The sequence below is a fragment of the Limanda limanda genome, chromosome 8 (assembly GCF_963576545.1).
Source record: "Limanda limanda chromosome 8, fLimLim1.1, whole genome shotgun sequence".
NCBI lineage: Eukaryota > Metazoa > Chordata > Actinopteri > Pleuronectiformes > Pleuronectidae > Limanda > Limanda limanda.
The window spans coordinates 26073641-26175358 of NC_083643.1; the positions used below are offsets into that span (position 1 = coordinate 26073641).

The following is a 101718-nucleotide window of genomic DNA, read 5'->3' on the forward strand; positions in this document are numbered from 1 at the left end:
CCTGTCCTAGAAATGTTTCTGGTTTATGCAAGGGGAACATTTAATCTTCATTTACTCTATTGTAAATAATAATACTCATGTTGAACTATGAGGAATATGTGAAGACAATCTTAAACTGCAATAGTTCTGTATCATGTAAGAGTAAAACTGCTTTTTAAATTTTTTTTTAGATTGACATCTGTCTGCTCAGATGCGATTGTTACATCTCTTTAAATGTTGCGGCTGCAATGACTTGTGGGATGGCATTTTCTCTCCTTAATGGCCTAAAGGTGGGTCTAGTGTTTCCAATGAGAGGAGGTGGGAAGCATTGACGCTCTGTTCCTTTTTAAAGACATCTCTTATGGTGGCTGCTAAAATACTTCCTAGTCATTAAACTCACTCAGGAACCTTCCTAAGCGAAATGGACTATTCATGTGCCCCCTTTGTGCAGGGACAGCTGCTCTGCACCTCCACCCTCGTCCATTTTAGATAACACCTGAGTGGACACAGCTGGAGAGGCTGTGTCACGATATATCATTACACAGCCTCATCTCCTTCAACACGGTCTAAGAGTTGCAGGCAGCAGCATCCATCACGGGCTGGAGTGGAGCTTCCCGTCTGCTTTGATCCGTCTCTGTCTCCACAGAGAGCTCAGGATGACCTCAGACTGGAGGTCACAGGGTCAGACTGAACATCAAGGTCTTTACAAGACGTGTCTTCATCCAGAGCACATTGATGGTATATTAAAGTATAGAAAAGTCTTTATGATCTGGAACCTGAGGATGATGACGTGAGATCAGTTTAGTGATGAGCGGTTCTGGTTCATCAGGTGAATGGTCGTGTGCTCTGTAAATCAGACTTCAGTTGAAGATGTACTAAATGTATTGCCATGCACTGTAAAAGATGAATGTGATGTGATATAATTGAGTATTTGGTGCGGAGACCCCTTCTGATGTCATCAAGTTTGAAAGGGAGTGTGGCTGCATGGTAAAGGAACCCCATGGGGTCTATACACTGGTGGTGGTTGATAAGATCTAGAAAGTGTTGAGGATCTGGTGAGCCGTGAATTACTAAAATGACAGCTGACAGAGATGAGAACAGATTTAAAATTTGACAGCAATGACGTGATTGGCTGATTGAAATTGTGGCAAAATCTGATTGGATGCTGTAAACACCCAACAGTCATCTGATTAAGTGTGAAATTGACTTGTGAATGAATAAGACAAAGCAATAGACTACCTGGCTGAAGCTTTCTGGACTCTATGATGTTCGGCTTGACATCTGCCGGGTCTCCTCAGGTATTTACTGACTTTTTGAACAAGCAAGTCCATCTGAGGTTCAGGTGAGAAAGTTACCTGTCAGGAACACCTGTCTGTGTCAACCTGGTCAATATGAAATGACGGAGAGCTCTGAGGTTTTGACCTGGTGGTTGATTTCCTGTCACTGCCCCACAACATTACCACACTACTGTATCAAACAACCTCGGAATCTGCTCAGCATTCATCAGAGATTCAAAATGGGGATCCAGTTTGATGAGCACAAGGCCGCACAGACCCCAGACAAACAGGCCGAATGTCAAGAGGGTTTTTTTCTCCTTGAAGGCAGGAAATTGCCTTTCCAACAATGCAGCGGTACAGAGAGAGCCTCCTGTAAGTCAGAGCTTAAATGAGTTGTATTCAGACTAAATTATCTGCCACCATCACCACACTAATCATCAATAACAGGTTTGAAATAAAAAAATATTCAGCTGCCCTCATATTGAACCTGGATACTCAGGGATTATTGCGCCGTCCACCTGCCACCTGGACACAAAAAATTGTTGGATTTAATTAAAAGGGACACAAGCGAAGACTGAGACGAGACTTTCAGCTCCAGGTAAATTGTGAATTTATGATTTCCGGTGTTCAAGGGTCAAGCTGTTTGCGCTGGGGCAAAACAGCTTGACAAATTCAAATGACTTGAAACACTCAAAGAAAATTCTAAAAGCATAATCTAGATGCACAAACACGCAGAGAGAGACAGAGAGAGCAGTGTATGCAGCAGCAGCGCCCCTTGCTGCCTCAGGCTAAAGCTTCCCAAATAGAGGAGCTAGCAAACACAACACACCATATACATGTAGATCAAACCTACATGTCACAGAAATGTCTTTAAAAACTGCATTGATGATCAGAACAACTTTCAGTTTGTCAGTGCATCTAAAAGACACATACATGTGTTGGTTTTTATTTAAAAAAGATAAACAGTTAGAATTTTGTTTAAGTAATATTCTGCATTAAAGTACAATGTAATTAATGCGCTGAAGTTGAACCAAAAATCACTGATTGGTTCTTTGTACCACAAGCTACTTGTTTCGATTCATGCTTTTCATTTTCAGGTATTTATTTCCAGTGTTGGATAATGACGGATGGAAAACGGTAGTTTCCATCTTTTAAGAAATAATAAACTTTTGAAGGAGCTTTACAGAGAAAGAAAAGTCCGATGTTTTATAAAACAAATCAAAATAGATAATTAACCAAGACAAATTATGCAGCTTAATATTGACATAATGGATGAAAGAAGTTTGACAAAACACTGGAGGTAGAGATGTGATTTAGATGAAAGAGAGAATCTTAAATCAATAGAAATAATGAAAATGGCATGGCAATGCATCTAATAATTGTTGAGATATTTCTGTCTGAACTTCACATTACATTTCATTTAGCTGACATTTTTATCCAAAGCGACTTACAGTAAGTGCATTCAACCGTGAGGGTACAAACCCAGAACAACAAGAATCAAGTAAGTAAAATTTGCTTGGAAAAAAACAAAGACAAGTGCTACATGTAAGTGCCATATAAGTGCATCTACATATATTTAAATAAATAAATGTATGTTTATTTATTTATTTTTTACCAAACAGCCCATAACAAAAGTGGTGGAACAACAGAACAACAGTTTCGCGATTAAACCCTGTGGGTATTTCACATTATTATGAATACAGTATAGTCGACCATTGGTAATTATTTAAAAAGGACCCTTTTTTTTAACTGCTGCATGTTTTTGCACTATAATGTGATCAGGTCCTTCCCCTGATCACGAGGTTAGTCAGGTCAGATGCAACATATTTCTGATGCTTACTAGTGCTTGAAGATTGGGGTGCATAATTTTTGCAATATGTAATGTTGTCATGTTTGATTGTGAAATGACAAATGAGTACAAAGAGGGAAAGATGCAAACATTTCATACTGATTTATTATTCTGACTGTTGATATAAATCAACTGAACCTGTCAACGATCATGTTCCAGCTATGTGGTCAAAATGAACATTTTATATGTCAAAAACATAATTCCTTTCAGAAACACTGGAAAAAAAACAACTAATCATTTAGGATTTGAATTCTTCAAGCACAATAGGAACTGGTGATTAGTGGTGTAGAAAGTACTTGAAAGCCAGATATCCTACCTGAAACTGGTGATATAGTTTATTGTAAAAGAATAATGCATTTTAGCTGAAAAGCCACTTTTCTCGTAACAGTAGTTTAAGAAATACTCAGATCCCAAGTCACATGCACACATTCACCCTCATCGGGGTTGTTATCAGGGCCTTTGATGCCCCTGCCGTTTATCTGAGTTAGATTTGCAGTGTGCCAAAGTTTAAACCTAGGGTTGATAATCCAGTAAAAGGGCAGGCTAAGCTTTGCAAAAATGCAACCAATACATTCCAATCCCCCCCTTCGACCCTCTCGTTCCAGCTACGCCCCCAAACCACATGAACCTTCACTGAGGAACAACTGCTGGAAGGCAACTTTTCCAAGAGTCGGTCGCGAACGTCTGACTATCACCAGTGCTTCAGCAGGAAAATAGTCCATGTTCCACGAGAGCAGGGGCATGGTGCGTTGATCCGCCAGCCGGCTATCAATCCTTTATTACGTTTGAAGAAGTGCTCATCAATTACTTAAATTGTATTGGATTTGCTTGTTTTTTTACCATTGAAATTGAGTAGATAATGGGGGGAATGTAATGTTCGTTGAGCTAACACTTTACCTAACAGAGTCTTTCATCCAGTCAGTTATAAATGATGAAGCATCGTGGATGAGATGAGAATATTTACAACTCCGGCAAAAGTAATCCGAGTTTTCTGGCAGCACCTGAACGCGCCACCTGGCCCCTCCTACTTCCGTTAAGAAACCGCTATCTGTCAGAAAAAACATCCCGAGCTGAGCTCCGCTACACGGACTCTCTCCTCAGAGGTCACCGCTGCCCGGTAGAGGCTCCTGCTTGTCCCCATCTGTCACTCCGGCCACACAGCACAGAACATGTCCGGACAGAGGTAACCGTCCCCCGGGCTGCTGCTGCCTTCCCAGCCGGCTGAAGGACTAGGCAGGACGGACGGACGCAGATGGAGAGGCCGCGGAGGCTGCTGCTGCTGTCCGAGCTCCGCGGCAGAAACGCCGCGTACGATGTGAGTCTGAGCCGGTGCCTGCTCACCTGGAAGAGACGGATCTCCAGCCCGGTGTACCACCCGTTCAGACCCTGTAAGACCCGGAGAAAGATAGCATGTCTGTCCGCTGCGTGTGTGTTTGTGTCTCTATCCCTTCTGTCGTGAACCCACCGCTACATCCTGCGTGGTAAACAAAGGGCAGAGGACACAGAGGGACATATTGGACATAAAGATAATACACATGAGTTGGCAGGATAGAGAACAATGATTCAGTCTGGCCTGGGACAATAAGTGAGACATGATACACCCGGTTACATCACTCATTACATCCAGTGTGACACTCGATCTGTGGAGGGCAGAGTGAGGCTGCAGGCACACAAACCAAACCTGATTCACTTTATAGAGAAGTTTAGAGGAGAATCACATTCACTTCCCCTTCAGCATGGACCACAGAGTCTCACATGTCATCTACTGCAGCAGAAATACCAGTTAAAACCTTATGGTTTAGGGAGACAGTTGTAAGGAAGCTCAAATACTTTTTACATTAATGGTTGATCCATCCACTCTAATCTGATGAATCTGAGACCAGCACAGCACTAAGGATTTGATCTATTTCTGTCGCTTTGTGGATATTACTTTTGGTTGTTTTGTGGTGCACCTCTGTGGTGGGTTTGTTTAGAATTCACACCATGTTATTACATAGATTCTGGTGACAATGTCTGAACAAACACTCATTTCCACAAATGACAACAATCAAATGACAGGGGGAGCACAAGGTGAATTTCATTCAGAATCAGAACTTCTCATTATGATGCAGTAAAATCGTTTTCCATTCATTGTGACTTCCACTTTCTGGGGATATTATTGTATACGAATAAACATTCAGAGATGTGATTGGAAATTATATCAAAAAGACTTTTGACTGCAGAATTTGCTTGGGAATCATTCATTTTTTTAGTTATCACAGGGTTTTTTTGAGAAAATGAAACGAACAAGATAAATAGAAAGTCCTGTTTACATCCCTGAAGCCTTCATATTATAGGAGCTATAGTTCTGGATTCAGGGTATACATATACCTGTTTTAACCTTTTGGGTAAATTACAAAAAGTGCCTCATGTTACATTTTTAAATGGTGAATTGTCTGGTTTTGCACCTGTCCAGAGAATTGGTCGTCCCACCATCTTTTCCATTTGTTATGAAATCATCCATCTGTCTGCTGCTTTGTCTCAGTCCTCAGTCACACAGTTGAGCTGTGGCACAATACAGTTTATTTAGTTTAGTATTTGAATATTCAAAACAGCAGAGCAACACGGTTTCATTTTCAATGAGACCCTGGCTGTTATGATTTCATTGTGACTTGCAGCTGAATTCATCATTAACTGATCCAGAATCAGACATTGAACCTTTACCGCTGTGTGTTTTCATAGCTTTTAAAAAGGTTACACTTATACAGCAGACAACAGAATGTGAATCTATTTGATCGGGTGTTTCCCGATTCTTACTGTGATATGCACCTGGGAGTTGTAGTTTACTTCTCTCTCTCCCCTTTTTATCCCAACCGTCTCGTTGTAGGCTTACCTTATGAGTTTGTCAATAAGCAATATATTTAATGATACAGTCGATCACCTTTTTGAAGTTGTTTATGTAGCGCTTTCTCTATCACACATCACTCGGGGGCACTTGGGAGTGGGGTTCAAACAGCCGACATTTTGGTTAGTGGATGACCCGCTTGTCCGACTCATCACAGTCCAGCGGTTCATCATCAGCATACAGCTTCACAAAATTGAAGCCAAAACTGATTGATCGCCCCCTGGTGGCTGACTAAAAAGTCTGTTTTTATAATTTATTTGATTCTTATGTAAAGTTGGCTGAGAATGTTTTTAATTTATTTGATTCTTATGAAAAGTGGGCTGAGAATACATGACTGACAGCTTAGACTGACTCAGGACTAGCTGTGTGTCGGTGGTACCTCGATATTGTGGCTCCGCTTTTAGCCTGATGTATGTGCAGTGGGAGGAAGTGGGGGCATGTTGTCCGTCTTTATATATAGTCAGTGTTCAGTAGTGCAGAGGATCATGGGATCATACATATTAGTCATAGTACACAAGCGCAAGTATCAATGCCGTCAAGTTGTTTTAAAGCAGAAGGAACAACGTGTGAATGAAGGATATCTCTGTAGTCGAGCACAGACACGATGGTCGACTGTACAACTAGACACACAGATTGTTTATTGTGATTTAACATTCCAAACATCTTGAGTTTATTTGAGAAATTCCCAGACATTCGTGAGACTGGACAATTTCAACGTCAGTGCTTTTTACACAAAAATGAGGAGGTATACGCACGTTTTTTAAAACGCAGGTAAATCCTCTGAAACGGTGTTTATTTTGCATTTTCACCTAGATGTCTGGAGCCGATTTAAAAACCTGTGTCCACTGCAGAGCCATTGAACCAAGAGAAAATGGTTATTAAATGCAAATGTCATCGCAGCACGGGTCACATTTCCTTGTTCCGTCATGTGTTTTAGTTTCCCTCTGGTTGTCTCTGTGGAAACAGGAGCAGGATTTCACTCCAGAAAGTTGATCGGGTTCCCTCCCACGTCTTATGTAAGACGCCAATGCATCTGTGAACATATGATACAGATACAGGAGTCAGATGCCTGACATGGAACTGAAGGTGTCAAGTGATCAGTCATTAAGACCTGGAGTAGGATTTACATTTTTAATGTCAATGTGGCCTGAGGATTCACAGCAACATGTTTGAGTTGAGTGATTGGGAGGGGAATAATAGAGCTTCATTTGAAACACAGCAAGGCTTTTATATTTGCATTGTAATCATATGTAATTATCATCATCAATTTCAAGGAATTAACACTAATTTAAGGAAGTGTCGACACAGTTAAGTAACTAACAGGAGCAGCTGTGGTAGTGATCTTCAGTGGACAATGACTTCAAACCGAAAGTTAATCTGCTGTCTGATGTATTCATTCGCCGCAAAGAAGCTCTGAAATCTGATGCACTAGAGGCAGCTGCAGGATTATAATGTTAACTGTGTGTGTGTGTGTGTGTGTGTGTGTGTGTGTGTGTGTGTGTGTGTGTGTGTGTGTGTGTGTGTGTGTGTGTGTGTGTGTGTGTGTGTGTGTGTGTGTGTGTGTGTGTGTGTGTGTGTGTGTGTGTGTGTGTGTGTGTGTGTGTGTGTGTGTGTTCAGCTGTACAACACAGGGTGTCAGTGTCGGAGATCATCTCTGTCAGAGAGGAAGAGGAGGAATACAGCAGCAGACGAAGAGACGATGGCAGCTGGAGGAAGATCAAAGAGAGAGACGGGAAGGACTGCAGGCAGACCTTCACAGGTAAACCCATCTGGAAACATACTAACCCATCAGGAAATGTATGCACACCTGGAAACACATTAAAACTCATCTGGACACGCATTAAAGTCAAGAGGAGACATATTAAACACACATGAAAACACTGAGAACACATCTGGAGTCACAGAAAACACATCTGGAAACCCAATTAGAAACATTTAATATATCTACAATCGCACTTGGTAACTCTCCTGAAAATCACAATGAGTAAACATGGTGACACATTAAGCAAACCTGTAACTATGTGGAAGCATAGTATCATATCGTAACTGGAAACACATTGAGAAAACCTATCCTTTAACACAGTGGAAATATCTGGAAAAACACTTGTAAATGCATTACGTGTTTGCAACACAAAGAACATGTGGACCCATCAGGAAGCACAATAGACAGACCTGGAAACACGTTGAACTCAGCTGAAAAGCTTCTTGAAACAAGCCTAGACACTCAGTCTGGAAAAAAACATCTGTAAATAGGCCAAACAAAGCTGCTGTTTGTTCACTCTGTGGCTCTTAGTACTTTCTGAGTACGGACTGAAAGAGGCGGAATCAATTCTGCAAAATATCCATATTATTGTAACTTTGAAATGTTTGGTTTTGACTTTTTTGTGTGTGTGCTTTTTGGGTTCCAGTGTCATATGTGGAGAGGTGTCAGCAGCACCGCTGGCGGTGTGCTGAGGTCACCTTCACGTGTTCAGATGAGGCCCTGTGTCAACGCTGGGTCAGCAGCATCAGAGAGCAGCTCGCCTCTATCAGTACGACACTATATGTGATATATGTATATCCACAGTAACGCACACTGACTAACACACACTGACTAAAGGTGCAATCACACTAACGTATTCAGAAATCTGTAAAAAAAAAAAAAAAAAGTCAATTTAGAGAAATTTGTGGTTTTCCGCCCAACCTCTTTGTATCCGTATGTGTGAATGTGCAGTATCACACACATGATTGTTCCAAGAAGCTGTCAGTAACATAGTTGTTGTTTACAGCCACCAGACCCAAACACCTGCTGGTCTACATCAACCCTTATGGGGGAAAGCGACAGGGCAAACGCATCTATGAGCAGAAGGTCGTCCCCCTGTTTGCTGAGGCCGGCATCTCCACGGATGTCATCGGTACGTCCTGCATTACCTCTTCGGCTTCCTGGGTCAGCGATTCTACATCGTAACATGTTGTATCGGTTTGTTGGTTGCTATAGTGACAGAGTACGCCAATCATGCGAGGGACCACCTGAGGACAGAGGCGGAGCTGAAGAAGTATGATGGGTGAGTGTTCTGCAGCTTAGTTCCTACACAAAACACAGTTCAAAATATAAATTAGGATTCCTGTGTATCCTGGAAAACCTTAAACCTGTTAAGTTAAAGCAGAGAGAATATAATTATACCTTTTATTTGTAAAGACCTCTTCAAAACAGTTTGCAAAGTGCTTTGCCTATATTAAAGAATTCAATATATGTATATTGTAGAAGAAGAAATAGTAAAGTCAGTGGTATTGTTTTTAAATGCTCTGAACTTCCCATCAAGTTATTTGATATCTCCCCAAACTATGTCATGTTTGTGAAGACAGGGCCTTCACAAACATGACATAGTTTGTCATACAAAGAACCTTTGTATGATTTATATTTGCAAATATATAAATCATACAAAGTCCAATAATGTCACTGTTGAAATGTAACCGGACAACAAGGAAGTGTAAATTATTACATTTACACAGTTAAAGAGTAACAAGGTTGTAGAGGAGACTTCCATATTGAGGAACATGTTAGTGAAGCAGTGTAATACCTGTTTGACACACCAGCCCCCCCCACGTAAATGTTTCTTAAAAACATTTTGAACCCTGTCATTTTATCACAGAACACAAAGCAATAGAGCGTAACAGTGCCCGCCCACTTTTAGAATGGCTGTGGTTGTGTAAGTAAATTTCCCATTAATTCTCCAATGACATTTAAAGACTTAAAGAGTTTTAAACCAGCTATGAGATGAATCAAGAACATAAAACAATTGATTCGGAGCAAAAAACAACATCATTAAATGGAACAAAGGTAAAGGTACGAGACTGTAAACATAATTACTTTGAGGGTGAAGGAACTATGCATCCCATAAAAAAAAAACTGCAGCATGTTAGAAATAGAAATAATGATTATTCTGTGGTAAATGGGATGTAATGCTGAACCATCCGACTTTAGCTGACATAATTTGAATGGTTATGTTAAACATTTCCATGGCAACAGTGAGCTCTTCTAGTGTAGCACTTCTCCTTGACATGCAGAACATTTTCTTAAAATGAAGTTGATATAGGAACGTGTTGCTTCTACAGCAGGGTATAAAAATGTGTCAGTCTTGTAGTTTGTGGTAAATCTACCTTGGATGAAAATATTAAGGCTGATATTCAAAATCTCAATTCAGAAAATGAATAAGATTTGAGCTGTTGAGCTCTCTATTGAGATGCATCATAAAAGACCCACAGAGAACACAACCCTCTGGCTGCTGTTTTACTGCCAAATGTATACACTTTAAGGTCTGATTACTCACATAAATGATATTTGACTCTTCAATGGAATTGCATTTTACACAGATAATACATTTTGTGTCACTTGTGTAATCTTCTAACGTCTTATCTGACCCTGGCTCAGTGTGGTGTGCGTTGGAGGGGACGGCATGTTCAGCGAGATCATCCACGGGCTGATCTTGAGGACGCAGATCGACGGTGGCGTAGATCCAAACTGTGCGGATGAGGCGCTGCTTCCCTGTACACTTCGCATCGGAATCATTCCTGCAGGTCAGATACAAATAATACATTTGATTGAAATAAAATACAGTCTCCATCGTTCTGTTCAGACGCCACCTTTAGTCGTAGTATTAGAGCAATAAGAGGATGAAGAGTTGAAAGGTCCTTGAGGGAGTTGTAGAGGTGTTCGGTGCACTGAGGATGCTCCTGTGGTCCCTGAGTGAAATGGCCTAACCTGTAGCATTATTTGTGTCTCGATGGTCACTTGCAGTTTATCACTCTGTCAGATGTTTTTGGTCTATTTTTGATGACTTTCTCTGCTGCTATGTTGGACAAATTGTTCTATTACTAACTCTGCTTTGCTAAGTCTGGCTCTGTTTAGACCTGGTCCTAACATCCGTCCTGAGAGAGACTAAATGTGTTTCCTGTGAGCACTTATGATCAGCTCGTACTCCTCCCCAATAAAATAATCACTTACGCCATATGTGTATAAGGACCAAATTATGTTGTTTTTACCCAGTTTATAGATGTGATTGTTAAAGATGTCACTATTTGTGTGTGTGTCGATGGAGGGAAGGATTCAGGAGGGGCTGGACGAATTTTGTGCCGCTCCACTATGAGGGTGAATTCAGACCTCAACTTAAGGCTGACCACTAGAGATCGAATCACTCAGGATGGATGTTAATACCAGGTCTTTACAGGGTCGCAGAAAGTTGCACAAATCAAGTCAAGTTAAACAGATCAAAGTTGTAATAATAGTGTTTCACTGTTTATACACACAAAGACAGTATACAAATGTCAGAAATTCAAGTATTTGATTATTCGTAAAACTTATAGTATAGTGTATTTCAACAAGATGCTCCACATTTAGTCTAATATAATGAATTTATTCTAGTAATTTAAAAACTTTAGTCTTATTACAGGTCATATTACAACTTTGTTCTTGTAGATGACAGCTCAGATATGTATCACTGTAAGTGACCAAAATACTGCGTCTCAGACTTTGCGTTACATCCTCAGATCACAATGACTCCTCAATAACCTGCCTGTTCTCATCAAAGATCATAATTATTCACACATTCTCTCATTATATCTGTTAGAAAGTGTTATGTTAGTAAAACTCCTCATCGAGCAAAGTGCCATTAAACTGCACGTTAGCAGGTTTGGGCTTATGTTGGAAAAACAGGGATTAAGTTTTAAAAAACCGCCTCAAAAAACCAACGACTGATCTTATCTGTCAAACTCAGTAATCAATGTATGAAGCAGAGTTGATCATTGTCCAGGTCTGGCCGGGTCTCCATGACAGTGCGGTGTTGTTTGCTCTGTATTCTGTTATCATCATCTTCATTGTTTCCTCTCTGTTCCAGGTTCAACAGACTGTATCTGCTTCGCCACTGTGGGCACCAACGACCCCGTGACCTCGGCTCTGCACATCATAGTGGGTCAGTGACAACATCAACTGTAGCATGAATCAATTCTGCACCACAGAGGTTATTTTACAGGGTGCACACAAAACTAATGTGGGGGTTCAAGCTCGGAGGATTGTCCTGCATTGTGAAAAGTCACATAGCTCTAGGAAGGTAAAAATAGGAACAAGAACGTTTTGCTCTAATTCATCATTTTTATCTTGAAATAAGATAAATTGTTTAACAAGTTTTGTTGTTATTTATATATCTGTACAATTGATTATGAAAATAAAAAAAACTACTATTGATTAAATATTGGTCTTTATTTATAATATGATAATATATTGTTACCTAATTATCTCACCAACAGATTATCCAAATTACATCCAATTTTAAACATGACAGAGTTGGTGCAGATTCTATATGAAGAAGCTTTAAATCTTTTCATATTCTGTTTTCATAAAGTTATAATTGTTTTTGGAGCATACCCGTCTCTAATAAGGTCATTTCTAAAATGTTTTAAATGTTCAGAAAGTCGTCCGATACTGCCATCTAGTGTTATTTCAGAGAACATGCTCTGAACATTACATTTGCTGCACTAGCTGAAGGCCTTAGAGCCCACATTGTTCTGGGTCAGTGCCGGCGCGGTTCTGAAGAGGCTCTGGTGTAGCTGCTTGCGAACTAATTTGAAAAAAATGAAATTCTTGAACATTTCTAAAATAGTTTCAGGTTAGTTGTTGATGGTGTGTTTGCTTACATGTTGTGTGTACAGGAGACTCTCAGTCCATGGACGTATGCTCGGTTCACCACAACAACACATTCCTGCGATACTCTGTCTCCCTGCTGGGATATGGTTTCTATGGCGACGTGCTGACTGACAGTGAGAGGAAGAGATGGATGGGGCCGGCCAGATACGACTTAGCAGGTAGACACACAACAAGCTCTGTACAAACAGATTTCCTCTCAAACCCCTTCATGCGCCCAACACTTAACAAAGGCATGTTAAGTGTTGTTACATTTTGGGCACGTAAAGGGTTTGAGGGAAAATCTGTGATATTAGTTATAGTCCCAACTACACACACACACACACACACACACACACACACACACACACACACATCTTTACATGAATGAATAGATAATGATATTCCGGGAATGTACACTTTTGAATTTAATAATGATGAGTGTTCAGGCCGGATGTAACATATAGATTGCACTGCTGAGATCACATGTTTTTGTTTACAGCACATCGACACCAGTGTCACCAAAAAATCTCTTGACATGTTCATCAGTGTTTTTTACGCGTATGGCTCCACTTTTTCATCCTGAGATATTCTAGACTTTTTTTTGTTTTGCATCAGTAGTGTGTCAGATATGTCATCAACAGACCCACTCGCTGTGAGTCCTCTGGAGAATCTCCTGCTGTGTTCTCACATGGGCTCTATTAAACATTCTCCTGAGATTTTACCTGGTGCCTTGTCGTTTTACGGACATATCTGTGCACCTTAGCGCCACCAAGTATTTTGAGCTTGTAATCAATGATACAGACCGAAAATGAGGATACACTGAGGCTGAAGGTAAATCTGACTGGCTACTGGTTTGTATGGCCGTACTATGAAAGCCATATGGCCCCTCAGTAGATCAGACATCATTACCTTGATGCTTTTTCAAACTAAACACTTTCCCTTTTTGAACATAGGACAAGATGGAGAATACGTAGTGTACGTTCTGCCGCACTAATTAATGCCTACCACCAGGGGATGTTATTGGGATGATAGTGATCACCAGTGATTTGTGTTAGGGACATATCTTCAGTTGTGTAGCTTATACTTGTTAGCCATGCAATTATGATTCTTTTAATTACACATCTAATTCAAAACGTGATTTTTTTGCTGAAAAACATACAGGGCAGGTATTTATTCTTAGTCCTGATTGTTCTGTTCTTCCTCTCAGTCCTTAAAGCTGTGTTCATAATACTCCACCAACAACAGTGTTGGGGCAGCATTTACTGTACACGTGGCCATTTGAAATTCATTTGGAAAAAAAACTTTGCAGTGCATGTGGGGCTGTTCTCCAGAATCAATATCAGAACTTCATTTCAAAGTTATGATGTCATGTTTAGGCACTGAGCATCTGATATCATCCTGAACCTAACAACGATCCTAATAACAAAAACAGACTTGCTACAGGACAGAACCGATGCAGCAATAAATGCATCATGTCTGTATGTAAGAGAGAATGTGATTGTTTCTTTTTGTATCAACAGACAGCGTAGTTACAAAGAATAATATTGATACTGAATCATCCTCAGTCATATGTTTTTTGTAATGGCATGATGTTGACACCTGCAGGTCTGAAAATGTTCCTGACTCATCATTATTATGAAGGAACAGTGTCCTACCTGCCTGCCAGAGGCATCATGGGAACGCCACGAGACGCGGCCAGGTGTCTATCAGGGTAAGGGCTAGAGAGAGACTGCTATACAGGTGTTACACTGTGTTTGAAAATCAAAATAATTAACATTCTCTGATGTTTAATTTGAACTCTGGCTGGAGTCATTTAAGTCTGGTTCAAGTTAGCTAACAGAGGTGAACAGATCAGTCCAATTGTTTAGTTTATGTTTAGACAATCACTTTGTTTAGCAGTCAAGGTTTGGTCAATTTATGTAACCGTTTAGTTTAGAAGCAAACAAAAGTTTGGTCCTACTTTGCTGTAAGTGTCAGGTTAGCTGTTAAAACATTAAGCTTCAGGTCAGTTAAGCAACTGAAATAGTTTGGTTAAGATAAGCTGACAGTTCAGTTTAGCAGTTAAAATTGTGAGCAAAAGTTATCTAATGTTTCAGTCTAGTCTGGTTCAGGTAATCTAACAGTTGGATTTAGACACCAATCCTTTCTGGTTCACTTCAGTCAAGCTTATGCCAAGTTCACGCACAGCTAACTGCTCTGCATAGCAATGGTTCACTTAAGCAGTTTTAATGACGTCTGTGTGTCTGTGAATATCCAGCTGTGAGGTTTGTCAGCACAACGGGCAGCAACTTGCAGAATCATCTGTGACGCACGAGATGGATGAAGCATCGGATGGTGGTGAGTCTAACAGATAAATATATGTTTGTATGACAGTAACCTAACTGATACATTCTGGAAGCAGGGGGTGCTACAATAATACACATTATCTCAAGGCACTTTACATAGAAACTCAACAGTTCCCACAATAAGCAGAGCACTCAGCTGCCAGGCTCCTCTCCTGTGGAACCACTCTGTGGAGAGAAAAAACTCCCTCATTAACTGGAACAAACCTCTAACAGAACCAGACTCAATATTAGTGGCCATCGGCCTTGACTGGTTGGGGTGAGCAGGGAAAATGGGGAGGAGAGATGGGTGGAAAAGAGGGGAGAGAAGAGAGAGAGATAGGGGAGACCAGGAACACTTTTGCACCGTCAGGTTTCAACACTGACTAGTTATATTTAACATTGTAAGGATTTAATTGATTATTAATGATAGCAGCAACAGCTGATATAACAATTAATTAATAATACATATTATTGTTAATATTAACAAAAGTTGTTATCCTGCAGCTCTGGAGGCAGAGATACCTGCAAAGAGAGAGAGAGAAAGAAAGAGAGAGACTGTGGGAGGAAAAAGACAAATAGTTAGTGACATGTAGTAAAATAAATAAATTAATAAATGAATGTGGGCGCAGAGAGATTGGGATAAGTGCTCAGTGCATAATGGGAGTTCCCCAGCAGTCTAGACCTACAGCAGCCTAACTAAGGGATAGTTCAGGACTTACCTGATCCAGCTCTAGCTATAGGCTTTTTCAAAAAGGACACTTTAAGTTTAACGTTAAATGTAGAGATGGTGTCTGCCTCCCGAAACCAGACTGGGAGCTGGTTCCACAGGAGAGGAGCCTGGTAGCTGAGTGCTCTTCCTCCCAGTCTACTCTTACAGACTCTTGGAACCACAAGAGAGCCTGTGTTTTGGGAGCAAAGTGATTTATTTGATTAATATGGTGTTTAGAGCCATCAATAATTCAAATGTTTATGCATTTCAGAAGATATTTATAATGTATTTGGAAAATCAAAGTGGTCTCTGACTAGAGCCCAGGGGTGTACCACAGCATGCTCTTTTGCACAAGAAATGACTATGGGTCCTGGCACTTTACATGATGCTGAATGTTTCATGGTATGGTCATTGTACTTTACAACTGTGCTGTGAATATTAACATTATGACAACAGTGAGAAAGGTCAAAGATGTCTTTTTTGTGGGGGGTTGTTGTTCCAGAGAGCGCCGGTGAGTGGAAGATGATCCGAGGGAAGTTTCTGGCTATAAATGCTGCCAGTATGAGCTGTGCTTGTCCTCGCAGCCCTAAGGGCCTCTCACCTGCTGCTCACCTGGCTGACGGCACCACTGACCTCATTCTGGTCCGGAAATGTTCCCGCTTTGATTTTCTCCGACACCTTCTGCGACACACCAGCAAAGATGACCAGGTACAGCTGAGAGCAAGATAATAAATCTGTTTGGGCTGCTAGAAGTGATTATGTTAATCATTGAGGAATCTGAGAATTACTTTCTCAACTAACCGATGGTTTGTCCTCAATTTGTCAGAATGAATTGAAAAATGTTCTTTAGTCTTTTCATTTTCCAGCCTTTCAAGGTGGTGAATTTTCATTTCTTGTTTTATCAGACCAAAAGACCAAATTAAAGATGTATATCTAATATAACAGTTAATTCCCGATGTAACAAGAGTGACTTACTGTTTTTGTTGCTTGATAAGTGATAAAAAAAGTTCAATATGTCTTGAGTCAGATCACGGCACCTGGCATAGCTGCACCTGTTTCCTCCAGATCCGCCTCATGGTCTCCTCCTTCCCTCGTTTCACACAGTTTGACATGACCTTTGTCGAGGTCCACCGAGTGCGGCGTTTCCTCTTCACGCCTCGTTACTGCCAGAGCGACTCTGACCTGGAGCTGGACCTGCAAGAGCATGGCAAACGCCAGATCTTCGGCCAGATCTGCCGAGACCACCCGGCTTGCAGCTGTGCCCCCGCCTACAGCAGCTGGAACTGCGATGGCGAGATCCTGACCCACACGGCCATCGACGTTAGGTACCACAAGGCTGCGTGATTGTATGACTTAGCAGTGTTCAAATATTGTAGCCCAGTTTGGATTTCATTTTAAGATACGTATTCCTTTCTTTTTTTTTCCCAGAGTGCACTGCCGGTTGATCAAGCTGTTTGCACGAGGGATCGAAGAACAGGCAGTGTTCGAGGATCTCCCCAACCCCTGTGCAATATAGACCCGTACCCCATTTTCCCCCTTCAGACACTGGAGTCTTCGTTCTTTTTCCAGCCATCGCATATGTTACTGCTGCAGGAATCGTCATTCAACACTCATCGCATCTTTCACCAGGAGACTCAACAGGATTTTGTATGGCGTATGACAATGTAACTTCCTGGGTTTTATGATGTCCAAAATGAGTTTCCTTAAATCGCCTTGATCTGCTTTATATGTAGCCCTTTGGAAGTAGCAGCTGCTTTTAGAAATCAATCACAAAATTATAGACCTTGTGGAGAGAAAAGTTTCACCCTTAGAGTTTGGATTAGTTGTGGGTGACACTGTTGGTGTCTTGTTTTGATAGCTGAGTGGTTGCTGGGTGTCTGACACCTCAATCTTGTGGCCGCTTTAATTTGGACTTGTCTTGAGATTGTCACTTTTTGTATCAGGACTTGCATTGAGTTTTGTGGACTCTGACTTTTCTCGGACTTGTTTTGAGTCTGATTTCTCTCTGTCTGACCAGTAACAGTCTTTTGTCTTGAGGATGATGTCTGGAAGATGTAAGGGGTTTTGACTCGGACTTCACCTTGCTTGGACGTAGCATTGACTAGTCCAGGACAAATTCTCTGCATTGTTGTAGAACTCAAGTAACATCTCTATCGAAATAGTTATTTTCAGTTATCTCCGATTCGCCTTGTACCTGTGATGTTCTATCTTTGACATGTCTTAATCTTGGCTACCAGTTACACTCAATTGTAACTGCAATCTTGACTAAAACTCGACCCCTATTTGGACTTGACTCTGAAACGTTTTGACTTGGACTTGTCTTGAGATTGATTTAAATTGCCTGTTCATTCATTTCTAGATTTGTCTTTTTTGGCGCTTGATTGTGATCAGTTTTGTTTATCATCTCAGATGTGTCTCTGCCTTGAGTGCGTACTCGACTCTGACTTGTCTCTTACTCAACTTGTGAATCAGTGGTCTTGTGAACTGCAGCTCTTCTGCCCTTCAACTGGGTTAGAAACGTCATCTTATTTGCACTTTGAAATAGTTTCAATTATTTTTCAACCAAAAACCATTCCTGAATTTGGAATTATCTGTAACATGTTTGAAGGATGCCAGACACCTGCCAGTCATTCCCAGGGTCAAATTGTCCCTATAGGTCAAGAGTTGATTCACAAAGTAGAACCCATGCACATGGTCAGAAAAGAAAGTAATTCTGACGTGATTTATTTTTTACTGTTGCATTTTTCTTTAACAGTCACTGTCTGTTTTTCAGCTGTGTGAAGGTTTCTGTTACATTTGATTTCAAAAACACACATAGTGTTGGGTTAGTGTTTCCATCATTTCTCAGGAAACGATCTGAGTCTAGTTGTAGCTTTCAAGTTAAAAATTTGGAAAAGTGTAACTTTCATCAAAACAGAAGAAGTCAGTCAAGCTGGTTGTGGCTGAGGATGCTGTACAGCGCACACATGAAGGTTTCAATCGTTTTACTCCATATGCAAATCACTTCAGTCAGTTGGTGCAGACACGACAACACGTCATCGTGAAAGTTTCCTGCTTTAACACCAAACAAACTGTGCAGATAATCTTCATAGTCTGTGAAATGAGCTGAAATTGTAGCTGTAGCTTTTCATAAAATCTCAAGATAATCACATGAACCTTCCAAGAATCAGGAGTAATGATTCAACAACACAAATATGTTTTTGCAAACAAATTGCTTCAAAGCAATTTTACCTCCTTTTTCAAAAACAATGTATTTGCTGTGTGATGTTCCTACACTACATGGCCAAATGTATCAATCCATAGCTGCATCCCAAATGTAATGCATTTGTTCAGGGCTTATAGACCAGTCACGTTCTTCCACACCAACTGGTACGATTATTTTCCTGTAAATTCTGTCTTGTGCATGAGTTTTCTATTCTGAATGCCAATCTTTTGATCCCCACTGCAGTCCAGTAGGTGGCAGTAATGTGGCTGTAAACTGGTCTGCCAACTGGCATTAAAACAAGAAACGGAAGTATTCAGGCAAAACAGAATTGACATAATGTTGGAAGAACACTTGTCTTGCTTAGAATATATTGGTGTGCTGTAGATTTACCTTCATCTGAATTTAAGGGCCCAAACCAGGAAATAGAATAAAAGAAAACTAAAGAAGTGGTTCTCAATTCTGGGGTTTTGTTCTGATATTTTTTTTGTGAACTGCATCACAACTTTACAATTAAATTATTCAAAACAATCTGATTTGAATTACTTACATGCGATAGACATTTGCCACCTATTCAAGGGATGAGTCAAGATACTTTTGACCATGTGGTCCACACTCCAAAAAGGAAACTGCTTGTTTATACATCAGTCAATCCAAATGAAGGTTACACATTTGAATGTATTCATAATGATGAATCATTCAAAACATAAATAGTTTTTCTTGGAATTAATATGATGGTTTCTATTTGATATATCTGGATCTTTGTTTCGTAAAATAGTTTAACCTTTGAGGATAAATCAGACTGGAAGTTGGGTATCCGCACTGGACTTGCTGAGTAGAAGCTGTTTCTTTGTATTTCTGTTAGTTGTTCATTTGTTGAACAGCAGTCTTGTTTTCTGCCTGCTGATGTTGAGCTGGACTCAAACTGACGGAGGAGAGGACCTGTAGCAGCTCACGGTGCTTTTCAAAACTCTGATCAATCACTTTTTAGCTTTGTCCTGATTTTAATCTGACCAAATACCAGTTTGGGTTCTGTGATGTAGCTGTCTGTAACAGTTGTCTTCAGGTCTTCACAGCCTCAATATGTTGGACCCAGTACCAAGCATACCCGTGGAAAAACAATGTTATTTTAGTATACACCAGCATTGGCAGCAGCATTATGCTCCACTACAACAATAACACAATGCCCGTACAGACATGATGAGCCCGACTGAGATCTTAGTTAGAGCCTGGACCTGTGAAGACCTGTTGCTCAGCTCTTTGTCTTATGTTGATTCATCTTTTTAATTCTGTGTTCAGATGAACACTCACTCTGGAGGTTAAAACTAACCACTTGTGTGCTACCTGAAAATGCATGACTGAGGTGACCTTTTTATCAGGAGAAGATTTAATATCTTCTTCATATTTAGCCTGCTGAAATGATTAATAAAACATGTTTGTGTTACAATAGTATCATAGAATTAATCTCAGATTTGGCGTGAAAAGAGGTACATTAATTTGCATCTTTTCATGAAACTGTTGGTGCTGGAAGCTCACAGTACTAAACACGTGGCATGCTGTAGTGATTACAGTACAGCTAACATGCTATTTAGCTGAGAACATGTCGGCCCATAGTCAGCCATAATATCCCACTTATCTAGCTCAGTAGACCGTAGCTAATGTATGTTACTGTTCAGCCAGAATTGTTAGCTGGCTTGCTACTAGCTAATGTTGCATTTACAAATTATACCTGGAGACCAAAAGGCTCAGACACAACAGATAATGGCGTAACGAAAGTCCCTTTTGCGCCTCTGAGAAATATGCAGTGCTACATGCTAGGTTACGTGACGAGGTTTCGCAAGTGAACTGCTGTATCTTGCAAGCTAATGGCTACCTCCCTGCTAGCATTTTGGTCTAGTAGTTATTAATTTCATTCAATAAAATGCTGTTTAAAAGGGGAGAAAGTGCTGTCAACTTACCAAAAATAAATTCAAGTCTTGTTACTGATTGTAAGCAATGTTTGTGTTTATTGTCTAGCCAAGGTGGTTAAATCAATCTGGATGACCATGAGTTAAAGTTAAAATACAACAACCATGCAAATGTAATGGTTTAAAGGGATAATTCACCCAAAATTATTAACTCACTCATTATCTACTCAACCCTATGCCGGTGGAGGGGTGGGTGAAGTGTTTGAGTCCACAAGACACTTTAGGAGTTTCAGGGGTAAACAGTATAGCAGCCGAATTAAATACAATTGAAGTAAATGGTGACAACTTCTTTTTGGGTTTGAGTTTTGTGGACTCAAACACTTCACCCACCCCTCCACCGACATAGTGGTAACAGTGGCGGCTGGTGACATTTTTTTGGGGGGGGCGCACTTGGGCGGCGCGGTTTAAATAGCCCACCGCAATGAGAAAAAAAAAACTGAGGTTTTGATTAGAATATTAAAAAAAACATAGCTTTATTTCAATAACATACAGTGCTCAACACTATCCAACAACAATAACCTGTTACTAAAAAAGGTGCCCTGCTAGCGTTAGCTTCGGGACCGGACCAGCACCTCCGTGCACCTCCGGGGAGCACCTCCGGGGACGTCCCCGGAGGTGCTCCGGGACCGGACCTGCACCTCCGTGCAGATTAAAAGTATCTGCTAACTATGCAGCTCCTGTAGATCAGTGATAAGGTCTCTGATGGACAGTCCTGTCAGCATGATGTATAAGAAACCCTTTCATTGGCTGTGGGCGCAAGTGAAGTGCGCCCATGGCTCGAACTGTCATCCGCCAATGAGAAGCTGTCCTTGCTCAAATGTTCCTGCCCCTTTTTTTGGCTTCCATAGACTTCCACTTGGCCGGCGCCCACAGGGAGGAGTGGCTTCTCTCTCAGTGATAACGAATGGCAAATATATTATATTTGGTCACATTTAACTTAAATGTGACCAAATATAATATATTAAGTGGTTTTTGACAGGGGCTTACGGTCTCAAAATTGTAGGGTGGGCGGCGCCCCAGCGCCCTGTATTGACAAACCGCCACTGAGTGGTAAGTAGATAATGATTGAATTTCTATTTTTCTGTGAACTATCCCTTTAAGGATTTATTAAAATGTTTTATATTGGATCCTGTTTTGTCCCATTTCTCAAGAATCAGTGACCAACATTTACCAACTGGTCGGTTCAAAGTTGGATGAACTGGAAATTCAAACATGATGCTAATAGAAGTTTTCTTTTTCCTTACATTTTTTGACTTGCTTTCATCCCAGTTAGCGGCTGGCACGATGCTTATGAGTATCATGAACTGCTGTGACTGTAAACCATGCTGTACCTCTTTAAGGAGTTAAACCACTACGGCGCAGGGTTTTGTGATTCCATAGGGTCAACATCATTAAGACTGTTTGAATGTTGTCACTGAACTCAATTCAATTAAACTTTTTCCACTTTATTGCAGACACAGAAGCTCCATATTTTAAACACATGTAGCAGCTGATAAATAAGAAAATTAGATTTTTGTGAAGACAGCATTCAGAAACAAGAGGAATACCTTGTATCACTCTGTCATGGATGGCTCAGTTAAGGCCATTATGATGACATTTGTCGAATCAGTTAATCGACAAATACATTGTACATACAATTCCTCAAGACTGCATGAAAAGATTGAGCCTTACAGGCCAATGGAAGCAATTCGCGTACATTCTAATCACTAACAAGTAAATCCACTGATTGTAGAGAGAACTTCAAAATTCACAGAATTTATACATAGCTAACGTGATAAAATACTATAGTAAGTTATACAAGTTATATGTTACAACTGTAGAATTAAATCAAAACACAATTACTGAAGCTTTTCAGTCCTCAAGTGTGCGTGAGTGTGCTCTTCAGTTTGAGTAGATTCTGCTCTAACATAAGAACAAATCCCAGATAAGTAAACATTGGTGAATAAAATTAATCTTCGTTAAAACTGTGTAAGTGAGTTTTAAGAAGAAATGAATAGTCATTATTTTAACAGACAATAGGCAAACACAAGATTTTAGATCTTTTATAATTCTTTTAAAATTCGAAACACACTTATCCATTTTTTTCTTCATACAGTGAGGTAATAATGCTTGACAAAAATAAGTTCGTAAGTTTGTTTTTATCCTGCACAATTGAGCTCTGACTTCCAAACGAGACATTAAATGTCCAACGTGAAGGATTTAGGATCTGATGGTAGAAAATTCATATAATCATAGGTATGTACCCATTGGTGTATAATCACCTGATCATCATTGTGTTTTTGTTGCCTTAGAATAAATTATACATAACCGCCACTGGGTAAAATGTCCCCCTATACAAAAATAAGATATAAAATTAATCTATAATCTCTGTCTCTCAAGGTGGCAGGCACACTGGGCCCGTTGCAGTATTTGTGTTTTCATCTAACCAAGGGTTGGAGCAATAAGCAAACTTATCATTAGATAAATCCTGTCACTTCATACAGAAGCTCTGGTCCAGAGAACCCCCTGACCTCTCAGGCCCCTGAGCCTGGGCCTGTTGAGTAATCCATCAGTAATCTATTCACGATCCTCTCTTCCCTTAGTACAGTGGACCAATCAGGCTGCGAAGTGAGAGAGACATTCAGACACGGTCAGTCTGGGAAAGGAATACACACTAATACAACTCCCAACCACAGCACTGTGTCAGGGAGCGGTGTCCTCCTGCTTTTCGACATGTGCAGTTCTCGTCGAGTATGATGTCCGTTGAACGTTTATTCAGTCTCGTTGTCACTCCACACAGAACTGGTCCTGGTGTCCAGCATCACCCTCTTGTTCAGTTAAGAATTAACCTAAGACAAGGCTCTTAGGTCAGTGATGGAGCAAACAAGAGCACAATGGACACAGTCATAAAACAATACAAATGTGAGGATCAATACTCTGCACTGATTACAGCTTATTAAGCAGGTCAGATAACATTCAAATTTTATGAAGAGAACAAACCGTATCAGCGGCTGGAAAATCTGACTCCAAACTGATAATGTTGACACTGTAAATACTCAAAACAATAAAATCTGGTCTGTAGGTGGGTTGATCCCTGAGGGGGGAACAAAAGGACATAGCGTGGACACTGACACTCATCTCCAGCAGGGGCCGGTTTTTCAAAAGTAATCTGATCGGATTACGGCTATCGGATTGGATCAAATCTTGAAAATGGGTTTTTCAAAAGAAAAAAAAGATTCAGAAATTGGATTGGATCACGTAATCTAATCTTGTTGTTGATCCGGATCAAACCTTGAGTTTGGGTTTTTCAAAACTTTTTGGTAGGATTGGGATCATTGTGATCCCAAAAAACAGGATTAAACTGATCCCAGCAGGAGGGTGGATTCATGGTGGATATCAGTAATAAAACTAGGTAACTAAAATTGGTTAGTTAAATAATACAACATTTATATCATGCATTTTACAGTATTTATATTTATTAATCAATTTCACTTGAATTGTTCAACAGGAAGTACATAAAGTAGGTAGGCTATGTAATCTGTAATCGAAGGAGAAGGTCAATCACAGGTGGAGCCAGAAGGCCTAGTTCCCACAGGACCCCCAGAGGGAGGCTCAAAGCACCCAAAGAAAGATGACGCCTATAAGGTACTTCTGCAAAAAGAGACCGAAAGGGCAGAAGTACAGATCCATCTAGCAGAGGAACAGCTTATTCTTGCCCGACGAAGCAGATGATGATGATGAAGAAGAAGGAGAACTCATAAGAAGAACTACTCATAACAAGAACTAAGAAGTAATTTATTTTGTTAAGTCCAGTTCAATTAAATAAATCTTTGTTTGAAACCTGTTCGAAACATCCATAATGTATTTTTGAGTATAGTATGTATTTATTTATTTATTTATTTGTTGTAGGTCTCAGATGAGTGGACTGCCTGTTTCCAAGAAATGGACAATGGAGGGGGATGTTTATATTGTTTGTTTGCTGTTCTGTTCAGTCTTATTTTCTGTTCAAATAAAGCATATTGGAGTGACCCCACACTATTCTACCTGTTGTTCTTTACATAGCTACATTGTGATAGTCCCATTTAGACCACAGGTAATCCAGATTTGGTAATCCTGAAAAGTTTGAATCCGGATCAGAGTAATCCAATCCCACATTGCTTTGAAAAACCAGCATACAAATAAAATGGATTACGTGATCCTGGATAGCAGAAAAAGAGATTTCCTAATCTGGATCAGTTTGATCCAGATTAAAACTTTTGAAAAACCGGCCCCAGGTCTGATCTGGTCCCTGAGCAGGATCTGTCCAGGTGAGTCTCTTAACAATAGAACTGCCAACAGGTCAAATTTACCCGCAGCGTTTCCAATGTACATAACTACCTTTAAATAAAATATTGAAGACCCCCAATTTTTTACTTTTCCTAAAATTGTGTTGTGTTGCACTCCTATTGTTAAATATATTCAAGATTAATCCATATTAAAAACACAGCCATTAATACCTATAACTGCCAATGGGTAAAATGTCCCCCCATACAAAAATAAGATATATAATGAATCTCAAGTTGGGAGGCACACTGGCCCATTTGCAGTATTTTATAACATGCTGGATTTGGCTGCCATCAATGCTTGCCGTACCGGAGCTGCATGCGAGACAACGTCCCTAGAAGAGATTCATGCTTCAGCTGGCCCAAGAGCTGGATGGCACCACGTGTCCCTGTCCCTGAGGAGAAGGTCCTGCATGGTGGAGTACAGGAAAGCTGTCTGTGGAAAGTGTGAAGGCAAGGTGCTGAATGTCTGTACTGAGTGTGGTTGAGGGACACGTAGCCATAATCAATGTTCCAATGTAACCTTTTCACAATCGTTCAAGTTTAAAAAATAAAATAAAGAATGATTAGTCAAATTTCAAATATAGCCTTATCGTTTATTGTGTGTCAATAATCAATTATCAAAACTTTGTTTGTTTTGTGCAGTTTATTGGTTTTAGGCTTTTTTGCCTTTTTGGTTGTTGCTTTGGCCTTACACTGTTTTGCACATATTGGCGGTATGATGATATGAATAAAAAAAAGCTTTACTGGTTAACCTCAAGTTTCTTGTTGACATTCTCTCATTTACACATTGTTGAAATTAATTAATGAATAATTGATTAGAAGGGAAATTGTGAACTTGACTTTGTCTTCTCGATTTTGATGCGACATTAAATTAAAATTAAATTAAATGGATGTTTTTGGTTATTATTATGGCTCATTATTTTTCATTTGCACTCTACTTCCCTGTAGTGAGCTGGTGCTTCAGTATTTGACCAACACGCCTGCTATGACAATTTTTCAACTACTACAAAGGGCTGTGGGCTGTAATTCAATGTGTGGCTGTTTTCACCTTTTTCTTTCTGATAACATGATAAGAAAAAGCTTTCATACTCCACTTTCCCAAACACTTGAGGAAGGTATGTCTATTTTCTGAGTCCGTGTACATGTATTGCCCAGCTGTAGAGAGTACAGGTACGAACTTTATTTTTTAAGAGCACCTTAACTCAAGGGATCATTTTCCATCACTGAAGGGATTTTCTACTGAAAAGGAAAACACACCAACAAAACCAGCTGTGAGGTGGGTGGTTCACACTCAGCAGTCTATTTCATCCCATCGGTTTAGGTGCAGAACTATCAAGTCTATAGTAAAGTAGCAAACTGGCAGAAAAATCTCAAGTCAAAAGAAACACCTTGATCAAGCTATAATAGTGTTTCCTCACACAACATGTGAAACTGTGTTGGCAGTCTTATTGTGTAGGCAGCCAGATATAAGAAGTATCTGGAAACACAGCATACTTCAAGAAAATAAATCCCCTCACAATTCTTAAAAATATAATAACACACTCTACTGACAAATTTTATTTAATAGCTGCAATAGTTTTTAACACATTCTGGTAATCAAACAATGAAATCACACCTTGTTAAAGCCCTATGAGACAAATTGTGATTTGTGAATATGGGCAATACAAATAAAATTTGATTGATTGATTGACTTTAAATGAAATGTGTAACTGCTGCTTGCATATAGACTTTTCAGACTGAGATCAGACACCTGAATGCACCGTGGTCTCTGTCAGATCAAATGTTGTCAAGGATGATGGTTCCTTCTACACAGATTCCAATGTCATCATAGTCTTTGGTTTCCACACCCTCCTTGTTAATGGCATACAGTATCTGCCCATGGTGGCTTTCTGCATATTCTTCTGGATGTCATCTCATTGTCTTCAGTAGGAACCAATGAACTTGGGACTGAGAGCCACAGGTCGAGTGAGATTTTGCTGCATTTCAAAAGGAGACTACAGCTGCATCACAACAAGTGCTCCGACCTTAGTGGTAAATAAATAAGTGTGGTTGAAACCCATTGAGTAGTTGAAAAGCAAACTTGTCTGAGACTTTTATGACCTGAACTGTTTGTGACCTGAAACCTATGACCTGTTTAACACCTTTATGACCTTTCTATTACTTATTGACTGTCCAAGAACTTAATTTCCATCTAGTTTATCTTCAATGGAAACACATGCAAATTAGTTAACTGTGTCTTAATTCCTGTCTAAGAAAAACAGCCTTAGTGTTCTTGTATAAGATCCTTGTATTGGACTGTACTCCATCAACACTCTGAGATCCCTAGGACTCTCTGTGTTGATCCTTTCTGCAGAAAGCCCCTATTAAAATACACAAAGACAAATTTGGTGTTCTAGCTTTTTGTGTATTCAGATTTCCATCACATTCCTAAACCAACAATAGCAGAATCCGGCAGTGAGAGAGAGTGAGAGAAAACCTACAGATATTCAGTTTTTGTGTTGGAGCCCCACCTCAATGTTATTGTTAACTGCACTGTACCTGAAACGCGGTTATTGTTGTCCACGATTACAGACAGGTGCAGTGTAAAAAAGCCCTGCTGCCCTTAAGGTGGACACCACTTGTCACGCCTGTTTCTCGTCGCTAAATGTGTAGTCAGTGTAAATACAGAGGCTGCATTTTGTCTACAGTTAATGCTAATAACTTTTTGAGAGCTGTGGTTTACCATGGCAAAACTTCTGAAGCAGCAGTGTAGGGAGGGCTGTTTTTCTTTGTCAATTGTCTTTCTTTGTTCTCCAGAATCAGTAAGTCCACCTTAAACCAACCGTTACCATTAACCAACTGAATAGCAACATGTCCACATGCTGTGAGGTCCTGCCAGTCTGGTGAACATCTGTAGTTCTCAGGCGGGAAGGTCCAGGGGGCTCTTAGTGCAAAAGCCTGGTCACCAGTGGCGGTTCGTCATACAGGGCGCTGGGGCGCCGCCCACCCTACAATTTTGAGTTGAAAAAAAAAAAAAAAAAAAAAAAATGACATGTCAAAAAACATTATATATCAAATAATTTAATAAGAAATGTACTGTTTTAAAGCATTAAATGTGTGCCGGAGACCGTAAGCCCCTGTCAAAAACCACTTAATATATTATATTTGGTAATATATTTGCCATTCGTTATCACTGAGAGAGAAGCCACTCCTCCCTGTGGGCGCCGGGCAAGTGGAAGTCTATGGAAGCGAACAAAAGGGGCAGGAACATTTGAGCAAGGACAGCTTCTCAATGGCGGATGACAGTTCGAGCCATGGGCGCACTTCACTTGCGCCTACAGCCAATGAAAGGGTTTCTTATACATCATGCTGACAGGACTGTCCAATCAGAGACCTTATCACTGATCTACAGGAGCTGCATAGTTAGCAGATACTTTTAATCTGCACGGAGGTGCAGCTCCGGTCCCGGAGCACTGAGTGAGACAGGTAGAGGACAGACAGTGGACAGATAGAATCATTGTTGTTTACTGTGTCGTGTGTGTAGTTTTATCGATCAGTAATAATCAGCTGAAATTTTTAACCACATTTTAACGTGCATGGGGACGTGCTCCTCCGGGACCGTCCCCGGGGACATCCCGGTCTCGGTCACCTCCCGGAGCACCGGAGCACATTCCCGGGGACCGGGACGTCCGGGACGACCGGGACGCGACCGGAGCACCCGGGGAGGTGCACCCGGGGAGGTGCACCCGGGGAGGTGCACCCGGGGAGGTGCTCCGGGAGGTGCTCCGGTCCCGGTCTCCGGAGCACCGGAGGGAGGTGCACCCGGGGAGGTGCACCCGGGGAGGTGCACCGGTCCCGGAGACGGTCCCGGAGGAGCACGTCCCCGGGGACGTCCCGGTCCCGGTCCCCGGAGCACCCCGGAGTTTTTTTTTTCTCATTGCGGTGGGCTATTTAAACCGCGCCGCCCAAGTGCGCCCCCCCCAAAAAAAATGTCACCAGCCGCCACTGCTGGTCACCTCTAGTTTTTTAGCAAGAACTTAAGAACTACCTTGATCTTCATATGGTACAGGACATTTAAGCCTATTTGGCAATTTGTAGTTATGTGTACCTCTTGCAAGATTCCCAGATGTTTTGCAAGCGTTTGTCTCAAAACACCTCCCCTCATCTGGAATAGGGACGTGAGGTGGGGTCAACCGCGCCATGAAAGTTTTCGAGAGGGACTGTTGTGATCTGCTGGAATTCAGGATTTATCTGACACACACACACACAATTAATAACTGCTGTTAAGTAATAAATTATTGCAAGAAATATATTTGTTTCGAATTTATTGTCATCTTGTATATGTCTATAAGTCTTCACAGTTACAAAACAAATGATAAGAGAAAGTACACCTTGGGGAAAAATCCAGCTTTTGCTTACCTCATCAATGTGATAAAGTGAGACCACCTGGCTTTATATTCGTGGGCAGCTGGATTTCCCTGCACCACGATGTTCTTTTCTCTGACACATGGTTCACTGTTTCTTTGTCTAAAATCATTCTTCAGTCCTAGTCTCCTCCTAGTTTTCTTGGCTTTCATCAGTTTCGCAAGCGGTGAGGGACGGAAAAAATTTGACTTCAGCCTTTTTAGGTTTTTTTTCCAAAAACAAATCCTAAAATTTGTTTTTCAAAGCATTTACATTTTCTTCTGGACAGCCAATTGCTTGCATTTTTCTCCTGTAATTATCCATTATGTATTTTAGGCTTATCATCCAGCCAAGGTGACCAGTGGCGGTTGGTTCCTTCAAACGCGGATTTTCTGATGAGTGCCTCTGCTATCTCATCTATTTGGTGATTTTGCGGATATATCGTTTACAGGAAGATGTCTGACTTCAATCCTGGAGCATTATTCAGTTGAGTGCTAGTTTCTCTGAAGCTCTCATGTCCACTTTGAAGCTGCAGCTCTACATTGTATGGAAAGCAAGGAATGGAGAATTCACATGGCCATGGACGTCCTTTCAGTTCACTGTCTGAATGTGGCAGAATGATGGTGTTAACGGTTATCAGAGGCAGACACCACCTCTATGTTTAAGAGTAGGCTTAAAAGCTTTATTTTTGAAAAAGCTTAGTTAGAACTAGGGTTAGGTTCAGGTTTGTCTTGGACCTGCTGTTAGTTATGCTGCTATAGCTCTAGAATGTTGGAGGACAGATGACACACAAATCTACTCTTTCAAGCTTCTCCTTCCTCTTCTCACTCCTTATCAAATTGAAGAAATGAATCATTACATGTTACTTACTTGACTCCCCTAGAGTCCTTTTGCATTATCATCCGCAGATCCAGGGCCACGGCAGCAGCCACATCGTGGATAATAATGGTGGATCGCGAATCAGAGATCGTGAGAGTAATGGCGGATCCTGTATCATGTTGGCATCCGATCGTGATGGTGGACCATGATCGAGGTGACAGCTGATCGTGGACTATGATTCCAAATAGACTGCTTGATACAATATGTCTACTCAGATACTCTACCATTACTGATAATAATTCCTCAATTAATTTACTTTCCATTATGCTAAAAACGTATTTTTCCTGTGTCTGCAATTATATGTGGCATCTTTTGCACTTGTGTCCGTCCTGGGAGAGGGATCCCTCACATGTGGCTCTCTCTGAGGTTTCTAGCTTTCTTTATCCTGTTAAAAGTTGTTTTTTTTAGATTTTCCTTCCTCTTGTTGAGGGTTAAGGGCAAAAGATGTCACACCTTGTTTAAGCCCTATGAGAAGAATTGTGATTTGTGAATATGGGCTATACAAATAAAACTTGATTCATTGATATAATACCCGACCAAAGCCAAACAACGCCCAAACCTGCTCTCTGATGCATTTCACTCATCCTGAGATGCTTTCTAGTTCACCACAGTTACGAGGAGTGGTTTCTGAGTTTCTGAGTTCCTTTCTGTATTTATGTGTCGTGTTTCTTGCCAGACATAAATATGAATCAGTACACAACCTCGGAAAAGGATTTGGTAAGATGATAGAAAATTGGATGCTATCATCTCTCTCTTTATATTTTTAAACATGATGTAAAACAAATCAAATGAAAGTTCAAAAAATTGGTTACAAAACAATCCTATACGACTTCCCAGCAAATCGTTTGTGTGGTTTTATGACGGGGAAAAGTCCACAGCAGTCATAAATCCGAGCAGATAAGCAGAGGACAGAGACGAGAGGAAGATTAGTGCAGGCAGGACGGACGGAGACATGGACGTTGTTCAGCCACATTTAACTGTGAGGACGTCCTTCATCTTAATACTTCTGAGCCTGCTCCAAATGTCCAGCGGGTTAAGTAAGTACTGAACTCAGCTGCTTGAGTTTGTTTTATCAGACTGATGTTGTCACTTGACAAACTATAATGGGCTCAATGACCATCTGCTAACAAGCACTTCTGGTACAGTTGTATAACTACACTGTGTAAATATAGAAGAAAAAAAGCACAGAAGGAAATATGGATATGGAGGACAAAAGGGAGAGGAGTGTTGATGTTCAATATGGAAGTGCAAATTTAGATTATTAATCTGATCTATGTATTTATTTTGTCACTTTCATTTCTCAAACACAGAGAGAGGCTTTTGTTAGGCTCATAGTTAACACCTTTCTTAACGTCTCCCTATTTGACAATTACAAGTAGTATGTGTAAAGAAACACAGAATAATGCATCTTTAAGCAGATAAAAATGGGGCTTAGCTTTAAGTGCTGTGACGTCACCTGTGGCGAGAACCAGCCACCAAGGTGATTGTGAGTTTTATGATGACTCCCAGTCAGCACTTACTGCTATGTTGTAACTATATTGTTTAATATTAACTTACTAGCTACCTAATAGTGTGTGGGGCTACATTTGTACGGAACTTAAATACTTCAGTAACACTGAACACGAGCCTGTGATTTACAGTGTAATTATGTCACATGAATCAACTGATAAAGTAAACCCTGATTCTTCCTGTTTTCTGGAATGAAAGAGCTGTGAAATCCAACAAGACAATGGTGTAAATATTCAGCATTTTAGTGGAGAAGAGAGATTCAATTCAAATGTTTGTATTTTATAAATATTCAACACTGAGGCACACTGCCACACAAAATTAAAGTTGGGGGGGAAATTGATGTTATTCATTGTTATTCTGTACAAATAATAAAGTTACTAGTGAAAATATGCCTGAGTAGGCAAAAGCTGTTGGGGAAGACAACAGTTTAAAAATGTAATATATCATCAAAATAGATCCTTCATATTGCTGTGTCATAAACACCCTCCATGTAATATTGGATTGTTTAAACTTGTGTTTCCTTGCCAAATGTTGATCTTCATACCTCTTTTCTAGAAGACAATATCCAATTTCTCAGAAGATGGCATTGAAATGTATTGGACTTTTGAGACATTAATACATTTATCTACTATGCAGAGGAGAAACCGAGCAGAACACAGGTTTTCATGAATCATTGGGCAAATATTGAATGTATAGTTTGAAGGTGTAAAACCAGCGTCAACTTGACTTTTCCCTCTCAGATCCTGTTTAACTTCCTACATACAGTCTCCCTCTGTGGTTGGATTTAGGAATCAGATGTATTGTTAGCTGCTGTATAATTATGGTGTATGGAATATGGTGAGGGCCAGTTACGGTTGAGTATTGCAGAAATACTAAAATCTTTATTATACCTGTTTACTTATTCTTATAAAAAGGGTGTCAGGAAAAAGTTTTGCTAAATGCCTAAACAGTCAGTTTCTGAAACAGAGATTCTCATCTTAAGTGAACAAAGCCTAAAATCACACCTTTGGCAAATCTGCGTGTAAGTTACTTGAATGGTGCACTCAATTTGTCCTAAACAGCAAGTCACTGAGACTTTTAGAACAATTTCCAGACCACCTATTCCACCAGTACTGATGTTGGGATATGTAATGTTGCTTTAGTACATGTAGGTCTGATCCAAGATTTAATGCTGTCAGGTTGTTATTTTGATCCATGGACTGGATAAGCATCCATTTTGTAATCTGCTTTTGGAGAAGAAAGAAACTTTCCTGGCCTTTTCCTAATGTTATGACAGCTGTGTTGTGCTTCTCTCCCAACAGTGTGTTCTGCTCCTTTAACTGTGGAGTTAAAAGAAAACAACAAAGTGGATGATTTTGTGGCAACGATAACTATGGAACAAGGGGTCACCCTGGAGCTCACGCCCCCCTCCAACATCCCATTCAAGCTCATAGAAGACCGGCTGTTAGCTGCAGAGGTGTTTGACTATGAGGTACTGCAGATCATGACTAAAAGTGCCAACAAGGTCCAAACCCATGCCTCTGTTTACATTCTAAAACCTGTGAAGGAAACTGACTCTTAAGCAAGAAGCTTGTTTCTTTTGCAGACTCAGACTCTACAAACGGCACTGATCACCTGCACTAAGACGGATTCAGGCGCTACGGTAAAACTCCATATACTCTACACATGTTAAAGCAACAGTATGTACGTTTTGCTGAGCACAGTGCCCTCTGCAGCCACAGGTGGTGATAAACCTCTACGATGCTTATCAGTGATGACCCATGATAAGAGCAGGTTTGTTTAATTCACCCTGACCATCACTTGACAGGCATACAGCCAGAGGGGGAAATCCTGAATGGACCATGTTGTCTTTTATTACAGAAAAAAATCATGGCTATCATGAATACATCAATTATTCCTTAGATGGCCTTTTGTAATGAATGGGCAGAGTTTGAGGAACCTGTACAGGTCTTTCATAAAACTATGATAGTGTGAGCGGATGTCCTCTTTGTGCCTGTAGCAATTTTGCAGGTTTTAGCAAATGTTATAGGTTCCCAATGATGTTTTGGGGGTTTTATTTTTTCCCACAATGCTGCACAGGTTAAACAGACAAAAACATGTGATATTATTTCACGGATTCAGGCTATTGATGCAGTCTAAAATGAATGTCTTTTTTTCCCCCAGTTAAAACTCAGAATTTTGGTAATTCTGGAAAATGTGAATGATGAACCTCCAGTCTTTGACAAAAGCCTCTACGAAGTCACTGTCAGTGAGGTAAGAGTCTGATAATTGTTGTATAAAATTGTAGATTTTGGGTTAACTCGTATTTTATCTGTTGTTTGGTTAATCCAGATTAAATTAAATCTCATACTATGCTGAGTTTTCTATCTTTATTTAAGAAAATAACATATTATTATTACTTATGTAAAATTATTAAAGAATGTATTTTAACTTTTTAAAGAAGCAAGATATTTTCTGTCTGTTTTTATCCTAGATGTCCCCTGTAGGAACAACAGTTGGTAATTTTGCTGCCACAGACCCAGACAAACTAAACCAGCTCGTCTACACTCTGGCACCTCAATCTGTAAGACCTCGTGATTTTATCTCGAAAAATTTGTTTTTAGGACATGTTTAGCTTAGCTTAGCACAAAGACTGGAAGGAGGGGTAAGATACTAGTTCATGGTGCGTTTCTGAATGTATTTATTTTCCTATGTGATTTCAGCAAAACAGCTTTGGACTGAAGTCACCCAACGACCCAGAACTCGTCATCATGTCGGCTCTTGACTATGATAAAGTCAAAAATGTTGAATTGGTGTTGTACGCTCAGGTGAGTCTTTTTCACTGCTGGTTCTAAACACAGATTTCTTTCTTCCATATAAATGTAATCAAATATTGCTCTCAGTGTTATTCTCAGGCAGATATAGTCTCTTCAGTAAAGACCTCAAATGAATATGGGGCATCAGTGGTTGAGCAGGCTGCAGGTTTCGGCCCAAGCTCTTTCTATCTCCCGTCCCTGTGAATGTGATATATTAGGACTGCAAGTAGGGCCTTTCATTACATCTGGTACAATTCACTTGGACTCATTGATTAACTGATTAGATCTCGGAGGTCAAAGGTCAATGTGTTTGGCCTCTTGAATTTGATAACTCAAGACTGTTTGAGATATCACACATTTTGAGTGATTACATTACTACATACTAAACGGTCACATGCACCTCATATGAATCTAGAAAAAGAAATCTATAAATAAGTAAACAGAAACTGCACTGGCTGGCGGAGGCATACAACCGCAGTGCAGTGATTCTAGTTATTTTTTGAGTACAGATCTTTTTATAAACAGTTCAGAGTGAAGTAAGAAAACTTTTTGTTTTGTTTCTTTTCTGCAAAGAAGATTATAAAGTCATAAAATGAAATTGAAACAAATATAATAAATGTTTATATTTTTATATTGTCATGTAATAATCATATCTCCATCAAAAAAAAATTTTTCAGGACACACCATTCACTGCCACCGCCACCATCATGGTCACCATCTCAGATGCGGACAACAGGCCACCGTGGTTCCAGCCATGCGACATGACCAACATAGGAGCAACTGTGATCTGCCAGAGTAATGGATACACTGGCAGAGTTTTGATAAATGAACAAGAGGTGTGTATCCAAAAAATCCTGTGCTGATACGGAACCAAATCCACAAGCTCCATGTTTATGCTTTGCTGGGCTGTCCAGTGGGAAACCACGTCTAAAATCAAAGGGTTTCTACTTGTTCTAAATCTCCGAACTGGAGAACAAAGAAAAACTGATGTTTGGTGGTTCTGAAAGCTCATTGCACAGAAACACAAGAAAGCACACGCAAATGACAAGCATCAGAGGGGCAATGCATGCCCCGTGCAAGCACTTTGTATACCCCAAAACAGGCAATGCTGACTTTTTAATAGTGTAATAATTATAGATTTTCTCACATTGTGAAAATGAATTGGTTAATCTAGATAACCTGTAGATCGTGTCTCTAATCTCATTGGTTGCTTAAGTTAATGTATTACTACACAATACGTTTTCATTTTCTGACAAGATGACATCACTCCTATCATATAGTCTTAATTATTTCTTAATCTATATAAGGCTACCTCCTTTTAAGTTTCTTTGAAAACTACGAATACAGAGTGTCAGGAGTATGGTTAAACAGACAGTTTTATTTTTGAAAAAGGATAAAAAGGAGTAGAATGGTTAGGGTTCAGGGATGCTTCCCTTTGTATCCTTATCTCTTCACCAAATATCTTTTGTCAATGAGGCAAGTGCAATTCATGATGGTATTTATTGCTCAGTGAGTAACCATTGGTTCTACACTGCTTTTCAAGAAGCTTCTGAAAAAAAGCTGATGTTGTGAGATGAACTGACAAACACTGTCTGGAGGAATATGTATCCTTAAGCCTTTTTCACAACTACCAACCCTCTGTTAGACACATGATTATGATGAGAACGTTTTCTCCACTGCAGACCGGAATATTAAAGCTGGAACCAGGACCACTCTATGCCACTGATGGAGACACCGGGATAAATGAGGCGATCACATACACGTTTCTTAGTGGTGAGCATCTTGATTAAAACATACAATAAACATAACTTGCTGATTATTCACAGCTCAGTGTTTTTTGTGTTATAGGAAACAAAGACAATCTGTTTAAAATCGACGCAAACACAGGGAACATCAGCATGTTGAAGCCGGCCAAATCTGAGGATCCAATCATTCTGACAGTGATGGTAACAACTCAACTTTCACATGATTGTATCCAGTACATTCTGAAACCAGTGTCTGCGTCTTGGATGTCTAATATATTTTCACCAGTCTCACATCTCTAGAGAGCAGTATGTTCAAACCCATTTTAAGGATTTACTTTGTAGATAATCAATTGGATGCATTATAAGTTGTTTTTTTCTTTACTGACTTATTGATTTAATGTGTAGATTTTGTAAGGCTCTTATTTAGTTACTGTGACATTTCCTGTGCTCCAGTTTCAGCTCCTCTCCTCCCGGTGACACCTAAGTTCCCTTAAAATACAGAAGTGGGGGGAAATAGGGCGCCATATCTTTCATTTTTTGGTTGCAAGCAAAAGTGTTCCTATAATCGTGTGGAAAATCTTCTTGGCAATGGTCAATTCATCAGTGAAGAAAGAGTTCAGGAGCCCCTTGATGATTTACGCTGAATATTTATTCAAGCTTGGCCAAGGAGAAAAACTGAATTCATCAATACAACAACTGTGCATGATGTCCTCGCATATTCTGAAGTCTCCTTTCCTGCAGTCACACTTTAAACCCTCACAGACATTGTGTCTATAGGTCTGCTAGTTCCTAATCAAATGTTTTTTTCTAGTGTTGCCTGCTTACCCAGTCTCATATCTGTTGTGTCAAGGGATTTTATTTAGAAAGTTTTATTCTAAAAAGTAACTATATGTGATATGTAATGCAGTAAAAATATTTTCTTTAAGCAGACATATAAAGTAACATAAAATAGATATACTCCAAAAAAAGTACAAGTACCTAAATTACTTAAGTACAACTGATTTTGTGTTTTTCTCTGGCAGGCCACCCAGATTACAAACATAAATCAGTATGCCACCACCACTGTCACTATCAGTGTTCAGGTGAAGAGCCTCCACCCTCCAGTGTTTCAGAAGACTCTGTACGAGGGGGTCATCAGTTCAATGGGCGCCATGGCCATGGACGGGGATACGCCGCTGTACATCCACGCTACAGATCAAGACTACAGTGAGGTAAAACAAGACTCCAGAATCAATAAAAGAAAAGAAAAAGCCAAATTAATCTAAAAAGTGTTAAGCTTCGCAGTGGTGAAAAAACTGATGCATCGGTAAAAGTAACGTAAACAACAAAGTGCTATGGAAAGAGACTAAGTAAGATCAAAATGACATACAGGATTTGTGACTTAGGCCTTTGACAATCTGAGGAATCTGTCAATTTTCTTCAAATGAACACATGGGAGAAACTTTAATCTCCATCATACTTCTAACATCATCTTTATTTATCTGAGGTTTGACTTCTGTTATCTTGTGGGATCCTGTCTCTCTGTAAATACTTAATGGCGCCTGACTGGAAAATTGTTGCCTAGAACTCCAAATATTCACATAATATCTTTGAACAATCTTCTGGAGATGTGTTTAACATTTACTTCCTATTTCAAATTTGGCTTTTGAAAAATGGCTTGAGTCATCCATTCTGTGAAATAAGACAATTCTGAGTAAAATTTTGATTTTTTTGTTAAGGTTTCTATCTTGTAATAGCCACTTTACACACATGTGTAAGTTGTGATTTTTGTAGCATGCAATACTAACTTTTCCAGGATTGCCAACCCTAGCTTTAAATGTATGAGTGGGGTGGTTGATGGTTTGATGACTTTTGCGAGTGTACCCAATGTGCAGAACTAACCTTCTCATTTCGGTTGAAACAGGTTATAAATCCTCACATCGTGTACACCATTACTGGGAGCAATGATTTCTCTATCATTAATGGCTATTTATTCATGACTAAGGATCTCCCAGCCACCACATTAAACCTACAAGTAAGTTCAAAATCTAATAAAGGTTAATGCAACTGATTGATTATTGTCTGGGTATTTTTCTTGTTAAGCACCTGTTTTTTCCTCTTTGTACGTCCAGGTGGTCGCAACAGACACGTCAAACGATGAATCTGATACAGCTGAGCTCACTGTGCAGGTGATATCAGGTAGGAAGCAAACCCTCAAAGACGGCTCTAACAAACAACACAACTATGAGCTTTAATGGTAATTTAGCTGCATCTCAATCATATCACATTTTAATGTAGACCAGCTCAGTGATGGATCTAAGATTTTCATAAATCAGGGGCAAAAAAGTGGCCAGAATTTACACATAGGAGCCAATTATATGTCCAACATCCAATGTGGATTCCTGATGCAGTAATGTGTACATTAAAGGGCACATTCCTAAAGCCACACATCAATGGACATATTTGGAAAATGGTTCCTTGTTCAAGGACAATGTTTACTTCAAAAAAGCTTAGAAAATGTAATTGTCAAGTGACAAGTTAATAAAAAAAAGACTGCTGACAGGACAGAGGCTCTTCAGGGGCTGATCAGATTTTATAAGGGGCCAGTCCCCCCCTTGCCCCGACCCAGGATCTGCCCCTTCTCCAGTTGTTTGGAGAAAGTGTTTGGCAGCACCTTTCTTTCCCCAAGAAACAAATGATTCATCAGGTGGATCCTTTACAGCCCTACCCATCCCAGAATTTATTGCGCTTCAGTGACAAACCATTTTTCATGGTGCAGGCAAGCGACAAGACATCTGGTGCCTTAGTATCATGTACATGAACATTAACTCAACCAAAAAGTTAATTATACACATGTAAAAAAAAAGAAAAGGCAGGATATATGAGGTGTTCTTCGTGGGCTTGGTCGGGCGCATCCCCTGAAGGACACAGCCGCTGAATTGAGACCCAGTTAGTCTGTGCCTACTAACGCAGTTGTACAATGCTCATACACTATGCATGTCACATAAACAGAGGGTCTGTTCAGACACAAAGTGAAAGTATTTATTCTGCAGAAAAGAGTTAATAGCCATTCACCTCTGTTCAAGCACAGGTGGATTTATTTTAAAGACAAGGGGAAACAGCGCTGTAATTTCTTTATTGTACGCTACACCCAAAACACACCCATGATAAATAACGAGACTGAATAAAACCCTGTGAACCATATTTAGCGGTTCAAATGTAATGGTTCAAACTACCTCTGCCTACCATCCCCCCTCTCCCTTCATCTCTGTTAGACATGTTGTACATTGTATAAATACTTAAACTTATATACCTCTCTATTTATGTTAGACATTGTCTTCTAATGTTGTTGATGTGCTCTGTTACACACAAAATCTATTGCACCTCTGTCTGTCCTGCAACTCTCTGAGGTTTCTGTGTTTTTTTCCTGTTGAAATGTTTTTTTTGTTAGTTTGTCCTCACTCTTGCTGAGGATGTCTCACCTTGTTAATCCATATGTGGCAAATTGTATTTGTTTATATAGGTGAAACAAATCAAATATCAGTGGTACAGTGGTTGGTACTGTCATTAAACAGCAGGTAGATTCCTGGTTTGAATCCCAAGTTGGAGCTTTAGGGGTGCCTGCATGTTTATTCTGGGCACTCCCACTTCCTCCTTCAGTGAATGACTGTCTGTCTCTGGCGCTGCGATATGCCAAGCTCAGGCAGAGAGATTCCTTTTTTAAAAATGTCCTTAACATTTCAAGATGTAGTCGTTTTGTCAACATTTCCGTTGATTTCTCACAGAGTAATTCATGTACCTGGATTTCAATATGCCAAATGATATGAACAGCTTTCTTTTCGTTTCTCTATGCTCTTAATGTGTGCAAAGTTTTGAAAGAAAAGGTTTAATTCCTGCACACTGTCAGCACTTATTTGACTAGAGACAACATTTTGGTTGTAACACTTTAGGTGTCATCCAAAAGGAACTTATTGAACATATAAAGCGTTGTTGATGTGTAATGTTTCATTATGAAGAAGCAGCCAGTCTTGTAGACTTGAGTGTGTGGGATTCATCACTGTTGAATGTACGCAGCCATGAGTAAGTATAGGTTTGGTAAATTTAATATTTTATTCCTTTTTATGCATGCTTTGATCAATTATGGCTTGCGGGTTGAGCTGCCATCAGACAAAAACGTAGGCAAACGATAGGCTGCTCGTAGCCAGTTTCAGAAAAGTCCTCAATCCGTCAGGTTTTTGCAAATACATCAAGGTGAAGATTCACATTTTCGCTTTCCAGTCTGAAGCAGAAACCTGGGACAAAGGGTGAAACCACTAAGTTTCAAAGTGTGCTCTTCTCCCAGGTCTCACCACCACCAGTTTCCCTTTGAGCACCACAAACATTATGACCACAACGCCCATAGGGGAGTCCACCACCTACAGCAAGACCACTGAGGATATTGTGTCCACCACCAACCCAGTGACCACTGACAGCCCTACCTCAACTACCATAATCTCCACCATACTCCCTAGTATGTCCACTGCCACCGAAGGCAGCGTTTCAACCACTAAAGCCAGTATGACCACTGAAGGAAGCGTCTCCCCTGCCAGCACAGCTCATCCTCCCACAGGTGGTTACAGTAGCGTCTCTAAAGTATTATCCTTCTGGAGAAAATTGTACCTAGCAAGTAGCTGTTCTAGGCAACCAAGACAGAGGATACAATAATCCACCTGGATATTCATGTAAAGAACCAATGTCTTATTGACATTCAAAGCAACCACCTATATGCAATTATAGCAGTTTTGAAAAGGAGGGCATACCCCCCAAAAAATTAAAAACCTCCAAATGGGTTTATTCCTAACTTTATCGAAAAGTGTGATCACTTAGTTTGAGTGCAAGACTTTCATGTTCTGATGTTTATTATTATGCTCTTGCTCAAAACCCTGTGCATGCATTCAAAAATACCCTGCTTGTGCTTGGATTTGTTCTGCTTGTGCTCAAACTGTGAGCCCTGTTGCTTGGACAGATTTTCTGTGCTCCAGCTTCAGTTCTTTGCTTTGCCTTTACAAAGCTTTTGTGAACGTGTCTTTCTGTCTGTCTTTCTCTCTTGTTATGCATGTGTGCTGGGGATAAGTTCTTTTTTTCAGATTGTCAATAAGTTTTTGTACATTTCAAACACAGCTCTGCTCAATGTGAGTAGTTATTAGCAAATCAACTGTCAGCTTTGTTCTTAGTTGGCCAACTGTATCTTGAACTCACAGCAAAGTTGACCTTTGTTTAGTCTGTGCAGTTCAACTTACTTAGCTACTAGATTGTCTCACTGGAGTTAGCAATTAGCACCAACAGTACTATAATTATGAACACTTGAAAAGTAACAAACAATGTAGTATTAGAGCCACTCAAATAAAATAAAAAAATGTATGAGAATAAAGTCAGAAATTCTTATTTTAGAGGGAGAATAGTCCGTCACCTGGGTTAAAAGGAGAAGTTAGGAACTTCTTGTAGTATTAAGTACAAGTTTGACAAATAAAAAAAACAATCTATTTTCACATTAGCTCCTCATCATCATTTGTATCAGGACTTGTGTAAACTGATATCCTAAAGGATCTTAGAATCCTCTGGCAAGCACGGATTCTACTTGCTTGGAGTCCACTTTGTTTCTTGAGAAATATTTTAGTTTCATTTATTCTCATAATATTTGTTCTATTTCTCATGTTTATCCCGACAAAGGTGGGTATCCCACAAGTAATTACTCCAGATGAATTGTTTTTCCTTTTTCTTCTGCTTCACATCGAATTTTCACGGTACTTCTAGTCTGATCTTGTTCAAAGAGGTGAAATATCCAATCAGTTTGACCACAGGATTTAATGTTTAAATCTCTTTCTTTGGAAAGTTTACAATCCCTCAACCTTTTTGCTGACTATTCATGACTATAAAATATAGCCCTGACTTGTCATTTGCTACTCTTTTAACAAGATGAAGATTGCAGTCACATTAAAGATTCCTCACCTAGGGAAGTCTCAGATATAAACGCTTTATCATTGACAACTTTATAAAGTGACTTTTGTTCTTGCAGTTATCATAGCAACAGGCGACTATGAGCAGAAAGACATGATAGCCCTTGGTGTGACACTGGGTGTCCTGCTGCTTGTCTGTCTGGTGGTCATCGGTGTGCTCAGCCATCGCATGAGGAAAGGCAAAGCAGACTGGAAGAAGATCTACGAAGTCAACGTGTTTCGAAGCTCTGTGAGTTCAAAGTTCATAATAAGGCTATTTACACACAAAGAAACATGTTCCCAACCTCCAGACTAATCCCTGCTCCTGTTTAAAGATAATGTACAATTAAGAGATACATGTTGTGATTTGATCAAACTGAACTTTTGTATTTTTACCAGATTTCCACATTAGTTGTTGTGGATTTAGTCAGCCTTCTTTTGTCTTGGATGATCTTTAGGATTAAATTTCTAGATGATTAAATGACCCCTCCTTTAGCAGTATCATCTTCACTGTACTGCTAAGATTGCTAAGGTAAATAACCAGGATGTTGAACTTGACTTCACAAAGCCTCAAAACTACTTCACTAGAAATCAGTTTGACTTTGGTTCGCTAAAGGCTCATCTTTGTGTTTCGTTAGCTTCAAAACGTTTAGCTTAGGCTAGGCGCTAGAGCAGATTGCCCTGTGTTCAAAGAATTATTGATTCACCTCTTGACAGGGGATTTATAATATACGTGGATCAACAAATCAGTATCTATCCTGCAGAGTAAGGATGCAAATAATTCCAACAGATTCTACATGTGAATGTAAAGAATCTGTAGGTGAAGGACAAGATTTTGAAGCAGGAGGCTTTCTGGATTCCGTTCAGCAAAAGAAGCAGACCACATTGACCAAATTGCATCAGCTATCTGCTTTAAAACTTTTTTGCTTTCATATGCAGATAGCCGTGAATAGAGATTAACCAAAATGTCTTCTGAACTGAAAAACTGTTTTGTGTGAAGAAATGTTCAGTTTGTTCGAATCTTAGCCCGGATATCGTCACTGGGAGCCCCATACTGGCCATTGGCCCTACAGCAGTGGTCACCAACCTTGTCACGCCCAAGATCACTAATATCAATTCATATTTACAGCATCTGTTCAAAGCACAATATTTAGCTCCTCAGTTTAAAAATAACTTTTGCAGAGGAGCTGCTACAGCAGCACAATGTTTTTTCATAGGCTTTGCCTGAAAAATGGCCATAAAAATGACTATTCCCTTGTATAAAAGTAGTCCTGAGTACTCAGATAAATACCAGTACTATACAGTATGAAGCTGATCATCATATTTCTCATTAAAAAAATCTTTTAATCAAAAGAATGAATTTGGTCAACAGAAATGCTGGGGTGCTTTTATTTTGAAACGCCTTTAAATTCATCTGATTAACATTAAAACTCAGGTTAAAGACATTTTTCTCTGTTTATTCTACGGTCAATCACAATGTTTATCTGTCTATGACACAAACATACATATTGCCAACAGTTCCCGAAACCGTTTCAAATTAAAAGCACTTCAGTTTCACTTTCTGAATCCATTTATTTGTTCTAACCGGGCTTTTAATGTTATGGACAGACCGGAAGATGCGCGTCTTCCTACCGTAGCGTCCTGACATTTAGTTTAGTACATAATCCAACATGTATTGAAGGAAATAAAATAGATAAATCAGCAGCTCCGCCACCAGTAGCGGACACAGAGCATGTGTGAACAACAGACACCGCAGTACTGCAGTCAGTGAGTCCAGAGAGTGAGGGATCCAGGGTAAAGACTGTTGATATTAACAAGTAGATCACGATCGATGGGTTGGCGACCACTGCCATAGAGGCTAATTCATTGTCTGATGATAGCCTATGAGCTCTGAGCTTCGGATCAATCAATGTGGCTGTGTCTCAGGTCTCAGGTGGTTCTGCAGGTTGACCATGACTTTGGTGGTTTGTCCCAGATTTAAAGTAGTTACCTTTTTCTTGAACTGTTTTCTCTCCCTGATTGTATTGTCCTTCCAAAGCTGGGTCAAAGCTCAGGTGGTCTGAAGAAGGGTGTCCAATACACCAATGAGGCCTTCCAGAATGATGAAGATGGTGGAAGCACAGGCTCTAGTGGCCCAGAACGGAGAGTGAGCATGGAGGCCATTGTTAAGTCTTCACTGCCACTGCACGCCCTCCTGCCAGATGATGCCAGTGAGGCGGGCTTAGACACGGCCGAAAATGAGAAGGAGGTGAAACCCATCCTGACCAAAGAGAGGCGCATGGAGGAGGGATACAAGGCAGTTTGGTTTAAGGAGGACATCGACCCCAATGCCAAGGAGGAGGTGGTGATTATCCCAGACGGAAGAGAGGATGACAGTGATGAGGAAGACGAACCAGTCAACAAAACCCCAAAAGTCAATTTCGCTGACACAGATCTGGACAGTGGACTTGGTGTAAAGATGGGGGATCAGGCTGAGGACTCAGATGATGATGAAGAAATGACCTCTGATCTGTGAGAGGAGATGAATGACAGGGACGTAGCAGGAACCGCCTATAATAAAATATGATGATTCATCAGCTGCTATCGCCCTTATCACTACTGACAGAGGACCATAGAAATAGAATCCAGACACCTTATGTGGAGAGATATAGAAGCTTAGTAATGTCTCAGAGTTCTAACTTTATGTCTTACGTTTCAAAGTAAATGGAACATTATCCAGCCTTCATTTTTTGTATAAATGCTTAACCAATTGATCGAATGTAATGTAACCTGCTAAAGATGCTATATAAATGTACTTGAGAAGTTTGAAGCAGTCGAAATCAATGTTAACCAGAGCTACCTGTTCACATTGTGGGAAGCTGTAAAAGGAAATGCTTGCGGAGAAATCTGGGATTCTGGCTGTGAAGGCTGTTTAGTGCTGATAATTGAATACATCATGTAAAGAAGTAAAACTTCTCAGATACAAACAGCAGGTGTTTAAAAAGAGACATATGATCTGCTTTTACTGTCTAGGACAATAAAACAATTTCTGCTGATACTGAAGACTATTAAACATTATAAAAAGAAACAAACAAGTACATAGTCCACAGCACTTATCAAAAATGTTTGTCAGAGGTCTCACTCAAATACACATCTTGAACTTAAAGAACACAAAACTAATGTAAATAAGTGTTTATGTTTAGCCCGAAACATTGTGTAGTAATAATTTAAAAAAATAAACTAATGAGAAATGTGGTTTGAATTTCATGATTGTGTTGAGTTGTTAATAACTGCTGTGTTTGATCCTGAGCAAAATTATAAATACAAAAGGTAATACTGAATAATCATCAGAATACTATACTTAAGAAAGAACCACTTCCAGAGGGTGACACCAAAAGGCTGAAGCAGGTACTTCACAAAAACATAATTTGACAGTGTCAGTGTTTAGAGTTTGATTTTACTTAAATTAGAAAAGAAATGTACATCACATTTTAATAACAAATATCGTTTCATTTAAAAACTTTACAGCTATTTGTACAATAAAAGCACTTTATAAAACCCTTACATCTCAACAGATTGACATAATTAACCTAAACTGAAGGAAAAACAAAACTACACACAACTTGAATAAGATAAAAGAGTTATTGGTAAGATAGTGGAGACAGATTAAATGAAGCAACACGGTTAACATATTGCAAAAAGGAAGACTGGGAAAACATTTTCAAGATAGAAAAATACTTGGCAATGAAAGAGCTTCGCCCTGATCACACCAAAAACTGCCAGAGTGAGACTATGTATAAAAACTTTTTTTTACTATTGAAACGTTTATATATGAAACTGCTTCCTTTATGAGAAAAAAATGTATCTTGGCTATTTTTATTTTGTACTAAAAAAGCTCCTTGATTTTGAATAAATCTTTTTTTTTTGCCAAAATATTCTATTTCTAGCAGAAGAATTGATAATTCAATTGACAGAATATCAATAATGGCAAATTGGTATTTATCTTTTCTCAAACACAGTTTCCAGATCATCAATTGAGCAATTTTTCAGATCCCAAAACCAATGCAATGTTTCTAATGTTTTGTGGACCAAGCAATTACTTGACTGAAAAAATAATTGGCACACATGAATCGATAACGAATATGATTGTCAGTACAATAATTGAAATGAAGTCAATTTCACAATGACAGTTCGCACATTTTGTTCTTCCAAGGGACAGAAAACCACAGTTAGATCGGCAGTGATCGGCAAGGACAGTGACATTTTAAAATGTTCTTGCACTTTAACATATTAGGAAACATTTCATTAATCTGCAAAAAACAGGATTTTTCAGTTAGTGCAGAAAGGTGAGAACATGATTGTGTTGCTTTAGCTTGTTTAGCTTTAGCCAATTAGGTTGATGGTGAAAAAAAGCTACTTTTGAAACAGGAGCTTAACAGCACAGAAGAAATGTCGATCAGCATCAGGTTATGATGGAAGTTAAAGCCAAAAGTCAAGTGCTGTGATCAGTAAAAACTTGCATTCCAGATATTTACATTGTTTGAAATTGTTAAGCTCTTAGCCGATTAGCAATGCTTAAACAACTAGTAAGGTATACATATACAAGTTAAATTTTTCACGGTACTAAAGCCTCTCAGCTTATTGGATAAAACTTGGTTGTATCTGATCCCAACATATAAACTTTAAGCTAAAACAAAAAACATAAAAGCTGAGGTTAATTCTCTCGTTTACATTAAATGTTAGAATTAGTTGTAAAACATTTACGTTACATAGAGTACCTGTCTCCAACCACCACACAAAAACACACTGTAATAATAAGTGATTAGAAGGCTGCTGTAAAGTACAACAATCATTTCATTCCCTGAAGACACAAATGATGAAATTAAATGAGGTTTAGACATATTTTCCAATAAGCTCTGTTCAGTAAATTGACAGTTATCATTTCAGTAATGATTTCAGTATCATTGCTGTGGATTTTCTTCTCAGTAAAAATATCAGCACAAACACAATGGGCCTCATGCAGACACATTTATATTTTTATACTAAAATTCTTATTTATTAAATTAGAATGTTGGAAGCCAGATTCCCTAAAACAATTAGAAATTGTGACTAATATACAGGCTGGTCAAGGGAAGACCATAGACCGTATATAAAGATGGACGACGCGACAAATTGGAGATAAAGGTCGTAAAGGTCATAAACCCAGCCTTCTCCATGTTAGCAGATGGAACATGGCCCCCAAAAAAAATATAAATACACATTAAATAAATTCTCCTCAAACATAGGTTCTGTCATTTTAAATAGTTCTTATCACACGTTTGCTCAAGTGTTTGCATCACTAAGCTCGATTTTAACTACTATAAGCCTGTTTTCCACTGTGAAGAAAGGCTGTTCGTGGGTCGTACCAAGGCTCTTACCCACTTGGCATATTTGTACGAATCGAAGAGTAAACGCTAATCATGAAAAGCCAAAAATTCTCTAAAATCACTAGTACGTGCCTTATTTCTTTCATAAGGCCCATCATGTATGTGCAGCTTTCCAGTGCAGTACACCAGGGTGGAAATAAAATGAAATGACATGACACAGATGACTGATGGGCTGGAGATGAAACCAACTGCTTCATCAGAAAAAATCCAAATGCAGAACTTCGCTTAGATTGTAAACCATTGATTTTACAGTGTGAACAAAACAGTTTCCCTGCAGATATTTTTTGATTAAAAGCGATACCAAGTTACTGAGGGATTATTTGAAATAGAAAGGGCGGCATTTCATTGGGAATATTTTAACAGTAATTGACAAAAAAGTGCATGCAACAGAAAATAACAAGTTACTAGTGCTCTGATTATAGTACAGGTAACCCCCACCCTCCCCCATGTTCTTTAACAAGCCTATATATGTTTTCGCACTTTATTTGAATTTCACCTTATACTTTTGATTTACAATTAGACATATCATGATGTCTTTTGTGGGAACTTTATGTATAATTGTTTGACAGTAGTGATTTGTAATCCTAATCAATCTGACATGAAATCTGTAATGTAAAATGTAAATTGGAAATACCTAATTTCCTATCAATCACTATTGTAAAGACACTGACTTGTTCAGCTTGATGACTGATGGTGATGCTGACCGTAAAGAAATCAGACCAGCAACTCAAACTGGAGTCAATAGCTGTTTACGTACGTCCCTGGTGGAAAAAGTGTCACAGATCCAGTGTTTGTGTGAAGGCAGCCATCTTGTGAAGGTGTTACTACGTCTCTGGGCTGGTGGCTGTAGACACGGACATGATCTTGATGTGCTGAGTGGAGATGGCGTCGAAGGCTTCGTCTCTGTGCATCATCGCACCAAACACCATCGGCTGCAACAGAACAGAGGGAATGTTTCTGTCTCAGACTCAAGAGGAAGCCTTTCCCGATGCAGTCAGGGTATATGCTTTCATATTAACTCAAGCAGTGTACCTGTACTTCAACATTTCCACATGCTATGCAACTTTGAAGTTCATGTTTTCCCCTTTCCTTTAGAGTGTCAAAGCTTTTAAGTGAATATAAAGAGTCTGAGGGAAAGAGAGTCATTTTCTCTCTTAAGGCCAATTTATGCTTGAGCGTATGATGTAAAACGGATAGATAAGACCGGCCTATCCGTCGTGAAACGCCCTCTCCGAGCACTTCGGACAGCTTTTCGTACACCTCTGATTTTTCACCTCTAACTTCTCTGTGTTGTGTCGGAGAGCCCACGGACAGCTCTTGGCTGTGATTGGTCCGTGAACGACATCATTTCCGTATGACGTCATTTCCGTACGACGTCATTTCTGTTCGACGTCATTTCCGGACCTGTAACTTCCTGATTCACATAAACACATACACAACTACGATTCTACGATTAATTAGACGTGTGTGTTAAGCCAGCGGAGTTGTCCGGCTGACGTGGCTCGTTAGAGCACTGACGGCATGTGTGCACGGTCACAGACGGTTATAACGAGCTTTCAAAACGGCGCTAGCAGGCTAGGCTAGCGGGCTAGCAATTATGCTAACTGCGGTGGTAACAGTGCAAGAACCCGCCGTCACGACTTTAATTCCACTTCTATCATGACACTGTTTCTATAATACCGTCAAGTTAGAAGCAAACACTGGGTAGCAGTTAGTGCCGGGAGTCCCTGCTGACTGTGTGTGGAAGCTGGGAGGAAGCTAGCTAGCTCCTTGTAGCCTCAAGCAGATTCAAGCTGTGGAATCAGCAACACAGTTCGGAAACAAGACCGGGGAACCGCTGCGCTAAGAAACGATAACATCAGCATTTTGACCCGCTGGGTGTCACTTTATTTAGTTCTGTTAGTTGCCATGGTTCAGTGTGTGGGAGGCAGGCTGACAGAGAAATATAAACTTAAGTGGACTTCTTCTTCCGAAAATTGGGGTAGGCTTCTCTGAGCTCGTCTTCCGTTGCACCACCTATGGGTTTGGCGGTGAATTTTTTCCTACGTACAGTGGTCGGAGAAGTAAATATCAAAAAGACTCTTCGCCCCCGTCGAGCCCTCTCCGAGAAACGGATTAGGTAGAAGTATATAGGAGCCTTTAGTAAATACAGCTCCTGATTATTCAGAGCAGACTAAAAGCCCCTTACAGATAGAAGGTGATTTGCAGGGCGTTCAGCACATTGCTTTCCGTCGCCCCTGTGTTGGTGCTATGCTGGCCACTGGCTACAGAGTAAAATAGGCAGAGTTTGCTCTGAGTGCTCAGAGTTTGTTTGTTTTGTTTTTTCCCTGCCTACAGCAAGCTACCTGACATAAATGTTTGACTCAGACACGTTGTAAAAATGGTTTACAACTTTCTTCCTGAGGTGTCCATATATATATAAATATAATTTCCTACAATTCGGGGGAACTCACACAATATACACACACACATTCAATAGATTATTGATATAAGGGTCCCAGCCAGCCAAGCTAAGTTTGAAGAAAAACTTTAAATAAAGTTTGATCGGGTTGGTCATGTAGGCTGAGTAGATTTTTAAACCTCACATGTCTGTAGCTGGGGAGATTACGCAATAACCATGCATGCCAGGGGCAGGGTAATATAAAATCAGTGCAGCTTTATATTAACTCATGTTACAAAAAACAGAACAGCTGTCAGGCTCGATTATTTTTCTCTTGGGCTTGACTGGGTTAGGACAGAAAAATGGAGCCAAAGCTGCACAAAAACACACAATAATCTCCTTATATTGGATTTAACATTCATCAGGTGGACAGAAACATTATACGTCTCTCTGACCGCTGAACATGTGAATATGCAAGTTCTTATAGAGGTGATGATTGTTCACAGCAACATAAAAAAGTAAATTATTGGAGGTTTAAGGAATTATACTTGAATTGTAATAGTGTATGCTGTACCACTGCTACTTTTCTACCACAGATAGGTCCAGAATCCCCACTCCCCTAACAAGGCTCCTCACACTGAGCTCTTACCTTTTGGGTGGATGGTGTTGCTATGGAGATGCCCATCCCAGATCCAGGCAGCACTGACAAAACTTTGTACTGTGAGGGACAGAAGACAAATTTGAATTATTAATAATAATTTTATTTGTACACCGTCACAGGTATTGTGCCAAACTAATCTTAGAAACAATGACATGTAATGTAATTTAATAACATCAGGACAAAGAAGACGGAACATTGTCTGAGTTTCTCAACAGCAGAGATTAAAACCAGGAAGTTGGAAAAAAATGACTTGAGTGACAAATGAGTGAAAGAGAGTTTTATCTTGTATAACTGATACATTTTAACGGAAGCTTTAGTCTTTTTCTGCACTCTGTTGTTGTGTAACTTGGTTTAAACTTTGAAGGTTTCAATTTCTCACAATAAATATTTTCAGTTATACCAGTTAGTAGTTTGTAGAGCAGAGGATTAGACCCGAGTCTGACTTGAGGTCTCTATCGTACCTTATGGTGAATAAATAACCATGAACAGAGGCATGTCAAATGGAGTATATACACTGTATATACACATATGTATTTTGTCTAAAGCAGCGTTACAGCAGACAGAGACCTGGCTTACCTTCTGGAGTTCTTTAATGTCGAGCAGTTTGATGACTTTGTTCTTCTTGGTTGATCCAGACCTGGAGCTGGAGCTCTCGAAACACAGATGACTGAGGAGACAGAGGAGACTCACTTAATCCCTGTTCACATAGACATTCAGAGACGGAAACTGATACAGACTATAAGACCCTGGGAACGCTGCTGAAACATTTGAAAATATAACATATAACAACATGGCAGAACGATGTAGGCAGGTGTGGGCTGTAACAGCAGGAGAACTCTTAGCATTTGTTAGCTATGGCCAGAGATAACTAACATCTAATGTTGCCCAATTGCCCTGATATTTTTTCCAGACTGACATTCTGGGTTGTCGACCTTCGATAAGGAATGATCATAATTTTATTAATAATATGTATCATGTCAATATAAAACTTACCATTGTTTGTGTATCAGTACTTTTTTAACATTTACAGCACATTTTAAGAAAATACCTCAATGATACTGATAACCGTCATAATTTTGTTTACTTTAATTGTGATACAGAATTGTCACACTGTTTTTATCTGTAGATACAAACCAAATGAATACACAACACAGACTGAATGAAATGTTACCAGGTTAGCTAGCGTTGAAAACTGAGTGCCACAGTTAGCCCTGAGTCCTGCTAAGTTATAAAAAAGTCTCCTCCACCATTTATCATCCAGAACATATCTTTTTAGATATTTGCTCTGCTCTAATAAGCAGCATATTGACAACATCAGATATTGCTTCTACCAATGTGAGCTGATGTTTGGCTCTTCGAAACCAGAAAAAAACAGATTCAAATCCGATATTTTCAATCTCCCTGAACTCTCACTGATCACCTGTGTCAGATGTTTCTGTGACGTTCTGGTTCAGTCTCCTTGTTGTTCACATTGTGCAGCTCTATCTATAAAACTGACACTAAGTGGAGAGCTTACTTCTCAGTGACGTAGAGGACACCGTTGCGGATGTAGTCTGTCGGCGTCTTCTTGTCTCTGTTGATGAGGCAGCAGCGCCAGCCATTCTCACAAGCTTAAAAACAACAACACAGTGATTAAAACACACCTGGGAACCGTTTTTCACGCATTAATCACGGGTTTAGCCAGATTCAAAATGTTGATAATTTGACATGAACAACCAATTTTGTTGAAGCTGGGGAGTCCTTAAGGACGACTCATACATGAACTAATTCTCAAATACAAATAACTTGCTTTTTACTTGTAGAAGCCCAGTTGACATTTACTTTACATATTGTATATAAATGAGTTATTCCAGGAGTTTAGACTCTGTATTTGTAACTTTGTTTTTAAGCAATATCTAAATATTATTTATTTTACATAATTTGTAAACTTTAGGTCTCTTTGTGTTTTATCTGAGAATAGTGACCACAGAGCAGCTCTGAGGATTCAAGATGGTACTTAAGTGAAGACTGATGTTATTGTCACACGATGGACTGCTGTTCTTATTTGTTATTTTTCTTCCTCATAGAAAGTATATCTCTGGACTTGCATAATGTAATAAATGACATCTTAAGATGTCAAATAAAAAATAAGGCAAATTCAGGTAAAAAAATATGTCACTCCTTGTTTCAAATCTTTACGTCTGAACCACCCCCCCTCCTGCAGTTCATTCCTCACTTGTCAGGGGGCGCTCACTCTCCGGCAGGTTGAAGACATCGTGGAAAGCTCCTCTCTTGGTGCTGTAGTATCGTCCTCCGTCCTCGTCTCTGCTCACACCAGATGGGGCTGCAGCACAGAGGCTACCTCGACCCCCTGCAGCAGTGACCTGTACAGGTGGATGGGAGGAGGAGGGGGGGTGTTTGGATTAGTAAATCAGCAGCCTATGAATGGGGGAGGGGTTGACAACATGTTAAGCATCACTGCAGGTAGACACTGAAGCTGCTTGCTTGCAAAGAAGAAATGCAGAAAATACAGTGTCACCCTTCAACAGTATTTTTATCATCTGTAAATGTATGTATGTACTGTAAGAGGTCGAAGCTCCTCATGAAAACACATTTAATTCATCACACTTCTTGTTTGTGTTGTGTGCAAAAAATGGACATCATAGCGTTTTGATTTCTTTAAACACTCTGGAATCATCGGCTTTAAAAAAATCCATCAAAGAAGAAGACATATCTTTATTTACAGTGTCCTATCTTACCTTAACGTTGGCATCAGGCCTCAGCAGAGGTACATCACTACATTTGCATAAAACCTGAAAAGCCAGGTTACATTTGTCCTGAGGGTGGCGCTAGCTAGAGGAAAATTCACGGGGTCATTAAAGTGTAAAGGGGAACACAAATGAGATCAGGACGTTTGTTGGGACTTCTCACTCTACTATGAAATTTCACCAAACAAACACACTATCACTTCCACTATTGATCAGCTGATCAGTTTCATTGATTATCTGATGGCTCTACGTGAACACTACTGATTGTGACTGTACACAACGCACACACATACAAACACAACAGGAGCCTACCTGTTCACACTCAGACAGCTGAGAGAGAAAAACAACAACTCAGACAATTGAAATCAGACTAGAGAGTAGAGACTGGGACCAGTGAGAAAGTGTTCACTGGTTGAGGATTTATACTGTACAGCACAGTTTGTCGTTTATAGTAACTGAGTGTGTTTCCGCTGCACGTCTCGAGGGTTCTTCAGGATTTTCATTTTAAAAATAAGTCTTAAGAGATTCATATGAAACTAAAACATGTCAGCTTGTTATTTTAAATTCAAATTCTAGTCTAGATGATTTATTGAGGAAAAAATTGGTAAAAATAAATAAATATATATATATATATATATACTGGATGGCTACTGTGTTAAAAGACTATGATATAAGTCCAGTGCAGAACCTCTGTTGAAAAGCTGCTGAGATTAATCCTGAGTGAAGCAAACATCTTGATTGGTTATTAGTTAGTTGATATTGATGGCCGGCACTTGATTTGCCTGTTTTGTGCGGTGGCTCACGCTAAAACATGAAATCTCTTGATGATATAAATCATGATTTTTTGCATTTTTCATATTAATATCTACATGTTTGACGCCAAGTTGATTGAATCAGTCTCCTACACATTGTATGTTCTGAAAGAGGTGATGGGGAGACATAAGAACACGATGAATGAACTTATCTGTTTTCCTCTGGTATTTCTGCACGTTTGAAACAAGTATTTAATTTCAAGTTCATTACTATTTTTTTTAGATGTAACTGTAAGTATTATTCTGATTTTGTAAACATTGGTGCACATATTGCACCCTCACTTCATGTGACTCAGTGATAAAGGGAGCCACACACTAACTGACTCCAGAGCAGTGCAGTGCTCTGTGGGCTGCGTGTTTGGACTGACCCGTCTGTTCAGGGTGGTGCTGCTGCGCTCCTTCAGCTGCAGGTCGGTGGGCAAGTTGGTCCAGATTATGTAGGGGGTGTCGAAACGCTTCCTCAGCTTGGGGGAGCTCTTTAAGATGAAGTCGATGATGAAGAACTTTATACCTGCATACACGGCTGACAAGGGGAAGGAAGAGGGAGATGACTCATCAGACAGTGCTGAATTGGACTCTGCACTTGTATCTGATATGTGGAGATACACGTGATTCCAGTGGTAAGATAATATTTCTCTAGGACAACTGGGTGTGTAAATATGATCAGAATATATCGGAACTGTATCATCCTAGTTATTTCTTACTCTTTCTGACCCAATAGGTATAATAAGTAACCACAATAAAATGTCGAAAAAAACAAGACCTATTTTATATATGTTGTTATATATGTTAGAAATCAAAGTAAGGGTTCACTTCATTTTGGTCGTTTGTCAGTGGCATGATATGTGCATGTGTCACCTGTGGATGTGTACCAGACTTTTTAATGTAATTTTCAACAACTTTTTTGCATTAAACTCATCCGACCTCCTTTAGAAAGATAAGGTATGTTTATTAAAATATTTGTAGTGATTAATGATAACAATTACTTTTACTAAATATTTCTGTCGAATCAAAATGATGCAACTTTTTAGTTCAATTCAACAGCACCAGAATAAAACCATCAAACCATTAAATCAATACTTCATGTAGAATTGAATGCAGAAGGTTGTATAAACATGAATTAACAATTTCCACTTTGCCCAGGAACCCTTTATCAATCTCCCTCGTTTTTAAAACAAAAATACAGTGCATATAAATATATATATATATATTTACAGTTTATATATAAAATGTACCTATGATGAATCCCAGCAGTTTGTATGGCAGCAGGCAGGAGGAGACGAAGGCCACCCATAGACCAACATACAGCTTCTGAGTTAACTCTGGCTGCACCCACATGAACAAACTGAACACACACACACACACACACACACACACACACAGAATTATTCAATATCTGTGTATGGACCACAATTCCGTCAGACTTAGAACAACAGATGTACAGAAAACTCACTTCTTTATTTTCTCCAGAATGTTGGCCATCCTCCCAAACAGATTCTATGTAGATCAAACAAAAAGAAATGTTGGTTTCGTGTCTAAACATGTGCCCAACTCTCTCCTGTTTTTACAGTGTTTGTGAAAGTATGTGTGTGCTCCCTTTCAGAACATGTGATACATTTCTAATGACTATTCACTATTCAGTCTAATCAGAAGGCGTAAACAATTAATTCTGTCCAGCTTTTTTTTTTAAATTGAATTTATTATTTAGAGGTTTCTTACAAACCAACAATAGTATTCACAACAACTATTTATCTTTCTCACCAACTGCAAGTTCCTCCTGTTGATTTCCCCTCGTTTCACCCTGAATTTCATTGCTTCAGGTATTTACTGTCGCAATTTCAACTTTCTCTGGTGGTCAATCATTTAATTGCAGTTTACTGTCACAACTTTGGTTTTGGGATGTAAAATAGGTGGCGGGAGGTGTCTGTGGTGATGAAGAGGTTCACCTGTGCTTTCTGAGCAACATCCAGAACCAGCGTGAACTTCTCAGACACAGTCAGGTCTTCTTTAGGAGGATCCTGGAAAACAAAGTGGAGACGGAGCTGTTACATCACATACTGACACCTGAAAATCCCCTGACATCAACTAGGCACCATCCTAAACACACTTCATATAAAAACACAATCTAGTACATGTCAATCAAAATGACCATCTTCAATTTCTCATCATCAAACATTAATTACTCTAGTTTAAAGGCTGATGCAGAAGGTAAAATAAGATTTATATGGTCAAGAGAGAGGTTGCTCACCACTTGCTCTGAGACTTCAGGTACGATGCTCCACTGGATCCTCCAGCCTCTAAAAGCAGCGCATCATGGATATAAATGAGTTTATTTCACAATCACTACACATGTATGTTCCAGAACTTCCAGTCCAGATTTATATCCAAACTAATCAGAGGAAAGGCTTCATGTGTTTTATGATCACTGACATGTACTATATATGATTATAATAAACAGGCCGGCATATCACAACTCCGAATGAAAATGCTCCTCAACTGGATGTCAGCTGGTCTAATGGTTCTGTGATTGGAACCACAGTGGACCCAAGTCTTGGACTTTGTGTAATTCTTGACATTTTGCAGATATGAATGACCTAGTGTACTTTATAGTAGAAACTAAACTCAAACTAAAACTAAGATGCATTCAGTGTATCAAAACTTTCCCCTGAAAAAAGGATTCTGTTTCTTTTCCTGGCTGTGTGATAAGCTGACAGAGAGTGGGCGGTGCTTTCACTGACCTGGCAATGAGGTAATTTAAGGACAGCCGGAGGATGGCGAGGAACAGGAACATGGGGATGGCCCAGCCATGCCACGCTGCATACATGTAGACCTACATTTACACACAACGCACACACACACAAAAGTGAATTATTGAGACTGTGTGTGTTTAAATAGTTAATAAGAAGAAGTGAACAAAAACACAGATTGTTTCAGTCTTTTGACAACGTGAGATAAGATATAGCACCTTTAGCAAAATATCCATTATATCATTAAAACCTTTACAATAACTCTTCTATCTAGTAATAATAAGCAGTAATAAAATAAAGGCTTGTAACACACTATAATCTTGTTGTAAGCAGATCTGTGGCCATTTCAAGTGCTTATGAATGTATAACATTAGTCAACACTTACTACTTTTCATATGATGGCATATTTTATATTAAATGTTTGAATGAATAATCATTGATTATCAGTTTTTACAGGAGCCTCCACTTATGGACACCTATAAGAAATTGATGAAAAATAAACTAACACTAACCTTGGGTTCCTTATTTATTACTAAATATGTGTATACTCCAGTTTTTACAAGCAGTACATAAATAGAGTTGATGTGAAAAAGTTAAAAAATAAGCTAACCGTAACCAACCATAACCATCTTGAATTATGTCTTCATGGTTTTATACCCGCTTCAACCAGTGATGCTGCAGACAATAATGTCACAGTGCAATTGACCTTTGACCTATTGTCTATGTCATCAATGTACCATTATATCTTATTGGACATTTGTCAGTAAATCAGAGTGACTTTTGATCAAAATGTAATCGTTTCTCATCCTGGAGTCCAAGTGAAAGCTATCATGGAGGAATAAAAATAAAAAGTGCAAAAGGTTCCCATTCCTACTTTTCATTAAATATATAATTGATATGCACAAATTTGTTGATAAGACAAAATATGGGTGACAAAATACTTATTTATCAAATGAAAGCTGTAAATAAATTTGTTGAGGTTACATTAAACAAATTGCACTCTTACCCTGCAGTTTCCTCCTTTTAATAAAATCTTGTTTAATGTATAAACAATAATAAAAATCTATGTTTTATTGTTTCTGTATGTTATTGCCACATTGTGTGTACAGATCAACAAAGAAACATCAAAATTTGTGTTAGTGTCTTCATCCCAGCTCATTACAAAGCATTGAGAGGGACACTGACTGCTTAGAGTCAGTCTGAGCTCTGAGTGAGTGTGGACCATAGACTGGATATGGTGTGGACTCACAATGAAGGCGATGGCTGACGTGTAGATGGAGTACCAGCTGGATAAGGCGGTAAGGTTCCTCTTGAAGTTGGTCACTGGTTTAAATCCCCGTTCTGGAAACAATACAGCAGGAAAACTGACCAATCACAGGCTGAGAATTTGTCATGACAAGTAATACTCTGCCTTGTGACAAATGAAAAGACTGTTCTTTACAGATTTGTGGGACATTGAATCCATTTGTTAAATCAGTCACCCTCATGTGGACCCCATCAGATTAGGCCTAAGGTCAAAAAGCCACTTTGGCTACACATCTGGACCACATTGATGCTTTATTCAGGTTTTCGCTGCAACTGTTGTGTTTACAAGTTTTATCAGGTCTTCCGAATAAAAACTAGATCAAGAGAACTGAAATCTGTTTTCACCTGTTGGGCCTTGTTGGAAGTATGCACTTAAGTGAGCGGCATTCTAGTTTATACTTAATTCGGCTTGTTAAATTTCTCCTTTTAAATTAGATTTCTCTGATTAAAGAGGGATGGATTTAGTTGATTAAAAATGAATTAAAAGCCAATGAACACAGATCTGGAGGAAAATAGTGACGAAACAATTGAAGTAATACTCACTGAGACGTCTCATGTTTTCAGTCAACCTGTGGAGTTTAAACATGTAAATTATCTTGATTCAAGATAAATACAGCTCTTAACACAATAAAGACATACAGTTAGTGTGTCTGCATTACTAAAATGTGTATCTGCCGTTACTTATATAGTGAAGCTCCTGGGCATCCAAGCTCTGCAGTGAGATGACAAGACTTTGTACTGAAAGCAGACAGATTTCCCCCCTCACCTCTTGGCACTCAGCGGCTCATCTGTCTCCACTGTTGTCTCCTCCGGCTGGAAACGGAACTCTTCTACATAAACCCCAAAACGGTCATAGAGCCATTTCAGGAAACTATTGGACATAGTATCCTTCTGTTTGTCTGAGGAGAGCAAAAGAAAAACAGTTTTATACATAGAGGTTGTTGCAAAAAATACGATACGCATCAAGATACAAGTTGCTTTTGAGTCCTGCACAGAATTTACTACAACAACTTATAATTCTGACCAACAAAGATCTTAAAAGTAAAATGAAATAATTATCTTTCTAAAACCAGAGTTATTAATAAATGCAATAAGAATATTCCTTAACTTTTAAACTTAAAATAGCCATAATATTCTGTTTTTACTTGACTTTAAGTGCACTTCTATTTACTGTACGAATGTCGTCAGGAAATATCGGTTCTTTAATAAAGATAAACCAAATTATAATTAAATAATCATTAAAAAAAAGGGGATGCACAGATAAGGATCTGTCGCTCACGTATCTCTTTCCAAGATCCCCGGATACAGTTTTCACGTTTCCTTCCATGTTTGTTTTGAGTTGAGACCTGTGCTGTTTTTGCCTACGCTGCCACCTCACGGCTTTATTTTGCACTGGACCAAAGTGGAAATTTCGTTTTCAAAACTGCAGTCTATTTTTTTTTTTAGCACAGCCCTAAATTGCACTGTCAATGTTTCTTTTTGGAGTGGCTTTGAACTGGACTGAATAATATCGAGAGGTATTTCTTAAGGCCAATTTATGCCTCTCCGTTTTTTCTATTACGGACAGATAAGACCGCCCTACCCGTCGTGAAACGCCCTCTCCGAGCGCCTCGGAGAGCTTTTCGTACACCTCTGATTTTTCTAACTGTCCGTGTTTATTTCGGAGACCCCACGGACAGCTCTTGGCTGTGATTGGTCCCCGAACGACATCATTTCCGTATGACGTAATTTCCGTATTACCGGACCTCAAACTTCCTGTTTACTTGTAGCAACAAACAAGAACACAACTATGATTCTACGATTAATGTGACGTGTTTGTTAAGCCAGCGGAGTTGTCCGGCTGACGGTGGCTCGTTAGAGCACTGACGGCATGTGTGCACGGTCACATACGGTTATAACGAGCTTTCAAAACGGCGCTAGCGGGCTAGGCTAGCGGGCTAGCCACCATGCTAACTGCGGTGGTAACAGTGCAAAAACCCGCCGTCATGACTTTAATTCCACTTCTATCATGACACTGTTTCTATAATACCGTCAGGTTAGAAGCAAACACTGGATAGTATTAGTTAGTGTCGGGAGTCCCTGCTGACTGTGTGTGGAAGCTGGGGGGGAGCTAGCTCCGTGTAGCTTCTAGCTACATGTAGCCTCAAGCAGATTCAAGCTGTGGAATCAGCAACACAGTTCGGAAACAAGACCGGAGAACCGCTGCGCTAAGAAACGATTACATCAGCATTTTGACCTGCTGTGTGTCACTTTATTTAGTTCTGTTAGTTGCCATGGTTCAGTGTGTGGGAGGCAAGCTAACAGAGGTAAACAGAGACACGTGGACTTCTTCTTCCCAAATGGGGTAGGCTTCTCTGAGCTCGTCTTCCTTTGCGCCACCTATGGGTTTGGCGGTGAATTTTTTTCGACGTACAGTGGTCGGATTAGTAAAAATCAAAAACACTCTTCGCCCCCTGTGGACCCCTCTCCGAGAAACGGATATGTAGTAGCATACTGGAGCCTTTATGTGTTATCTACCACATTTAGAAACATTTGAGGGAAGAATATTAGAAACAGCCCAGTAAAACACTACCACTAACTCTGTACTCAGTAATAAACAGCATAAGTACCTCAGAACATTTAACTATACAATATGTTTTTTGTAAAGGAAGTCTTTATGGAAGAGATGTTGAAGTGCACTGCATTAGACTGTACTGATATACCTAATAAAGCAGCCGGGGAGTGTACAGTATGTTAAGTACCGAGGAGAAGTACCGAGGAGATGGACCAGCACCTACTGATTTCCTCTTGAGCATAAAGCCGAGATGTACTGGGAGGAAGACCTGGTAGTTAACAGAGAGGAAGTTAGTGCAGCTCACCTGTGCCGCTGCCTGACGGTGGAGGAGGGGGCGGGGCTTTAGGTGTCAGACAAGGCGAGTCGTCAGGTCTGTGAAGTTTTCACACAGATGGAGACAATCCATCAGTTAGAACAGGAGGAAAGAAAACTACCACGTCCATCTCCACACAACTTATAAAATAAAGTTTATTATTATCATATGGTTTTTAGTAATCACCTGGATTTAAGGACGTCATTGATCTTCTGCTCCAACTCCATCCGCCTGCTGCGCTCCTTCTCCAGTTCCAGTCTCAACGAATCTACGTTGGACTCCTCCTTAAATTTCCTCAGCTCCTCGTCTGAAACAAGTGGATGGTCATGTGATAAGAGTTATGAGTTAATGCTGATGAAAGACTTTTAAACAATTTTCTCTAACTGTCGTTTTTTTTCACAATCTAGATTTATCAATCTAGAATTGTGGGACATGTAGAACATTCTCTGATATTTTTCATCCAATATGATCCTTTTTTAATTGTCAATCATGAGCCTCACACTGTTACAGCAGGGCAACGCTACGTCTGTGAAAAAATTCTAACTGTTTAGCTTCTCCTACTGCTTTCAGTCTTCCTTCCACTGAGTTTGTTAATGGTAACATAGATGATTTGGTAAGTTTTTTTTTTTTTTGTATAACTTTGTTGTTGTTGTGTAGAAAAGATTTTTGTTACAACGAAGAACAAGTAACCTCTTTCCTCTTCTCTGAATGGGGCTTTGGTGTGTTTTCTGAAGAGGATAAGGGTTCGGTAAAGTATGTTTTGGATACAAAAGTCTGAGACCCACTATATGTGAAGTCATTGTATTCATTCTGTAACGGTCCTAGTCTGAAACGATAAAGATATCTTTATGAGTACAGAGAGAAACCTCACACGCTGTTCAGAGAACTCACGTAAGAAATGTTTTTCCAACAAGGCAATTTCTAGGTGCCCTTTGACCTCATTCAAATCTGTCCTGGGGTCATCTTGGAGAGCTGCAGAAAAGGATCCTGGACCGGCCTGAATGATAAACAAAGACATTTGGAATAATGACCAGACAAAATATAATAGCTTACAACAATCAGTTACAAGAGAGGATGATGGCTTTGGTTGTGTGGGGTGCCACCGACTTAAATCCTAGGTCCTACAAAATATTCTCTCTACATTACCATGTTTACTTAACCAGATAACAACTTGTTGACATTATAGATCTCAACACTAGACACAAATTTTTCTGATTATTTTGTCCTGAATTTGTTTATAAAAAATAAAAATTATAAAGATCTCTTATTTATTCTGAAGGCTCTTGCTCCTTATATTCAAAATGATAATTAAAGTTCTACCAGAGCTAATGAGAATACCCTTGAAACTAAGCACAAACATCCTCTAAGCACTTAATTTTTCAGTTTTAATTTTTGCCTAGTTATTAACTCATCCTCTGTCTGACCAGCATCTACAACATCAAAATGCTGTTGTTTTGAATGTAAAAAATAACCCTGTATCTTCTTCATTAGGATTAGAAAGAACGTATGTGTATGTCTTATAGGTTTTGCATCACAGATCAAGTGATGAAGATATTTCTACCTGAGGGTCACTCTGCGACTCTCCCTCCACTTCCCTCAGCTCCTCAGAGTCTCTGGAAGAGAGGCGAGGTTTCATCATGACCTCCTCAGTGCATTCTGTGTCAGATGTGTTGGGCGAATCCGCCAGATCCAGGAAGTCCTCCCGTCTCTGGCCCCGGAACCGGATCTTGTCGAGACGCTTCAGCATGTTGAGCGCCGTGGAACTAGCCTCTACCTGAACATGACTGACGACCAAACTACAGAAACTGGAAGAGTGAAGACAAGGAGAACAAGAAAAAAGACAAACAAATTGTTATATATTTTTTTTTAACAGATAACTGACATGTGTTCTGGAATTTGCTGGTTCATCACTTTGATGTGAACTGTAAAACGTTGGGATGGATTGCCATGATTGAGATACAGTTGTGGTACAGAGATATTTAATGTGATATATTTTATGTTGTTATTAATGTTAGCATGGTCAATATAATCACGTTTACATGCTGGTGTTAGAATGCAAATGGTTTTTGCCTCATGGAGCAGCTCATGGCTTCAGTTACACAAACAGAAACACTTGTGTTTGTGAGTAGAAAACTCAAATTTGGCCTATTATCTAAAGGCTATGTTTAAAAGGACACCTCATTTCTGTGCAATATATCTGCCATTTTATTTGAATGTCCAAGTTAAAAATTTTAATGTATCCACTATAGAGACTTTGCCCAAACAGAGATTATTCTTTAAACACAATGTATGTAATTCAAGGTTTTGTTTGTCCAAGGAGAATCAACATCACTAAGCCCACTGATACAAATAGTTAAAGTCATCATAGTGTTTGTTCAAGGTGGAACATCTGCTTGTTATTGTCCTATCTCCTGATATTCCCATACTGAAACAAGGACCTGAGAACCACAGCCTCTCAGGGATAGTGAAAAAACCTGGACTCTGGGTTTTATCCCCTTTTTATTCCTTTTGTGACAGTAAACTATACATTTTGAGAGTCTGGACTCTAGGTGAAAAAAAGCAATTTAAATACAGCATCTTGGGTTTATTCTATCACAGGTACTTGTCATTTTTTTTGACATTTTAAGAGCAACGAATCAAAAAAATGATTTTACCAGGTCAAATAATTATATTATAATTATTGGACACAATGAAATATGACTTGATGATAGCAATATAGATGTATCGCATTGTATTTATGCCTTTCACTAATATGCAATGATCAAACTTTTGTTTTAAATCTGTACAAAGAAAGTAAAGGGAAGAAATGTTACTCTTAACAACAAATATGAAACGTAAAACAGTGCTAATGTACCAGAAAAGTCAGCAGGATTCACAACATGGCTAAAATATGTACTGACTCTGTATTTCTAGGAAAGGTTGCTGGTTTTCGCAATCACTTTATATGCATGTGTTATTTGTACATTGATATATAATCAGACAAAAGTACACTGCGGATTGTATTGCACTTTTTGGCACTTTTGCAGCCATAATCCTGTACAACACAGTGCAATGAGCCATTCTGCTGTACTTTTAATACTCTTAGGGACATTCAGTACAGTCAGAGCCTGACACGGAGGCGGACATGTCGTCACCTGTAGCTACAGCCCGGATCTTAAACAGACTCAGTGAAGACAGCAGACTGTGAAAGAAGTAGGGAGAAGGTGTGTTCAGGAGGTCACGGAGCAGTCTGACTGGTCTTACTGCATCTGATGAGGGAAAGAAATTACAGATTTTGTATTTATGTGACTTCAACACTGTCTGAACAAGTCAGAGCGATTGACTGAGTGGAGCGATAGAACCCAGCGAAGAACTTTCTCTTAATTCTAGGACAACAACATGCCACATTCAGTTACTGCGTTAACACTTTTTCGCTTGTTTAAGTGAAGCCAGGATTGTGTTTGAACTGCTCAACAGAACATAAAGGAATTTGGATTAAATGCGTCAGGTGATGATGCATAGCATGCTCATGCTGTATATAACCCAATAAGACAATGCATTCTAGTCCTAGAGATAACTGGATAACATGCATTTTTTAACTATGCATGACGTCATTATCCAACTTCTTTGTTTATTCCTCATAACGTCACTTATCACATGACAAGATATGAAGACAAATAGTTTTCTGATCGATATACGCTTCTGTCCAGGTATATTATTGGCATTATTTTTTATCTGGTTTTGGGGGGGTTTTAAGGGCCACATTTGTGTTGAACTTGATCTTTCACCTTGACTCATCATGTCCCAAAGTTAATCACGCCACACCCCCAGTTATAAAAACAATACCCTGCATGCTATGCCAGCACCCGGACAAAGAGAGTGACTGGTCTGACAGCTTGTAATGATTATCATCTCATTCTTCACCAGCACACACTACAATACTCTCTGCACATGTGAGACAGAGAGTTAACATGCCTGAAGGACTATAACACTGGTATTAATAGACGGATTGGGTCAAAATGGCTGAAAGAGAGAATTACAAACTGTTCACTGACTGCCGACTGACCATGACCTGATTAACCTCTTATTGATCACATAACACCGATCACATAACACTGTTAGGGGGTATCCGATCAATGCCACAGTCAGTCTGCAGCAGGATAACAGGCACAAACCTACAGCCGCAGTATCTGGGATCATAGAGACGATAAGACAGTGAGACAAACAGACCTGTGACAAGCTCTCTGACAACCTTCTTGCCAAATACCTGAAACACTGTTTGCATTAAGGATGGTCACTGTAATGACTGATTAGATTTGGTTGTTTCACCTTGCTTAACAATGAAAGTACAGCTCACCAAAAGGGCAAAGAGGGTAACCGCCCAGAGGCCCACACACCCTCAGCTTTGGTCAAAATAATGTCATTCATAGAAAATTTGTCAAACAATATTAGCTCTGATGTGTCCTCCTGCCACCATATTCTGGGCGGTTCTTTAGGAGAGTTTCTTCATTGAGGATCTTATTTTTAGCTTTTTGTTAGCTGTATTTATTTGTAACATTGTGCTTTATCCAGCTGCTTCCTGCTTCTGTCATTAAATAACTGGAGCTCCGGAAGGGGCTGATTGTTCTCTCCCCTCTTTTCCACCGACCTCTCCTCTCTCCAATATCTTTCTCTACTTGTCCCTACCGGTCCAGGCAGATGGCCGCTCATATTGAGTCTGGTTCTGTTAAACGTTTTTTCCAGTTAATGAAGCTCTCTACAGTTGTCATATGTTCGCTCCTTGTTTGAACTGTTGGGTTTCTCTATAATATTTAAATAATAATAGAAATGATTATTAAAACATAATTATTATTATATCATTTAGAAAGTATATTTCAACATTAAGTGCTGCACACAAGAAATAGTTAAAATACAGAAGGAAGAACATCAATAATAATGGTAAGATGAATAATAAAAAGATCAAAACAGCGTCGCAACATGAGTAAATTAAAGGCACAAGCTGAACAGAGGTAAATAGTAAATTAAGAGATAAGATATACAGCCTGAGGCCAGGTCATGGACAGCATTTAAAGTAATGCATACAATTTCAAAATCAATCCAAGATCAAACTGGGGGACAATGTAAACACAATGTAAATATGACAGGTGTGATGTGATCTCTAAAGAACCTCGGATTGAGTTGGATTGAGTAACCTTATGTAGGATAGATAAGGTTAGTGTAGGATCAATGAAAACCAATTTGCTAAACCTTTTGCTAAAATAACTGTACTTGCCCTCATAGATCTATAGAAATGCATATATTTCAAATATTTAAAAAAATAATACAATAAAATATTAAACATTGTGGGCCCTTATGTGTTTGCTGTCTTATGTCTTAGGTCTAATGTATACATGCTAATTTAATTGAATGAATAATTTGATACTTAAATAAAATTGTATTTTTAAAAATATAAAAAAATTATATAAAGCTTAATAAAAACAAAAACATGCTTATATTACCAAGCACACATTAAACTTACTAAACAGTATTAAACATTATTTTAAATAACAAAATATTTAAAAATTAATCTCGTATGCTAATGTTGAGTTGTGAGATTTTGGTCCCCCCCAATGTCCACTTCATGACTATGCCCTTGCCTTTAGGGATTAACTAGTTGTTCAAATTGTCTAGGATTGAGTTTCAATTTGATCATTTAATCAAATCATTTAATCAAATCATTGTTTCAGCTGTCCAGTAGCTACTGATTGACTGATTGAGGATATAATGAAACTGGGGAGGTGGTTCAACGCCATGAAATGTACTGTGCAACAAATAAATAGGAACGACTACTGGTTGTATCTTTACTTCCAGGTCTTCAACTCTTTGCACAGTGAGGGAACTGGATTTAATACTTCAGATTTATCAAGGCCTGCAGCCATCTGGGCGGCTGACAGCCAATCAGCTGGTCTTTACCTGCGGACCTCAGAGAGGACCTTGTAGGCACCCGGCGAGGCTGTGACACCCCGATTGGACACGTGGACATTTTAGGAGAGACTGAGATTGACAGTGTATGAAGCAATAAAGGGAAGGCAGGAGGGAAAAGAGGTGACAGAGGAGTGTCTCACCGTGAACCGAACGGGAGTAAACTTTGCCTCCCTCTCTTCAACCCGGGTCAGACCCGCTTCAGACCGTACTACTCTCCCCTCGGACCCGTTCCAGACCGTCCTCCCTCCTCTGCACCGGCAATAGCTCCAGACATGGAGGAGGGTTGTAGGTTCAACTCCAGACCCTGTTTCCCTGCCTGGTACTAATGTCCCCGCTGAGGGCGGGGCGACCAGCGGCAGCACAGAACCAGGAAGTGACGCCATCACGCTGCGCTCTTAAAGCGAACGTCAAAAGGCGGAACCCAAATACAATTAAATGAGAAAAGGAGACGTCAGTGATAATGGGGCAGAGGAAACAAAGGCAGATACTTCCATTCAAAAGAAAGTAGGTGAATAGAGAACAAGGAGGTGATGGTATAAAGAATGAGGTTTGGTCACACAGGTCTAAACAGCAGCCTGAAGATAATGAACAGCCATGACACAGGCAGATGTGGCTGTTGTAATCAGCTGGATACAGTGGAACATAACTCTTTAGTCTGTCCACAATTAGAGAGACAGACGCTTGAATACACACGCCAAAAAAAAGCACTAGAGAACAAACAGTTATATCAATTCTGAGAATAGGACACACAGGACTAAATAAATCAATGCACTTAATAGGGAAACATCCATCAGGACAGTGTGAATGTGGCTTAGGGGAAGAAACTGTGGAGCATATCATCTGTCACTGCCAAAAATATATTACACAGAGAGAAAAACTACATGAGGAAATGTGGGGTGGAAGAGTTGAACCTGAATAATTAGTTTAATCTTGGAGAAGGGAAATATAAAGTACTGTTTGAGTTTCTAAAAGAAACTGGTTTAATGAAGACGATTTACGTTTAAGTTAAGGTTGGGTTTTTATTGATCTATTACATTTTTTGTTCTATACGTATTTTTTGTTTTATTATTTGTATTATTTATTTGTTTCTACTAATGTATTTCCGCCTTTTTATATACAGTCTCTGATTTCCGCAGACCAAACACTCTGACCCGCACTCCAGCATAGTAGGTGGCGGTAATGCACCTTAACGTTAGGTGTCACCCGCCATTAAACAAGAAGAAGAAGAAGAAGAAGAAGAAGAAGAAGAAGAAGTAGAAGTAGAAGAAGAAGAAGAAGAAGAAGAAGAAGTAGAAGTAGAAGAAGAAGAAGAAGAAGAAGAAGAAGAAGAAGTAGAAGTAGAAGAAGAAGAAGAAGAAGAAGAAGAAGAAGAAGAAGAAGAAGAAGAAGAAGAAGAAGAAGAAGAAGAAGAAGAAGAAGAAGAAGAAGAAGAAGAAGAAGAAGAAGAAGAAGAAGAAGAAGAAGAAGAAGAAGAAGAAGAAGAAGAAGAAGAAGAAGAAGAAGAAGAAACCTTAATCGTCAGATGTGTGTTTCTGGGGGAAGTTTGACGGGACAGCGCAGGTTGTAGTTGGCAGAAGTTGTAGTGGTTAGTCGTATATTTGATGGTTCTAAAATATATTAGACTGCAGGGTTTCATCATCTGAGGGGCGGACATGGTCTCCACGGTCCTAAACCCCGACGTGAAGCAGGTGAGACTGAGTTCACCACACACCTCAATCCCACTCTTTACTCTGCTGCTCGTCCACCTTCACGCCTTTCTCCATTTCCTGAGGGAACATCAAGTAAATCGTTTACTCCCAGCTACGATTTAAACCTTTATCACAAACGTCCCATCAAAGTGGAAGAAAATCTTAAAGCGTAAACTTGTGTAAAACAGGTTAAACTCGTTTGGAGCAAATGTACTTTTTACTCATTTGCATTTCGTTGCTTTGCAGACTTTAAATTCAGAATTCAGAATTTAACAAACATATTGAATGTATTTATTATAGGGTAAGTTAATATATATTTAAGTGATGGTAACGGAGTAATTTACAACTCCACCGTTACCAGCTGCAACATTTAAGGGACGTACACATGAATGCATTGATAATTTATCATCTAATGACATACTGTTTCCTCGTTGGGTCATTTAACATTTTGTATTTTCCTTATATCTTGATGCAAATACTTTAACTCTCTTAAATTCTGTTTATATGGGTCCATTTTTTTTTTAGGCACACCACCAAAAGAATGCCGCAAAAATCGCACTATCCTGGTTAAGTTTATGTGTTAAGCAGACCGCTTTGTAGCCAGCCTTCTTGTTGGTGTATGAACATGGAGAAGTACAAGTCTAATGGTATGTGGTTTGAGAGTGACGAGTTCTTGAGGTGGTATAGATGCAGATGTCTTGTCTGCAGAAGGATGCTGATCGTGCAGTGGTCGTCGCAGTCACATCTTGTGCAGTGTTTGAATCCGGGGCTGAAGACGGCAATGAGGTGTACAAAGAGGGCACGGCGTTCCCACTGCTACAGGTCAGAGTTCAACACTGACACCGTGTGTGTGTCGAACAATTTAAAAAAATATATATTCATCACTTTATCTTTGAAACATTTTAAAAATGTCAAACATCTTTTCACAAAGCAGAAGTTAATGATTTCTAATTTCTTGTTTTGTTCGATCAGACCTCCAGGTACTTCAATTGTGACACAATTGGGATAAAATGAAACGCATTGTTTGTTGAAAGGCTCAGATCGTGATTTTTTCTTGTCAAATGACTGAAGCAATTGATTAAATGTCAGAACAGTTTATGACTGTTTCCTGTTGTGCTTCTCTAAATTTGTTTAGATAAATGCACCCGGTTTATTAATAACTACTATTCCTCTTTTTCTCTTCAGGCGCTCCAGAGAGTGAATGCTCGTCTGCTGGAGGAGAATCCTGCTGAGTCGCTGCTGTTTGATGTCATCCTGGTCACCACTGACGGGGAGCAGCAGCAGCAGAGCTCCCGCATCATCAGCAGCACAAGACATTATGGTGATTTAACTTGAACAGTCATCAGCCGACAGATTACAGCCTGAACCTGATCCGTTTTGAATCTTTTCAATTACATTGACTTCATTGTTGCTCTGTTACAGGTCTTGAAGTCAGCAAGTTTTGTTTTTCCGGCGCAGAGGATTTCAATGAGAGTTTGCTGACAAATAACGTGCGGCTCTTCCTGTCAACAGACAGAAACGAGGCGTCACAGGCATCACAGAATGGTCAGTAGATTTAGTGTTTTATGTAATTTATTATGGCTGATGTGAAGCTCTGCTATTTTCTCTGGAGTTCTCTCCACTAATCACAACAGCTGTCAGATCAAAGAGCCTTACAATTGTATTTGGTAAAAGATGACAGGATATAAAACACTTAATCAGTGGATAACAGCTTTATTTTTTGGAAAATAAAACAGGTTTCCGGCATTTTTATGCCTCCAAGCCAGCAATAGCCAGTGGCCGGAGGCATTATGTTTTAGGGTTAGTGTTATATATTCACTGGGACTCAAGGATGAACTTATTAGATATTGTGGTCAAAGGTCAAGGTCATGTTGACATTACAAAGCACATTTTTTGGCTCAACAGTCACTTGGACTCAAGGATTAACTCACTTAATTTTGGTAGCTGGAGGTCAAGGTCACAGTGGCCTCACAAAGTATCTTCATGTTTTTCTTGTACTCGATATCATAAGATAAACTTGAGGGCATGACTTCACATTTAGTACAAACTTTCACTTGGACTCACTGATAAATTCATCAGATTTCAGTGGTCAAAGCGTCACTTTTTTTGCCTCATGAATGTGACATCTCAAGACTGTCTTGAGGGAATTCCTTCACCTCTTGATCAGTTGTCACTTGGACTCAAAGATAAAGTGATTTATGTTTCAGTTGTTAAAGGTAAAGTTGACAGTGACCTGAAGCCACATACGTAATTTTACCCTGAAAGCTCAGATTTGTGAATCATCCTCCTTGTCATTTTTCCAGGTGTTCTCTCGGCACTGCTGGACCAGAACTTGGCCTCCTGCCCATCAGAGCAGCTCAGAGTTTTGTTCTGCGGAGACGCCGTCATCCGTTCCAGCATCAGCCCAATGCCAGTGAGCCAACAGGCCACCCAGGTGCTTGTGGCAACATCCTTCTAAAACTTCATCTTTATTTTTGTAAATGTTGCTGGGGAGTTTTTTTTAATTAAAGGATCATTTACTTTCTTCCTCTGCAGAGTTTCTCGGCTCAGCTGGGTGAGATGCGGCAGCGGTTCGGCATGTTCGACAGCCCTCTCAGCATGGTCCTGATGACGGCACGTGGAGGCAGGGAAAGCTGCTCCGCCGCCCTGCTCACATTGCGGTCCCATGGCGTTAGCGTGGATGAGGCTTACTGCCTGGCCGGGGCACCTAGGGGCCCCATTCTGTCCCTAATCCGACCTCACTTCCTGCTCAGCAACGGCCTCAGTGACCTGGAGGAGTGATTCCATCATTAGCTGTCTCATGACTTGTGTCTTCCTTTATTGTGTCTTAAAGACCAAATGCCAAATCCTCAGTCGGGACCATTTTGTCTCTTTCAACCTCAGTGGTTGTGAATAAGAGTGTTATGTTACTGGTCTATGCTTAGGTATAAAAATACGTATTGCTCTTTATTGCTTGTCACTATATTGGAAACTTTGTACTTTTGTCCCTGTTGAAATGATGGCTTTAATTCAGCAATCTGACTAATTCAGAGTTCTGTTTCATTTTCGAGAATCCCACTGAATGTCAAGAAGATCATTGTGGGATTGTTGGATGCTGTAAGCAAATCGTAGAGTAGATTTTTTGATTTTGACTTCCTGTGTGAGGATTTTAATGGAATATTTGACCATTATACCACACTATATAGTATCTCTGCTTAAGCATACTAATTCTGCTTGTGTAACAGCCAAGAGGAAATCAGAGCCACAAATCTGAGACTATGCTCGTCTCCCACCACCAAGAGCTCAAAGAAGCCTTCAGCCTGTGTCTGGGTTTTGGCTTGACCAGGAGGCCTTCAGCATGTGTTTGTGTCTTATCTCCTGGGATTTTACTATTCACAGTTCAAATAGGTACACACACAACACACATCATTCTCATACATTAACACACACTCACACGCCCATCTCTTCACTGCATCTACATAAAAAGCACAAGCCTGCAACTGTATGATTGGTTGACCTTCCTTGCAAGGAATAAAGTATAATTAGAATAATATGATTATCTAATTTCTTTATTTCAGAAGTCTCCCACGGTCAAATCTCCATGACAGGCTCCTCTCAGGCAAAGAGATGTAGATGTGTTAACTGTTGTTACAGGTTTCGGTCATTTGTTTCTGAAAGGGACAGACGGGACGTTTGCAGGCTACAGAAAAAAATTGTGCTTGGTTTGTTTGTGTTGCTGTGATGCTTAATGTTGACCAGCAGGTGGCAGCTTCGTTCAGTAAAACATGCAGCGGTTTATCAATCAGTCAGATTCAATCAAACTTTATTTGTATAGCCCATATTCACTAATCCCAATTTGTCTCATAGGACTATATGCCTTGTGTAAGACAAAGACAAGGTCATTATGAAAGTACAGCTCGCTGAGTAGATAATGTTTATGCAGAGGATTGTTTTAAGGAAGTGTGGGAGGTTTAATATAAAATGCTGGATGGCTCAAAACTTCTTGCGCTTAAATATTGACAAGACAGAGGTAATGAAAATTGGCCCTGACACTGTCAATACATACACATCAACAGCACCCAAAACAGTTAGTCAAGTTTTTTGCAGCTCAGAAAAATCAAAGATTCATGCCTTAATTTCCTCTTATTTGGATTATTTCAATTCTCTAGTTAGAGGCGGTTTTAGACGTCATCTAGTGTGTACAAGGGCATTGAAGGGGGTTCCTTCCGTTCATTCGAAACATTTTTAGGGCATCAAATGAGATTCAAAAGGAAAGCTCAGACACAAGCGGTTTGTAGGGGACCCAGAGAGGATTCTGGGGAACCTCAAATGGGACCAGCAATCAAAGAGTCGTTATAGAAGCTCATAGTTTAAGGTTTTAAGGTCCAGTGTGTAAGATTTTGGTAAAAGGGACCCTAACCCACCCTTTGAGGTGAGGGGTATTCAGCTGTAACATGACACTTCACCACTTTATGTCACTTAATTCTGAACACTGCACCTTTAAGGAGGATGAGTCTTCAGGGATTTGGACACAGGTTATTTTAGTTGACTGAAGAAGTTTTAGGGACATTAAAAGGAGGTTATGCTGGTGCTTGAAACTTTTCCTGAACAAATCATGTGTTTTTTAAGTCTGCTAAGAATGTTAAATAAAGGACAGTAAGTTTTAAATTGCATTGTAAGTCCCTCGAGAGGGACGTAGTGGTCATTGAAGAAGCATCATTATGATGTCTTTCTGTGTCCTTAAAGGGATAGTTCACCTAAAAATGAAAATTCAATCCCTATCTACTCACCACTATGTCGATGGAGGGCTGGGTGAAGTGTTTGGGTCCACAAAACACTTCTGGAGTCTCAGGGGTAAACAGCGTTGCAGTCAAATAAAACACAATTTTATTGTGATCAATTTTTCAAACAGAAAATGAAAACATAAAATAACTGTGATGTCATCCAAGTGTCCGTATACCCAGACAGTCAAATTCAACTCGAAACAGTATCATTTACACCAAGTTTAAAGCTAAAAGTCCACTACCGGAAGGAGCAATGCTAGCTGAAGTAGCGATGTTAATAATTCACTCACCCCTCCATCGGCATAGTGGTGAGTAGATAGTGAGTGAATTTTTTTATTTTTATGTGAAATCTCCCATTAAGGCCTTTTCAGGGATCTTTGAAGTTTGTCCTCAAGAAGGGTCCTTGTTGCAGAAGTCCTTGAGTCATTTGTCTACTTCTATTGTACTGATCATTCTTCTAATGCAACTGATTATGCTCTTAAGGCTTCTGGTTGTTGTATGTACGTATGTATGGATCCAGTGGTCCTGGAGAGACTTCCGAGGTCATTGAGAATATTCTAGTGCTCCTCAGGGACATGTTATAGATAGTAAATATAATCAGAGCAACAGCCAGAGACAAGAGTGTACCTGGAAAATCCAGCATGTTAATGTCTCAGTCATCGCAGGATATGAAACAGCCGGAGGCTTAGGTGATCATCAGGAGGTGCTGACTCATCTCTGCTGCCGCAAATTAAAACATGTTCAGTGAAATGAAGCAGGCCAGAGCGGGCGTCTGTTTCCGAAAGTCTCATATCGACTGAATGTTTGTATTCATTATCTCGAAGTGAGGTTTCTTCATCAGCTCTGCCTCCTGAACGCTCATGCACATATTTCATCTCAAAGATGAAGCTGCAGGAGGCTTGATTTCTGCTGCTGACACAGCCTCGACTGCCAGATAATAGGTTCAAATCCTAATGAACTCATTCAGTCAGTTAACTGACGCTTCACTTACTCATTTGGGGCTCCATTGTTACAATCAAGGATTTAAAGGGCATAGAGTAAGTGCATTTAAGTTGTTAATCATGGGTGTGTCTGGGGCGTGAAGTGCATTAAACCAATTATAGTATCATCTCCCATTCTCTTTTAAAGACCTTGATGGACTGCTAGAAATAAGGAAGATTTATGTACTAACACTTCTCTAAACAGTTTCGTAAACAAGTAAAAATCAACCTCACCTGGACACTAAACAACACCCAGCTGACCCGGCTCACTATGCTGCTTTGTCCCTTTAAGCTTTAATCATTTTGATTTAGTTTTGTGTCCTTCTGGAGATTTCAGCCGACCTACAGGAGGAGGTAGAGGTCACAGAGAAGGTCCTGTGTGTTCCTGCAGTCACAAGGTTGTTCACAGAAGTTCTGTGCTTTAGAAGGGCTTTGGGGCTACTTGAGGAGGTTCCAGTGGTTCTTGACAGTTCCTGGTAGTGTTTAATTTGTTAAAGTATAATTTCACCCCCAAATTTTGGCTGAAGCATCTCTCCCTGGAGATGGCCCTATGAATGCAGCTGGGGCTAAGACACACCTACACCACCATTGAAAAGTTTCACATGAAAATTCTCTTTTTCTGGCCATTTTGAGAGTATAATCAAACCCACAAATGTGATGCTCCAGATACTTGCACAAGGGTTTTCAAGGGTTTTCTAATCATCCAATATTCTTCTAAAGTGATTAGCAAACACAATGTACCATTAGAACACTGGAGTGATAGTTGCTGGAAATGGGCCTCACCTATGTAGATATTTAATTAAAACCCGACGTTTCCACCTAGAAAAGTAATTTACCACATTAACGATGTATAGAGTGTATTTCTGATTAACTTAATGTTATCTAAATTGAAAAAAACAGTGCTTTTTTGAAAAATAAGGACATTTCTAAGTGACCCCAAATGGTAGTGTATATAAATGTCATGACATAGAGACATGCCAAATGGTTGATTCTATGTACTCATTGGTCCAAGACAGTTTGAAACACTAGGTAGTGTTGTGAGCATGTTTAAAACATCAACAAAAACCAACAAAAAAAAAACTTATTATAATTATAATTTAATTCGCAGCTGGAAAATATGTTTATGTCTTCATTAAAAAAGGGTTAATCTTGACCTTTTTTCCATGACTAAGATGTGATGATAACCACCAGTGTGACTAGGTCAACAGGTAATACAATTAATGAGATCAGACATTAAGGCTTTAAAAATGAACTTAGATTTTTCTTTATTAAAAAGATGAGACAAAAGACAATAGACTGTTTCTTTGAATGCAGTTTTTCTATTTCTTGTTCTGCAATCAGGACAACACCAGCTGGCAGCTTACAGCCTGGAGCACATTGCTATCCATTCTGGCTATAATATTATGTATTGTATTGTAACAAACTCTGGACAAAATGTAATTTAGCAGTTTATATGAATATATATAAACATATCTGATTCAGAGTCCTTGATATCTGTCACTTTGCAGGGGCCCCCCTTACTAGATTTAGAGTAAACCACAAAAAAAACAATAAATCAATAACAAGATCAGTGTCACTTTTCTCGCGAGTGATGATTCAACCAAACGCTAAAAGCGTAAATATGATTTAGGCAAAACAATACCCACATAACACAAAACATCAGAGTTTTTTTAAATCAAGTGAAAACACAAATGGAACCTCAAACCAAAGTCTCCTCAAAGTTCAGGTTCTGCAAGGAACCAGTTCACAGGTTGGTGAGTTCTGTGAACAGCGATGCTCGGGTTGCAGCTGCTTGCAGAACAGTACATGTACAAATAGATAAAAAGTCACAACATCATGAGAGTGATATTGTGTGAGTGAGAATGATTCCCCTCTTTTCTTTTGTCACCTTGTGCTCTCATCCACAGGCAGGCAGGTCAGACGTGATGAGGACGAGGACGAGGACAAGTTGCAGGAGGAGGGAAAGACCTTGAAGCATCTGTTGGATCCGGAAATAAACTGAAGGGCAAAATATGGTGGGGTGGGGGGGCGGGGGATAAGATAATTAGTCTCTAGTCTAGTCTTCAGTCACTTTAAAATAAAATGTAAAAAGTTATATCCCCTCTATAATGTCACTCAGAGGAGTATATACCTCTTCCAAGGACCAACAGTCCTCTAATGACACCACATTGAAATTTAACGAACTAGATCCACATTTTTATTTGAATCTGTATCAGATTTCACACACTCATTAATGTCAGTCCCCTGTGTTTATAAGTATTCTGTGACAAATGAAGGAACATTTTGAAAACAATTTCACAATGTTTAAGAAAGTGGCAAACAAAATCCTCACCAAAATGTTGGCAGTTTTGTGATAATCCATCTAGTTGTTTTTGTGGAATCTTTGAACAAACAGACAGGGGTGAAAACTTCCTCCATCCAACATGATGATTGTGGTAGAATCTTTATTCCCTTCACAATGCTTCAAGATGTTGTAATCCTAATTTTTCCAGAGAAAACACAGAGGACTTGACTTCCCATTGCAGTCCTTATATTTATATTTTTACAAACAGAAATTTGATTTTAAACGACAGCTACAAAAATAAACTTTAGATGATGATTCTTTCATTTTCACTAAGTAGGTGAGGACCACATTGATTTGTAATCTCAGCTGATTGTCACACTGATCTCAGGCCGAACAATCAGCAAGAGATGAGTGAAAAAACAGAACAGAAACAATCCCACAAATATAAAAGAGTCAAATGTATGGAGCTAAACAACATTGCTGTATGAGTTTATGAAAAGGTGAAAATACAGTTTTTTTTGTTCAGTCACTAGTTCAGTTGTTCTCCATAAGTGTAGACATCTTTACTATTTCAGAAACAATGACAGTGCTGTTTTCTTATGCTCAGTAAACATCTTTGATCTTTGTGTCTATCTAGGTTTATATTCATTATGTAATCATTTCACTGATGCACCTTTACAGAGCATATATTTGAAAGAACTGAGCAGTAAAACACATGCCCTTCATATCGTGTAGCCTACATATCTTTGAACTTTTTTTGACCAGCTCCTGAAAAATTATGAGATTTTCCTCACGGAGCGGAAAATCACCTCAGATTGATCAAACTATGAAAAAACTGCGGAATTCCTCACATTCTATACCTTATGAATCTATAAACAATATATACATCCTTTATGGTTGAAAGTGTGTTATGATGTGGAGTTTGATTTTGATGAAGCCAGGTGAACCATGAGGTACAGACTGCTTTGTGTAACTGTTGATGTGGAAGCTTTCGGTTGTTGCGGTCCAGGTGAGATGTTAGATTTCGATTTAAAACAGACAAAAAGCTGGACTGACAATGTCACCTGGAAACAGATGACTGGATGATATATTTTGATCCCAGCTCATGTCTCCTGAGAATCAGACTGATGCTCAGATGTTGAGTCTGACCTGCAGCAAAGATTTCTGACTGACTGAGCTCTGAGCCGTCCTGACATACACTCTGAATCTGAGATAACCACACAGAACTCCACCAGTCATACATCTGATTACAACATTAAACAGAGAGCAGAGGTCAGAGTGGTTAATTTCCCTCAGGGACTCACTGCAACCTCCATCACTCTCAGCAGTATTTTTAGCCTCCGATTGATTGACAGGAGAGTTCTTCCTATTTACTTTAATTTGATTCCAAAAAGACTGTAAACCAACCTCACATATGTTTGGAGCAGTCCCACTCTATCAGTAGTATAGATGCCACTGCTAGAAACACTGCAGTCACCACATGGTGGCACCTATCAGCCAGCTGGCATCACCGTAGTAACTACCTGACAATAATGTGGTGTGTGTGTGTGTGTGTGCGTGTGTGTGTGCGTGTGTGTGTTTGTGTGTGTTGTGTGTGTGTGTGTGTGTGTGTGTGTGTGTGTGTGTGTGTGAGAGAGGTAATTCCTGAATATACATTTATGCTTTTCCATTCAGCTTTGTAAAGGGTCCATATTGTGTAAAATACATTTTCTGGGCTTTTACTATCCGTAATGACTTGAATGGGGTCAGTAGGGACCCTCGAAGTATGAAAACAGTCACTCCACGGACTATTTCACTCAGTCCATTCTAAGAAATATGTTATCGACACGTCTCGTTTCGTACTTCCTCCCCCTTATGAAGTCATTTGGGATCGCACTCGTCTCATAGCCCCACCTAGCTGGTACCAGCTCAGCGAATCGTCAATTCGACAGAATGAGACCGGTGATGGACCTGATCGCGTGTTACTCAAAGTGCAGCCAGCCAATCAGAGGAGGGGCTCAAGAGGCAGGTGAAAACAGCCTGTTCTGTCTGCAGCTCCAGAGAGAGGCAGAAGAGAGGACATGGAAATACACATTGCAGCAGTTTTTTCGACTTTAAACCACTGATATATCATTTTAGGGGACCAATGCCTCAAATTAAATCCCAGAAAGGTGTAAAATATGGACCCTTTAACATCTGATGGGATGTGTGCAGCAATGCAGTTTTATAGTTTTAATATTGAATGAAATATCATACAACATTATTGTAGTAAATTATTCACAGCTTCTTTATAGCTTCCTTCCTTTCATTTTAAAACTCTGAGACACATACATCAGTTTGTTCTAAAAGCTTTGAAAATTATTCTAAATCATTTTAAAGTGACTTGTCTTCCTCCAAAATCCAAGATATTCAGTTTCAGTATCATTAATGAAAAAGAAAAGCAAGGAATCTTTGCTTTTAAGATACTGAATCACTTAATGTTTATCATCTTTCCATAAAAAGATTAAAACGATGATTGACCGATTGATGAATTGACCACTTGATGCAGCTCTAAGTGCTTCACATTAATACACAAATCTACAAGGAGGATTCACTTCCCCACCGTCATTTAGTCCTCGCTGCATCTTCCCAATAAACTGTGGTCTTCCCCCTTTCATTCTTTTCACCAGGTTTCTATTTGACTGTTCACACTGGAATACCTGGTGAGAAGAAATGAAAGTGTTGACTGGGAACAGGATGAAAGAGAGGTAGAGGAGGTAGGAGGGGCAGTTGGGGTTCCCCTGGTGGAGGAGGAATTGGGTGTCAGAGTTAAGAGAACATTAATGTAAGACTTTTACAGTAATAACACAACTCTATAAACCATGAGAGAACTCAGGCCTGCTCTCACACAGTGTTCTGAGCTCTCCATACAGACCATGGTTATCTCTTCAGTGGAGATGGAGATGGTCCAGAACGTGGTGGAGTGTGTGGTCTTCCATCAGCCTCAAAGGTCACATGTCACTCCGCTGCTCATCCACCTCCACTGGCTGCACCAAATCGAATTCATCCTCCTCTCCCTCTGTTCTGTCTCAGAGCAAAACACTTTGACTGTGAACTGTCAGGAGCAGAAGCTGTGGGCTTACTATCTGTGATACACTAGGTGCTGTTGTATTTTGATTAAAGTTATGTATGTTCATGATGCATGAGAAATGTGAAGGTAATAAACGATGAGCATATGCAGCAGGGTTAATGGGACAGGAGCTTTGTCAAGCCTATGGTCCACAGTATCCTTCCTCAGTCTGAGAGTATCTCATAAATTCACTCAAAAAATGTAATCTTTCAGTTATGTTGTGTTCCGTCTTTATTTGCTCTGACCCAGTGACATACATACTGTGTAACCTTTATATAATCCAAGATAGTTCATATAAACCATGTGGTTGCAGAGAGATACTCTACTTGATTCCAGTAACGTACAGGACATGAGGAGTGGCAGTATCGGGAGGTAAAGCACCACTACAAGCAAGATGTTGAAATCCAAATTTGGACTTTACTGAGCTATTTTGTCGCTAAACACTTTAGGAGCTTCTTTAATGAACAGGACTGCTCACGTTTTTTGCATTTTGTTGGATCTTCATCACATGTAAGATAAGCAGTGAAGCTGTCTTCTCTTAAAAAGTTTCCTCTTTTCTTATTCCATCTCACACAGCGTTCTGCAGCTTGAGATGTTTCTTTTATGGTCCGGTGCACATCTTGTCCATGGATCCCCAGATCTTTGAGCAACCTGACGGTGGATGTTGCAATGAAACCCCTGCAGCCAATCTCCACAGGGCAAACTACTGCTTTCCAGCAGGTTAAATGTTTTAACCCTTTTTTTTTTTTTTTTTTTTTTTTTTTTTTACAGTTAAGAGTTGCACACTTGTACATTTATAGGAATACAATAACAAACATCTAAAAGCGTGCAGGTGAGATTGATCAAACCCCTAGAGGTGTATGGTGGGAACCTCACCATATACTTAATTTATATTCCAAATTGGCTCACAGTAATTATATGTGGAATATGTGACCACTGTTTTATTCTGTAAGCTATTATTAATCTCTTTCGTATTTATTATGTCAGTCATGGAACATTCCACAGTGCACAACTCACATCAGAGCAGATTTCCCTTCATGCAGTGGACGTGCAGTTCACAGGATATCCTCTAGGCGGAGTCAGTGCCACAGAGTCTCTTTCAGTCAGTTTGACGTTTATTGTGATCAGTTTGTGCATTGATCACAGTGAACAGCCATCAGATCAAATTAGTTCACTGTGACCCTACCTATTAAAGATAAAGGAGTGTGTGGCTTTGAGCGGGTCTAAATGTCACGATGTGATTCTTACAGGTTCCTGCAGGACATCATTTCATCAGTGCCTCAAGACACAGAGGCAGAGAAGAGAACATATTTTGTCCCCTTTGTGAGCAGTTACTGATATACTATTGTGTATAAATTCACCAAAGAAATCATCTGTGAACGACATGCACGGACAAATGCAGTGATAGACATGCCTACTGCAGTTTGAGCGCAGGAGTAAAGACTTTGAGACTTCATCGTCCTCCTTCAGCGCTCCTGTTTTGGGGTTTCTTCAAAAATTTTCTTCTTTAAAGAGAGCCTATGCTCTGGGTGCATGCTTACATTCTCATGGCAGAATTAGCAGCTTGAGATGATGATTGCCTTGTCCTTGGAGTGTTGAACCACCACTCTGGTCCATATTGAACTATTTCAAAAATTATTGAATGTTTTTTCAGGTGCTTATTCATTGATTGTTACCGAACACCTTGTCTCAGTACAGCATTAAGATGCTGTTTGTTTTCTCTGCTGCTGAACATAGTTTCTCGCCAGGAGCAGGTGACAGTGTTTATCCCACACTAAGAGTTTCAGCCATTGTTACGATTACAATACAAAGGTTATCCTGAACAACAAGAGTGAAGGTGATAGGATGAACAGTTCTCTGGATAAGAGACACAAATAGAGATTTCTAGAATCAGCAGACAGACAGATCATGAATTATGTCTTGGAACTGAGGGATTTTTTACAGTTTGTGTGATTACTCTTGCGGCCAGAGGGTGGAGACACACATTCTGCCCGGCAACAAAAACTACAGAGGTGACAATTTGAAGATTTAGATGAGATCAGGATGAACCTTCAAGGAGTAGTTCAGAAGCTGCAGGTTCATTGAAAGCAGGTGAATGTAATGTCTGGTGTTAAAGGTTCAGTGTTTAAAATTTGGTGACATCTAGTGGTGAAGTGTCATGTTGCAGCTGTATACCCCTCACCTGCCCCCCCCCCCCCCCCCCCCCACAATGTGTGTGTATTAAGTAGCTCTAAGACTTCCAAATGAATGTGCAATGATCAGTTAATCATTTAATTGCAGATCAAATCAGCCCTCATTAATATGAATCAGTCGTCTTGAATGAAATGCTTCCAGATGTTGTGACACTGAGCAGCAGAGAGTTCCTGCTGTTGGCTGTCTGAGGGAGGATTCTTCTCCTCATCGCCCTTCACTCTCCACTAGAAAAATGGTCCTGCGAACATGTTTGAATGTCTCCATGGCTTTAATTCTGAAACTTACTTGCAGACACTTTGGTTCAATCCTATTCAAATTATGAATAATATCCTTCTGAAGTAACACCTAACATGTTAATTATTATATTGTACTATTACACTTGTGATGAGTATCATAATTGTGGAGAATATTATGTTAATGTCAGTGTGCTTCTCAGTGAATTTTTTTTTTGCAGCGGACGCTTCCTCTCTCTCTCTATTTGATATACACACGCACGCGCATACACAGAGAGAGAGAGAGAGAGAGAGAGAGAGAGAGAGAGAGAGAGAGAGAGAGAGAGAGAGAGAGAGAGAGACAGAGAGAGAGAGAGAGAGAGAGAGAGAGAGAGAGAGAGAGAGAGAGAGAGAGAGAGAGAGAGAGAGAGAGTTTCTGTGTGTCTCCTGCTCGAGCTCAAGGACTGAAGGACACGGTAAAGCGCAGGAGATAAGCGGCTTTAATTGGCTAATTTGGCCCCATTGGCCTTTCGCAGTCTGCAGCCACCCTGACCGGAGCTGAGAGCAGCTGCAGCCCGACACACTCTCCGCTGTCTGACCGCACACACACTGCAACTCCATTATACCTTTCTCTGGGAGCTTCTCACTGAGGACGCATGGATTATCTCTGCAGCCCTTTGGTGGTCTGAGCATCTTAATTCGCCTGTGATCCAAAGTCTTTTTCCCAAGACACATAATGCTCTTTTTAAAGAAAACAGACGGGACTTTCTGACAATCCTTTTGATTACTATGTGTAGACGTTGTTACTGTATGTTTCACTTTGCAAACAAGACCCAACTCCACCTGCTTCCATTCTGTTTTACGCGGAGTGTTTATGCGTAAAGTGCGCACCGGAGCGCTCTGGATCAGCAGGCTGAAGTCCGGTGTAAGTCCCCGTGACGCCACGATGAGACCACTGTGCGGGGACCAGTGTCCAGCTCGGCATTCATGAGAGCCGGGGGGCCGGGGTGCTGTGGCTCGGACCGGGACGGAGCGGAGGAGCCGGGCCAGAGATGGAGGCCAATCTGAGTGTGGCGGCGGAGGTGGAGGTGGAGGCGGCGGCCCCGGGGGCTGCCACGGCGATGAGGTACAACCTGCCGGCCCTGTTGTTCGGGGTGCTGCTGATCGTGGTGATCATCTGCGGGAACCTGCTGGTGTGTCTCAGCGTGTTCACGGAGAAGGCGCTGAAGACCACCACCAACTACTTCATCGTCAGTCTGGCCGTGGCGGATCTGATGCTGGCTGTGATGGTGCTGCCGCTCTTCGTCTTCTCAGAGGTGAGTTTATCTGTGAGCGTCAGATGTGACGGACAGGTCAGTGATCTCAGGTGACAGGCACAATGTGCACCTGCAGCTCCAGGGGCTCCCGGGAGGTCTTAGGGGCCACACAGCTGCTTGGCACAGGACAACTCAACTTTTCCCTTTAAGTTCAGTTTCAGGAGCTTAGTCCCTTCAGGTGACTTTCAATTTAATAAAAATAACCCTTCAAATAACATTGATTAATCATCATTTACAGCAAGAGCCTGAATTAAACGGGTTACAAGAAGTCCCATAATTTGGGTTTTGTTTGAAAAAGCCAAAACCAACCAGCATTGATTTAATTATGACTTATTATCATTTTAAGGTGTAATCAATCTCTGTAATCTATGAAGGGATATCATTTTTATTTCTGATCTCTATCCTTATAATAATCAAGAGACGTGATATCTGACTTTTCTCCTTCATTCATTTACACGATTTAATGTTTCTCTCTTAATCACCAACCTAATCTATTAATGAATGGATGATTTATAGTTCATTATAATATGTTAAGATGTTTTTCTGCTCGACGTAAGCGATAAACTGTAATTTCTCGCAATTTATAACTGACATATTAAATTACTGTGAGTAAAAGGTTGAAATCGCTGGTATAGCAATACATGTGTTCACTAACTTGCAGCATTGTTTTGGAGACATTTTCTGCTCCATTATACAAAATATTTAATCTTCAATTCATGTCAACACGCAATTATGATATTTATTTATAATTCTAATTCCTAAGACGTCATATTATCACTGAGTTACAGGCAAGCAAATAATCCGACATTTGTGTGTTGAGTTAATTCATAAACACTAGAATGACACAAGATGTAGAATTTACCTCTGAGTGCCTCTGCCGAGCCCCGACAGTTCACTTCAATCAATCTGCAAACACTAATATATCAGTTCTCTGAATGGGAATCATTCACTGGAAAACTGGTGGAAAAGTCCCAAATGTTAATTTTAAACAATGTGAAAAACTACCTGCCCCTTGTCTGTTTCTGCACCAACTCATTGGGTTCTTGGTTCCATCCTTCTGCCAAGTTTTGTGGATATTGGTTCAGTAGTTTTTGTGTAATCCTGTAAAACCAACCTTCAATCACACAGTGAGAATAAGAACATAACAAAAACCATGTGCAGCATTAGTTTTAATTTATCACATTTACTTTTACCCAAACAACAAATAGAACTGTAATTAAATGTAAAAAGCCTTTTGATGCCTGGAAAAGTGTCCGTATGATGAAATTCTGACTCCTGCTTAGTCACAGCAGAAACTGGTTTAAAGAAGTTGAGGTGACGCTGAGTCACAATCAAATGATGAAATTCAGCTCCACTTCCTCCTCAATGCACGATTTAAGACCTTTTGCAATAAGTAGATGATTTCACACACAGAGGAAAAGTAAGGAGGCTACTTCCTGAAGTTAATTATCGTGTCTTTAGTTTTGGATACATTACACCAGTCGCTAAAATCGTCCATCACAGAAAATTGACCTCGAAGGTGAAACAATGATGATCTGTGTTTTCTCCATGATCCAGATTGGAAATAGTCCCGCCCCCTAGTTACATTATTATTTTACTAAAAGTATAAGGGGCTCCCATATGTGAAGGACCACACAGTATGACCATTGTTTTTGATAATATAAATATATCCTCATAGAAGTTTTGATTGAGAATAAATGCTGGACATTAATAAGCATTTTAAATGGCATCAGTTTAGTTTAGTTTAAGTTAGTTTCGTTTAGTGTATTCCAAAACAATTTTACAAAACATAACAATACACTTGTAACAACAAATTTTATCTACCAAAGAAGTAAATCCTATTTGACCTGTCTCTTTCATTTAAACAACATGATACATATACAGATGACCATACCTTTTTATTTCCTTTCTTGTCACAAGTCACATAACAATTCAATTATTTATGAATCAACAGCCAACATCATAACATAAATATTTCTCAATCAGTTCATACCATGTCATAATTACTTATTCATACATTTTCTTTAATTGAAAAGCTTTTGAGCAGCAAATCATTGTTTCACTCCATAGTTTAGGAATATAGGACTAGAAGGTGAATAATCCTTGTGCGTTGGAAGGCCTTCTGCACAATTTAATACTGCAGGTGGAAATTAAGAATTTTTTAATTTATACTTTCTTCTATGATCCTCGTCATTTAATGATATTGTAAACAAATGGTCCGTATTTAGATATATGTATAAAGAGACATTTATACACTCACATTCATCCATTGGATCTGTGTACAGCACTCTCTGGCACAGGAGCACTTTGGGATGTAGTGTGTACATCTTCTGGGGTAAACTGTGATCGAACCAACGGTCTGATTCGTAGATAACTCGCTCAGTTCCTGAGCCACAGCCGCTCCACCAAGTCTTTAGTTTTTTAATAAGTTAATAACACAAAAGGTTGTTGTTGTTTTTTCATTTGCAATCTGGGCAAACCTCTTGCAGTCCATACAGTCCTCAGCGGGGGACTTAATGACTCCAGGTTGGGAAACACGGAGTTAAAGGATCAATTTGTGCTTAACAGCATAAACCTCGGTCACACTTTCAGACTGTAGAAACAGAGTGTATATGTTCAGTTGTCATGAATAATTTTGCTCGACAGTTGAGATTAACAGTTCACTGCTGACCTTGGAAACAACAGCAAATGCAGCCATCTCAATCAGGGTCCATTGATTCTTTTGTTCCGGAGGTTTTAACTTTGTGTCACAGTCTTCATCATCAGTCGGATGCAGTTGGTCTGAAGGTCAAGACTAACATTGAAAATCACCACGCAGAGGACAGGTCCTCCTCACAAAAACAGCACATTTGAACTAAAGCTATGTGCTCAAAAGCTCCAGCACAAGTTAGAAAGTGGACCTTGGGTGCCCAAACCAATTAACCGGTTGAAAAATTATATAAAACACAAAGAACAAGATATTTACATCTCATCTACAGTTTGAGGAGTTTTTATTGGGTAACGTTACACACCATTATAATGTATACCGTAACACTCGTAATGCATACAATTTTCAGTTATGTTTTCAGTTATTGTTGACTTTTGCACAATTTTGTCGAGATTGTAAAATAAATTCTAGCCCTTACAGAGTGCAGACATCCCAATTACGGCACCTTAATGTGGTTAACTGATACATTAATCTGTGACCTGATGAATTCATTATGTGAGTGAGATGATGTTCCTGCAGATTTCCTGTGGAACAGTGATGGTATCAGGGTGCTAGTGTTGGCAGCAGCAGTAATACAGAGAGTATGGGGAAAGCTGTGTATCTCTCTTTCTAAATGAAGGTGTTTGGTTTTCAAATGGTCAGATTGATATTTGAGTTTAACAGTGTGGTTCTAAAAGAGAGGATTCATTCAATTCCTTTTCTGATTAGAGAATTATCTGATTAGAGATTTTGACACGAAAATCGTGTTGGCTAAGTTAGCATCATTTAGCATTAGGTTACCCTTACAACATAGCAATCACAATTTCTCTTTTTAACAAGCTGTGTTATTTTAGAGATGAGAAAAATGTTCAAAGGTGAAAATCACTGCAACAAGGATAAACTGTTACTTAATTCTTAAAATAATTATTTACACAGTCTTTTAACTTTGCCTTATTTTGTTTACTAATATTTCCTTTGAATCAAATGTATAATAGTCACGATTAATCACATAGTGGGTTGGCATGGTTCCAAGTCTAAAAAAAAAACTTTGTTAAGTTGTATATTTGGTTATTGTTATAAATGCATTTTATGTGCATGTATGTACATTTTTCCAACATTAAAAAGTTGTTTTAATGTTTTTATTTCCTGCATAGTTTTTTTAAGCTGTTTATGTATTTATATTTTGCACATTTGCATAATCAAGGTTCAATTCGATTTAAGTATTATTATGTGATTTATGGGTTGTTTTTTCCTCATAGATGTCAATTACTAAATTCATCCATCAATTTATTATCGAAGTCCTGCAGGGGTACAACATTTTAAATTCAGTGAACTGTTCCTTTGTCCATCAGCTCTGAACTTCAGCTGACCTCCTCTTCAAGCCCCGCCCATTCATGTGATGTCACTCAGCCGTCAAACTAAAAGATGTCACATTAAATATCATTGAACATCATTTGCTCAGAACAGCTGAATCCTTCACGCCACCTCTTTTTCTTTTTTCTTTCATTTTGTAAAATATTTTTTTTGTTTAGCTCAGTGGATTCAGACATATTTTTTTCCAGGGATCACAATCAACTGACAAACACTTATCTTGATGAAAACCAGCCAGTCTTTGTCTCTGAGGTCACAGAACAACAGCGTGTGCATTCCTCCTTTGGTCGCCTCTCGTCCAGGAGCTACATGTCCGCCAAGGGGCCCCTTAGCCACAATAGATGTAGGACAACAATAAAATGATGCATTAACATGGTTTGTTTTAACTTTAGTCTAATTAATGCATTGTTCCTGCCATTTCCCCCTCACAGCTGATCTTTGTGTGCTCTGACGTCTGTTTTAATTTTTGTCATCAACAAGCAGTTGACCACAAAAACTAAAGAAATTAAAACATAAAAGCTCAGCTCACTATGTTTCACCCTCAACCAGCAACACTGTTTAATACTAATAATACTAATACATCAATAATAATAGTATTGTTTAATACTAATAATACTAATACATCAATACTAATAGTTCAATAAAACACTATAAGGATATGACACTTACAGCCATCTTTCTGCAATATGAGTCCCTTTGCTTTTGGTACCATCAGTTTTTTCAAAGTAGTTTTGTGGTGCTTCTGCTGCTACTTTTACTTAAGTAATTGAAGCACTCTCCCTAGTTTGAGGTGTTTCGAAAGAAACTAGCTACAATATAAAAAAACTCTGCCACCACATTCCAGAAGAAAATATTGTACTTTTTACTCCACTGTATTTGTCTGTAAGCTGTAGTTAATAGTTTGTCTGCAGATTACTTTTCCATGTAAAAACATTCTAAGCAATTTTTTTTTTTTTTTTACAAAAACACATTAGCATCATGTCATATCTCCCAAGTTTCGGATAAATAACTGTTCAAGGTAAAAAGAGGTATTAAAGGATCATTGTACATGTACATGAAGTATACTGTGACAACCTTTTCATATTTATTCTAGCATCTGCACTCTGCATCATTGCACTATTTCTCCATGCTATTGTCATTTATGTTGTGTCTTTTTTTGATATATATATATTAAGCTGATTCTGATTGTGTAAGACTGTGGTCACCAGCCTTTTCGAGCCCAAGATCACTTTTTAATTCCAAACTTAAGCCGAGATTTACCATTACATTGCATTTCATATAGGTGACACTTTTATCCAAAGCGACTTACAATACGTGCATGTAGTCGGAAGAGGTGTGTACTTTCTGTCCTGATGTCAATGTGAAGCTCATTCCACCATTTAGGAGCCAGGACAGCAAACAGTTGTGATTTTGTTAATATCTTCCAAAAAACCCACTTAGGAGGGTCATACTTATTATTCTTAGAAATTTCTGTTAAAGGATGAATGTACAAGAAATAAATATTCACAAAGAAAGGCAGTTGTGCAAATTGTTCTATTCAATGCTCAATATTCAAATTAATATCAATTCATATTTACAATGCAAAATATGTAGCTTCTCAGTTACACAACATGTTCTGCACTGCAGCACAATGTTTTAAATATAATATAGGCTTTGATTTGAATATGGCCACAAATATGATTATTTCCTTGAATGAAAAAGTCCCTTTTCATCAAATAAATACCAGTACTAAACAGTATGAAGCCGTGCATCTTCTGCTCCAGCAAATATTTCACCATATAAAAAACCCTTTTTAAACAAGGGAATGGATTCCATCAACAGAAACGCGCTTTTATTTTGAAAAGGCATACAGACAGTGTTGCAACCATTTGTTTGTGACATAAATTCATCAGATAAACATTAAAGATCAGGTGAAAGATAATTGTCTGTGTTTATTCTGCTGTGAACCACAATGTTTATCTGTCTATGACACAAATGTATTTACAACACTTTCTAATCCGTTTCAGAGTAAACCACTCCAGCGTTTCACTTACGGGAATACACTCATTTCTTCTAACAGGGCTTTGATTGTTATGGACAGACCGAAAGATGTGCACCGCCATACCATAGAGTCCTGGTATTGACTTTAGTACATGAACCAACTTGTTCTTGGAGGAAATGCAGGAGATAACCTTGCAGCTCCGCCGCCAGTAGCGGACACACTGACAGCTGAATTAAGCTGATCTGTGGCGCGACGACAGCCAGTCAGTCCAGAGAGTTCGGGATCGACAGTGAAGACTGCGAGATCGACTGGTAGATCGCAATCGACGGGTTGCCGACCACTGGTGTAAGATAATGGTGAAAGGGATCTACTGGCAGAAATTGAATATAGAATAATCCTAGTGATTTTTTCATGAGTGTGTTTCATCTTAATTTAACAAATAGTTTTCTTTTCTTTACCGTAGAATGGGCCCTTTATATTTAAAACTTTATATTTACATCCGGGGGGTCCTCTCTACAGAGGCCGCCATGTTTTTTACAGTAGACGAAACTGGACAAACTACACATCTTTGAGTTTTTATGACAACGGAGGGTGAGGTGAGGGATATTCAGCTGCAACATAAAACTTCACCATTAGTTGTCACTAAATTCTCCACACTGACCCTTTAACATGCCCCTACCCATAAGCTGTTATTCCAGTTTAATGGAGCTTTAAAACTAGTGTTGGTAATCCTGCAAAAGCTAGAAAGAGCGGGCTACACTTTGAAAAAATGCAACTGATTCTTCCCAGCCCCTCCAATCAGCCCTCTTGTCAAAGCTACATGAACGTGCACTGACTGATAGCTGATAGAAGACAACTTCTCCGTGACTTGATCCCTAACCTCTGGCTGTCGCTCTGTTTCAGTGGTGTATGTCTCTTGGGCTTGTGCAGACTGCGGTTATGTGCAAAGAGAGCTCGAGCAGGGTGTGCTCAGGCAGACGGGTCAGTTAGAGACAGACAGCGACAACAATAATTCGTGGTGTTTATTACAGTCCTGCGAGGGCCACAGACATCAGTGTTTTTCTTTCATCTTTTTAGATGACCATTTATTTATGGTGATCGTTATTTAAGGATTTCCTCAAACCATATGAAAAGTATTTCAAAAACAACTTACCAACCCACCTTTGAATATATAGCTTCTCATTTTTACTGTGTTGTGTATTGATGATAAAATACAGAAATATTATTATCAAAATGTAGTAAACATTCTGCCCCTGACGTATTATTCTATGTGACATACATTTTTACCCCCGTCCATTTGTTTGTTTGTATGTGAGCAAGATTACACTAAAACAACTGAACAAATTACCATTAGAGGATCTAGGGGGGTCAGTGAAGGGAAGGTCCTAATTTAGGTGTGGATCCGGCTCAAAGGAAAGATCTAGGAATTTTCTTTTCACTTTTTGTCACCATTTTCAGTGAACTGATGAGTGTGTGTAATTTGAGTGTGTGTAATTTGGGGCAGCTTGATTGACTTTAAGGAGACAGTTGGGCTGTGGTTGAGGTTTTACACTCTTCTGAGTGCCATTCTAGTTAATAATGATGCTTTGTTACTGCAGCTATAATTATAGCTGCTTGAGATGGAGCTGGTTATAACTACTTTAAGTGCAGATAATTCACTAAGTGCTTCCCAACCTAATGGCCTGGGCCCTGCAAATGGTCACCAGATAAATATGGGGCTTTGTCAGGTGATAAATGGGAGAAGAAAGTTCTTCTGTGCAAAACTAAAAAAAAACACACTGTTTTTGTGCAATATTACATTACATTACATGACTGAGTCAGTGAGTGACCACACTGGATGTGTCTGTGTGTCTCAGTTTCAGGACGGCGTGTGGACCCTCGGCACAACGGTCTGTGATGGTCTAATGACCATGGACGTGATGCTGTGCACTGCCTCCATCTTCAACCTCTGCGCAATCAGCGTCGACAGGTCAGTGCGCAGCTGTACACACAACAGATAAACAAATGAACATTATTATTATTATTATTATTATTATTATTATTATTATTATTACTTTAGAGGAAGTAGGTTGTCGTGCTGCTGAAGTGTATTGGACAATAGAAAGAGCTGTTTCTAATATTTTGTCCACTCCATAACCATAAAAAAGAAAGGCTAAATAATATAGAGTGTGTAAATAGCAGGAATCTTCAATGAACATAGATCATCTGTAAAGAAATATTTCACAGGAAACGTGAAAGTATGTACCTAGTGGTGGCAGGTCAGAAGATGTTCAGAGTCATTAGGGGCAGGTCAAACTTCAGCTGTAACTCATCGACTCTGTGTCAAAGCCAGAGCCTTAATCTGCCTCAGGTCAGGGTCAACCAGGAACAACCACCTGATTAAGCAAGCCAGAGCCATGAGCGTTCTGTCAGGCACGCTGAGGACGCCTCAGTGAGGGCTTCAGATCTCCACCTGAAGTTCACTCTGATGTGGAAATATGACAATGACCTTTTGTCTGTTTCCCGTAAAAGCTCCAAAAGAAGACAAATCAGAGCAGACAGAACAATTCAATGCCCCACATGAAGGATGTGCCCGCAGTGATGAACCACCAGCTTTGCTCTGCGCTCATTAGTTTGACTCAATGAGATTATGTGAACCTTCGGCTGATGTTGAAGAATGAAACTCTGTGCTGAAAATCCAGGCAGCTCCTCAAACCCCATGTCCCAACTCTAGGAAATATGATTACATCAGAGAGCAATGGGGGCAGTGAAGCTAACATGGACTGATGGTGATGATCTGAAGCTTTTTGAGGCAGTTAGAGATTTAACTGGATGGCAGACTCTGAATTATTCAACAGACTGAGCAGAAACCGATCCTGAGGGTGTGCAGGGTCCATGTGCTGCTGGTGTCCACAAGCGAAAAGTGGAAATCGTGTGGTATCTCTGGAGGTTTGATGGTTTTTACAGCAAACAGACTGATGACCTGCTATCATTCATAGACAGATTCATGAAGAGGAACAGGGGCCAGAGGGTTCAGGGGGCCCCTCAGCCAGAGCTTCTTAATAAAGTTGCTGTGTATTTCTTGCGTGTATTGTTGCTTATCTTAATCTTTTGAAGAAATCGTGTGACATTAATAAAATCACATTGTTCGCTTAAGTAGAAGGGTCAGTGAGCTATCTCTATGGAGGACCATACATGACTTAAGTATAAATAAATAAATACAGAAATAAATAAATAAATACAGAAATAAATACAGAAATACAGAAATAAAAAAGGAAATAAATTAATTAATACAGAAATAAATAAATAAATACGTTAATAACAACAGAAATGTCTAAATAAATGTCTTAAATATATTTGCACATTTATTTATTCCCTGATTTATATTTTTCACGTTTTCAATCACCTTATGCTAATGAGAAAGGCGGGCCTAACCGCAGTCTAATTTCCGCCTGCGCCCTTATGTCTCAAACCTACTAGCCTTAGCTTTATATTTAATGTACAGATATGAGAGTTGTATTCATGTTCTCCAGTACGGAAGAAGTATTCAGATTCTTTACTCAGCCCTACATGTGACCGCAGGGTCTGTACACATCCAATCACACCAGTTGTTCCCAAACTAGGGGGGTGCAGAAAAGGAAACTCAACATTTCCACAGCAGACATTTTCACCCTTCTGTCACAGGTGGAACTGATAACATTTGAATGGTCCACTGCAATTATTACTGGAAGTTATTATATTATTATTATTAGTTCCACCTTTGACTCTCCAAGTCAACATGACGGCTGACAAGAAAATAAATAATTGGTCTGTGAATGCGATTCATTTGGGAACAATAAAGAAACGAGAGTGCTCTGATTCTGCCAACAGCCGTCAAGATTCAGATGAGGAAGCGGAAAATCAATTTCCTGCTCAATCTTTTAGGTTTGCAATTACTAAAATGATGGAGGAGGTGAACCGATTTTCATTGCATTTCTGTGTCTGATGTATAACTTGTCTTAATGCCCTTCTCTATTTAAATGTACTGAAAATGTATTGATATTTTAAGAATAATTATAAATGTGAAAAATATGATAAACATAACATGTAGAGTACTGCTACACACTGGAAGATGTAATTGATTTGATAAGACTGTAGAACGGAGCCGTAATGGATTAAATATGGATCATGTTTTTGCATTGTTAGATATATTTTCTTAAGCATGGAATTTTTTTTTTTAATCCCTATACTTTTTACTTTAGTTGGAGTATGAATCTAAGTGAATTGTATCTCATTCCTAACGTCCAAAAATAATGGAAGTGTATGTCCTGTAAATGCTCCTCTGTTTTGGTTGTGAGTTGGAAACAATTCATATAATAACAACTGTAAATAATTTCATAAAGAAACAATGGTTTGCAGCCAGTTGTCTGTTTAGTGATTAAAGGTAGGGTTGGTAATTTGTTTCTGAAACACTTTTAATATTATTTGCTGAAATCCTCTTCACGTCCTATTAACCATTAATAAAGTTGTCTGACAAAAAAAAGGTGGTGTCTGTGGCTCTACCGGGACTGTAATCAAGTACCTGCCTGCCTGCGTGCACACTGCCCGGGCTCTCACTGCGTATGACTTTGTAAGTCTTCAGGCTGAGAGACAAACACCACTGAAGCAGAGGTGATACTCAGAAGTTAGCAAGCGAGTCATAAAAAATTCAGCTTCTAGCTGTTGTCATTGAGTGCACGTTTATGTGTTTTGGGGGCGGAGCTGATGGTAGGGGGTGGGATGTATCAGTATCAGCCTCCTCTTGGTTGCTTTTCCAGGATAACCAACCCTAGCTTTAGGTTTTAAAGCATGCGAAGTGAAAAGGTTTATTCAGATTCTGAAGTCAATGAACAAAATTGTTTGAAGAAGGGGAAATAAAGAGAGAAGCAGAAAGAAAATAGAGAGATGCTACAGGTGCTAATGGTTAGCTCGCCATACAACTGGCCCTGCTCCCACTCTCCACCAATTTCTCACTGATGAGTGAATGTGTGTTTGTAGTGTGATATATAATGATACAGTGAACTATAATGAACATGCTAATGAAACAGAAATCAATGAATTATGAATAATAATATGGCAGTTCTCAGTTTGCTTAGTGATTAACGTCATTTATTTTTCTGCAGATTATTAAGTTGTTTGCGCTTGTTGCAGGTTCATCGCCGTTTCAATCCCTCTCATCTACAACAGGAAGCACGTGGACATGCGGCAGACGGTGCTGCTGTCGGCCACCTGGATCCTGGCCCTTGCCGTGGCCTCACCTGTCATGTTCGGCATCAACAACGTGCCTGGTCGCGATTCCAGTGAATGTAAACTAGAAAATGACGACTATGTCCTCTACTCGTCTGTGTGCTCCTTCTTCATCCCCTGTCCAATCATGGTGCTGCTGTACTTCGGCATGTTTCGTGGCCTGCGGCGCTGGGAGGAAGCGCGTAAGGCAAAGCTGAAGAACAGCATCCAGGCCTGTCGCAAGCTGACGGATGCCGCTACCTCTCTGCCGCCACTGGCCTCATTGCCACCGCCACTGCCACCCATCATAGAGCGGGAACTGACCGATACTCCAGATGAACCATCCACCTTCCCGTCAGCAGAACAGCCTTTCAACTTGTCAGAGTACAAAGACGGCCCTGTGCCGACGGTCAGCTTCGCAGATATCAGGTTCAAACCTGACCCTCAAAAGAGAAATAGGGCCAAGATCAACAACCGGGAGAGGAAGGCCATGAAGGTGCTTCCTGTCGTAGTGGGTGAGTTCACCTCCCATTCCAAAGCATCTGTGCTATCAAAAACCATCTACCACACAAGAGTGTAAAAGGAACTGACCTATGGATTAAGCAATGTAATTCTACGACTTACCACAAGCCAAAGCTAAATTATCAATTAATTTCAAGCCACAAAGGACTGAAGATTTATGAAGAATCTAAATAGTGTAAAAGGATCACAACTCCACCAATGGTTTTGATAAAAACTTTTTTATGAAACTGGTTTACTTTCAGACATGCACTTAGCATATTTTCCAGAACTTTGCCTGCCAGTGAGCCCAGGTAAGAATGCAGAAGGCAAATGTCCAGAAAATTCACAGCAAGAAAGTTTGTTTGTTGATGACAGATGCAAAACTGAAAAAAGTTGCAGACGAACTTGTCAATTTGGTCTGTTGTTTGATCGATTCTAGTGATCAATGTGTTGTAAACAAAAACACGTGATCTCTGCTGCAGAATTTATCCGTCATATCCTTCCTCCTGCATGCTCTACCCAGGCATGACCCCTTGCTTGAATGTTACGGGCATCTCCCTCTTGTGGTGAACGCATCTGACCCATACAATCTACTGCTGCATTCGTCATACATAGAAGACAAAAAGGAAAATGTCAAGACCAAGTTCAGGGCTGAAAATGATGTGTCAACAAGTTGTAATTTAAATAAATTCAAATGGTGAACATTTTGAGATCACATAAAACCCAGGTATTGTCTCTCTCCAGCAAAATGTGTCCATCTCATTACATAATTGTTCTTTGGACTTAAAGCTCTGCAGGAGTTTTGACATTTGAGATCAAGATAAAAATGACCCAAAGTCTCAACAGCAGCTTACGTATGTAGTAAGTCAGTCATGTGCTAGTACACAAACATTGGAAAGGGTTTCTCAGAGTTACAAAAATGTCATGCATCTGACCCACCCACCCACTGGGACACCTACATGAACAGTGCTATGAGTGACTGCACACCTCACCTCCACCTCTTGTGTCGGTTCCGACGCACAGACACTTCTGTTAGAAAAGGTTGGCCTATTAATAGCAGACAGTGTTGGTCCTAATAGATAGAAGTGCTTCCCCTTAGCGCACAGCAGCTAATCCTGTAGGTCCTTATCGGAAATCCAATTATTTTGTAAGGAGCTGGTCAGACACGATCCTCAGTGTGCAGTTACTTCTCATGAATCTCTCATAGGTTGTGGCCTAAGAGTAGGACCTAACCATCTAAATAAATTAACATAGCAAACAGGCCTGTTTTGATGGTGTTCATAGTATTCCAAAAAGAAAAAAAAGTCTGCCTTTTAGATTCAGATAAAATGTTTTCATATAAATGCGGGCTTGAAAAATCTGACAGCTCTGTCCATCTGCTGTCTGTGATTTAGACTCAACTACCTTAGACCAAGGCAAAGTAGGTCAGTTAGTTGAAGTGCCACATCCACAATGTTTGAGAGGTGTGTAGACTGTGCAGTTACGGGCAGGTATGTAAACTGGTAGACTGGTATGTCGATGAGGTTAGTAGTTTGAAAGATACAGTAGATGGATTGGTAAGTAAGAAAGTAAATAGGTAGGAAGTTAAAGCTTAGCTTTATTAGCTCTTTATTCAGCTGGCAACTGACTGAGTGGGTATGCTTTTAAGTCGGTTGGTTTGTAGGAAGGTATATAGGTAGTTCGGTAAGTACTGTAGGAAGGTAGTAGATAGGTGGATAAGCATTCAGGTTGGTTAGTTAGTAGGTCAGATGGTAGTTTGGTAAGTTAGTTGGTGAAGCTGTGGTTGCTGAGCTCATCTGACAATTTCTTTGTAACATGTGAGAATCATAGGCAGGTAAGTTTGTTGATTTGGTAGAAAGGTACAATAGATGGTAGATGGGTTCATCAGTGTGGTTGGGTTATAGGTTGGTTGGTTTCTGGGATGTTAATAATTAGGTTAATCACACATTAATAATTTCATTGGAAATCCGTAATTGTTCAGCTCAACATGAGAGACAGGATTTCTGTTCTTCTGATCCAGAAACCTCTGACCTTTTAAGATAGATATTTTTTCTTCTTCATGTGTTTGGGCTAAGATTGGCTAGACATGCGCCAAACCGATATCTGTACTTTACAATATCCTGACACATATGCCTCTGAGGAAGAAGAGAGGAAAAAGCCTGATCTCTGATTATTTTTCTCCTCCTGAAGGTGCCTTCCTGTTCTGCTGGACTCCCTTCTTTGTCCTCCACACGATGCGAGCTCGCTGTCAAGACTGCTACGTCCCACCAGGCCTGATGAGCGTGGTGACGTGGCTTGGCTACGTCAACAGCGCTCTCAACCCAGTAATTTACACCATCTTCAACACAGAGTTCAGGAACTTCTTCAAAAAGTTTCTGCACCGCTGCTGCTCCCAGATCTGAACCACTGCTGCTGCTGCATGGAATATTTTTAAATGCACAGCTGCTGCGAGAGACACTACTGACAGATGGTTTAGTGTGTAGAGTCTGTGTATGTCGCCATTGTTTCCTTCCTCTGTGAGGTTTTTATTTTTATACATGTGATGACAGCAAAGTTGGTTTGAGCTTTATGTTTCCTGAAAAGAAGCTTTAGTCCGAGAAACAAACTGTTCAGAGGATCAGAAACACATCTTCATAACCAACCATAACTGATTTTATATGGGGAAATTCATCTTTTCAAAATAAAAGTATGCACAAAGATGCAGGTTGTGTGATGGTAATGCACTGATCGTGTGGTCAGTAATGCATAAAGAAATTGTCTTATTCTACCACTGGAACCGTTTTCAGACATTAACTCGTATGTACACAAAACTGGGGCGGACATATTCCAGAATTTGCCTTCAATATTGACAGCAGGAGAGTTTTGGGTTCAGACGTGTTCTCAACAGCAGGAAATTGTCTGGAACATTCAGCTGAGGTGTGTTGCCTGGGTAGAGCATGCAGGAGGCAAGACCTGACATATACACTCTACTGCAGAGATCCCTGTGTTTGACAGTGGCATCTGCTTTTATAGCCAAAAGGTCTGGAATCTCGTTGTCATTCTGACTTGACATCTTCAGCAGCATCTATTATGTTTATGGATCCTCTTTTTCATCCTTATACATTTTCTATTCTGTTTTTTTTCAAGGTTTGTGTGAAACAAGTTAAAAACATCATCGATGCACCTCCCCCTCTTAAAGGCTCCTGAGGGGAACTAGAAAAAAGATGTGACCCTGAATTAACTTAATCATGTCCACAGCGATTGGCAGTTGACAGCTTTTGAGGGCTGTGTCAATGAACGTGACATAAAATGTTAATCAACACAGGAGAATGTGGGGAATAAATTGAATTAGATTAAATGAGATTAGATAGATAGAATTCATTAAGAGATCGTAGATATTTTATAAGCTGCCACATATTTTATTCATCAAACAAAGTAAATTATTTCAAATCAGATTTATTATCTGTATTGTACTGTCCATTGAATACCATCACCATATGAAATATTTTACCGCTCAAATTATCTACAGCCACAATTTTAATGGATAATCCAGCAACGGCCATAGAATGACACAATTCTGAGGAACACATTTTTAACATATTGAAGAATCCAGACGTGGATGAGATCATCAAATTGTACCATGAATTATTCAAATCATAATCTTCAGTGTTCCTGGATCGCTTCAACTTGTTGGTGCGCGCACTGAATCCATATTAATACAAAAAGCAGATGCTCTCAAAATATGGTTTTAAATTTAGTCCCACAAAATCAAAATTCTACAAAATATTGAAGTGATGAGACGCAGAGTTTGCTGCACATCGGTGCCTGTGAGCAGGTTGTGGTGACTCAGGAGTCCTGTGGACAAAAAATTAAATGGTGGCCTCCGTAGAGAGGACATGCTATATATAAACGGCACGTTCCAGGGTAAAGACAACACCAATTTATGCGATCTGCAAATATTCAACAAATATAGATATGATTCCAGTAGATTAAATTTGTGCCATTTCAATCGTAGAAAAAAATGTTTCTATATTTGAGATAAAAAAAAAGACTATTTTGAGCAGAAAAATCTTCCTCTTGGGTGGTGCAGAGGTTTTTAGAGATACAGATATGCACAGTTATTCCAGATAGGCGACATATCATTGTCTTTCCTGCAGCCTTTCATCTACAGTCTTTGATATAATCTGTGACGTTTACTGAATAGTAGGAATTTTTTAATTGGTGCCTCCTCCAAGGCTTAATGTGTATTGCTTTATAAAAGCAACCATCTTGGTTAGATGTGAAATCTGAAAGACAAACTCAGAAAGCAACATTCAATGACAGTCAGAGAGTAGCGAGCGTTTGGGATGTTATTGTGCACGTTCGCTCACACACCTGTAAACATACTGAACATTGCTGAAGCCTATGCTCAGTGTCTTCTGTGACTGAAAGGTCAGTGTCGTGTTTTTTTTCACCTATGAAAACAGTGAACATGTCACAGTGCACAGCCCCAACACTTCTTCCCACAGCTACATCACAGCTGCTAAGTATATTGCAGACAGAGGAGGCCGAGGCCCCTTCACTTTGTCATCTGGACCTCCACTGAAGGTCCAGATGGCAAAAAGACGTGAGGCTTTAAAACTTCTCAACAGATCTGGTCAGGGTGAACAGTTGAGAGCTTGGAGGACAGCTTGACCACAACATGCTCATGATGCATCTGGCGTTTCCCAGTCGGCTCCTCGCCGGCTTGCACTGGTGGAAGCTTGTTGTGCTCTGTCTGTAGACCCAACAGCTTCCTTTGTTAAAGTTCAGGTGATCTGAGCTGTTAATGTAGAAGATTTCTGTTCCTGAGAGAGAGGGAGTGGCCTCTTCACTGTCAGCGAGCAGCAGCAGACATCTGAGCGCTGCTGGGACTGAGACACAACAGAATCAAATGTCATCAGGTCTGAGGTGACTCATCAGGGGCGGCTCTAAGAGACCACCTGAGTGCTGACTGTCAGCAGGTTGGGGGAATAAAGCTTTCCTCAGAGGCTTAACACTGAAAACTGTGTCAATATAAAAAAAACTCAAAGTGAGACAGGAAACACAAATGTGTCTGGTGGGAATCCTGCAGGAGGAATGATGATGAGTTTCCCTCTATGAGAATCGAGTTGGATGAAAAATAAAATACATCCTGAAAAATGCTTTTCATAAAGAAATGAAACAACTGAGCAGATGAATGAACACAGAAGGCTTTCATGAATGCTGTTGATAGACGGAATGAAAGAACAAAGGAGAAGAGTGAACCAGAAAACACTTGGTAAGATTAAAGACAAGTGAAAGTGCATCGGACAAAATGTTTTTATTTATTACTCTTTATAGATCATTTATATATTTATTTTTAAAATTTTTGTCAGGATGCCAGGATTCTTATTTGGATTTGATGAACTTAAGATAATATACTTATATATATATATATACTGTATATAATTGTTCCATTGGGGTCATACATGAGGCGGGTCCTTGGCTGGGAAAGACATTGAGAGTCTCTGCTGCAAATATATGTGATATTTTTTTCATTAAGGTCCATGAATTATTCTCTGAAAAATTTCAAAAATGTTGAAATCTATTTCAGAATAGCAAGAAAGAACACATTCCTGGATCTGTCCCCTGATCCGGATCCACACCAGAACTTGATGTGTTCAGTCCTGACCCTCATCCACCTAGTTTGGTGGTAATCCTTAAAAGCAAACAAACCAATGAACAAACACAGGGTTGGTTAACATTACCTCTCTTGCAAAGGTAATGCTAAGTCAAATTGTAAATAATTCCTAGTGCTCCATGAACCACAATGCTGCATTATAATGATAAAACTGAACATACAATGTGAAACCTTCACCAACCAACCATGTGTCTCTATCTGTCCCCTTTCACCACTTTGAAGTAATTTAGCTAAATGTATCACATGTATTTTATTATCATTTTTGAGTTAGGTTCTAAGGTCTCAGTGACTTTGACCATAATCTAATCAGTTCATCCTGTGAATCCAGCCAAACGTCCTCAAGGCTCCTCGTTCATGATGCAAAACATTTATGAGGTCACAGCGCACTTGACCTTTGACCCACTGAATTCTAATCAGTTCATCCTTGAGTCTAAGTGAATGCATGTGTGACATGTAATGAAATCCCCTCAGGGCTTTGCTGATGAATC

At 39.6% G+C, this 101718-nt stretch overlaps 5 protein-coding genes across 7 annotated transcripts; 4 read left to right on the forward strand and 1 right to left on the reverse strand.

Moving 5' to 3' along the window:
• The first annotated feature begins 4357 nt into the window (after positions 1-4357).
• On the forward strand, positions 4358-20850 carry LOC133009211 (ceramide kinase-like). Its single transcript, XM_061076642.1, has 13 exons — positions 4358-4493; positions 7608-7748; positions 8398-8520; positions 8758-8883; positions 8967-9033; positions 10401-10546; positions 11863-11937; positions 12674-12826; positions 14253-14358; positions 14905-14984; positions 16183-16388; positions 16785-17005; positions 17109-20850. Exons 1-13 carry the CDS (start codon positions 4358-4360, stop codon positions 17194-17196), a joined length of 1668 nt encoding a protein of 555 aa, XP_060932625.1. The 3' UTR covers positions 17197-20850.
• A 10517-nt stretch (positions 20851-31367) lies between these two features.
• cdhr5b (cadherin-related family member 5b) lies at positions 31368-44933 on the forward strand. The gene is made up of 15 exons (XM_061077285.1): positions 31368-31452; positions 33226-33395; positions 33510-33566; positions 34088-34177; positions 34398-34487; positions 34627-34731; positions 35397-35555; positions 36402-36492; positions 36568-36665; positions 37487-37675; positions 38368-38478; positions 38576-38642; positions 40786-41052; positions 42499-42668; positions 44457-44933. The coding sequence occupies exons 1-15, from the start codon at positions 31368-31370 to the stop codon at positions 44931-44933; spliced, it is 2226 nt and encodes a 741-aa protein (XP_060933268.1).
• A 901-nt stretch (positions 44934-45834) lies between these two features.
• Positions 45835-67625, reverse strand: LOC133008727 (GRAM domain-containing protein 4-like). 2 transcript variants are annotated; one of them, XM_061076002.1, is made up of 20 exons: positions 67426-67625; positions 64477-64590; positions 62904-63147; positions 62234-62339; positions 61529-61649; positions 61334-61401; positions 59242-59374; positions 59019-59044; positions 58420-58511; positions 57162-57253; positions 56672-56720; positions 56370-56441; positions 55877-55920; positions 55659-55768; positions 54792-54946; positions 53080-53227; positions 52381-52474; positions 51441-51531; positions 50853-50921; positions 45835-48755 (listed from the first exon to the last, which is right to left on the reverse strand). In XM_061076002.1, exons 3-20 carry the CDS (start codon positions 63087-63089, stop codon positions 48648-48650), a joined length of 1764 nt encoding a protein of 587 aa, XP_060931985.1. In that variant the 5' UTR covers positions 63090-63147; positions 64477-64590; positions 67426-67625; the 3' UTR covers positions 45835-48647. The 2 variants fall into 2 exon arrangements, with proteins under 2 accessions (XP_060931985.1, XP_060931986.1); XM_061076003.1 differs by lacking the exon at positions 64477-64590.
• A 1131-nt stretch (positions 67626-68756) lies between these two features.
• LOC133008845 (cytosolic 5'-nucleotidase 1B) lies at positions 68757-72503 on the forward strand. 2 transcript variants are annotated; one of them, XM_061076187.1, is made up of 6 exons: positions 68757-68973; positions 69685-69795; positions 70159-70294; positions 70396-70518; positions 71277-71407; positions 71509-72503. In XM_061076187.1, the coding sequence occupies exons 1-6, from the start codon at positions 68938-68940 to the stop codon at positions 71752-71754; spliced, it is 783 nt and encodes a 260-aa protein (XP_060932170.1). In that variant the 5' UTR covers positions 68757-68937; the 3' UTR covers positions 71755-72503. The 2 variants fall into 2 exon arrangements, with proteins under 2 accessions (XP_060932170.1, XP_060932169.1); XM_061076186.1 differs by having other exon boundaries at positions 68759-68973; positions 69682-69795.
• Positions 72504-83480: 10977 nt separating this feature from the next.
• On the forward strand, positions 83481-97973 carry LOC133009753 (D(4) dopamine receptor-like). The gene is given in 5 exon segments (XM_061077286.1): positions 83481-83526; positions 83529-83809; positions 91704-91816; positions 94996-95585; positions 97762-97973. Coding segments are annotated over 5 exon segments (1242 nt in total).
• Positions 97974-101718: the final 3745 nt, after the last annotated feature.

What these genes read in the sequence shown, in the direction of transcription:
- LOC133009211 (XM_061076642.1), top strand. Translation starts at nt 4,358, where the DNA reads ATGGAGAGGCCGCGGAGGCTGCTGCTGCTGTCCGAGCTCCGCGGCAGA. An exon ending in CATCTCCACGGATGTCATCG is followed by an intron (nt 8,884 to 8,966) that starts GTACGTCCTGCA and finishes TGGTTGCTATAG; the next exon opens with TGACAGAGTACGCCAATCAT. An exon ending in GGCTCTGCACATCATAGTGG is followed by an intron (nt 11,938 to 12,673) that starts GTCAGTGACAAC and finishes TTGTGTGTACAG; the next exon opens with GAGACTCTCAGTCCATGGAC.
- cdhr5b (XM_061077285.1), top strand. Translation starts at nt 31,368, where the DNA reads ATGGACGTTGTTCAGCCACATTTAACTGTGAGGACGTCCTTCATCTTA. An exon ending in ACGAAGTCACTGTCAGTGAG is followed by an intron (nt 34,178 to 34,397) that starts GTAAGAGTCTGA and finishes TTTTTATCCTAG; the next exon opens with ATGTCCCCTGTAGGAACAAC. An exon ending in CACTGTGCAGGTGATATCAG is followed by an intron (nt 38,643 to 40,785) that starts GTAGGAAGCAAA and finishes CTCTTCTCCCAG; the next exon opens with GTCTCACCACCACCAGTTTC.
- LOC133008727 (XM_061076003.1), bottom strand. Translation starts at nt 63,089, where the DNA reads ATGCTGAAGCGTCTCGACAAGATCCGGTTCCGGGGCCAGAGACGGGAG. An exon ending in CGTCAGCCATCGCCTTCATT is followed by an intron (nt 57,254 to 58,419) that starts GTGAGTCCACAC and finishes GTGTAAATGTAG; the next exon opens with GTCTACATGTATGCAGCGTG. An exon ending in GTCCTCTACGTCACTGAGAA is followed by an intron (nt 51,532 to 52,380) that starts GTAAGCTCTCCA and finishes CTGTCTCCTCAG; the next exon opens with TCATCTGTGTTTCGAGAGCT.
- LOC133008845 (XM_061076186.1), top strand. Translation starts at nt 68,938, where the DNA reads ATGGTCTCCACGGTCCTAAACCCCGACGTGAAGCAG. An exon ending in CAGCAGCACAAGACATTATG is followed by an intron (nt 70,295 to 70,395) that starts GTGATTTAACTT and finishes GCTCTGTTACAG; the next exon opens with GTCTTGAAGTCAGCAAGTTT. An exon ending in GTCACAGGCATCACAGAATG is followed by an intron (nt 70,519 to 71,276) that starts GTCAGTAGATTT and finishes TCATTTTTCCAG; the next exon opens with GTGTTCTCTCGGCACTGCTG.